General features: G+C 48.6%; 5 protein-coding genes and 5 long non-coding RNA genes across 17 annotated transcripts; 5 read left to right on the top strand and 5 right to left on the bottom strand.

Annotated features, from left to right (window-relative positions):
* Positions 1-4,174: 4,174 nt before the first annotated feature.
* On the bottom strand, positions 4,175-4,572 carry LOC120701379. Its single transcript, XR_005686071.1, has 2 exons — positions 4,428-4,572; positions 4,175-4,342 (listed from the first exon to the last, which is right to left on the bottom strand). It is a non-coding gene; the product is annotated as an uncharacterized LOC120701379 (long non-coding RNA).
* Positions 4,573-14,048: 9,476 nt separating this feature from the next.
* LOC120698824 lies at positions 14,049-14,992 on the top strand. Its single transcript, XR_005685027.1, has 2 exons — positions 14,049-14,604; positions 14,689-14,992. It is a non-coding gene; the product is annotated as an uncharacterized LOC120698824 (long non-coding RNA).
* Positions 14,993-21,084: 6,092 nt separating this feature from the next.
* LOC120698823 lies at positions 21,085-22,171 on the bottom strand. The gene is made up of 3 exons (XR_005685026.1): positions 22,075-22,171; positions 21,346-21,440; positions 21,085-21,252 (listed from the first exon to the last, which is right to left on the bottom strand). It is a non-coding gene; the product is annotated as an uncharacterized LOC120698823 (long non-coding RNA).
* A 22,683-nt stretch (positions 22,172-44,854) lies between these two features.
* On the top strand, positions 44,855-48,527 carry LOC120698822 (protein BZR1 homolog 3-like). 2 transcript variants are annotated; one of them, XM_039982569.1, is made up of 3 exons: positions 44,855-45,338; positions 47,206-48,044; positions 48,091-48,527. In XM_039982569.1, exons 1-2 carry the CDS (start codon positions 45,096-45,098, stop codon positions 48,025-48,027), a joined length of 1,065 nt encoding a protein of 354 aa, XP_039838503.1. In that variant the 5' UTR covers positions 44,855-45,095; the 3' UTR covers positions 48,028-48,044; positions 48,091-48,527. The 2 variants fall into 2 exon arrangements, with proteins under 2 accessions (XP_039838503.1, XP_039838502.1); XM_039982568.1 differs by having other exon boundaries at positions 47,206-48,527.
* Positions 48,528-50,558: 2,031 nt separating this feature from the next.
* On the bottom strand, positions 50,559-54,743 carry LOC120698821 (probable glycosyltransferase STELLO2). Its single transcript, XM_039982567.1, has 3 exons — positions 52,852-54,743; positions 51,750-51,876; positions 50,559-51,652 (listed from the first exon to the last, which is right to left on the bottom strand). Exons 1-3 carry the CDS (start codon positions 54,573-54,575, stop codon positions 51,146-51,148), a joined length of 2,358 nt encoding a protein of 785 aa, XP_039838501.1. The 5' UTR covers positions 54,576-54,743; the 3' UTR covers positions 50,559-51,145.
* A 3,410-nt stretch (positions 54,744-58,153) lies between these two features.
* On the bottom strand, positions 58,154-85,821 carry LOC120698820. 5 transcript variants are annotated; one of them, XR_005685024.1, is made up of 6 exons: positions 85,641-85,821; positions 85,504-85,552; positions 84,164-84,454; positions 82,710-83,007; positions 58,618-58,749; positions 58,154-58,435 (listed from the first exon to the last, which is right to left on the bottom strand). It is a non-coding gene; the product is annotated as an uncharacterized LOC120698820 (long non-coding RNA). The 5 variants fall into 5 exon arrangements; XR_005685022.1 differs by having other exon boundaries at positions 82,710-82,774; positions 82,865-83,007; positions 84,164-84,452; positions 85,504-85,820; XR_005685025.1 differs by lacking the exon at positions 85,504-85,552.
* A 950-nt stretch (positions 85,822-86,771) lies between these two features.
* Positions 86,772-99,583, top strand: LOC120698819 (mannosylglycoprotein endo-beta-mannosidase-like). 3 transcript variants are annotated; one of them, XM_039982563.1, is made up of 11 exons: positions 86,772-87,124; positions 87,251-87,389; positions 88,359-88,586; positions 95,278-95,336; positions 95,710-95,758; positions 95,966-96,196; positions 96,778-96,947; positions 97,035-97,239; positions 97,565-98,233; positions 98,329-98,556; positions 98,631-99,583. In XM_039982563.1, the coding sequence occupies exons 1-11, from the start codon at positions 86,964-86,966 to the stop codon at positions 99,429-99,431; spliced, it is 2,940 nt and encodes a 979-aa protein (XP_039838497.1). In that variant the 5' UTR covers positions 86,772-86,963; the 3' UTR covers positions 99,432-99,583. The 3 variants fall into 3 exon arrangements, with proteins under 3 accessions (XP_039838497.1, XP_039838498.1, XP_039838499.1); XM_039982564.1 differs by having other exon boundaries at positions 86,773-87,124; positions 88,363-88,586; positions 98,631-99,431; XM_039982565.1 differs by lacking the exons at positions 86,772-87,124; positions 87,251-87,389; positions 88,359-88,586 and adding exons at positions 89,034-89,259; positions 95,143-95,174 and having other exon boundaries at positions 98,631-99,431.
* A 157-nt stretch (positions 99,584-99,740) lies between these two features.
* Positions 99,741-103,022, top strand: LOC120700799 (proline-rich receptor-like protein kinase PERK2). Its single transcript, XM_039985022.1, has 4 exons — positions 99,741-99,752; positions 99,865-100,585; positions 101,035-102,015; positions 102,493-103,022. Exons 1-3 carry the CDS (start codon positions 99,741-99,743, stop codon positions 101,067-101,069), a joined length of 768 nt encoding a protein of 255 aa, XP_039840956.1. The 3' UTR covers positions 101,070-102,015; positions 102,493-103,022.
* Positions 103,023-104,191: 1,169 nt separating this feature from the next.
* On the bottom strand, positions 104,192-112,620 carry LOC120698818 (xylan glycosyltransferase MUCI21-like). The gene is made up of 4 exons (XM_039982562.1): positions 111,959-112,620; positions 111,697-111,822; positions 111,005-111,604; positions 104,192-105,349 (listed from the first exon to the last, which is right to left on the bottom strand). Exons 1-4 carry the CDS (start codon positions 112,188-112,190, stop codon positions 104,661-104,663), a joined length of 1,647 nt encoding a protein of 548 aa, XP_039838496.1. The 5' UTR covers positions 112,191-112,620; the 3' UTR covers positions 104,192-104,660.
* A 3,168-nt stretch (positions 112,621-115,788) lies between these two features.
* LOC120701378 lies at positions 115,789-117,305 on the top strand. The gene is made up of 3 exons (XR_005686070.1): positions 115,789-116,578; positions 116,657-116,875; positions 117,000-117,305. It is a non-coding gene; the product is annotated as an uncharacterized LOC120701378 (long non-coding RNA).
* The last annotated feature ends 24,816 nt before the right edge of the window (positions 117,306-142,121 follow it).

Below are 142,121 nucleotides of genomic sequence, written 5' to 3'. Positions count from 1 at the left end.
AACCTTCTCAAGATAACCGTGAGAACATGGTGAAGAAGCTTGAGAAGGGGTCCACCGTGACTTGCTCTAAGTGCCACAAAGAAGGCCACAAGTCCAACAAGTGTCCTCAACCAAGAAAGAAGCTTTCGGATGAGAAGAACAAAAAGAAGCTAACAATCAAGAGTTCTCTCATCTACACCAAGCCCAACCGGAGGAACAAAAGCAATAGCACCTCCTATGTGATCAAGAAGAAAACAAATGGCAAGGTGGTTGCCCACAAGGTTGGGAAGCAAGAAAGGAATTGGAACCGCCCCATTTGGGTGCCCAAGGATGTCATCATCAATATGAAGGGGCCTCAAATGGTGTGGGTTCCAAAGGAGATTTGAAGCCCATGGAATAGCTTCGGGGGATTTGGAGGCTTAGCTCACAAGTTGAAGTGAAGGTTCAAACCAAAGAAGCTAAGCTCACAACTTGGACATTTAATTGCCCAAGTCCCCCATAAGGTAATGGTAGCTAAAAGTTTCAATTCAAGCATCATGTAGCTCCATTGCTCTTGCTAGGTTGTTTGCATTGCATCACCTAGTGTTATATATGGTGGGTTGCTTGTGTCATGACTCTAACCCATGATCAACCTACATGGTTTGATAAGTGTGTAGAAAGCTACACAAGGTTACCCTTCATGGTACATGCATCTCATAAGGTATGTATTTCATATGTGTACCATGAACACAAGCTATAGGGTAAACTTCCTAATTGTGTCAAAATTAATGTGCATACATTTGCTTGGTGATTCAAACACTAAATGCACACTTTTAGGGGGAGTTCATCCTATAGGTTGTGATTTTTGAGACTAACATGTTTTCTAGCTTATCTTTTGTAGTCTCACGTGGAGTTAACACTCTAAGAGAATGTTTCTCACGATCAATGTGAATAAACAACTCTACAAGAGTGATTAGATAAATTGTGTTTCATGCATATTGAGTCATGCTCTATTGAACTTAAATGCTCATATCTAAGTTCATAGGCTATGTACTCATACATTTGCTTAACCTTGGTGTACCAAGTGCTTCTTGTTTAAAGACTTTCAATTGATTGCAAGTCACTTTCTTTTAGTACATGCAAGGTAAACAAAGGAACCCCCGGAGGTATGTAAGGTTCTAAACTAATTAAATTGGTATCTTTGTCATATCCTATTTACTTTAGAGCTACCTCCGTGCATGATATGATCTAAGCTTTCTAATTATTACTTCTAGTTGTGCACTTGATTTTCACATTATCATTTTGTGCACATACTTATGGAAAGCTTAGCTCATGTCATGCTAGTTTCGTGATTTTGTGATCCACCATAGTATAGTTTTCAATTGGTATCTTCATTGATATCATACAATTGGATCATGAATCATAAACTAACTCCCTAGGCTACTAATCTTCTCTTGAGCTATATTGCTTTGCAAGACCTTGTTTTTAGGAAAAAGACCTTTTAGGTGATTTGATTCCAAAGGGGGAGAAATGTGGATCAAAGCAAGGTATTTTTCTCAAGGAAAAGAAGTATATCACAAAGGGGGAGAAATACCTAAGTGAATCAAGTCATGAGGGAGAAGTATCAACATAAGGGGAGGTTCAAAGGGGGAATCATGGTTTTAGGGGGAGGCAAAGTCGTCATTGGATGGTGGTAAACATCCAAGCAAGCGTAAGCGGTTTTCAATTAATTTCAATTGGTATCAAGTTGTTAAATTTGTCAATTTTATGCAAATTATGCTTGCTTTGATTGTGTTGTCATCAATCACCAAAAAGGGGGAGATTGTAACGAACATGGCACCATTGATGCCATTTCGAGTGATTTTGGTGATCGAATGACAACACAACACTTGGACTAATATGATTGTTAAGATAATCATTCTCAGGCTTTTAGGTTCAAGTGATGACAAAGAGAAAGAGAAAATAGGCGTAGCAAGGCCCGAAGGGCAGCCCCTACGGGGGTTCCGCTACCCGGTTAGCGGACGGGGGTCGAGGGGGAGCCGCCCCTCGCGGGTCTCAGGGCAGCGCCCTGAAAGCTCTTCGGTCAGTAGCACCGGAAGAACCGACGCCATGGGCATCGGAGCATCCGATGGTAGTCGGAAGAACCGACACCATGGTACTTTGGTGCAGAAGCCAAGTCAGCCTATAGGCACCGGTTGAACCGACGGGTCAAAAAGGGGCATCGGTGCATTGGCCGTCCTTTGTACCAGAGACGATGTCAAGTGCCCAGAAGAAGTTTCTTCAGCACCGGTTCAACCGACGGTGCATCGGTGCATACCACCGGTGTAATGACGTCAGCGTCCAGGAGAAGATTCCTTCAGCACCGGTTGAACCGGTGAGGCATCGGTGCAAAGCATCGGTTCAACCGGTGGTCTCTGCGTCAGCCATCAGGAGTCCAACGGCTACTTCGTGTTATGAGTGACCGGATGAACCGACGCTACCCTGCCAAGAGGCATCGGTTCTTCCGGTGGTACGCAGATTTTCAGCTAACCGTTGGAGCAACGGCTACAAGACTTGGTGGCCTATATATACGCCTCACCCCGGCCATTTGAAGATTGCTGGAGTTGCTGGACATCCCACACACACCCAAGAACATCTCCAAGCCATACAAAAGCATCAAGATCATATCCTTAGCCCTTAGCACACTTTGAGAGTGTTGTGTAAAGGATTAGCTCTTAGTGAGTGAGTTTGCAAGGCTTAGAGCCTTTGTGCTGTGGTTCATTAGTGAACCAAAACAAGAGCTTGGTGCGCCGGCACCTTGGAGCATGGAGCTCGCCGGCAACGTCATCGACCCTCCGACTTGGTGTGGAGCGGCGACGACACCTTTGTGCGGGGGACGTGGAGACCCCCATCCTTTGTGGAGAAGCTCCTTAGTGGAACACGGGGCCAAGGTGACCGTGATTGTGTTCACGGAAGAGACTTGGTGGCCGAGTAGCAATACTCTTAGTGAGTGCTACAACAACGTGGATGTAGGTGTGCCTTTGTGGCTAACCGAACCACGGGATAAACACCCGCGTCAAGAGTTTGCTATCTCCTATCCCGCTCTTTAAGCTTCCGCATTTCTTTCTAGTAATTTGTATGCCTTTAATTTCATAGAATAGTTTCTTGGTAGGAAAGGCTATAGGTTGCTAAACTCTTTTGGGATAGGGGTTTTACACTAGAACAACCTAGTTGCACTTTTTGATAGCATGTTTTAGTTTAAGTTTTGTGCAAACTAGTTGGAGCCATAGGTCTGAGTTTTTATTAGTGCCTAATTCACCCCCTCCCCCTCTTAGGCTAGAGCACCCGATAACTTTCAGTCTGATTGGCTAACTCAAATTCTCAGGGCTCCTTGGAAGGTCGTAATCGAGCTCGTGGCGGTGTGCACTGCAGATTCATTAGAGGCCAATCTTATTAAAGTACTGCCAATTCCTTTTGAGGGTACCAACAAAATTGGAATCAAAGAGCAATGATTTCATTCCGCATAATGATTGGCAATTGATTCAAGCAAGGTTTAATATCTCGAGAATAATGGTGCCAGAATTTAATTCGTTCTAAGGGTTGTTGCGTGGTCGTCTTTCAATCAGAAACAGGGATGCAATGACTGGACCACTATAACGAGCGAAACCCTCGTTTTGTGTTGCTGAGACATGCGCCTAAGGAGAAATATCTCGAGAATAATGGTGCCAAAATTTAGGGCCTGGTTGTTTCCGAGATATGGAAACGTGCGGTCGCATTAAGCAGAAGCGGATCCGAGGCCACGTTGGCGATTTCCCGTCACCTAGTTCAAAGGCCCGCGATTTGCATTGGCGGCGACCTATGAACGCGCGTCCGTCGCGATGCGTTTGGCGGGTGTTTTCTGCTGAAACACGATGCCAACACGGAAACAAACAGGGCCTTAATTCGTTCTAAGGGTTGTTGTGTGGTCGTCTTTCAATCAGAAATGGGGATGCGATGGCTGGACCACTACTTCTAACTAGTAGGATGCCCGTGCTAACGCCACAAACAAATTTCAGATGACTTTCCCGTTAGATTTCAGATTGTTGTGCCAAATGGAAAAACATGCTTAGAAGCATGTCTAACATTTACTGATGCTCTTTCTTATGCTTAGAAGTATGTCTAACATCTACCGATGCTCTTATAAGAAAGTATTCATTAATTAGACAATATGTATGATAGATTTGAAGAGACTTGGAAAGGCACCATTATACTTCAGTAATTAACTTTGATGTTCTTACAGCATCATGTGATAGATATAAAAATATGAACATGGAGTGGCATATGAAAACAGCAGGTATCACAGTAGCATACACATACCTGCAACAAAACCTGAAAAGAAGAAGTTCACCCATGCAAATGTAAGTGTCTCCAGGAAAAAAATAAAGAATATTAATATAAATAAATAGCACTATTAATATGATGCATATAATTCAATTTGAAGAGCCCTGAACCTGAGGAACTGTCATGGACAGGTTCTTCTTCATCATGTCCATGGCCATGTTCGGATCTGAAAACATGGCTGCCTGAGCCTTCTGAACATCTTCTTTTGGAACATGAAGCAATCCATTTTCCTACAGTGCACCAGAGATTGTCACACAATATAAACTCAAAAGATCATGTGGCAAATGTTCAATCATAATAGTGAACCATCAGCCTCTCCGAAAAAAGTGGATCATCCCCCCCCCCACCCCCGCGTCGTCCTTGCGGCGACTCGGGCGGCGGCACCAACAATGCCGCCGGGGACTCCTTCAACTGCCACCCCCAGTCCTGCCGCCACCAGAGTTTGACGTCGGAAGTCTGGCCGGAGACGATGATGGCCGGCGGCAAGGATCACTTCGCGGCCGCCACTGGTCGGCTTTCTTACATAACTCATTCCCACCCCTTAGGGTAGTCGAGTGGCCGTGGAGAATTGGGATGCATGCATTTACTTTTGGTGGTCTCTCGTAGGGCTCGGCTGACTATACGCTAGTGGGGCAGTTCTATAGTTCGAGGTGGGGAGGGGAATGATTGGCTTGTATAGTCCGACAGGGCAAATATGTGCCGTGTTGGTTAGGTCCACCTTGCAAGGTTAAAATGGATCGATTCGCTGTTAGTCGCTCTTATGAGCACCTTGATCGCAGCACCGCATCGTGGTAATACTTTATGGAGCATGAATGATATATGGAAATGATTATCCTGATTTAATATTCAATGTTCACCATGTCTGCTTTAGTTATGCAAACCTTAGTTGATGAGTTAAGCTAAAATATTGAGAATAAGGATTCACTTTTAGTTATTTTTTAGCAAAATAAACCTACCAGCCAAATATTGTTCATGTCTAGATAAGTATACTAAGTATATATCTGATGCCACATATAGCTGCCTCGACTGAGGACACCTAGATAATCTAATGAATCAACATATGTTGCTGTAGGAACGTTGAACCATTGTTAGCGTAGGCATACATAGCGAGTGCTACAGTGGAGCAAAACTGAGCATCATTTGCTATCTTCATTCTTGCAGCAGTTCATACAGTTTCACTAATTATTGATGGATGAAGCACAATGTTTCCAGTTTTCATTTTGATTGCTAATTTTGTACGATTGAGATCAGATGTCAATGGGAGCGGGTTAACGCGCGCTGGCGCTAAAGGAGTAGCGCGCAACTCTATGCTACAACTTTTTGGTCGGTCTTGCGCCGTGAATTGCTAGTCAATTATACGCTCGCAAGTGATAACGGAGGAATCAGCGCATGCAAAATGAGATGATGTCACTTTCACAACTGACATGAGCAATAGAAAAAGATATATTTACTTAAAATGATCATTACTCTTCCATCGAGTGTCCGTTTTTAAACCCGTTTGCACCATCGTGTTTCTTAGAATAAAATCTATGAAACAAGATCCATATTTGATACCTTTTTGAAGTTGTTTTATGCGCCAGTCAAGTTATATTGATTGCAAGTAGTAACTTATGTGTCACTATGCAGCAACTTATTCATAAAACTTGTGTACAAATTAATAGACGATTTTTATTGACACAATTTAACAACATACATAGATTCAACGTTTCAAACTTATACTATATAGCAACTTATTGTAACACCCCGGTGTTAATTTTGATGCTATCTTTGTGCTTAATCGCTGATCGAGGCTAATCACCGTCATTAGCGTTAACCGAGTCCGCACGTTAAACATTGTTTAGCCGTGTTCGTCTACGTTTTTCTTCTTGATCCGAGCCTCAAATCAATTTTCGCCCAAAACGAAAGTTGTAGATCTTCTTTTTCTCTACAACTTTTATTTTGGCCAAATTTCAAGTTGCTATACGAAAATTTGAGTTTTGGGTAGTCAAACACGGGTCAAAATCAGTCAAATGAGCTCACTGTTGTCCCCTGTTCTCCACTGTGTTCGCCCATACCGCGACCGGCGACCGTCGACGCCGGTGAGCTTCTCCACGCGTCGATCATCCCGGCGATTCTCGTTTTCCGCGCGTCGCCCTTATCCTCGCACAGGCCCGGGAAGCTTCTCCTTCCTTCCAGCCTTCTCCTTCCTCGCGTTCGCGTCGCACAGAGCTCGTGCTGAACGCCGCCGCTCGTCGTGCCGGCCGTAGCTCGCCACCCTGCCTCGATCCCTCGCGCCAGAACCTCCCTAGCTTCGTCTCGGACCTCCTCCACCTCTTTCCGAGCTCGGCCGCGCCCAAACCCGGCCGGAATCGGGCCCGCACACCGCCGGCAGCCATTGCCGCTCACGTCGAGCTTCGTCCCTCCGTCGAGCTCCCTCTCCTGAACCTCCTCCGCCCAAATCGGGTGCACGGTGAGCTTCGCCGCAGCCTCCTCATCCTCTCCGCCCCTCTCCCCGCCGGAATCCACCACCACCGCCGCCGGTGCGCCGCCGCGCCGCTGCAGACGCTCTGCGCGCCGCTCGCGCACGCCGCGGGGCCGCCCTGCGCGGAGCCCCACGCCCCCGCCGCGCGCCCCGGGCCTGCCTGCACGTCCTGGCCGCGCCGCAGAGCCGCCGGCTGGCCCCCACCGGCGGCGAACGCCGCGCCGCCGCCCATGCCCGCGTGCGCCGCCGCCCTATCCCGCGCGAGCCCTTGTGCTCTGCCCCGCGCGCGCCCCCGCGACCCCGCTCCGCCCTGGCCGTGGCCCAGCGCCGCCGCGTCGCCGGCCGGCCCCCGCCGGCGAGGCACGCCGGCGCCGCGGGTTGGCCTGGCCGCGCGCCGGCCATGGCCCGAGTGGGCGAAGTAGGGGAGGGCGGAGCTGGGAGCTGGGCCGGCGCCCACTTACAAGTGGGGCCCGGCTGTCAGCCCCCTTTTTAAGTTTTTTTATTTATTTGTTATTTTCGGCTGATAATTCTTAAATACTTAATAAATCACAGAAAAATGAGAAAAATGCAAAATAAATTTTTTTAGGTTTCAAAAATCGAGATCTTCAGAAGATAAATACTTGTACATGGGAAATGTCACTTTTGCCCCTGATGAAAATTCAGTATGTGTTTAAGCTAGTTTATTTAATACCGGTTGTTCCGTTGCTCTAAAAATTATGAAATTTATTCAGTAGATTATTCTTTGTATGTGTAGTCCACTGAAAAATTTTCAGGTGCATGGTCTATGTGCATGTTTGTGGATATATTGTTGTTTGATTTTCTTTCCAAGAGTTAAAGTAAATACTTTTCTATATCAATAAATATTGGTAATTTATCTATGCACTCCTCATCAGTAGCTTTTCATGATAGAAAAGTTGTGCTACTAAATACTTGTGGCGTTTTAAATGTTGATCTTTAGTTAATTCTTAGTTTCGGTTTTTATCCCCGATTCTTGTGGTTAGTTATTTCTAAGTCCGTAGTTTTATGTTTTCCTTGTGCTCTAGATAGGCGATTAGTCGTCCCAAGTAGTTTAGTAGCTGTTGTTTTGATGGAAACACTTCAGGCTAAAATGAGTTGAACTTCGGAACCGCACCTAAGCACTCAAATCGTTAGTTGTTACTTTCTTTGTGGTGGTTACTCAGTCGATGCATGTCAGCTCTGTCGGTTCTTTCTTTTGTTTTGTATCGAAATGCGTCACATCATGAGCATCCATGCACTGCTGTGGTTCTGACTCTAGCATGGCATCCTTTCATACGTGTAGACACCACGAGCGAAGCCGTCTACGAGTTGGTCGCTGAGCCAATCTCGGAGCCGCAAGTAGGGGAACCGCAAGCCGAAGCAGCAGCCGAGCCAGAAGATGGTGTAACGGTGGACGCACCCAGAAGATGGATGGATGGACCCGATGTGCATTACCCAAAGGAAAATGTCCGCCAAGTGCAAGCATCTAGGCCCTCAAGGTATGTTTCGGTGATTAATGACAACCATTATTGTGACTAATGAGTTTGTGCAGCTTAATAGATCATTATTGCTCATTTGGTCATATGACAAAAGAGGCCCCTCAATTTCATTATCCAAAAAGGCGATCTCGGTATTCAACTTATATATATGTCAAGACTAAGGATCTTTCTAGTCCTAAGTGTGATAAGGTTGAGAAGGACACTTAGGTTAGTATAGGTTTTATAGTTTTATAGTGATCGCACTATTAAGAGGGGTTAAGGCTAAGTAACTTGAGCATGGACATGGTCATTTGAAAATGGATGCACACTATGGTCACTCAGGTTTCTAGAAAGTTCAAATAAGTGGTTCTCAACTTATATCTCAAGAATATTTGGATTTCATTCAAGACTCAAATCAGAAAAGGCAAAATCAGAAAAAGTCTTTAACACCGGTTTAACCGACGCTCTCAATTTTCTATACGTCGGTTAAACGAAGTCGGCAGAGTCTGGACAAGTCAATATACCGGTTAAACCGACGTGTTTGAATTTAACGTCGGTGCATTAGTCCAGAGTTGTTTTTTCCAGGGTATTTCAAGTTCTATACACCGGTTAAACCGACGATGTTTGAAATGGGACTTCGGTGCAATTGACCAGTGAGATGGTTTTTCCAAGGATTTCAGAAGTTGTACTCACCGGTTAAACCGACTATAGGTTTGAGTTAACGTCGGTGCAGTTGTCCAGAGACTTGGTTTTTCAGTTGATCAGTTGACAACTACACTCACCGGTTAAACCGATGATACGTCGGTTAATCTGCCCAAGTTGTAACGGCTAGTTTTCAGAAGGGGCAGTTTACATTCATTGGTTAAACCGACGATGACTATTGGAGGTACGTCGGATTAACCGGCGCTACGCAGTTTTCTGGCAGCTTTTCTCCAACGGCTCTATTCGTGTGAGCTGCTTATATATACCCCTCCAATGGGTCATTTTGCTACTCTTGACACCAGGCAACATCAAAACACTCATACTATAGTCAAGAGCCACCTTGAGCTTCATCTTTTACATACTTGTTCATTCAATCAATCAAGATGCAAGATTAAGGACTTGAGTAGAGAGAAACTTGTGTGCATCCGTTCTTGGTGATCGGTTCTTGCTCAAGTGAAGGCCTTAGCTTGTTACTCTTGGTGATTGGCATCACCTAGGCGATCTTGGTGATCGAGGTATTTCTCGCGGAGCTTGCCAAGGATTGTGGGAGCCCGGAGAAGAAGATTGTACGTGGCTTGATCTCCACCACGCCGGGATGGTGAACGGAGACTCTTAGTGAGCGCCCTCGTCTCGATGACTTGGGAGGTGACAAGACTCTTTGTGAGTGTCACAATGTGGATTAGGGGTGTGTGCCAACACATCGATACCACGGGAAAAAATACGGTCGTCTCTTGTCCACTCTCTTTATTCAAGCATTTTCTTTCATGCAATTTATTCATGTGCTTGACTTAGAGATCATAACTTAGCTCTACCTTGCTAGGCTTTACTTCTCTTTTTATCTCTCTTAGCTTGTGTAGGTAGCTTAGTTATCCGGTTGGTGAATTGGTGCCTTACTAGCATTGCATAGGTTAAGATTGCTTTACTTTGTTTTAGAAATTGAAAAAGGCTCAATTCACCCCCCCTCTTGGTCCATCGATCCTTACACCAAGCGAATATCATCTAACCAACACTAACTAATTTAGTGTTAATCCCAGGCAAGCTCCGGAGCATAACCCCTAATTTGAGTATTCAATGTTTATTTAAGTATTTGTGCATTTACGTTTTCAGGAGTTGTATGGAACTCTAGTATGCATGTTTCTCCCTAGGTACCTATGAATCTATACTAGTATTTAGGTGTCGTTAGTATTGCCTTGCTTAACTAGGATCCGATAGAAGTCGAGTGATTGTTGTCACTCGCGAGCTATAGGTTTCTGTTACTTATGGCAATGTGGCTTGAGAATGAACCAATGAGGAAAGAGAAATGGAGACCAGGCGGAGATGATTTTGGTTATGGATATGGAATGGATGGAACGTAAGCCTCCGCCTGTGTCGATTGAGGACCGTACCGTTGTTGGCAGTGTTGACCGAGTTTGAACAGTACTGACCAAATACCGGAAGTAGGAGGTAGTCGAAACCGGTAAACTGTGTACCACTTTACGACGATACTTTGAATTCCGTCCTGCTACGCTGGGCGTGGGATGATGGCGGGTGTTGGATTGGATGTCGCCTCCGGGTTCTCCGGGAGCTCACCGCGAGGGGCCCTTCACCTGGGTTTTAGCAGGCGTGGTTCAGATGTCGTGGTAATGATGGAAACAGCTGACGCGTGTGGCCCGGCGTGGTTTGCATGTGTCGTGTGAGTTAGGTCCACCTTGCAAGGTTAAATCGGATCGATTCGTCGTCTCTCTCGGTTAAGAGAACCTTAGTCACTTTGTCACATCGTAGTAAAGAAGTGAAAATGAGAAGAGAAGTATGATGAGATATGTTTGTGGTACTCTGTAAGATTTATGTGATCAACCATGCTTGCTTTAGATATCAGGCAAATCTAGGTGGTAATTGATAAACTTAAATTGAGCTAAAATATTGAAAGTAAGGATCCAGTATTAGTAGCCTTTCAGCAAAACAAACTCCAGAGCCAAAAAGCCTTGCATGTCTAGATATTGGGCTAAGTATACCCGTGTCGGGTAAGTCTTGCTGAGTATTAGTATACTCAGGGTTTGTTGTCACCATGTTTTCAGGTAACTACTGCTGGCTGGAGCTAACCAGGATTCACATCGGTGGGCTCGATGTGATGTCCTCACGTCATCGTAGTAATCGTTGTTTTCTAAACTAAACTTCTATTTAGTTTCCGCTGCATTTTGAACTCTGATATTTTACGTAAACTTTTTTGTAAAACTCCGCATTGTATATTAACCTTGAGAACTTTTGCCTGCTTGTAATCATCTGTGCTCGCCTTCGGATGAGACTTCCGGTGTTTTCGATCCTTAACCCAGCAGGCTGCCGGATTACACCGTTTTAAGTGCGCGGTGGCTTGATTAATACTTAAAATGATAGTTAGCGCACTTAGGCCGGTTTAATTTGGGCGGTTCTGTCACACTTATGTTGTATTTCTATTTTTTCTAGTGGTAAATTTAGATAAATGTATCAACTTGTAAAGATTGGATAACAAATTATGTATACACAATATCATATAGTATATTTGTTAACAACTTATATAGAGATAATATGGTAACTTATATAGATAGTTCATAGAGATAAATAACATGGATGATATCGTAATTTATCTACATTATTTATTATATGGTTCACACATAAGTTGCTACACACGTAGCAAATAAGTAGCTACTACATATTTAATATAAGTTGCCAGTTTGTAAAAAAAATATTTCAAAATATATGCATCATGAGTCTAGTTTTGTAGATCTTATCGAGAGGAATATAATTGTGCAAGTGGATTTAGAATCGGACTAACCAAAAGAAAGTTATCACATTTTTTTTGAGCTCAAACAATATAGAAATAGGTGGGCTGCGGCAGTCCAGTTTCTTCCAATTAGGCCATGCGGGTCGCGCACTCCACACATAGAATGACATGTCGTCCGATAACTTTTTCCATAGAAATAGGTGGGCTGCGGCAGCCCAGTTTCTTCCAAGCAGGCCATGCGGGTCGCGCACTCCATGCATAGAACCACATGTCGTCCGATAACTTTTTCTTTTCGTTTTTCTGGCAGGTGCCTTTGTGGGCTGCGCACTGAATGGAAGTGTGGTATCCACTCGTGACCAGGGTTTTTTTTTTACCGACCGGTGTGACAAAACCGCCGCCCTCCGATTTCGGTAAACCGGACCGGTTTGACCGGTTACCAAAAAAACCGGCCAAATTCAAATTTCAAACAAAAAACGGCAGTTCAACCGGTGGAAACCGGTTAGCCGACCGGTTAGACTGGTAAACCGGTCCGGTTTGAGTGGTAACCGGCCAAATTCAAATTTTTTTTCTTTTTTGATTTAAATTCAAATGCCCGCAAAGTATAATAAATGAATGTTTGTATAACATGTTTTAGCCTAAATGAACCCTCCAATCCTCTTTTGTACTAATTTTACATTAATACAATGTATAACATGTTTTACATTGTATTTGTATACTTTTGTATGCACGTTTTTTTATTTAAATTTAAATGCCCGCAAAGTATACTAAATGAACGAATATTTGAAAAAAATTGACACCATTAGATTCGTCGCAACTTGAAGTATTTTTAGGAATTTTTTGAATATTTTTCATTTTTTGAATTCAAATTTGAATTTTAAATTTGGGTCGATTTGAAACCGGCCGGAATCGGAACCAGTCCGGACCGGTTAGACTGGTAACCGCGGTTTCCGGACCGATTCCTGTCAGTTTTTTTAACCTGCTCGTGACTCGGTAAATGCTCGATTTTATGGCGGCCCAGTTAAGGCATCAGAGATCCTTCCTGGCTCGCGGCCCAGGCCACCTGCTGCTGCCACTCTATACAAAGCTTTATCCGTATTATACGATAAGATAAAAAAAAGAAACAGGTTGTCTTCAGTTCCTAGCTGGTGATGAAGCAAGTGCACACTTGGCCGGCCATTGTCACATCAAACAGATGTATCTGGAACCGCAAAACCACTCTGTAAATGTTGTAAATATGGCTGCATTTGGTGAGAAAAGAAAGGGAATCCATTTGTTCAGCTGGTGTGCCAAAGTGAACTCTGAATGACTGAATCCAATTGCTCAGCTGGAACCATCTTGCTTTCAGATAAGCAAGGCCTTTGAATGCATGTTTTAATTAAATTATCATTAAGTAGTAAATATCTTCCTCGAGTCCTGTTAAAGTGTCTTAGTGAGAGGAGACGGGCGGGGACCATCTGTCGCGAGAACCTGAAGCTGGCAGCAGCGTGCAAAGGCCATGGATCGTATTGCTGCCGGAGGCCCTGCTTGTGTTTTTCCAAATAATTCGTATGAACGACGGCGTTAATGTGTAGTACTACAGTTCGTGAGAGCCGATTTTATGGCAAAATTCTTATTTGACGCACGAGCGCCACATTCATATGGCGGCGAACGGACGCGTGGCACAAAGGAGGACACCTGAGCACGTGAAGGCTCGGACCCGGCCGGAACAGGGCATACACATCGCTTTCGAGCACCCTTTCTTCCGCTTCGCCCCATTCCCCTTACTGCCAGGGTTTTTTCCCGACCGGTCCGGTGAAACCGCCGGCCTCCGGTAGCGGTTTACCGCACCGGTTTGATCGGTTACCAGTGGAAACCGGTTGAATTCAAATTCAAATTCAAATAAATTCAAAAGCTCCCGTGCAACCGGTTCCGACCGGTTTACCGGCTGGTTTGACCGATTGGTTTGACCGGTTTGAATTCAAATCCAAATTCAAAAGCTCCTGTGCAACCGGTTTACCAGCCGGTTTGATCGGTTTACTACCCGGTTTTACCGGTTTACCGGCTGGTTTGACCGGTTTGACCGGTGGGCCTTAATAGGCCGGCCCATTTTTTTTCTTTTTCTTTTTTGATTTAACTTTAAATCCCCGCAAACTATACTAAATGAATGAATTTTTGAGAAAATTTGATACCATTAGATTCATCGCGCCTTGAAGTATTTTTAGAATTTTTTAGAAATTTTTCATTTTTTTGAATTTAAATTTAAATTTTGAATTTTGGCCGGTTCGGTACCGGCCAAAACCGGAACCTGCCCGGACCGGTTTGACCGGTAACCGGTCAAACCGGACCGGTTCCCACCTGTTTGGTTAACCCTGTTACTACCTCGACATGAATCTTTCTGTGCTTGTTAGCAAATCCATGGCATCTGACTCCAAGGGGAGGCGGAAGAGGATCAATCGGTCGCGGCAACCAGCGATTGACACAAGGCGCGAAGGGGATCGAGCCGCGTGTTGACTTTCTCGTCTGTTGTTTCTCCCAAATCGATGGGGGAGGCAGAACGCAGATCCGATGCTTGTTGGATCAGCCAGCGCTCCACTCATCCCCCTTCTAAATCCCGCCTCCACTCGCGAGCGCTTGCCCTCGAAGAAGGTCACTGCGGTCCACGCCATGGAGGTGGATCTATCGCGTGGGGCGCAGGGGAAGAAGGTAGCATCGTTGCAGTGCTGCAGGTGGCGGACGTGCGGCTGCTATCCGAGCTGTTCCAGAGCGTCAGTACCAAGATCCTGTAGTACAAGATGCTGCCCTCTGATAGCGTCCACTAGTTGCAAGCTACGCCTGTGTCCAGTTTGAGCCACCTCGTCGCCAATGGCACCTTTCACAGTGGCAACATGCTCGATCTTCCTCCAGTATCACTGAATCACCTTCCAGGGCCACAGGTGAAATGGATCCACAGCTCATGCTTATAATTTCGTATTTTTATTCCTGACAGTCAAACAGACTACTATTCTTTTTGTTTGCAGCAAAGATTGTGCCTACTCGTCTGCCTACCTTAGTGCTTCTGCATATATCATGTGTTAGCCCTGACCAGGATGCAGCTACAGGAATCGCCCCAAAATACCCAACTTACATGTGTTATTTGAATTCAATGTAGAAACCCAATTTACGTGTGTTACATATTTGGGGGGCCTTGCTTACCAACACTGCATTTGCAGTAGTAGAGGCAGCATCTAGGTAGAAGATAGCAGAAAAGGCTTCATGTCATTCTCAATAGAAGATTGGTTAAAGCATACTGAGGAATGTTGAGTACTCTATTCTGTTTGTGATGAGTGAATTGTCAACCGTGCGGTGTGATCGTGCGCTTGGTCTTTGGATTGCAGGTACACGGGCGTCAAGTGTCGACGGAGAGCTGCCGTGGAGGTGCTGTGGCCGATGGACCGTGCGGTGGACGGCGGTGAAGGGCAGCCGGGACCGGAGCTCATGTCGGGCGGTAGCTGTGGCGTCCACTCCTGGATCGAGGGCGCAAGCGATGACGGAAGGCGGGTTTCTTGGTTTGCGCCACAAAACCAAGCAGGCGGACGGCGGTAGAAGACGCCAAGTCGTGGAGGCACGGGCGTCAGTCTCGGGACTGACGGAGGCGATGGGCGTTGACGGCGTCTAGGGCCTCGCTGCGGGCGAGGAGGTGACGGGCGTCGGGCGGCGTCTAGGGCCGTCAGAAGGCCGAGGCGGGAACGGCGTCTAGGGCCACGGTGTGGAGGCGGGAATCTTCCCACGCGTGGAGTTTTGGCGGTTTTTTCAAAACCGGCCACCTACCCGGGTTTCGCGGACCCTCCAAAACCGCGGACCGGAGCTTCATCCACATGGCGGCATCGTGGAGAAGACTTCGACTCGAAGAAAGAACCTCGACCGTCGGATGAGTCCTTGTATCTTTTTCCGATTTTGCCCCTACGGGCTTTCTAGTGTTTAATTGAGTCTAGGGGTAGTTTAGTCTTTTGGCTTGAGAGTTGTTGGAGTTAAAACCCCCTCACCCCCTCTCCCTCTCTCTCTTCTTTTGGCCTGGACTGCACGCCACCACCCTCTCCCGGGCGTCTTCTCTCTGTTCCTCCCTCTCCTCTCTAGGTTTAGGACTTTAGGGATGGATTGTTGAGATTTTTGTACTGAGATTGATCGGGAAAGGAGGCCCAATCCTCCTTGTGCCCTCCGGGGTTTTGAATTCAATTCAATCTCGTACGATTTGTGCTTTGTTTTGGATGATTTCGATTTTCCTTCGTTGATTCTTGACCAGAGCTGGCGAGGTGTTTCTTGAAGATTGAGTGACTCTTTGAAGTGGTTCTAATCCTTCTAGCCTAGTGCCAAAATCCCCGGGATCACGAGTCTACTCGAATTGACGTTTTTGTGTTCTTGAGAAAACCCCGTTCTTGCTCGGGATTTCCTCGATTCCTCCCAAACCTTGGAGTGATTCATCGATTCCTTCCGTGGACATGGTCACAAGTCCTTTGTGATCGTGCCTGCAAATTTTGGTGAGGTTTGGACACGATTTGATCTTCCAATCATCGAGTTTTGGATCGAGCCGAGAGGAAAAACAGAGGTTCTGGGCTCGGGCAGGATTTTTCATTATCGCCGGTTGAACCGACGCTTACATTCTTTTGCGTCGGATCAACCGGTGGGTGGAGTTTTCACGTGTTAGGGTTTTTGGGGTTTTCTGTGGTTGCACAGGTGCATCAAACTCTACATGCATCGGATCAACCGGTGCTACTACTGTTTTTGTTGTTTCACTCGTTCAACTGGCGTATAGACTTTCCTAGACGTCGGTTAAACCGGTGCTTTGATTTTGCTAGCGTCGGTTTAACCGGTGCTCGCTAAGTCATTTTGCAGTCCCTCTGGACAACTGCACCGACGTTTGGATTTTGATTTTGCCGGATCATCTGGTGTATGCTAACACTGGTTGAACCGACGCCGTGTCAATCTCCATGTCGGATCAACCGGTGCTTGCTTCTCTCTGCCGCCAGATCTACTCATCGGTTGAACCGATGCTGTTCAAATCTGTGCGTCGGATCAACCGGTGAGTTATACCGTGCTGGTTCTTGTGGTGCTTTTCGGTGTTTGCTTCCACGTTGGATCTTGGTTGTTCCTAGGGCTTTCTTGTGTTGGTGTAGCTCCACCATAGCTACTCCATACTGTGCCTAGGACTCTAGGGTTGGGCGTGTTCTTTGGGACTAAGCCGTTCTTTTCGATTGCAAGAAATTTGAATCGGCTCCCATTCACCCCCTCTGGTCGCCATTTCGGTCCCTCACATACAATGATATAATCAATCTTCTTGGTATTTTCTTAATATGCTAGACCATTGTTTGTTTTCTCTTCGACACCAAACAGTAAACGAAGTTTTTAACACCAACCAGTAAAAGTATTTGAAGTCAAAGTAGAATACTAGAATGATATTCATAGGGTTGTTGAACCTTTCTATTATGTGATTTAAAAGTTCTTTCGTATTGGCAACAAATATTTTAACACATGGCTTGAAGAAAATTGAGGTAGGAAGGTTTTCAAATAGAATTACAAAAAGAAAAATTACTATATGACTTCAAAGCTAGGTATGTATAAAGTTTTCAATATATGATTTGAAAGCTATTGAATTTTTGATAAAAAAAGTTTTGATATGTAACATGAAAGCTAAGAGATGCAATAAGTTTTTCAATATGAAGTTTGGTAGTTTTCTTATTCCATGTACAAAAGATTTTAGTATGTGACTTGAAAGCTAGAAATCTGCTAAGTTTTTATTATAAGATTTGAAAGTTTATAAATATGGCAGCATGTATTATTATTTTATTGTCAAAAATTATCATTCAGCACACAAAATCAAAATCATTGTTAAACCACATAACAAGTTTTGAACCTAGTTGTACATAGTTTATAATATTATTGAACATAGCAGTACAAAGTTTGTAATATCATAGTTCAAAGTTTATAATTTTTAGTGCAAATTTTTAAACCAAGCAGTACAAAGTTTATAATATGGTAGTTCAAAGTTTGGGACCTAATAGTATAAATTTATAATATCATAGTTCAAAGGTTTGAACCTAGTTCAAAGTTTTTCAAATTTTAAGTGTAAAGTTTCCAACCTAGTAGCACGAAGTCTATAATGTGTTAGTTCAAAGTTTTGAACATAGCAGTATAAAAGTTTGTAATGTCATAGCTCAAAGTTTATTAATTAGGAGCGTAAAGTTTTTCACCTAGCCGTGCAAAGTTTATAATTTGATAGTTTCAAGTCTTTTTAATCTACCTCAAAAAAGTTTGCAATGTGATACTTTAAAAGTTTATAAATTCTTAGTGCAAAGTTTTAAACCTAGCGCAGTACAAAGTTTGTAATGTGATAGTTCAAAGTTTATCTCGAGGAATAAGATGTAATCTTTTTTCTATTTTTTCTGATAGCCTTGCATGTTTTTTGAAATTTTTTCTGATAGCCTTGCATTTTTTGAACTATTTTTATTTTTATGTATCCGTTGGATCGTTGGTCTCAAATAAATTATTATAGAATAAAAATAGCATGAATTTTGGAAAATAGTACTTTCGCATATATATATAGATGTGAAACCATCTCCCCCGCCCTTTTTATCACCCACATACCCGCTATCCTGAAAGAGAAATAAAAAGCTCGCAAAATTCAAATCGGCTCATAATCTTGACAAGAGAAATAGCCCTAAAACTAGACACGAGAAAAGAAAAATAGCATCGGCCCATGAAAAACTACGTGCTGCTTAGGTGCGGTGCAGGCGTGCACTGCTACTAGTTACGGTGCGCGTGCGTTGGTATCCATGCGAGCGCACGCGCGCACATAAAGAGTCCCCATTACTTCCGCGGTTGGTTGACAACTCCAACCACCAACTCCAGCCAGTGACTTGAATGACCGTGTTGCCAGCTTCCCTAGTAAGCAAGCACAGTACCTGTTTCCAATGACCGAAACTAGGGATGTAAATGGTATGAATATTTTCTAACCGTATTCGTATTCGATCCGGTCTGGAAGAGTTTTTATCCGTCCGTATCCGATTTTGAATATCCAATATCCGTAACCAATCCGTATCCGAATGCTCAAAAGTTACATTTTTATGATGTCGATATTCATTGCAATCTTATCCGACAGAAACTAACATTATCCGTATCCGACTCCGTATTCGAACACAAATGTGAAAACAAATACGATATCAGTGATATCTGTCCGTATCCGATCCGTTTTTATCTCTAACCGAAACACATAATACAAAAAAAAAAAGAACTGCCAGGAACCCTCCTGTCTCCTAACTTTATGAACAAATGACATCAGGGGCCTGTTTGGTTCTCCGTGCTAGTGTATGTTAGCAAACCTTGACCACTAATTACGGTGTTAAATAAAGTCAGTTTACAAAACAACTTCAGAACCCCTGTGCTAGGAACCCTGAAGAATCTAATGAGGTCTTTGACCGCGTGATTAAAGGATGGTTACTGTAGTGTCACTGTAGCCAATCATCGATTAATTACCGTCATTAGATTCGTCGCGAAAAGTTATATCCATCTCTAAAATTTTTTTTACAAATAGACTTTATTTAGCACTCCATGCATATAAGATTTTTTTCTAGGGAAATGTGCGCTAGAAACCGTAGCGTGTTCCAAACAGGGCCCAGGAAGCTGCTTGCAGGCTTCTTCAGAGGATAAGGCGGCATTCCATCCCCCGCCCTGAACAATCCAGCCGCGTACCATCACGATCTTCCGGGATTCCCCGGTGCCGGATGGTGCCCCCGCCGCGATCCGGCAGCGAAATCCCCGCGTGCAGAAACAACCAGCGCCGCCGGTGTGCCAATCGGGTATCACTGCTGCAGCAGCTGCAATATCTTCTTACTTAAAAAAACAATTTCTTCAAGCTCCATCATCGTCTCTTCGAGCAGGTCAGCTGACTCGTCCTGCCGGGGCACAATCACAAGCCCGTCAGAGGGGGTGGGGGTGGGGGTGGGGGGCGCCAAGTTCACCACGTGGCGCCGCGCACCGACGTGGATGGATCGGAGTCAAAGGGGACGACGCGGCGACCCAGCCCAGATCGATCCGGATCCAGAACACATCCAACGTGCGCTGTGCAGTGTTTGGCGTTTTCGACGGCGATCTCTCCGCCTCCCGGCCGGAGGAGATGTTGCCCCGGCATGGGACCACGGCCAGGCCACGTCGGCGAGGAGCGGCATCCTATTCCTAGGACGGGACGCGGCCACGCCGCCCGGCCAGCTCCATCATTTGACGTCAGCATCGGGCGTACTGACTTATGTATATATAGGACGTGTCCACGCCATTGTATAAATGCTAGTGCCATACTGACTTATGAGCATACTAAGGTAAAGTCATTTCATGAGCTAACTTGCTAATGCCTAAATTCCATACATCTGGAACGTAATTTTACATTTCTACTACGTGTTTTTTCTCCATATCCAAAGGTTTCTTAAGAAATTTTAGGCTAGTCTCAACAGAAATTCTATAAAGAAATTTTATTAGCATTAAATAACATACCACATCAGCAATTTTGCTAATTTGATAGCGCCATTATGAGGAGAGATGAGATTTAGTTTCAATAAAACTATGCACCGAGACTGTCATATATATTAGAATACATCCTCTAAAGCACGAAATTTCTTTTGCTAAGGCCACCCACGAAATCTACCCCCACTATGTAAGAAACGACCCGTAGTGACGCACACAAAGGTGATCTGAAGTTGTCGGTCGTCACCCCTCAATTAAGGGTGACATGCTTCATCTCCGCGCGTCACCTTGGACCAGTTTGGAGGAGGGCGGCGAGACAAAACCCTAGGCGTGTGAGATCTAGGTGGGGAAAGGAGGCTGTGTGGCTTGTGGCTCGTGGGATTGCCATTCGATGGGTGCGGCGGCGAGTTTATAGCGGGGAAGCGAGGGGAAGAGGGGGGAGGGGTTTGAGTGCTATTAGATTTAGGGTTGGGGCGATGGACCGCTGGGACCGAGAGAGAAAGGTCAGTTTCTGGATAAGCGGGGGAAGCGGTGGACGCACAGAATCGTGGCAAAGGAAAAGAGTTTGTGTTCCATTTTTGAATTTGTCCTTCAAATTTTGCATGTCCTTCCAATTACACACACGAGGACACCTCGAGTTAAAAGAGAAAAAGAAATCTACTTTACCTCTCTGAACTATTACATAAGTCTAATTTTTATCACACAACTATAAAATCAGGCCTACATCCTATCATGCTAATCCAATCAACTAATCACCATGCATTCTTATGTTACACGAAACCCTCAATTGGGGTCGACAACCACTCACTTCACCAATCATTCACAGACACTGCACCCTTGCAGCCGCCATGATGGGGGGACGATAGACCTTGTGCTGGGCACAAAGATCAGAGTTGAGTCTCTTGCCACCACCCTTGTATATCTGCTCCAAACTCTTCGGAACGGCGAAAATACTTTACAGAGCTTGTAAACTTAAGCCATACAAAAAAAAACAGCTTGCAGTGTGCCAAATGTCTTGAATCATGTGATCCTTGGACTATCAAATTGATGCGCTTGCCACTATCGATGCGGAGGCCATCATTTTTCAGGCCCAACTGGAAAGGAAGAACCGATGAATTGATTGGCAAACATTTCCGTAGTAAAACAATCAATAGATGAATTCAATTGATATGATCGTGTACCTCCACCTGATTGCTATCAACAGAAAACCATCTCAAAAGAACCCCGAGGTGGACCACCGCTGGGATAATTTTGAATAGCAGAATAGCAGAGGGGTCGTCACCTGCAGAGGTACACGAGTCAGTAACCCATTTATATGTTTAGGATGAATCAAATGACAAAAGGGCGGGCATGATGTTCTCAAGATTTTTTAGGCAATGCCAGTTAGAATGGTGCTGTTCACAAACTGTCATTTAAAATGTGAAACTATCTCAAAAGCCCCCTAATTTCTTATTAGTTTTCTTTAATGGCCTTATTAGTGTGCATTGACCCAGGTTGGCATGCTCTTGCAACCCATCCATCTGGGTTCGTACTAGTTGGGTTCTAGAAGTATGGATCCTGAAGTTAACAGAAGCACAGAACTGTACTGTCCCAATGGGCACATGTGTCCTTTCATAAAGTAAAAATGGGGAAAAGTTTGCAAAAGAATTGATGTGTGGCATATCTCAGGTAGTTTCACTGTTGTCCGTGGCATTATATGAAATCAACTCTCCAGAGTCGAATGACAAAGAAACTATTCTCTTGAATGAAATTTCCCTACAAAATGTGTTGGTCTCACTTGCGCGGACAATTTAAATGTTAATGTTTATCGAGATACAATACAACAACAACATAGCTTTTTTTTCCAAGCAAGTTGCGGTAGGCTTTATCGAGATACAATGCATGGCTTAAAAGGAATGGGGCGATAATGCAAATACCAAGCTAAGTGCTGTGGTTCCAAGAAGAAGCAGGTATAGCTTGCCCTGGAGAAAACCAATTCAGCTATCAGATGCCATCAACACCAACTAAAATTTAAGCCATGCAACTCTGATCTTACGCCGGGCGATAATGCAAATACCAAGCTAAGTGCTGTGGTTCCAACATGCGTGACGTAGAGCGGCTGCGCGACGGCAATGGCCCAGGACGTGACGTCGTACGCCGCGGCGGCCTCGCACAACCCCCAGCCGAGGACACCGACCAAGGGTGCGAGCATGGCGACATGCGCGGCACCTCGGGCGCTGCCGCCGCCAGCGCAATGAGCGGCAGCGCCCAGAGCCCCCGCGCGCTCCTCCTCCCGATGCCGGCGGTGAGAGAGAGAGGTGAAAGAGATGAGGAGGATGTAGATACAGAAAACGATAAAATTTAAGGGTTTTTTTTTGCATATATTCATGCCCCTTGAAGAGTTATGGACCTAAGTGGCACAACTTGACAAGTTCAGGGTGACAGATTTCGATTTTGCGAGTTCGTGGACCTAAGTGACACCTCAGGACAAGTTCGAGGGTCGCTGGTGTATTTAACTCTTTAATAATTGAAAAACAGTAGTGCTGCCTCATTGGGGGTGGGCAACCAAATAGGTACTAGTACCAACAGACTATACTAGGAAGCATATTAAGTAGTTAATATTGATATAATCAAAATATTTATGCGCTTTATTAGGCATGTTGAAGTTAAGCTTAGCCATCGCAAGCTAATTCATGGTACATCAGTGCTTACAAGAGTAAGTTACCCCTGGCTTTAAGTTCTCAGCACAAAACATGTAAGGCTACGAGAGAAGATAGTGATGGGAGTAGCCAGAAACTAAGAGGTTTTGCTGCACTATGAATGGATAACCATGGTGCTTGCCTATGGTAGAACACAAAAATGGAAATTTTTTATTTTTTGAATTCAAATTTGAATTTTGAATTGGGGCCGGTAGACCGGTTTGACCGATTTACCGGTCGGTATGACCGGTTTGGGAATTTTTATTTTTTTGAATTCAAATTTGAATTTTGAATTGGGGTCGGTTTGATACCGGACCAAACCGTAACCGGGCCGGACCGGTTTGACCGGTAACCAGTTTTACCGGTCAAACCGGACCGGTTCCCACCGATTTCGTTAACCCTCCTGCATGGCTGCATGCGTCTCTCTCGCTTCATGCCTCCATACATGCTGGGCCCCCCGTCGCGATGACCACTGGTAGTGGTAGGTTAATTATGATTGGGGTCTCCATCAAATCCATGGATGATATATGCCAAATGCCATATATAGATCCGTCAGCTGGCATCATGTCATGCTGCATTGGACAACACAGCTAAAGAAAGAAACCGAGCGCTAGCTAGCGAGCTGCTTCGGCTTCGAGCAATATATATAGAGGCATAGCACGCTTTTTCCAAACTGATTTGACTCCTTTTCTCTGAAGAATGATCTGTGGTGCGACTATCAGAAGCTCCGTAGGTTTGGACGAAGCTAATTCCTTGATTTTGACCGAGCAAACCAAAAACGTAACTAAAGAAAGAGTCTAAATTAGTCTCGTCGACTATAACCAAATTAGGGTTTGCTCGCAACAACCAGCAAACAAAAAATTACTATGGTGGCGGCAGCGACAGCAGCAACAGCCAGAATGAGCACAACCGAGCACCCCTAAAGCCCGGATAACCCCTAAACTATAGTTTGATTCATTTGTACCCTCCAAATTATGCCCTTCGGTTCAAATTACCTCCTAATACAATTTATTTTTTAATTTCTCCACGTTTAGGTGGATTTTAATTTGAAATTTTACTAGATGATAGTACACATCATAACACAAGTTAGAAAAAATACATCATAAGTTTTTATCAGTATTTTGACAGGTTAGGATATTTAATAATAAATTAATAATTAGAGTTCAAAATTATCTGAAAAATAACGATAAAAAGTTATAAATTTTTTAAAAATGCATTGATATCCACTACTATCTAACAAAATTGGACATTAAAATTTAACTTGTGTATGGAGAAAAAAATAAATTGTATTATGGTTAAAATGAACTAAATGATATAGTTAGGTGTAAATTGAGTCAAGTTATATTTTAAAGGGTATTCAGACTTTGGCACTTGAAGGGAGTAAATTGATTTGTTTCAAAACAAATAAAACAGAGGAAAAGGAATTAATTAAGGAAATGGTGCGCATGCATGCCCAAGTGAAGTCTGATCACAGATGCAGCGAAATTCCCTCTCCCGAGTCATCTCACGAGTGCTGCCACCGAGATACGTACGGAGATACAGATACCGCAGGCAGGCAGGCGCGCTCTACAGTCCTCTCTTCCGCCCCCCATCCGCCTCGTGATCCGTTCCTGTGACCTGCCTGCGACCTCTCGCAGCAGCTCGTCACTGCTGCCAGGCCCTGTTTGTGGTTTAGCACGAGTAGTATAAAAATTTTTACCAATAATTAGAGTTACTAAATAAAGGTAATTTATAAAACTAACTCTACAGCCTTGCGCTACTTCTCGAGACGAACCTAATGAGGTCTTTGACCGCACGATTAGAGGATGGTTACTGTAGCATCACTGTAGCCAATCATCGGTTAATTACTATCATTAGATTTGTCGGGTACCACAATTAGGGACACCCTAATTGGGGTATTAAGATCGCTTTAAAAAACACAAACACCTGTTAAAGCAACTGGGCCCACGAAGGCCCACGGCCTGCTTCCCGTCCGAAGGAAAGGAAAGGACTCAAAGAAGCCCAGCGTACGGCCCATTCACATTCCCCTCGAACCCACTGAACAATCTCCGCCTCGTTCGAGGGTTCCCCTCGAACCCACTGAACAATCTCCGCCTCGTTCGAGGGTCCCTCTCGGTTCCGCTGGGCAATCTCCGTCTCGCTCGAGGGTAGCGAAACTACCCCCGAGCAGAAAACCAATCTCCGCCTCGCTCGAGGGTAGCAGATATACCCTCGAGCGGGTAACTCATTCTCCGCCTCGCTCGAGGGTAGCGGATCTACCCTCGAGCGGTGTCTCATCTCTCGCCTCGCTCGAGGCCGTCCTTCGGCACAAAGGACAAACGGCTCCGCTGCCCAACCGCTCGCCGTACGAAGGCATTCAAAGCCAGCCACTCCACCACGGCTCAAAGGACGGGCGGCGTCAGGCCGCCACTCCCACAGTAGATATGACCGGGGTCCCATCCATTGACTCTGGTCACCACACCGCCATCCCGGACGCTGTGGCAGCGCCTTGGGACCTGTGACGCGGGACAAGACGGGCTCAGTACTGCTCCCGCCAACATCCCAGACCTTCTAGTGTGCACGCCAGCACTCCGACCAGGAAGTCCGGGGCCATCCCGCGCCATTACTACCACCGGAACACTGCAGGGCGTACGGCGCAATCCTCACAGGACGAAGGACGACATTCAGGACGACAGCGACGCACGCCGCCTTCCCACAGTGTACATCCTACAGTATCCGGCCACTATAACCCCGCGATTCAAGGGAAAACGACGACATCCATGCCCCACTCGTGTACACCACCCCTCCTTATGCCTATAAAAGGAGGAGGTGGGTTTCCTTTAGCGGGGGCGGGCTAATCTCTCTGGTCTGGACTCTAGTCTGCTTGGCCTCTCTGGTTTCTCTCCTCAAGAGGACGTGCGAGGTCTACAGAGCACTCATCTCCACCGACTCCACTCTTAGCTGAGACCTGGGAGCTTCTCTCCCTCTCTCGCCTCGCTTGTACCCCCTACTACAAGCACTCCGGGTGCAAGATAATACAGTGCCCTCGCACACCCCCTTTGCTGGACGTACGGCCCCGCGGCCGGAACCAGGGTAAACCGTGCGTTACTGTGATTGCCTCTTGCATCATCATCTGGGACGAGAAAACACGCAGCATTCACCAGTTGGGATCCGGGCCCCCGGGCCGGGACACCGACAGTTGGCGCGCCAGGTAGGGGAGCCGCGTGACATTTTTTCTCTCTTTTTTCCCATTTGATCTCCAGGGGGATGGCGAGCAGATCCAACCCATACCCCATGGGTGTCTCGGATCCGCTCCCCGCTGGGTTTGTGATCTGGTTCGGGAGTCTCGAGTTCAGAGCGACCGACAATGGTTACCTGATGCGGCTCCACTCGCCCGGACGCAACCCCATCGCTCCGACTACGCCAGCCCGGCGCGACAGGCGCTCGGGTCAGCGTTCGCGACAAGCGCGCGCGGACCGTCGTCGCGCGGCACGCCACAGCTCCCCCACGTGGGTCGAGGCTGGCATGTCGCAACTCGGCATCGAGGCGAACGGGGCTACCGTTTCGTCATCACGTGCCTCGGCATCATCTGTGCCGACACTGTCACCTGCAGCGGCGCTAATGCCTCCCAGGGGGGCCTCGACTTCGCCCTCGCCCTTCCCCTTCGGGATGCGCAACACTGCCGCCCGTACTTACGCCTCTTCAATCAGCACTAACCTCACCGAGTATGAGGATCTGCCGGGTCATCATCTTCTATCGATCCGCAACCTCATTACGTCGTCCCTCGACGAATCCTACCCTGAGACGGCGAGCTCGATCGCCGACGACGTCAACTTCTTCATGAACAACTTCGCGGCCGAGGAGGCCGAGGACTACTCCGGGGTCTACGACCACGACGCTCTTCGCTCATTCCAGCTGGCGACGGCCTACTGCCTCACCTGCTCCGAAGACTCCAGCGAGGGGGATTTCGATCCTTCCCGGGAATGCTTCATGGTGGACCTTGCGGACGAGCAAAACGACAACGCCCCAAGCAACGACGGGGACGCCGGGGCGAATGCGCGGGCAAAGCAACCGGCGAACCCGCCTGCAGCACCTTCCTCGTCAAGCTCGGCGGCGCAACAAGCCCAGATGACGCAGCTCAAAGAGCTTCAAGCCAAGCTCGATGAGCAGCGTCAACAAACCCAGGAGCTGCGCGCCGCACTCGAGCAGCGTACCGCGCGCGGTACACATGCCCAGGCGGCGGGACGTGTCGCCCGGGAGCGCATCATGGCCGACGACAACGTCGACAAATCGCCGGAACTGAAGACGGCGGGGGAGAAGCTCGTCGCTGCGGCTTACCTACTCCAAGCTATGCCCGAGCCATCGACACCCTCGGGTCGCAACCTGCGCCGCGAGGCACAGGAGCTCATCGAGCAAGCTGCCGTGCAGCAGGCCGAGAGTTCTGCGTCTCGCATGCGCTCGAAGGCCCCGGAGCAGTGTGATGGGACTGCGCACCAGGACCGTGAGGTTTCTGTGCACACACCCCCAGTGGGAAAGGGCAAGGCAGTCGTAGCGCCAGGCGTGAGGGCACCCTCGGTGCACGAGCGCATCGGAAGAGTTCCCGTAAGGGAGCGGATCCGTGATACTCGCGGGCACGCTGGCGACGGCGACGCCCGCAATGTCATCAACGGCAGGAGGTACAGCCCTCGACGGGGTGGGCGCTTCGACCCCGAGCAAGACAGGGGTGAGTCACCGGAGCCTCCGGGCACCCGGGTGTTCAGCCGGGAAATTCGAACAGCATCTTTTCCCCCGCGCTTTCGACAACCCAACACCCTCGTCAAATACTCGGGCGAGACTGACCCTGCAGTCTGGCTCAACGACTACCGCCTAGCGTGTCAACTAGGCGGCGCGACGGAGGACGCGGTCATCATCCGCAACCTTCCTCTTCATCTTGCGGACGCCACACGAACGTGGCTCGAGCACCTGCCTGCGGGCCAGATCCACGACTTGGCCGACTTGGTCCACATCTTCGTGGGCAATTTCCAGGGCACGTACGTGCGCCCTGGGAACTCCTGGGACCTCAAAGGGTGTCGTCAGAAGCCCCGCGAATCCCTGCGTGACTACGTGCGGCGCTTCTCCAAGCAGTGCACCGAGCTCCCCAGCGTCACCCACGTCGAGGTCATTAACGCTTTCCTCGAGGGTACGACGTGCAGGAATCTGGTGCATGAGCTCGCGAGAAGCCGACCCGTTAATACCAACGAGTTGTTCGACGCTGCCACCAACTTCGCCGCCGGCGAGGAGGCTGTTGGTGCCATCTTCGACGACAAATCGAGCAAGCGCAAGGACGACGCGCCCGCGGAGGGCGGCAGCATTAAGCCCAACGCCCCCGCCAAGAAATTGAAGCGGGGGAGGAAGGGAAAGAAGCCGGTCCCACCAAACCAGCGTGAGTCGGGGCGGGCGGAGGACTCCGAGGAGGCCTTCGCTGCCGCCCCAGACCGCAAAGGTCCTCGAGGCCCCCCTCGAGGTGGCGGTGGCCAGTTCGACGATTTGCTTAAGAAACCGTGCCCTTATCACAAGGGGCCGGTCAACCATACCCTCGAGCAGTGCAAAATGCTCAAGAAGTACTATAACCGCGTCGCACATCGCGACGAAGACAAGAAGAAGGATGCGGGCGATAAAGGTGGAGATGACGAGTTCCCCCCAGTGGAGAACGCCTTCTTCATCTTTGGAGGAGCAACGACGAATATGACTTCTCGGCAGCGCAAGCGCGAGCGCCGCGAGGTCTTCTCCGTCACCAAAGCCACGCCATCCTACCTCGACTGGTCGAAGGATACCATTGCCTTTGGCCGCGAGGACCACCCCGACTACGTCCCGCATCCGGGACGGCACCCGCTCGTTGTCGACCCCATCATCAGCAACACCCGCTTCTCCAAGGTGCTCATGGACGGAGGCAGCGGCCTCAACATCATGTACGCCCCAACCTTGGAGCTCATGGGGATCGGACTAGACAAGCTTCGCCCCAGCAAGTCGCCATTCCATGGCGTTGCGCCGGGGAAGCGAGTCCAACCCCTCGGCCAGATCGATCTGCCTGTGTGCTTCGGCACAGCAGCCAACTTCCGCAAGGAGGTACTCACTTTCGAGGTGGTGGGATTTCGAGGGTCCTATCATGCCATCCTTGGTTGTCCTTGCTACGCCAAGTTTATGGCCGCCCCCAACTACACCTACCTCAAACTCAAAATGCCGGGTCCAAAGGGCGTCATCACCATTGGCTCTTCGTTCGAGCACGCCTACGAGTGCGACGTTGAGTGCGTTGAGCGCGCGGAAGCTCAAGCGGAGGATGAGGCCCTCGCAGCCACCCTCGACAAAATGGCGAGCGAGGCCTTAGACTCCACGCACCGACACGCCGGGAGCTTCGAGCCCACCGAGGGTATCAAGAAAGTACCCCTCGACCCAAGCCACTCCGACGACAAGGTGTTGCAGATCAGCGCCACCCTCGATGACAAATAGGAAGTGGTGCTCGTCGATTTCCTCCGCGCCAACGCAGATATCTTTGCGTGGAGCCCCGCGGACAAGCCTGGCATACCGCGGGAGGTCGCCGAGCACTCTCTTGATGTCCGACCCAACTCCAAGCCGGTGAAGTAGCGCCTAAGACGCTTCGACGAGCTCAAGCGCCGGGCGATCGGCGAGGAGTTGCAGAAACTTCTGGCTGCCGGATTCATCAAATAGGTATTCCATCCCGAGTGGCTAGCTAACCCAGTATTAGTGAAGAAAAAGAGTGGGAGCTGGAGGATGTGTGTAGACTACACTAGTTTAAATAAGACATGTCCGAAGGTTCCCTTTCCTTTGCCACGAATCGATCAGATTGTAGACACTACTGCGGGATGTGAGCTCTTGTCCTTTCTTGATGCTTACTCCGGTTACCACCAAATCAAGATGAAAGAGTCCGACCAGCTCGCGACTTCTTTTATCACACCTTTCGGCATGTACTGCTACGTTACGATGCCCTTTGGCCTCAGAAACGCCGGAGCCACCTATCAGCGGTGTATGCTCCACGTTTTCGGAGACCATCTCGGGCGCAGCGTAGAAGCATATGTCGACGATATCGTTGTGAAATCCTGGAAGGCGGACGACCTGGTTGCTGATCTCAGGATCGCATTCGACTGCCTACGGGCCAAAGGGGTAAAACTAAATCCTGAGAAGTGCGTATTCGGGGTGCCTCGAGGCATGCTCTTGGGTGTCGTTGTCTCCCAGCGGGGCATCGAACCCAACCCTGACAAAGTCTCGGCCATCACTCGGATGGGACCGATCCGAGACTTGAAGGGGGTACAGAGGGTCATGGGATGCCTAGCGTCCCTTAGCCGTTTTATCTCGCGTCTCGGCGAGAAAGGCTTACCCCTGTACCGACTCTTGAGGAAAACCGAGCGCTACACGTGGACCCCCGAAGCTCAAGAAGCCCTCGAAAGGCTGAAGGCATCTCTCACTCGAGCTCCCATTCTCACACCGCCTACGGACGGCGAGCCCCTCTATCTGTACGTAGCCGCGACGACCCAAGTGGTCAGCGCGGTGATCGTGGTCGAAAGACGAGAGGAGGGCCATGCTCAGCCCGTCCAACGACCAGTGTATTACATCAGCGAGGTGTTGCCTGAAACTAAGACGCGCTATCCACAGATTCAAAAACTGCTCTACGCAGTGGTTTTGGCTCGGCGCAAGCTGCGCCACTACTTCGAGGCTCACCCCGTCACCGTGGTCTCATCTTTCCCCTTGGGAGAGATAGCTCGCAACCCGAGGGTAGAATTGCCAAATGGTCTGTGGAGCTGATGGGAGAAACACTCACTTACGCCCCTCGCAAGGCAATCAAGTCCCAAATCTTGGCTGACTTCGTGGCTGAGTGGACGGACACTCAGCTACCCCCATCGCAAATCCAGGGCGAATGCTGGACTATGTACTTCGACGGGTCGGTGATGAAAACCGGCGCCGGTGCCGGCCTCCTCTTCATCTCACCCCTCGGCGAACACATACGGTACGTAATCTGTTTGCATTTCCCTACTTCGAACAACATGGCGGAGTATGAGGCCCTCCTTGGTGGCCTCCGCATTGCCATCGAACTTGGCGTCAAACGCCTCGACATACGCGGGGACTCTCAACTTGTCGTCGATCAAGTCATGAAGGAGTCTAGCTGTCACGACCCGAAGATGGAGGCGTACTGCAACGCAGTACGCCGCCTTGAGGACAAGTTCGACGGCCTTGAGCTCAATCATGTCCCGCGCAAGTATAACGAGGACGCCGACGAACTGGCCAAGATAGCTTCAGGGCGGACCACCGTCCCCCCGAACGTCTTCGCTCGCGACATCTCCAAGCCCTCCGTCGAGTTCAATCAACCGACGGAGCCAAGCCCCTCGTCCGCCGGGCCCTCCGGCGGGAACCCCCCGGCGGGCGGGGTCGAGCCCATGGACTTTGACCTCGGGACCACCTCCTCGGACGAGGCCGAAGCAATGGAAGTTGACGAGGCCCCCACTTCGCAAGACTGGCGCGTCCAGTACCTTGACTGGATAGTTCGAGGGATCTTACCCTCGGACCACGCTCAGGCACGACGCCTCGCCAGGCGGGCCAAGTCCTTCGTCCTAATCGACAATGAGCTACACAAGCGTGGCCCCTCGGGTGTCCTGCAACGATGCATCCCCATCCCCGAGGGCAAGGAGCTGATCCGCGACATCCATGCTGGCGTCTGCGGTCACCACGCCGCGCCACGCACCCTCGTGGGTAACGCGTTTCGGCAAGGCTTTTACTGGCCCACCGCGGTCGCCGACGCCACTGACGTCGTACGGACTTGCGAGGGTTGCCAATTCTACGCTCGAAAAACACACCTCCCGGCTCATGCCCTGCAGACGATCCCCATCACATGGCCGTTTGCTGTGTGGGGACTGGACCTCGTCGGTCCGCTAAAAAAGGCGCCCGGGGGCTTCACCCACTTGCTGGTGGCGGTCGACAAATTCTCCAAGTGGATCGAGGCTCGACCCATCGGCAAGATCAAATCCGAGCAAGCAGTCCAATTCTTCACTGACATCGTCTTCAGGTTCGGGGTCCCGAACTCGATCATCACCGACAACGGCACCCAGTTCACTGGCAAGAAGTTCTTGGCGTTCTGCGACAGCTTCCACATACGTGTGGACTGGTCGGCTGTGGCACACCCGCAGACGAACGGGCAAGTGGAGCGTGCCAACGGCATGATCCTCCAAGGACTAAAGCCAAGAATCTTCAACAAGCTGAACAAGTTTGGCCGGAGGTGGCTCACGGAGCTACCCTCGGTCATCTGGAGCCTGAGGACAACCCCGAGCAGAGCCACGGGCTTTGCTCCGTTCTTCCTGGTCTATGGTGCCGAGGCTATCCTCCCCACTGACTTGGAGTACGGATCGCCGAGGCTCAAGGCATATCAAGAGCAACGAAACCAGCGAGCTCGCGAAGACTCGCTGGACCAAGTGGACGAGGCTCGAGACATGGCGCTCCTCCACTCTGCGCGCTACCAGCAGTCCTTGCGAAGGTATCAAGCGCAGAGGGTCCGGCGCCGAGACCTCAACGAAGGGGACTTGGTGCTAAGGCTTCGACAAGACAACAGGGGCCGCCACAAGCTCTCACCTCCATGGGAAGGACCATACATAATCGCCAAGGTGCTCAAGCCCGGCACGTACAAGCTGGCCAACGAAAAAGGCGAAGTCCTCACCAACGCTTGGAATATACAACAGCTACGTTGTTTTTATCCCTAGAAATTTCAAGTTTTTTGTGCATTTGCTCATACTTGTATCTTCAATTTCCCGAAATAATAAAGCACACTTTACTGGCTTGTTTTTGGGAACCGTCCGGGCCCTCGAAGGCTAGGATGCGCGTTAACACTGAGGTACGCCCGGCTTTACCCTGGGCAAAGCCGAGCCTCCCTCGGGGGCTATTACGGGGGGAACCCCCGAACGTCCCCAAAAAGTCGCCAATGTTTTTCGAAATATTTCCGTCTCGACCCTAAGTTTCTCGTATCCTTGGAAAAAACGGACGCGAGGCGTAAGCAACTACGGTACGGAGCCGGCCGAGTCGAGGGGCCACCTACGCCTCCGGGATACGGCACCCCCCTCACCACCCTACGCCTACGTTGCTTATGAACGTGAACTTCCTCGCAGATGTTTATCTAAGTCGCATACGAAGAACACGGAAATAAAGTAAAGAAACACAGGCTCGAACACACAAGGCCTCGACGGGCCACACATTCAAATTATGAAATCTCTTATACTCATAGGATGCGATAACAAAGTGCGACTATGACATAAACACTAATCTATTTACATGGGCTTCGAGGCCCAACTGTTCTACAGGCTACCATCCCCCCTTGCGGGTCTTCAGGGGCGTCGAATTCGGCGATGGGAGGGATGTCCGCCTCGAGCTTCTCGGCAAGGACGGTGGCGAACTCCTCCGCGGCCGCGTCGGCTTCATCCATGATGGCCGATGCGGCGTCCGCGTCAGCATCATCGGGCACGACGTACCCCGACGACACCCTCTGGAGATCCATGAGGTAATGCGTCGAGGCCACGGCGAGAGCCCGCAGGACACCAAGGCGGAAGGTACTCTTGGCGTGTTCGGCAATCCGGCCGCCTAACGCGCGCAGGCGGCTGATCACCGAACTGCCTGAGACGGCACCATCCCCCTCGAGCTCTTGACACACACTCACGGTGGTCTGCTCCAGCTCAGCAAACTCCATCTGTGCCGCCGTGAGCGCGGTGTGAACCGCTTCCTTCGCCGCGGTCTCGTCCGCCACCTTTTGCCTCAGCTCTGAGTAAAGGAAATCAACATTAGCTACGAAAAGAAACAAATCAACAGAAAATCAAAGGTACTCACCCGCCATATTCTTCTGGGCCTCCTCCCTCTGGGTACGGGCGGCCTCCTCGAGCAAGGACAAGGAGTCTTCTTTTCCCTTAAGACTAGCCCCCATGTTCTGGAGGGCCACCTCCCTCTCTTCGAGGGCCACACCCTGTTCCTGGAGGGTCCCGGCGAGCGCAACCATGGCCACCTCTTTGTGGAGGAGCTCGGCCTTCTGCTGCTCGAGAGTGGCGCTGAGGCGTTGCAGCTCGGCGCTCTGCGCCTCAGCCTCCCGAGCTCTATCCTCGAGCGCCGTCCGAAGGCGCTACAGCTCGGCGGCTTGCGCCTCGGCCTCCCGGGCCTTCTGCTCCGCTGCCGCCCCCTGGGCGTCCCACTCATCGGTGACCCGGGCCAGTTCCTCCTCCAGCGCCTGCTGACGCGCCCCCAGATCGGCCATTTTTGTGTTGGCATCGATATTTTTGAGCACCAGCTCGGCGTTGTGTTGCCCGAGCTGGCTCATCTGGGAGTACAGCCGGTTCATCTCGACGCTCTTCTCGCGCGAGATCTCCCTCAGCTGCTGCAAAGGGGGACGGCGTGGGTGAAGACACGCAAAAACTAAAACCAAATCCGATCAATTTTCGGCGGGAAATATTTACCTGGCTGACCTGGTAATCCGCGTTCTGATGAAGCTGATAAGCGCGGTCAAGGGCCTGCAAGATCTCGCGCCCAACACCCATCTGCTTGTTCCAGGCCTCCTCCTCCTCCTACTCCTTGCGAAGGAACTCTGAGGGGACACCGGACGGGACGATAACCCCGAGGTGGCTCCCCTCCGACGCCCCCGCTTCGAGCACGCCCGCGCTGGCCGACGCGAACTCGGCAATATGTGCGGCGGCGCTCGCCGCAGTAGCGGGGTCGATATCCATCGAGTCCCCGTACTCCTCGCTACTGTCTGGCAGCTCCACCACCGCCGTTGCGCCCTCCTGCACCGTGGGCACGGGCACTATCGCGACGGTACCCTCGTCCCGGGCCTCGGTGGGCTCCGAGATGGGGGCTCCTTCTATCTCTGGCGCCTCTTGCGCCATGTCCTCTGCGAAGCCCTCGCCCTCGACCCTCGGGGGCTCATGGACGAGAGTATCCTCCTCTGCGCCACCGGCAGGGCACTCCTGCTCGCCCCCGCCAGCTTCTCCTTCCGTATCCAGTCGGGCGGCGCGGGCCGCGTCGCCCTGACCGGCCTCAATATTGATGGCCGCCTGGTCGGCGCCACCGGCACCGCCCCGGCCGGTCCCCTCGGCATCGTCAGCCTGAGCAGTCGCTTCGGCGCCACTCTGGCCGGCGTCGCCTTCCTCTTGTGCCCGAGCCTGCTGCGTCGCCCGGGCCCCTCGGGCCAGGGCCTCCCGTAGCCTCGCGGCCGCCGCCTCGAGATCCACAGCAGGCTGGGGTTGCGGTGCCATGTGCGGCGTGCTGCGCGCCCTGGTCTTGAGAGCCTTGGCCGGGGCGAGGTGCACCGCATCTTTGGGAACGGCCCCGGGGCTGAAAATCAAGAGACGCGAGTTGAGCAGGATCGAGAAATCCACTAGATACGCAACAAAAACGAAATCCAAAATACTTACCCAGATCGAGCACTCATGCTCCGCTTCCTCGTGGCGCTCCTTCGAGCCCGGGGCATCGAGCCGTCCCTCGAAGACTGCCCCGAAGGCGCCCCCTCGTGTCGGCCCGGCGGCACGAGGCTGCCAGCACGGACGACTCCTCTCCCGCCGCAGCCTCGGCGCCACGGATCAGCACCTGGGGCGCGGGCGTCTCCTCGGCGGCCGATGACGGGGATGACTCCCGCACCGCAGCCTCGAGGGAGGGATTCGCCGATGGCCCCCCTGCGGCCCTCGGCTCCTCTGGTACCACGGTCGCTCCGTCTTCCTCGTCCCACAGGTAGAACGGTGGGGGGCTCGCGCCCTCTCCGTCCCTCCTCGGAACGAGGTCCTCGGGGTCCGAGGCCTCCTCCTCATCCTCCTCCGAGGACTCGGGTGTGGCGGGCCGCGCCTTCCCCTCCGAGCGAGTGAGCTTGCACGCCTCGTCGTGCTTCGCCTTCCTCTTCCTCTTCCTCTCGGCCTTTGTCTCCGCCGCGTCCTTCCGCCTCTTCATCTTCTCCGCGTGGAGGCGATTGATCAGGCGCTATTCTGGGACCGGGGGCCTCGAGGTGCCGCATCTCAAACCCTGTACAACACACCGGAGAAAGGGTCAGGAAAGGGGAATTATACGACGCACGACGAGTTCGAAGCCAAAACTCACCAGGGAAATATACCCCGGCTCGGGGCGCATCTTGATCCTCCAAAGATCCGCAGGATCTTGGGGAAACTCTGCCACCGCGTACCTCGCCCTCCGGGCGGCGTTGGTGTGGGAGAGAAGCTTGCTCGACGTCCTCGAGCCTTCGACCTTGCTCCCGGGGGTGAGCTGGTAAATCGGCAGGGCCCTCTCCACGAGAGGGATCACCCTCTGCCGGTAAAAGTTCGCGATGACGGCCGCCGCTGTCAACCCCTTCCTCGCCAAACGTGCCAGCGCATCGGTGAGGCCCTCGAGCCTGGCTTGTTGCGCCGGGGGCGACACCCCCCAGTCCCACTTCGCCGGACGCTCCCAAAGAACCTTGTTGGTAAATGCCGGGAGCGTGCCACTGAAGTTTCGAAGGTAGAACCACCCTCGGCTCCACCCGGAGTTGTTCGTCATCATCTTGCTTGTGATGTAAAGGTTCCTCCGGTTCGGGCGGACATGAAGCGTCAGGCCACCGGCGCGCGCGAACCGCCTCGGCTGGTTCCGCGCGTTTTCGACGAAGAGCTCGCCGCGGAACAGGTGGATCCAGAGATCCCAGTGGACGTCGATGCCGAGGTACCCCTCACAGACGGCGACGAAGACCGCCGCCTGCGAGATGGAGTTGGGGCTGAAGTTGTGCAGCTCCACTCCGTAGTACTCGCACAGGGCCCTCATGAACTTGCTGACGGGGACGCCGAAGCCCCGTTCGTGGAGGCGCACGAAGCTTACGACGTAGCCCTGCGGGGGCTTCGGCTCGGTCTCGTCCGGGTGCGGGGAAATCCACGCCGGAGCCCCCAAGTCCGGGTTCCGCGGCAGCAGCCGCTCGGCGACCAGCTGCTCCAGCACCGCCTCGGTGGCGGAGGACTTCCCCCATGGCAAGGGCTCCTGGATGTCCGACATCTCCGAGAGTCGAGGGGGATGCGAAAAGGAAGGCTCCGAAATGGCTAAGTCTCTCTCTCTCTCTTTCTCCTTTCTCCTTCTCGCTCTTGGCTATGGGTTCAGGAGGCGACGGAGGCGGAGAAGGCGAAACAGGAAGAAGGCAAATGGCCAGGTGAACCCAAAACGCCCACTTTCTCTTCGTATTTATTCACCTAGTCGGGCGCATCCGTAGCCACGGCCTAAATCTACCGCATTGAATGCGGTAGATTTTGCTATCGCTGACGGATAGGCCCCACGACCGCGGAGTCCCCCACGCGCGCACACCGCAATAAATGCGGCACGGTAACCGGCGGGCGCGGCGCGACTGTTGCGCTATCCCATCCGTCAGCCGCCTCCCACGCCGCTTCGTTTGCCCGAGGCTGTCGCCTGAAAAGGCGCGCCCACACCGTGCCGCACAAATCGGGCCACGTCGCCAGCTACCGGCGGAAGACCCGCGCGAGCGTGGCTCGCGGCTCTGCAACATTTTCAGACCACGACAGAATATTCCTTCATAGGGGTCTCTCTACCCTCGAAGGAATCGCATTTCGAGGCCTCACTGATCAGGGGGTCGAAGCCTGGCCCTTCAGGGGGTTCGACAGGCGCCCCAGATCACCAGAGTCAGGGACCGCGGGGATGTGCCGTACAAGCTACCCTCGAGCGCGGAGTTCGAGACATCCTACGCAGTGTTCAAGGCCAGTCGAGGGTGCCTAGAAGGGGGATCCCATCGAGGGAGAGCATCGAGCCCTCGAACCCTACCGAATGGGTTCGAGCCCCGCCTAGCGAACCCTCGCGAGCACTTTATGAGACGTGTCTATGGACCACGAGCCGACCCCTATCGAACGGGGCACGGACGTCCGCTTGAACAACCCGCTAATAGCTCACAGAAGCAGCCATAGCTCGCGGCCCGGGCATGGGTAGCATGGTGTGCTTCACCCCTCCTCCCTGCAGAAGGGCGACGAGGGTCGTAATCAAAGTCGAGGGTTCCCCTGAACGCCTTCACACGGGCCTGGGCTCGGGGGCTCCCCGCACGCCACGGTACAAACCACACCCTCGAATAAGTCGACGACCGTCCATTGTGAAGCTCCATGTGTCTGATCAAACCCTCCGCTATTAACGTACGCTCCCCTAATGGCTAAGCTGAACGCCGGGTCGTTGTACCAGCACTAAGAATGCCGAGGCCGGCTGAAAAAGTGCCAATGCCGGCTGAAAAAGACGCTGGACGGCCATCCCAGTAAAGCTACCCAGTGGGACAACGTTTGCAGCCCTTGGACGAGCACAAACGCTCCTCCAAGGCCTCGGGGGCTACACCCGCGGGTGCGCTGACGCGCCCCCGCGAAGGAGACTTCACACATATTCGAGGGTCGTAACTCTATGTACACCCCTATACCCTCGGTAATCCTCCCCGCAGAGGAGAAAGGGGACTTTATTGCTAAATGCGAATAAAGATTACAAACAGTTACCGGCGCGAAGCCATCGAAAGATACAAACACGTTGCCACCTACGTGGCAATTTTCCCTGTCTTGGGGAGGAGCGGGCGACGAAGAAAGGCACCGGGCCCCTAGCTGACGCAACAGCGAGGCTGCTAGGGATGCGAGGACCAGCCCCCAGACCACACGGGTCCAGCGGGATGCTTTCCTCACAAGCCTTCTTCTAGCGTCTCCTCCACCGAAGACCATGCGGGGGGTCGAGCTGGCGGACAGCGCCCTCCGCACCGTCTCCCCGAGAGCAACCTTGTCGCCTGGGGGGGACGATGCAAAGAACAGCCGCCCAACCTGGCACGAACGCCATGGTCAGGCGTCTCCATCCCCCTTCAGGCTAGGGGACATCGCAGAAGCAGGATCCCACGGGCCCAATGCTCTTCTGCTGATCCCACTGAACCTAAGGGATGGAGCGCACGCCCACTCCGGTCTTCCCCAACCGCTCGCAAGCATTCCTCTAGCGCCAAAAGCCTAAAAAAGCCAGGCCACCCCATCTGGGGGCTGGTCACAAAAAGACAAAGGAAACATTACAAGAGTTGGGCAACGCTGGAAGAAAGAGCTGGGAGGATGGAGAAGAAAGGGAACCCCACGACCCCTATTTATAGCTGCGCCGGGCACAAAGCTTCACGATTGGCGAAGAGCGGAGGCTTGTATCGTCCGTGACGACGCGGCACTCCACGAACAAAGGATGCCCTCGGTCATCGCGCCGAGAAGCGACCGAACGAAATAAAGCAGAGCTGAGCCCCTGGACGCCAAGCGGTGCAGCGTTGGCTCTGGCCGGCTGCCCTCGAACGGCGCGCCGCAAGGCGACCAGGAACGCTGGGGCCAAGGCCCTGCGTGCGGGGCAGCGCGACGAAAGCGCCAGCTGCCAAGCATCGGGCGCCACCGTCGCCCTGGCCCCCCTCAGCACACGGACACGTTTCGTCCTTCAAACAAACAAACAAAAGGGCACGCGCCTCGAGCACCCTGCCCGCTGGCGCACCACCCCGTCTGACGAGTTGTCACATCCGCCGGGCCGGCGCCCAGGCGCGCCTGGCGGGGGCACGGCAGTCTCCGATCACATCAAGGGAGAAATCGCCGAAATACCCTTTGGCCGAATCCCTTGACTCGACCAAAGCCTCGGGGGCTACTGTCGGGTACCACAATTAGGGACACCCTAATTGGGGTACTAAGATCGCTTTAAAAAACACAAACACCTATTAAAGCAACTGGGCCCACGAAGGCCCACGGCCTGCTTCCCGTCTGGAGGAAAGGAAAGGACTCAAAGAAGCCCAGCGTACGGCCCATTCGCATTCCCCTCGAACCCACTGAACAATCTCCGCCTCGTTCGAGGGTCCCTCTCGGTGCCGCTGGGCAATCTCCGTCTCGCTCGAGGGTAGCGAAACTACCCCCGAGCAGAAAACCAATCTCCGCCTCGCTCGAGGGTAGCGGATATACCCTCGAGCGGGTAACTCATTCTCTGCCTCGCTCGAGGGTAGCGGATCTACCCTCGAGCGGTGTCTCATCTCTCGCCTCGCTCGAGGCCGTCCTTCGGCACAAAGGACAAACGGCTCCGCCGCCCAACCGCTCGCCGTACGAAGGCATTCAAAGCCAGCCACTCCACCACGGCTCAAAGGACGGGCGGCGTCAGGCCGCCACTCCCACAGTAGACATGACCGAGGTCCCATCCATTGACTCTGGTCACCACACCGCCATCCCGGACGCTGTGGCAGCGCCTTGGGACCTGCGACGCGGGACAAGACGGGCTCGGTACTGCTCCCGCCAACATCCCAGACCTTCTAGTGTGCATGCCAGCACTCCGACCAGGAAGTCCGGGGCCATCCCGCGCCATTACTACCACCGGAACACTGCAGGGCGTACGGCGCAATCCTCACAGGACGAAGGACGACATTCAGGATGACAGCGACGCACGCCGCCTTCCCACAGTGTACATCCTACAGTATCCGACCACTGTAACCCCGCGATTCAAGGGAAAACGACAACCTCCATGCCCCCACTCGTGTACACCACCCCTCCTTATGCCTATAAAAGGAGGAGGTGGGTTTCCTTTAGCGGGGGCGGGCTAATCTATCTGGTCTGGACTCTAGTCTGCTTGGCCTCTCTGGTTTCTCTCCTCAAGAGGACGCGCGAGGTCTACAGAGCACTCATCTCCACCGACTCCACTCTTAGCTGAGACCTGGGAGCTTCTCTCCCTCTCTCGCCTCGCTTGTACCCCCTACTACAAGCACTCCGGGTGCAAGATAATACAGTGCCCTCGCACACCCCCTTTGCTGGACGTACGGCCCCGTGGCCGGAACCAGGGTAAACCGTGTGTTACTGTGATTGCCTCTTGCATCATCATCTGGGACGAGAAAACACGCAGCATTCACCAGTTGGGATCCGGGCCCCCGGGCCGGGACACCGACAAGATTCGTCGTGAAAAGTTACACCCATCCGTGAAAAAGTTTTACAAATAAAATTCGTTTAATACTCCATGTATGTAAGATTCTTTTTTCGGGAATCGTGTACGATATGTATGATAGGGAAACGAAACAGGGCCCAGATGAAGCCGACGGCAGCAGTCAGCAACAGAAAAAAAAAAGGAGCGGGAGTGGGCACGGCACGTCGCAGGTCAGCAGTGGCTGTGGGCCTTACGAGCGAGGGAGAGACGACGGCTTTGGTTGGGGACCTGGGATGATCCCAAGCAAGGGGAGGGAGAGCAGTGGACCATCGCGAGCAGGGGCCATGCATGAACCTGCTGCTCCGTTCGCCAATTCCATGGCCTGTGCTTTTCTTTTTCTTTTCTTTTTTGAAAATATGTGGCTTGGGTGATGGCGGTGATGCGCTGTTGCATGGCAAGTGGTGATGATGGTGGGGTGGATGCCGTGTCAGCTGTCAACGAAACGCGGTTCTCGATCGCAGAGAAGATACAGTACCAGCTAACAGCGGCGGAGCCACGGGGCATGCCACTTGGGCCGCGGCATACCCTGTGAGCCAGAAGATGACCTTGTTAAAAAAAGCTTCAGCATCCTATTCTGCATTTCTGGAGGGGGCGCGCGGCATGAGGCACGACCGCGTTGGGTACGCCAACCGCTTGCGGCCTGCAGCCTTCCATCCCCTGCCTGCCGCATAGCATCATCCAGTGAGCCAGTCCACCGCTCCACAGTCTCCAAGGCAAATTGCCAAATTCATGTGAACGTGTCTGAGTTTTGACTCAGCGCTCCGTGCCTAATTGCCTCTTTCTTGCATGTACCCGTTGTCTGTTCTTGCAAAGGCTTTAGGTTAAAATAAGTTAGGTGATAGTGTGGTTAGATGATTGTTTTATCATACTCGTTAAATATGACATTTTCATCAAAAGTGATAAAGGTGACATAACCGAGACTTTGTATGAAGATGAATCATCTTTGAACTATTTTATATGTGTAAGCTTCCTTTATGCACATTTTAGATCTACATATTTTATAGCTCTCAATTGTTGAATTTAACACTTCACATGTTATTTATACTAATGTATACCAAAAATTTTACTAGATTTTGATTTGTTTATAGAGTATACCGTTTCTATATGGGTTATAAAGAATTGTATATGAAAAACAATTGTTGCGGCATACTCTATTCTAAAACTCTAGATCCGCCACTGCCAGCTAAACTCCATGAGGTACAACTATTTTAAATGTGTTTTAATTATTTACTTGTGGGTCTACAAGGCTTTTTTTAGAAGAAAAAAAAGGTCCATATGGTTTTGACAAATGGACGACGTCTGATGCTTTGTGCTAGGCGCTAGGCGGCGAATAGGCAAGTAGGAGTAGCAGAGATGAGAAACCATCCGTTTGCAACAGAACAAGCTGTGGTGCGTGGAAGTGCGGTGTGGCAACGGACAGCATCTAGAGCTTCCCAAGTCCCAACGTGAATAGGAGGACGTTGGGAGTTCATCTCTCTGTCCAAGTCAGCATGGAGACACACACAATTTATAGTTGTACTTTCCCGCAATTAACACAATTTATGCCAATATATGCCAGAAAAATAGTTGAAATTCGCACTTCACCCGTCGCTGATACAGGGGGAAAAAGGAAAGGAAAGATGGTGATCGCAGAAGGATCACGGAGATAAAGGGCGAACGTCATCCACCGAGCACATGACATAACATACCCCGCTACGTACTCTCTCGCTCCATCCAAATGTCAAAGGCCATGCGCGGAGCATCCATGTGCCTGTTCGAACCGCGGGATTCTTTTTTTTTTTGAACTCACCGGCCGGATCCACGCACGAAACGCCGGCCGATGTGCTCCCTGCGAACGTGGGTGGCTCACCTGGGGATTCCCCCCATATTAGTTCTGGTATCCTCAGACGCCTGTGTAGTACAATAGGAGGCGATCCTCTCATCGCTATGCGAAGTTTTGGTCCTCGTGAATGTATTGCAGGCGTGTTGTGGTCTAAGCGTGCGCCTTACGGCGTGTATGTGATGTATGTGTGTGGGTAGGGTGTGGTGTGCATTTGGACGTGCGTTCAGTTACTACAATTTGTACTCCAAATCTGAGAAATCGAAAAAAAAAACACCTAAACTGGCCCCGCAAAGCCGGGCCAGCAGTGGACGCGGCCGACACAGACGAACCAAGCAGAGCTTAAATCGTAGAATTGACTTTGGCCGCTAATTACGGTGTCAAATAAAAGTAGTTTACAAAACCAACTTCAGAACCCTGCGCTACGAACCCTGACGAATTTAATGAGGTCTTTGATCGCGTGATCAGACGATGATTACTGTAGCATTACTATAGCTAATCATTGATTAATTACCGTCATTAGATTCGTCACGAAAAGTTACACCATCTCTAAAACGACTTCGCAAATAAATTTTATTTAGTACTTTATGTATATAAGATTTTTTTATAGAATAGAATAGAAGAGGGGAAACAAACAATGGCCAGAGCAAGCGGCGCTGCGGCGGCTGCCACCGCAAGAGAGCAGGGGCCAGGGGCAGGCAGGCGCCGCACCACGGCAGCGGCGTTGTCGTCTCGTGGCGAGCGTGCCGTGCGATGCTGTAGGGCCCTCCTCGCACCGCGGATCCCGAAGCCGTTTCCCACCCTTTTGCCCCGCCCCGGCCCCGCCGCGCCGGGCGGTCCCCACCACCGGCCCCGCGCCCGGGCAGAGCCCGCCCGGAGCCGAGGCGGAACCAGGGTTAACCGAACCGTCGGTAACCGGTCCGGTCCGGTTCCGGTTTGATCCGGTATGAAACCGGTCTAAATTCAAAATTTAAATTTGAATTCAAAAAAAATGAAAAATTTCTAAAAATACTTCAAGTTGCGACGAATCTAATGGTGTCAAATTTTCTAAAAAATTTGTTCGTTTAACCTACTTTTCGGGCATTTAAAATTAAAACAAAAAAGAAAAGGAAAAAAATGAGACGGCCCATTAAAGCCCACTTGGTAAACCGGTCAAACCGGCCGGTAAACCGGTCAAACCGGCCGGTATACCGGTTGCACATGCGATTTTAAATTTGGATTTGAATGCAAACTGGTCAAACCGGCCGGTAAACCGGTCAAACCGACCGGTAAACCGGTCTAACCGGTCGGTATACCGGTACGAACCGGTTGACCTAGGAAGTTTGAATTTAAATTTAAATTTGTCCGGTTCCGACCGGTAACCAGCCAAACCGGACCGGTATACCGGAACCGGAGGCCGGCGGTTACCGATTAGCGGTCGGATTTTAAAACCCTGGGCGGAACCGGCAGGAAACGCAGAAACGGGCGAGCCGAGTCTCCGGCCTGCCCGGGCGCGTTCACGCCTTTCCTCCTCTCCTCCGCTCCATTTCCCTCACGCGACGCGGCTCCCGCTCGGCCAGGCCCCGACCGGGAGCTCCAGGCATGATGATTGCGCTCGAACGAGACGAGACGGTGGCTGCGTGGGCCCCGCCACCCACCCCCCGTTTGACCGCGACACGGCGGGGGCTCGCGGCGCCCGCCCGGGCCCAGCGCGTCAGGGAGGGCCGCGGCGTGCTGGCACAAAGCCGGGCGGCGGGCCCCACGCCCCGTCACGTTTTTAACCGTCTCCCTCCCCCGGGCCCGGGGCAGCGCAAATCCCGTCTCTACCCCTGACCATGCGGCGCCCAACCTCGCTTTCCACCGGGCCCCGGCGCGGGGGTAAAAAGGTCAAACGCCGCTGGGTGGTAGAGACCGAGCCGGTAACTGGCATCACCAACGTTACAGGCTTTGCTTACAGTTAGGCTGTTTCCAGCAGCGCTAGCATCGCATCCCCAATGCGAAAAAGCGCACTACCAGAGTACTGTAGCACGCTCCAGCAGCCCCGAATGCGGACGTGAAAAATACGAAAAGGCCGAATGGGCACCGCATATCTATACATTCTCTCTCTTCACCGCATCAGTCGTCGTCTGTGATCTCTGTGGGCCCGCGTGCGGCGGCCTGCTTGTTGTTTGGGCGTCCGCATCCGCACCGCGGTTGGAACGGGCTTCTCCTATCACCTAGCGAGTAGTGGGCCCGATACGTTTTTCCGCATCCGCTATTTGCTGGAAATAGCCTTACAGCCCGGCCACCCTCACTCTCTCTCACTCCCTCTCCCAGCTGGGTTTACAATAGGAGGAAGGAGAGGGGCAGCAAAGCAGCAGCGGCTGCGTTCGGACTACTGCTTCCTCCTCCTCGCCTCCGGCTCTCCTGCTCCTCCACCCAATTCCTCCCCGGAAATAATAAACAAAGCGGGCGGGCGGGCGAGGCCAGCAGCGGCCGCGAGGAGCAAGCCGCTCGGGGGGCAGATCCGTGAGATCCGGCCGGCGGGCCGCCGATGACGAACGGCGCGGGGGGCGGCGGCGGGCTCGGGGGCACCCGGGTCCCGACGTGGAGGGAGCGCGAGAACAACCGCCACAGGGAGCGCCGCCGCCGCGCGATCGCCGCCAAGATCTTCGCCGGCCTCAGGGCCTATGGCAACTACAACCTCCCCAAGCACTGCGACAACAACGAGGTGCTCAAGGCGCTCTGCAACGAGGCCGGCTGGACCGTCGAGCCCGACGGCACCACCTACCGCAAGGTCACTCCCCGTCGTCCTTTTCTCCATCCCCTTGCTTGCTCCTGACTGGCCTCTCTCCATGGCTTCGTTTTGTTTCTGTTTTCGTTGCCCCGTGGAATTGCAACGTCAGCAATCATGGCTGCCGCTGCTGCGATCTGAGCAGCGCTGCACCGTGTTTGCTTGCTTGGTTGTTTCGCCGGGAGATTCTTGCTCCGTTATGTTGTTTTTTTTTCATGGAGCCTCGTGCTGCTCTGTTCCGGGTTTGGGAATGGGGAACGCAATGCAGCGACTTTCGCTGGTCCGATGGATCCATCTTTGGATGCGCCGGCTGTGGTGTGCACGTCCCTGAATTCTGTTGGAATCGGACCAGTTTTGCTAGCTTCCAGTTCCAGCTCCGTTCCTTTCTTGGGGATGCAGTGCTTTGCTTGGTGCTACTAGGCTGTACTGCTGTCGGGTCAGGGAAATGGGAGCTGGATTTGCACCCAACGGGGAATGCAATGCGGCTTGGTTAGTTCGGCGTGCTCTAAAATTAGCATTTCCAAAATTTCTTTTTATATGTCAAAGGAATACTGCTTCTATTCTGAAGCACTGAAGGCAATTTTTGGGAATGGCCTGCTTTGTTTGCCATAGCGGTTTTGTAGTTTATAGTATGGTCAAAATCTTCTAAGAGCTAAACTGAAGGGTTTTTTTTTCTTTCATTTCAATTGCAACATTTCCTTGGCCCCGGAGGAGGTGGTTCGATTCAGTTTAGGAGTCAGTTGGGTTAAAGTTAACGGTGAAGTCATAGGCTACCTAGCATGAGCATGACAGACTGCTGCATTTCACATCTGGGTTGATGCTGTAAAAGAAGGGGTTACTGGTTGGCATCAGAAAAGCACAAAGCATAGTCCAAAATGAGTCTCTTGCTAAAATCTTTTTGCCATGTGCAAATGCTGCCGTTGCTTTCAGAAACCAAAAGCAGCCATTTTTGCTTTGCTTTCGAGCGTTGTTCCAATTTTGGCAGATAACACGGATTTTGACTTAGCCAGGATAGAAACCTTGAAATTGCCCTACCGTGCGTTGGTTCGTTGTCTTTGGTTTATTCAGGCCTTGTTTAGTTCCTTCAAAATTCCAAAACTTTACAAGATTCCCCGTCACATCGAATCTTTTAACGCATGCACGAAGTATTAAATGTAGCTAAACAAAATAAATAATTACACAGTTTGTTTATAATTTACGATACGAATATTTTGAGCCTAGTTAACTCATGGCGGAATAATAATTACCAAATACAAACGAAAGTGCTACAGTGCTTCGCATCCAAAATTTTCCGCATCTAAACAAGGCCTCAGTTTGCAGCACTTGTATTTACTCATTTGTGTATGCCTTGCCCCCCCAACCCCCCCCCCCTCCCCCCAATGGCAAGTATATTACCTTCAGATGTAACCTAATTTGAAGATAGTTTTACAAGCTTTTGAATTGCTTCTATCAATTTATTGTTGATAACTAAAAAAATTGGAGGTGATTTACATATAGAAAAATAGGTAAATCTTGTTTGTAAGTTGTAGCCAAGAAACTTAAATTACAGAGTATTGCAACTACTTCATCCAAATCTTCTGTATAATTTGTTTGAACTTGCTTCTGTATACATGACCTTTACAAAAACATGGTGAATAAGCAAGTTGTTGACTTCATCGGCAATTATCATGTTATTATTGTTTAAACTTGGCATGGTTGTGTCTGATTTGTTCACTTAATTGCTGTTAGAGCCAGCTGCTTCAGGAAAATTTCTGTTCCGTACATTTTCTGCTTGGCAACAATTCTTCAGTGCACTTAAAATTTGATCTTTTATGGAACAATTCCATAGTTAATTGCTTATTGTTAAGTGACGAATTTCTCCATGTTTCAGGGATGTAAACCAACAGCAGCAGAGCGGCATGATCCGATTGGAAGGTCTGCATCACCAAGCCCCTGCTCTTCATATCAACCTAGTCCAAGGGCTTCATACAACCCGAGCCCTGCATCCTCCTCCTTTCCAAGCTCCGGATCCTCTTCTCACATCACTCTTGGTGGGAACAACTTCATTGGTGGTGTTGAAGGCAGCTCTCTTATCCCATGGCTGAAGAATCTTTCCTCGAGTTCCTCAATTGCCTCCTCCTCCAAGTTCCCACAGCTTCATCATCTCTACTTCAATGGTGGCTCCATCAGTGCACCAGTAACACCTCCGTCCAGCTCCCCAACTCGCACTCCTCGCATCAAGACTGACTGGGAGAACCCAAGTATTCAGCCACCATGGGCTGGGTCAAACTATGCGTCTCTTCCCAACTCCCAACCGCCAAGCCCTGGCCACCAGGTTGCTCCAGACCCAACATGGCTAGCAGGGTTTCAAATTTCATCTGCTGGTCCTTCATCTCCAACTTACAGCCTTGTGGCACCGAATCCTTTCGGTATTTTTAAGGAGAATATTGCCAGCACCTCAAGGATGTGCACCCCTGGAGAGAGCGGAACATGTTCTCCGGTGATGGGTGGTGTGCCAATCCATCATGATGTGACTATGGTGGATGGTGCACCGGATGACTTTGCCTTTGGGAGCAGCAGCAATGGCAACAATGAATCGCCTGGCCTGGTGAAGGCATGGGAGGGGGAACGGATACATGAGGAGTGCGCCTCAGATGAGCATGAGCTGGAGCTCACCCTTGGGAGCTCAAAGACCCGTGCCGATCCCTCCTGATCATGCTGCAGAGATGGTGCCTCTTTTTGGTCTGGGAATTAATTTTCATATTTATTTGGATTTTGGACGATGTTTGTTGTTGTTGTAGTGTTTGTAGAAAGAGAGAAGGGATTCAGAGATCGTATCGTGGTCCTCTGGAGATGATACCCATCCTCTTTCAGTGATCTGAACTTGCTCTAGCCTAAGCAAATCTTTAACTTATTTATTTCATTTTTTCTTCGTTTTTTTTTTCAATTTCTCAAAAAATGAAAAGGGAAAAAAATGCAAGGGAAACAAGTGCTTGCAGGAAACCTTAAGAAAAGTTGAAGAAATGGTGTCATCCTTCAGCAGTAGTTGAGATTCATGTGGCATTCATGTGCCCTTGTAAATTAGCTCCAGTTGTCCTTGATCTGGCTATTGTCATTGTACTTGTGTCGAAAGTGTGTACATTTTATGGATCGTTCACTGGTTCTGTCGTGCCTTTGCTGATTAATGTGTTTACAAGTTTAGTTTAGGTTCCATTTTTTCTGATATCCTCTTTCCGGATTTTCAGCATCAGGTTAACACATGTGCTGCCATATTCTATTGTTGCATTGATTTTCTTAAGGTATCCCAATTCCAGGGGAGGCAACTGTATTGGGTTGGTTTTATCCTTTTTCAGCGTCAGCCAGTGATGTCACGTTATTTTACTTGCATTTTTCTTGCAGGAGTGTTGTTATTGTTATAGCACTTGTCTCAATTTAGCTCGAGTGTAACTATAATATTTTGGACTTGATAATTTCTGGATTTTATTTATGTATTACTTATTTATTTTTCTAATACATATCTTGCCATCTCCTTTGTTGTAATATACAGGGAGATACCTTATGCTCATATAATCCCCCATTCTACTTTATGTTAGAACATGTTTCTTGTCCAAGAAAAAAGTCCATAATGTGGGGGTGTTTATGTGGTGATCAGCATACACAACCAGAATCTGAATAGCATGGCATCAATGAAGATAAAAGCAGCCGTCCTTGCAGGCTGTCCAGCACGAAAAATTCACGACTGAGGCCGTGTTTAGATGAAACATTAATTTTTTTGCGATGGAATCATGTTAATTTGAAGTACTAAATGAAGTCTATTTACAAAACTTTTTGCACAGATGGGTTATAAATCGCGAGACGAATCTAATGATGCTAATTAATCCATAATTAATCCACAATTAGCAGATGGTTACTATAGCATCACTGTTGCAAATCATGGATTAAGTAGGCTCATTAGATTCGTCTCGCGATTTACAGCCCATCCATGCAAAAAGTTTTATAAATAGACTTCATTTAATACTCCATATATGTCTCGAAATATTCGATGTGATATTTTTTTTTTGTGTTTACTGGGTTTATGGGTTGTCATCTGTTAGCTGAATCTGCCCGACACTGGACTGGTACTCATGTGCAGCGTACACAAAAAGGCTTCGCTACGGCCATAAAATCGGCTCTCACGAACTGTAGGACTACACATTGACGCCATCATTCATACGAATTATTTGGAAAAACACGAGCACGGCCTCCGGCAGCAATACGATCCATGGCCTTTGCACGCTGCTGCCAGCTTCAGGTTCTTGCGACAGATGGTCCCCGCCCTGTCTCCTCTCACTAAGGCTTCTCCAACGTTCCCTGGGAACCGCCCCCCACCCTACGTAGGGGGAGCTTTGGAGGGAAATTCTCTCCAACGGTTCCCTCCAACGAGGAGAGTTAAAACTCTCCTCATACATAGGGTGAGTTTCAACCCCCCTATATTCTAATCACACCATTTCTTCACGATATTAATCTCGTTTGAGCCCTGTAATATGATGATAATGCGTATTATGACAGTACAAATACTGTATGATTTTTTAAAATTAAAAAACGATAAATAAATAGTTAGTTAATGAGTGATAGTATATAGAGGGAATAGATATGGGGGGAATGGTTGGAGAGAAGGAGTTATAGAGGGGGAGGGAGGAATCTTTTGGAAGGAGGTAGTAAAATATAGTAAATAGTACGTTTGGGGGGAGTTGGAGAGGGGGAATGGTTGGAGATAGCCTAAGACACTTTAACAGGACTCGAGGAAGATATTTACTACTTAATGATAATTTAATTAAAACATGCATCCAAAGGCCTTGCTTATCTGAAAGCAAGATGGTTCCAGCTGAGCAATTGGATTCAGTCATTCAGAGTTCACTTCAAATGGATATTATTGATATCGTATTTGTTTTCATATTTGTGTTCGAATATGGAGTCGGATATAGATAGTGTTAATTTTTGCCGGATAAGATTGTAATGGATATCGATATCATAAAAAAAATAACTTAAGTATTCGGATACGGATCGGTTACGGATATTGGATACTCGGAATTGGATACGGACGGATAAAAACCCTTCCAGACTGGATCGAATTCGAATACGATCGAAAAATATCCGTAATATTTACATTCCTAACACAAAGCATCCTAATAAGAAACCCGTAGAGCAGAATATGTTAGCATGTACTATGAAAAATAATGCTAGCATGTCATAGGAAATGCAAAGTACACAAAAAAATATATTTATCTTTAGCCCAAAAAAATTGACCCTCGACATACACCATACAGGTACAGCACTACTGATGTAGAAGAGAAAGGGAAAAGCAGCAAATTCTCATCAACTGGCAAAAGACTTATCTTCCAACTTGCAAACAACAGCCAAGTTTCTTTATATCATGCTATCTGTAATGAAACACCAGACGCTGCACTTTAAGAGTTTGTATCAGTTTCATTGTCAAATTTGAATGGTACAACAAATTGCTCGAGTGTGGACCTTTACTATTGGCAACCCCAAAAATCTTGCAAAATAGCAGCTGGCCAGGTTGAAGCTCTTCTCCGTGAACTTGTGGCTGGTAGGCTGTCCTTTCTTTCAGCAGGACAGCTGGACCAAGCTGGTCCTCAGTAACCTTGTGTCCTTGTCACTAATGATACACCAATATACAGCAGCAGAGGAATGAACAGCTACAGAATGAACAGAATAAATGAAATTACAACAGCAATGGAGAAACCCCCAGAAAACACAAAACTATGCTTGTCTACTCTGTTCCTCGTGGCATCAAGGATAAACTTGCACTTCAACTAAAGTTTGTATCTTTATACCAACTCCATCAGAAGCGGGTCTCCTATTGACATCAGCCGAATCACCTTTATGAAATCAATCTCATTCATAACCTTCACAGGGAAAACAGCAGGTGCTTGAGCTGTATAAATAGTCTTGAACGTTGCATTAGCTGGCAATTGGGTCTTGAACGTTGCATTAGCTGGCAATTGGGTCTTGAACACTGTTCCAGACAGAGCTTCGGAGTCAAAATTTTGAGGCGAATCCATCGCCATGAAGAACATTGGCACCGCAATCTTGTGATGCAAATCCAAATCACCGACAAGACCCACAAGATCACCAAAGTCTTCAACAAACCGCCGCGGTATATAGAAGAGTTCACTGCCACAGAATGCAATCTTCTCTTCGCCCATGTTTTCCTTATAGTTTGTTTGGAAATGAACTGGGGAATTGCCAATGACTTGCTTCACCAGTGCGCCTTGCTTTACAAACCATTCCTCTTTATTGCTCTCCAATGGAACAGTAACCCATGAATGTGCAATCTGCATAATCAGAAAGTATAACATGAATCCTATAGCAACACGTGCATTAATCAATCAAAAATACATGGCGGTGATAGCAAAAATACAGTATACAGACCTTATTTGTAATCCAAAGTTTTTCCTTGTCAGCTTGCAGCAGGTTCCAGTAGTTAAGAATCATGTGGTCTTGGAGGAAGAGAAATCCATCAGCACCACTATATCTTTCAAAAACCTTGGGCAAATACCTGATGAAATGTAAAAAAAAGTTCCAGGCACGATTAGCAGATATGGCAGTATTGTACAATCCAAAAAACAGAATTCAACAAACAATTGATCCCTTATATCCCAAATCCCCTATTGTCCCACATAGGTTCAGCTCACAAGTCAATGAGACTATGAGGATGGAGTTTTGGCAAGTAATATAACTGATCGCAGTGAGTTTATCATGAAAAATATTGAAAAGAAGTGGAAGAATGTGATGACATTGTGACTCTGTTCAGTTTCATGTTTTACAGATAAATTGTTCTGTTCTCCAGCATTATCTTGATTTAGAAAAAAAAAGAGTAATTAGGAGAGGGGGGGGCTTTAAATTCATCCCAAACAAACACATAAGTCAACAATTGCCTAAAGAGCAGTAAAAAGAACTCATGGATGGCACAATTTACACAAGTCCACTTCTAAGCTACTGAACAATTAGTGCATAGATTATCTCCTACTCAATTAGCACAGGTATTTTAGTACAAGTTGTTAATAATGTGTCATTTAGAAGGAAAAAAGGTACTGATGTGCATTGAAATCCAGGTTAGTTCCTCTCAGCTAACTTCAATTTGTGCCTAAAGAAGTTTTACTGTGCTTGGATCCAATGAAATGATTGTACCATACTTCGTTGGATCCAAGCACAGTAAAACTTTTTTGGGCACAAATATGGTACATCAGAACTGTCATCGTCAACTAATTTAATATTAAGTTATTAAATATAAGGTACCACCTTCCAAATGTGGACACACATATGCTTATGAAATGTAACCATATAGGTTGGAGTCTCAGGAATTGTTTGTTAAGGTACACAAAAGGTTATGAGAATCACTAATTAGGAGCCTATTTCTCAGAACTGCTCTAGCATCTTCTATCAAAATCTATGCAGTTTAATTTTATATCAAGTGTAAGTCATGTTTGAAGAAGAGTCACAAAGAAGTAAACTGGGGGTAGTAAACACTCACTTATAAGCATGTGACAGCGCACATCGTTCAACAGCAAGTTCTTTATTGCTCTGCTCTGCAAGAATGATGACCGTCTTGAAAATCCTTCCATAAAGCAGTCTCCACTCAAGTGCCGTGCGATCCACAGGCCCACTGACATGCATGATCATCACAACGTTTCCGAAGTTCTTTCTCCACTTAATAAGATTTCCAATCTCATAGTTCACCGTGCCAATCTCATCGACCCCAAGGTGCACAGATGGCAGCTTCTTGGGCACAAACTCCTTCATGTCACCCTCTCCAATCGTTGCCCGCTGCCTGTCAATCTCCAACGACATGAGCCGAGGCTGCCGGTAGCCCACAGCAAGCAGGTCCTGAAGCCAAGCAGCTGTTAATCTAACATCCTGCTCTGTCCAGAAGCCTTCCTCAGCCATGGCATAGCTCAAATCAAGAATCTTCTCAAACAGCGTCCTCTTGTTTGACCTCCACTCGTTCAGGAACTTGATCAGCCGACCAACATTCACGTGCAGATCCTTCTCCTCTGCGAATGGGTATGCCTGAATATGATCCTTCCTGTAAATAGTTGGTGGATAGAAAGCCACATATCCACCAATCTCCCACAAGATCCGTTGCGCCCAGTACCCACGGATCACATCTGCCGCCATTGAGCTCACAGACACTGGCATCATGAGGCCCCAGAAAGCTGGTGACTGGAACAATGTATTGAACGAGTTCACTGGTGCCATCATGCCCTGTGGTAGCGCAACCTTTGGGGCCTCTGAATCGAACCTCAGATCGAATGCCGAAGTTGGTGGCTTCCGAGTGAAGTAGAACACCGCATCCACATCAGGCAGCCCATCTGACAGCCCCTGCTGAATGAACTGCCTGCCACTGAACACCTCAGTGTAGAAGACCTCATGCGCCACCTCTCCAACCTTGTCGAGTGGCAGCCCCCGCGGCCAGACCGACCGCTGGCCAAAGTGCACGTAGGGGTTCACCACGGTGCGATTGGGATCCGCGTGGCTGTACTGGAGCAGCACAGGGTGGTTGGTGACTCCAGATCCCAAATCCACATCGAAATGCTTCCCCAGATCGTTCCCGGGCACCTCGGCGCGGTCGTCGGCGTCGAAGATCACCATGGCCCCGTGCTGGATGGCAAAGAGGTAGCCCGCCGTCTTGCGGACGTGGGAGCCGTATGGCAGGAAGTCGACGGAGCGGTAGCCGAGCTGCGCCTGCAGGTCGAGGGAGAGGAAGATGGCGCCCTTGAGCTCCCACCCGGCGGGCGTGCGGGAGTCGCCGACGGCGAGGAGCTGCCAGCCCCTGACGCGCGCGAGCGCGGCCAGCGCCGCGGTGGGCGGGGTGGAGACGGCGACGACGATCCAGCGCTCGGCGCGGAACGAGGCGAAGGGCGCCCCCGCCGCGGCCGCGAGCGGGGGCACCCTGGACCAGGCGACCTCGGGGTAGGGGAGCCTGGCGGGGCCCGCGGAGGAGGAGCCGCCGGAGCGGTCGAGGCAGAGCAGCGCGGCGGCGTTGGGCGCGGCGCCGCGGAGGAGGAAGACGGCGGCGGCGGAGGCGAGCGCGAAGAGGAGCAGCAGCAGCTTGGAGGAGTGCTCGGACGCCCAGGTGGCGAAGTCAAGGTTCTTGGCGAAGGGCCGCGGGTGCCGCCGGCCCGCGCCGCGCGGGGACGTGGGCGGCTTCTGCCCCGCGGCCGCCGCGTGCGGGGACGGGCGGTCCTGCACGAGCATCTCCTCGTCCTCCTGCTCCTCGGCGCGGAGTGGAGTGGATCTGGGGAGCGCGCGCGCGGTGTGGTGCGGCGTCGTATCGGCTGTGTGGGGAGAATTCGGGGGTGGAAGGCGCGAGATTTGGGGTGGTTGGGCTGGGACTGGGTGGGTGCGGCGGGCGCCGACAGACAGCGCGGAGGGGGAGGGCGGGGGATCGGTGTCGCGGTGGGGTGGGGCGTCGCGATCGGCGCGAGGAGGGGGATCTTGAGGCGCCGGCGCGCGGGCGTGTGTCGGTCGGGGACGGGAGTGCCCGGAGTGGAGTGTGCGCTACTCCAGCGAGGGGAGGAGCGGTTGGTGGGGAGAGGAGCGGAGGAGGGGAAGTCCCACCGCCACTGCCCGCTGGCGTGGAAGGCTGGGCGAGCCGACGAGCCCTTTGGCGTGGGGCTTTCCGGTTGTTTATTCGGGAGGACGGGCTGGAGCGCCACGGATGTACATCGCGCGGCCTACAATATACTGATACATCGCCTGAAGCATGCGCGTGGGCCCAAATAAACAATTAGCCCACTAATTAATTAGCCCATTAATTAATTTAGTGCAGGCAGCTGCAGCTTTTAGTCCACGATTGGAAAATATGCGCATACAAGTTTGCCCGATGTGGTGGTGGAAACTGACAAGTCTATAGTATATTTCCACTTGTCATTTCTCTTCCCTGCTAATGCTAAGTTGAATACCAATTGTTCTCTATTTTTCTATCTTATTTCTATTTCTCTATTTTTCTTTCCTTCCAATTGTTATTTTTCTTTCTTTTTTTATTCATTGTATTTATTTTTTTATTATTCCTCTTTATTGCTTTCTATTCTTAAACCTCATATATAAAATTGTTCGACCTTGTTAACTTATTTATTTGTGATATTTATTCTTTATTATTTATCATATACAATTAGATGTTCGCGATGTTTAATATTTTGTTCGTTGTACATAATTATTTGTTTGTGCTGTTAAAATATTTGTTCCTAATAGATGAAACTAATTATTTAATATTATTAAAAAATAATTTTATAAAATAGCATATAAATATAGGCAAGTGTGGTCTTATTTTGAAGATCTTGTCATAAGAAAAATAGTGATGCAATTCAAATTTAATTTAGATGCTCAGTTTAATAGTTATAACTTTTTTAGTTTCGGATTTACATGCATGTGGATGATGTCAGCTGTCTATTCCTGCATGCATGCACAGATTCTCTCTTCTATTTAACTGGCAATATGCATGCTAACAGGCCTACTGTAGGCCCAAAATCACATCCGCACTCGTAGGAATTCAAAATAGTACCCCTTTTTTCGGGTGATGGTTGGCCAAACCATCGCCTTAAGCGATGCCTAATTGCTCCCGGGCTGGAGTCATCTGATCAATGATTATAGAATGGTTAGGTTGCCATTTGCTTTCGAGAGGTGACTGGGTATGTATTTTATCATGGAGAAGAGAAGAATTATAGTGACACAATTTCAAAACAGTCCTCGAAGTGCAGAGATACAAGAACCATCACACACGAAAGATGGCAACGATTCAAATACACAAACAGAAGAGTATGTAACAAAAAAAAAGAGAAGACCACACTGCACCAACACACCATAACGACCTAAGACGGCTAAGAACCTGAAGTGATAGAAAAAAGCACAATGGATACCCACTGACTAATGGACCAGCGAGAGGAAACATGTGGAGATCAAATAATTAAGGTGATTGTCTTCAAGAAGGAAATGATATTGAAGATGCCACCGCCCGCCCATCCCAGAGGAGCAGACCAAGTCTTCACTTGGCAAAAACAAGTGGATTTGATGGCCACAACAAAACTGTGCGTACGATCATTTTTTTGTTGGAGTGTCTGCATGCATAAAGGAGAAGAGAGAAAAGAAAAAAGGATTAATATTGTCAGCACATGCATATATGTGTGAGAAGAAGGATGAGGACAGGTATGCTTGTGATGCACACAATTTCAAATAAAAAAGATCGTAGATTCGGAATCGAGCATCCAAAATAAGATCCCACATTTTAATAAGAGGTCCAAAACAAGATCCCACACCAATTTTTTTCAAAAAATATTTTTTCATCTGAGAAATTAGTATATTCCAATCTGCTTATGAATTTTGCTAAAGTTGCTTGACTCATATGAGTTTTGTTAAGTGGGTATTGATGTTGATATTTAGAAGACAATTGGTTAGTGTGGTTAGAGGGTGATGGTAAATAATTGTGTTGGGCGGGTGGATGTTTATTGCATGATCAGTTATAAGCAACTTTATATTAAAGGGAAAGAAAAATCCGGTCGGACCTCATGTTCGTCGCGGCTGGCGCGTGGTGGCTTGTGTCCGAGGCAAATCAAAGGAATGATTCCAGAGGAACGAGCTTGCTTTCCTATCCTGCGGTTCTCAATTCCTATCCTTTTCCTGTGATCCACCCGAGAGCCAAAGAGGGCCTAAAGGGGTAGACTGGAGAGAGCCCCTGACTTTAAGAAGTCTTAAAATGTTGCCGCCCACTAGAGTCGAACTCACAATCTCACCGAGGCAGCACTCTAACCCCGCCTCCCGTGACCAGTCAGGCGGACAACCCTATATGTCATTTGATCATTTTTACTAATTTATATTGGTAATTTTTCTAATCTACATAAGTAATTTACATGTTTTTGAAAAAGATTGTTGAAACATATGCAAGTGACCTCTTGTTTTGAAGATCTTTTTTTGAAAGAAATATAGTTGTGCATTTAGAATTAGAATTTGATGGCCGGTTTAAGAATACAACTTTTTGAAGTTTTGAAATTGCTTGCATGTGCTGCCGTGGGAGATAAAAATGCCGCGTTCCTGTTGAGCAGCTATCGTATTAGAATTCAATGCGGAATGTATACTATAGGAAAATGAGAGGACTAGATTGCTCCACGTGATGTGTCTAGTCTACTTAATGTGTAAGGCAGCAGATGTAAAAGGTATGTATATACTCCCACTATTTTTATTTACATGTCATGTTAGGTTTGTTTTAAGTTAAACTTAACAAACTTTGGCCAAACTTATAGAAAAAAATAATAAAATTTATAATATCAAATTTATTTCATTGAATCCACCATTAAGTATATGTTGGATAGTATAATTGTTGCTATATTTTTCTATCAATTTGGTCAAAGTTAGTCAAGTTTAACTTAGGACAAATCTAATACGACATATAAATAAAAATAGAGGAAGTACTTACAAAATTACCTCCGGCTATGTAGAAAATTTATTACAAAAATATAATGCGCAATTCGTTTACTAATAGTAGGTGACTGTTGCAAAATAGTATGGACCTGGCTAACTTACGGCCAGCCGTAAATTAGTATGCCCTTACGGCCTCTTCATTTTTGCAAATTAGAATTGTCCGCTGCATCTTTTTGCCTTTTCTGGCAAAATCTGGCATTGGCACCTTTTTTGCTAGCACATATCGCTCCATCAGTGAACAGTGGACCCACACAAGATCCCTACTCGAGAAACAAGTCTCAAGTTGAAAAAAATGTGTAGCTTTACAACTGAGCAACAAAATTCAAATTTGATTGTACCATTACGTTGGGCTCGACAAAAACTTTAAAATAAGATCTCACTTCAATATGTTTCGCTCTCTTTACGCTGAGAAGCATTTTTGTTAAAGGTTGAAAGCATATTATAATAAGTCATAAGCAATTTACAATAAGTGTACAAGAAAATAATGAACATGATTCAAAACAACATTGTTGCTTCGTCGAAACAGGGCAAATCGAGATGAAATCCCTACAAAAAGTGGCATTTTGCTTCACAGACCACGTAAAGTGGTTATCATCTCATCATTGTTTAATTGCTCCTCTTATCCACGTTGAAGTAGCATTTTACTTCATAGATAGAAAATTCATTTTAGTGAATAAACTAATGAACTGCTCAATTGACCGGCCAAAACAACCAAGTAATGATAAAATAATGGAACTAGCAGTAGCATCAGTGCATCACTATAGCGTGAAAATAAAAATCCATAAATCTGATGTCTGAAACCTTGCTGAAGTGCTAATCTGCTTACCTACCCAAGTTGATGATGATAGCCATTGTTGTTGTTGCAGAGACAAAACAACTCCCGCGGCTGCTGCTACTCAATCAAACAAGAGGAATTGAGCTGTTGTTATTGCTGTTGCCCTAGAGCAGATAGGTGAAACTGCAGTAAATTGTAGACAATCTAATCAGGCGGTTTACTTCAAAACAACATTGTTTCTTTACCGAAATAGAGCAAAATCAAGATGAAATCCCTGCAAAACTAGCATATTACTTCATAGATGTCACATCCCGAAAAATTTACCAAATAAATCACACGCTAAATAATTTTTCAAAATTTCTTTTCATCGTTGAGCTCAAAAACCCCCCATAAACCCCGGATCCTATTTTCCGGAATCTCCCTCTGTTCTAAGTGTCCGATTTCCAACCCCCGACCGCTTCCCTGTGGCCTCGTCCGCGCGCGCACGCGACGTTGCGCGTGGCTGACCGGCGCCGCGATCGCGGCGCGAATCTCTCCATTTCTCTCTCCATTTCTTTTTTCCCTTTTTCCATTTTCTTTTCTTTTCTTTTCTCCATTTTTCTTTTTCTTTTTCCCTTCCTCCCTTGTCCTCTCTCCTTCCTCTGCTCCCGAGCGCCGCCCGACCCGGCTTCCCCCTTCTGCTCTGCTCGTTCCCACGCGCCCCCCGAACGCCCGCTCGCCCCTGACCCGCATGTAAGGATCGATGGACCAAGAGGGGGGTGAATTGGGCCTTTTTCAAATTTCTAAAACAAATTATAGCAACCTTAACCTATGCTATACTAGTAAGGCTCAATTCACCAACCGGCTAACTAAGCAAACTACACAAGCTATCAAGGATACAACAAGATATGGAACTAAGCAAGGTAGAGCTAAGTTATGATCTCTAAGGTCAAGCACATGAATAATTGCATGAAAGTAAGTGCTTGAAATGAAAGAGTGGGCAAGAGACAACCGGATTTTTTTCGTGGTGTCGATGTGTTGGCACACATCCCTAATCCACGTTGTGACACTCACTAAGAGTCTTGTCACCTCCCATGTCACCGAGACGAGGGCGCTCACTAAGAGTCTCCGTTCACCATCCCGGCGTGGTGGAGCTCAAGCCACGTACAAACTTCTTCGGGCTCCCACAATCCTTGGCAAGCTCTGGAAGAAACACTTTCAATCACCAAGATCGCCTAGGTGCTGCCAATCACCAAGAGTAACAAGCTAGGGCCTTCACTTGAGCAAGAAACGATCACCAAGAACGGATGCACACAACCTTCTCTCTACTCAAGTCCTTAGTCTTGCTTCTTCAATGATTGACTGAACAAATGTGTGGAATATGAAGCTCAAGGTGGCTCTCAACTATAGTATGAGTGTATAAATGTTGTTTGGTGTCAAGAGAGAGCAAAATGACCCATTGGAGGGGTATATATAGGCAGCTCACACGAATAGAGCCGTTGGAGAAAAGCTGCCAGAAAAGTACTCAACGCCGGTTAATCCGACGGCCCTCCAATAGTCAACGTCGGTTTAACCGATGAATGTAAACTGCCCATTTGGAAAACTAGCCGTTACAACTTGGGCAGATTAACCGACGTATCATCGGTTTAACCGGTGAGTGTAGTTGTCCACTGATCAACTGAAAAACCAACTCTCTGGACAACTGCACCGACGTTAACTCAAATCCTTCGTCGGTTTAACCGGTGAGTTTAACTTCTGAATCCCCTAAAAAAACCAACTCACTGGACAAATGCACCGACGTTAATTTCAAATATCGTCGGTTTAACCGGTGTATATAACCTTGAAACACCCTGGAAAACCAACCTTATGGACAACTGCACCGACGTTAATTTTCATATCGTCGGTTTAACCGATGTATATACTTGTCCAGACTCTGATAACTGCGTTTAACCGACGTATAGAAAAATGGAGTCGCCGGTTAAACCGGTGTATATACTTTTTCTGATTTTGCTTTTTCTGATTTGAGTCTTGAATGAAATCCAAATATTCTTGAGTTATAAGTTGAAAACCACTTATTTGAACTTCTTTAGAACCTGAGTGACCATAGTGTGCATCCATTTTTGATTGACCATGTCCATGCTCAAGTTACTTAGCCTTAACCCCTCTTAATAGTGCGACCTCTACAAAACTATAAAACCTATACTAACCTAAGTGTCCTTCTCAACCTTACGACACTTAGGACTAGAAAGATCCTTAGTCTTGATATATATTTGAGTTGAATACCGAGATCGCCTTTTTGAATAATGAAATTAAGGGGCCTCTTTAACATATGACCAAATGAGCGATAATGATTCATTAAGCTGCACAAACTCATTAGTCACAATAATGGTTGTCATTAATCACCGAAACATACCTAGAGGGCCTAGATGCTTACAATCTCCCCCTTTATGGTGATTGATGACAACACAAACATAAATAATAACGAGAGAGCGAGAAAGATAATACAGGAGAAACTCAAGCAAACTCGAAAGAGAACCAAAGAGCTCAACGGCTCAAACGAAATCCATAGATATGTCTCAAAGCACAACATACTCAAGAGCAAATATACATATCCATGAACTAACACCAAATGAGATATAAAACATCAAGTCCTGTAACTATGAGCTCTTTCTAGCTCTACCCTCCCCCTGACTCCAACTCCCCCTAACTCTCTCCCCCTTTGGCATCAAAGCACCAAAAAGGCGAGCTACGAGTCCGGCTGTCGCGGTACGGCGAGGAAGCGGTCCGGGTCGTCGTCGTCGTCGTCGGACGGAGAGTCCTCGGTGACGGACGGGAGCTGAGGGTCTAAGCTGACTGGAGGTTTAGCTGTCGTGGAGGCTCTCGTGCTAGCACTGCCTAGAAGAGGGTCCGTAGAAGTGGTAGCTGGGTCAGCAGAAGAAGTGTCAACATCTGAAGTCGTGACTGCTGAAGCTGCCGGCTGCGTCGACTGCGGAACTATAGACTCCTCTCCTCCTCCCCCTGAAGGTAGTGTCTGTGGTACGACGGGGAGAGCGACTGACTGAACTGCCGACGGTGAGTCCTGAAAGAGTGTAGTCGCTGGCAGTGGCGAGAAGAGCGGACGACCGGCAGACCCAAGGAGTGCGGACATCGAGAACGTGGTCTCCGGTGTCGCTGAAGTAGCTGGGGCTGAAGTAGGGGCTGGAGCTGGAGTGACTGCAAGCTGAGGTGCTCCAACACCCTGAAGTCCTGGCTGCTGTGGGGCGAGTCCGGTGTGAGTGTAAAGCTGTGTGATCATCCCGAACATCGCCATCATGCCCTGCTGCATCTGCTGGAACTGAGCGTCTGTCCTCTGTGAAACTCGGTCAATGAGCCCGACAAAATGCTCCTCGGCTGCAGCACGCTCTCGGGAAGCCTCCCTCTGAATGGCTGCAAGCTGAGCCTCATGGGCTCTCCTGGCCTCCTCCTGTGCTATCCGATCCTCTCTCTGCTGAGTGACAAGCTTCTGAAGGAGAGATGTGAGCTCGGATGGCTGAGTCACCTGGGACTCTGAGACAGTAGCAGCTGCTGGTGACGAGGGAGCTGGCTCTCTGGACCCTCCTGCCTCGTGGTCGTGACTGGCTGGTGCTACAGGAAAGTACTCGTCGTCCTCGGAGGAGTCTGACTCAAGCTCAGACCAGTGTATCTCATCATCTCCTCCGGGAAGTTGTGCCTCTGCTGCCAGAAGTGCCTCGTCCTCCTGTGCTACTCGGGCCTGCGCCTCAGGTGATAGCTGTGCCATAGCAGCTCTCTCGGCCTGTCTGCCCCTCCTCCGGTCCTGGGGAGCCTCATCCTGACGGTATATTGCACTGATGGGTGACTCAGCTAGCACGATCATAGAACATATCTAATTGATCCAATTAGCATAAGGAAACTGACATACAACACCCATCCCATCAGTGATCACATCCTCGATCTCAGCTAGAATAAAGTCCACTATATCAAACGACTCGTGAGTGAGGATGTGAAGTAGTAGCAGCTGCTGCAGGCCAGTGAACCCCTCTGGGTAGCCACTCCTCGGTAACAAAGTCCTCCGGAGGGCCATGTGAACTGCGTATGCCTCTGGAGTCAGCAGGCTGGGGACTCTGGCATACGAGGCAGGAAACGGCTGGCGGAAGCACTGAGAGATCGCCTCGTGAGAAGGTGCAATCCCGCCAATCATCGCTCTGCGCGGTGGATCTGCATCTCCGTATACCCTCTCGTGCAGGGAGACATCGACTAAGTCGACTCCAAGGATCCCTGCAATGGTCGCCCTCGACAGACCAAAGACCTGGCCTCCAAACACGAAGTGCACGGCTCTGCACTCGGGAGCTATCCAGGCTGTGGCATAGAACACTCTGACCCAGTCCTCGATATATCTGTTCTGCTCCATCTGAAGTAGCCTGGGCAGACCTCTGAAGTGTGCAAAGTGCTCTCTGACGTCTGCTCCCCCTGCGGCTGTCCTCAGAGAGACCCAGTCGAGCACCCTGTGTGGGAAGATCATGTGGCCCCGCCTCTGGTAGGTCTCGTAGAAACTGGCCTAAAGGAGCGTCCAGAACCTACGGTCAACCCTGCTGTCGCGTGTCACGGGGAACCAGTCCTCCTCTGCTACACTCCACCTGAGCCTCTTGACCTTCGCCGCATTGGCCTTGGTCAAGTTCTGGACCAGCACACCTGGCTCCAGACGCACAACAGTGTCCAAACGGAACACTGCTCGCTCGGCCTCTAGGGCCTCGGCTCTGCGAGCTGCTGTTGTGGACCTGAGAGGCTCCTGTGGCTGGCGATCTCCTCGCGTCCTCGGTCCAGTGCGACGCTCGGTCGCTGGCGAAGACTCTCCTGCTGGGGACGTCTGCTGAGTACGGCCAGAACGTCGTGGAGTCGGTGACCCCTGAGCACTCTCTCACTGGGACTGCTCTGACTGCGCTGCATCTGAATCTGCATCTGACTCTGAGCGATCTGACTCTGCAGCTGTCTCAGTCGTGGCCCTGGCACCTTGGACCCTGCCCATACCTCTGCCTCTGCCTCTGGCTGGCTGCTCCCTGATACTGAACGGACGAGCACAGCCTGATGCCTGCTCCTCGGCGGCCTTGGCCACCAACTCGGCCCTCTCGGCCTCTCTCTCTGCACGGGTCCGCTTGCGGACGGGCTTCTCGACCACAACCTCCTTTCCCTTCCTCTTCTCGCGACCCATCTCGATCAGACAAAAGATTGAACACCTCGCGAGCACTGAGCGAGTGATTTAATTGCGGAGCAAAGTGAACGGCGCTGCTGCGTGGGCGGCTCTGTGGCGGTCAGCGGTAGTTCTGTGCGTGGCGGTGGCGCTGAGGCGCACGGCGGCGGTGGCGCACGCGAGCGGCAGTGGCTGTGCGTGAAAGGAGCGGCGCGGAAGATGTAGGCGAGCGGCGGCGCGGAGACGGGTAATGAACGGGCGAAAAAGTGAGGGCTCTGTGCGCGAGCAAGAGACATATGACAGGTGGGCCCCGCGATTTTCCTTAACGCCGGTTAAACCGATGCTTAGGTTTAGAACGCCGGTCAATTGCATCGGTTCAGTTTACCCGAGACTCCAGTAGATATTCATCTGAACGCCGGTTGATCCGACGATATGCATTTTGAACTCGCCGGTTGAACGCTGCTATCACCGGTTGATTGTTAGGTCAGATCTGAAATATGTTCACCGGATGATCCGATGCTCTGACAAATGCATACGCTGGTTGAACGACTGGTTTTGACTGAGCTGAGACAAAACTTAGTAACGCCGGTTAAACCGATGGGGAAAGATCCATTAAGCGTCAGTTTAACCGGTGAACCCGAAAAACCTTCACTCAGCTCACTCTTCTAGGCTAAGTCCAATAAACTTATAAAATTCAACTAAACTCAAGTTAATGGACTTGCATAGGCGACTATACCCCTCAAAATAGTTAGGATAGCATAGAGCTTAGTAGTTTTTCTTTTCAAACACAAGGAAAAGCCGCAAACCGAGACAAAGCGCCAAATAAAATGTATGAGCCATGTCATAGGAATATTGAAGATAGAAAGCTTCAAACTCATCATGACATGACTCACTAGACAATAACGCACCTAACACTTTGCTCTTTTCACTTTTCATGAATTAAGATCTTGCATATGAAACAAGTCTCATTTTCATCAAGTGATCTCCTTTGTGACCCTTACGCATGCAATGATGGTGCAAGCTACAACCACATGCAAAAGAAGAGTAAATATGAAGTGCACATCTATATGACAAGGAAATGCATAACAAGAATTTAAGTTCTACTTGTCAAGTTTGAACCCACGGGAAGCTTCTTCATGATGAGCCTTTCTACAAGCCTAGAGGAAAACAAGTGGACCACCACCTCTAGCTAAACCCATGCTCATCACTATCTTACCATAGTTAGACAAGTGTCCTATATGTATGCATTTTTCTATATGACATGGCAACTTACATGACGTTTGCCGCATCTAATACATTAAGCTTATTCCTTAGCCTAACAAATGTACTCTCGTCTAATGGTTTTGTGAATATATCCGACAATTGCTCCTCGGATCTCACACCTTGAAGAGATATGTCTCCTTTAGCTTCGTGATCACGCAAGAAGTGATGGCGAATATCAATGTGCTTTGTGCGAGAGTGTTGAACCGGATTTTTGGTAATTTTTACGGCACTTTCATTGTCACAAAGGAGTGGTATCCTATCTAGTTTCACACCAAAGTCCAAAAGGGTTTGCTTCACATATAGGATTTGGGCACAACATGCACCGGCCTCTATATATTCCGCTTCCGCGGTGGACAAAGCCACGGAATTTTGCTTCTTACTCGACCAAGAAACTAGAGAACGCCCAAGCAAGTGGCAACCCCCGGAGGTACTCTTGCGATCCACACGGCTTCCGGCAAAATCCGAATCCGAGTATCCCAAGAGATCTAAGCTAGCGCCTTTGGGGTACCACAAGCCTATGCTTGGGGTGTGCTTGAGATACCGAAGGATCCTATTTACAGCCGAGAGGTGTGATTCCTTTGGGTTTGCTTGAAAGTGGGCACACAAGCACACACTAAACATTATATCGGACCTAGATGCGGTAAGGTAAAGCAAAGACCCTATCATAGAACGATAGAGGGATTGATCAACCGGTTTACCGTCCACATCCAAGTCGAGATGCCCATTGGTTGCCATGGGTGTGTTGATCGGCTTGCATTCATCCATCTTGAACTTCTTCAAGATATCTTTAGTATACTTTTCTTGATGGATGAATGTCCCTTCCTTTAATTGTTTGACTTGAAAACCAAGGAAGAAGGTCAATTCACCGATCATGGACATCTCGAATTCCCTAGACATTGTGGCAGAACCGCCCGACGTAAACCGGCTTAAGTGCGCTAACCATCATTACAAAGGTAATTAGGTTTAACTCGCACAGCAGACGGAGCACATCGGAGGTCCGTCGGGTAAATTCCCGATAAAACCACTTAAACCTGGATCGAACAAAGCAGCATAACTCACGCGAAGGTGAGTCCAGAGATTACAACACCACACAATACATTACACCACAGGGTTTAACATAATAGTAGAATTACAAACCAAGTTCCAAATTTAATAAAGTACTTTTCAAAGCCAACATATAAGAAGTTCACCAGAGTTCTTTATTTTAGCGGAAAAAAACACGAGAGCTAATGACGATATTGGTGTCACGATGAAGCCTGATTCATGACATCACTCGTTCTTGTCATCGGTGGCCGGGGACGTATTCCACTCCACGGACCAACCAGGCGGGAGAGTGCAAGGCCAGGTCAGACTGGCAAACATGTCCTCCAAAGTATCTCCTGAAATAAAATGAGCCACAAGCAAGGCTGAGTATACTAATACTCAGCAAGGCTTACCCGACTAGGATATACTTAGTCCTTTAACTAGACATGCAAGGCTTTTGGCTTGAGGGGTTTGTTTTGCCTAAAAGCAGTAAAGAGTAGATCCTTAATTGCAGGTTAAAGTTTTCAGGTTCTAGTTCAATTAACCATTCTAGGTGAGCATCTATCCAATAACATACATGGTGAAAACAATTATCTTTTATCATCCAATCAACCATATTCATCATCCTCATCTTTCACTTCTTACTCTATGTGACAGAAGGGTTAAGCAGTCTCAATAACCGGTGAGAAACGGACGATTCGAATCAAATTTGTTAACCTGGCCAGGCAGACCTAAACACACGCATGGGAACAGAGTCACCCACGCAACAGTTCCCTTCAATTCCCGCTTCACGGAACAGGCCCACCGCCCTCAAGTACAGCAGTACGACGACTCTGTACTCGCCATTAGCTTGATGTGAACGAGTTCAAGACGGTGGGGAGTATGTTCCGGCCTCGGTTCAATCCAGTACTTAAGCTTACTGATTACCATATTCTCGGCATGTGATTAGTACGTTCAAACGCTTAACCACCACTACCACACACTGCGGCCTTATCACTTTTCACTAAACAGACGGGGCATTCCGAGTATCATGACCCCGCCCGTAGACCTTATAGTTGTAGCAAGTAGTAAACAACCAACTCCTATAATTTCTCGCAAGTGACAGGAAATCACTCGACTTCTACCGAACCATTAGCATAGCTAACTAACGACCTACACATACTAGTGTTCAATCATCGGTACCTAGGATCATGCAACTAAGGTTCCAGTCAACTCCTGTAACTTAAATGCACAAGTAGATAGGAACAATAATAAGTTGCATAATTTAAAATAGAGGGACATGCTCCGGGGCTTGCCTTCCTGGGCGTAACTGGATCTGGGCTCTTCCGAAATCGGGTTCGGGTCTTTAGTAACTTCAGTACGATTCACTTGAGCTTCACGATGCTCACTCTCGGACTCGGGCACCAGCTCGTATGCTCCGTCAGCGAGAGTGGTAGTATCTATATGAGATACACATGGGTGAGTTGTTGTGATGATAACAACTTATACTTGCTTCACTATAAAGTTGTAATTCAAACAAAACCCAAAGTTAAAGAGTGAAACACTTCCATTCATATTTTACTGGGCAATCTTTTATAGAGTAGTAACTCAACATATCTAACTACACAAGACATCATGATCAACAGCACAAGAAATCTATACTAACTTCCTAAACAAGTGGGAGTATTTCCTATAACAATTAAATCATGGTTGGTTAATAAATCAACAACTCAGCACACATACAGTAGTAAATTCAACAAAAATTACATCAAACAGAAGTTAAACAGAACTAGCTATCCTGCATAATTCATCCCAAAACTTGTAGCCAATTAACCAGAACAATTCATGTAATCAGACAACTCTTAGAACAAGTTTGAATTATACAGGTTAGACCAGAGTATAAAAGAAGCTCAAACTTTAACAGTAGGTCTATAAAGGGATGAGTTAGCTACTGTGAATTGTTCATGATTTTATCTGCAAATAATTAATTATGAGGAAATAAACAAAATGGACATCATATTTATAAGATTCATTTTTAGCTCCTGTTCTAGTCAACAATTGGGACTCAAACTTCATGGACGAGTTAACCTATTCGAAAAGAATACTCATAAATATTTTCATGATTTATCATGAATAGAAACTATTTACCATAGTTAAAGTCTACTAAACAAGCATTAAATCAAATAAATAGTTAATCATGAGAACTGACCACAAAATTTTTATAGTAAGACTAGAGTCACATGAACATCTCACCATAAAAATTTCACAGCAAGACATGGCTTCAAACAATAGTGATGGAAAAGATAAAACAACTAGTCTTTATGTACCTAGTGACACAAATCAATTTGTACAGCAAACACTTTCAACAAACACCCATTATATTTTGATTCTACTGCATAGAGATTTTCATAAGTATTCCAGAACAACTGGATTTGCTATTTTACGAATTTTCTACGAATTTATATTGAATTTCAAAGTTTACAGCTGGAAATAACAAAGAGGTCCTTAAAGTACTATTCATCTGAGTCACAGTCTATTCAAACAACCCCCTGGATTTTCTTGAATTTCAACCCGAGGTCCCTGGCTGGGGTTTGGAACAGGGGAGGCGGCGGGCGGCCAGATTCCGGCGCTTGGGGTTGTCGGCGGCGAGGGCCTGGTGGGGGAAAAGCAAGAGGAGGACGAGCTCTACCTCGGAGTGGCTTTGGTTGGGGCTGGGATGGCCGGAGCGGGCGGCGCCGCGGTGAGGGGCGGCCGGCGGCGGACTGGGCCTGCGGCGGCAGCGTTCTGGCGGGCTTGGGCGTCGGCGAGCGGGTTGGGGAGCACCAGCGAAGCGTGAGGGAGCTAGCTGTGGGGTCGGCTGGGCGCGAGGAAGGCCGGAGGAGGGAGCTCCGCGGGAGCCTAGGGGCGGCGGCGCTAATGGCGGCGGCGGCTCTGGACGCCGCAGGGAGCTCGGTTCGGCGCTTGGAGCAGGGAGGGGAGTAGAGGGGGAGGTAGAGGGCTCGTTTGCGAAGCAAAAGGAAGGGAGGAGAGCACGTCAGAGGGCGCAAGCGAACGGGGAATTGGTGCACGACACGGCTCGGTGTGTTCGTCGCCGTGGCGCGTCGACGGCCGTCCTCGGCGTGTGCGCTGGGAGATGGTGCCGCGTGGAGAGGCCGAGAGGCTTCGGGAGAACCAGGGACGGGACGCGGCGAGGGCACGGCGTGTGGCCGGCGGAATTGACTCGGACGGCAACCATGGCTCGGCCAGCACTGAACAGAGGAGGGAGAGAGAGAAGAGAGAGAGAGTAGAGAGAGAGAAAAAGAGATTAACTGATTCAAATTCAAATTTTTCTCAAAAAATCCTTTTGAAACATGGAAAACTCTAAATACGAAAGTTGTAGAGAATTTAAAAACCTACAACTTTTATTTCAGGAAAAAGTTTAATCGAGCAAATGTTTAAAGTTATTTTAAATTTTCGAAAACTACAAATCAAATCACTTATCATTTCATGTAATTTTTGTCACTTTTACCCCTAAGGTTCAACTAGACATTGATTAATCTTTTCATGGTGAACATGTCTATTCATTTTCATATGCCTAATTGCATTGGTGTGAAAGTTATTTGAGGTTCCTGACCTATGCACATAAACACACATACACATACACATACACACATATATTATTTTCCAAAAAGGAATGCATAATTTGACTTTCTCTTGTGTTATTAAACATGAAATCACATTTAATATTTCTTGCCTACCATTTTAAAACTCTGAGATCTCACATACATCATGGTAGCAAACTCATGGCTTAGTAAATCATTAGTTGAGCCAAAGATAATATCGTCAACATAAATTTGACAAATGAAAAGATTCCCGTTGACGTCTTTTGTGAACAAAGTGGTGTCCACCCTCCCGATCTTGAAGCCTTGCATGATTAGGAAGTCACGAAGCCTCTCATACCAAGTCCTTGGAGTTTGTTTGAGCCCATAGAGTGCCTTGTGCAACCTATAAACATGGTTAGGATTTCTCGGATCTTCAAAACCGGGAGGTTGCTCAACATAAACAAGTTCGTTAATAACGCCATTTAAGAATGCACTTTTCACATCCATTTGATATAATTTGATATTATGATATGAAGAGTAAGCAAGAAGGATGCGGATAGCTTCAAGTCTTGCGACCGGAGCAAAAGTTTCACCAAAATCCAAACCTTCGACTTGAGAGAACCCTTTTGCCACAAGTCTTGCTTTATTGCGTATCACCACCCCATGTTCATCTTGCTTGTTTCGGAAGACCCACTTGGTGCCGATGATGTTCTTGTTTTTTGGAGAAGCTTCGAGGACCCAAACTTCATTGCGGGTGAAGTTGTTCAATTCTTCTTACATGGCCATCACCCAATCCGAGTCCTCAAGTGCTTCCTCTATGCTAGTGGGTTCAATACAAAAACAAACGAGTAATGTTCGCAAAATGAAGCATGCTTAGAGCGAGTTCTTACTCCCTTGGAAGGACTACCAATGATTTGACCAATTGTATGATCCTTGGAGATGCGGCCATGATTCACTAGCAGTTCATGCGTGGATGTTTGTTGAGGTGGATCATGGGTGACTTGTGCTTGTGGTGTAACATTTTGCTCTTCTTGTTCTTGGACTTGGGGTGTTTGCGTTGGCACATTTTCTTGAGATTGTGGATCATCTTTTTCTTGATCTTCATCCACTTGGGGTGCCATGGAGGTGCTTGGTGTAGACGAGGAAGGTCCTCCCCCTTGATCATTGCCTTCAATCCTTCATGCACCTCTTCCGGCTTGATATCCCCAATGGACATCTTCTTCAAAGCTTCATCAATCTCCTCATCACCTACATTGTCATAGCCAACAACCTCTCTTGGGAGCCATTAGATTCATCAAACTCCACATCACATGTTTCTTCAACTAACCCGGAGGTTTGATTGAATACTCTATATACTTTGGAGTTTGATGCATAACCAAGAAAGAATCCTTCATCACATCTACTCTCAAACTTACCGAGCCTTTTCTTCTTATAAATGAAGCATTTGCAACCAAAGACTCGAAAGTACGATATATTTGGTTTCTTCCCGGTGATGAGCTCATATGGCGTTTTCTTGAGGAGTCGGTGGGGATACACTCGGTTGGATGCATGGCAAGCCGTATTGATTGCTTCCGCCCAAAACTTCTCGGGCGTGCCATAATCATCCAACATTGCTCTTGCTAGAGTGATTAGTGTCTTGTTCTTTCTTTCCACCACTCTATTTTGTTGAGGTGTGTAGGTGGTGGAGAATTCATGCTTGATGCCCTCTTCATCGCACCATTCTTCAATCTTCATACTTTCCGGCTTGGCATGCTTTGCATAACTTGTTCTTGTCAAATGTGACGTACTTCAAGCCGGTGATCATCCCTCTCTTGTGGGCTTTCTTGAGGTTGCTCATGCCAATATGAGCAATTCTTCTATGCCAAAGCCACCCAAGAGACGACTTGGTGAAGAGGCATGTCACGGAGCTTGTTTGCTTTGAAGAGAAATCCACCAAGTAAATGTTGTCATGCCTAAACCCCGTGAATACCAATGACTTGTCTTCTTCAAGAGTTACTACAACACCATTCTTGTCAAAGGTACACGTTAGTCCAAGATCACATAATTGAGCAATTGAAATAAGATTAAAACTAAGTGCTTCTACAAACAAAACATTAGAAATAGATAAGTCTTTTGAAATTGCTATTCTACCCAAACCTAAAACTTTTCCCTTGAGTTATCACCATAGGTGACATGTTCATGGTCGTCGGGGTCTTCAAGAGAGGTGAACATGCTATCATTGCCGGTCATGTGTTGAGAGCAACCGCTATCAAGTACCCAATGCTTTCCGCCGGCTTTGTAGTTCACCTACACACATGAGAATTTCACTTTTGAGTTTTTGGAACCCAAACAAGCTTTGGGCCTTGCACATGTGTGACAAGAGCTTTTGGGACCCAAAGTTGCTTGGGGAGCTTCTTCTTTGACTCCTTAGTGATTTTGCCAATGAATTTGGCCTTCACCTTGCCCTTCACTTTACTCAAAAGAAAATGGTTATTTTGAAACATTGATGAGTAATTCTTTGGTAAATTGGGAAGAGGGCGTGATGGTAAGGTGCACTCCCTAGTGTGGTGTCCGGTGACTTGGCAATGTTGGCAATATGAACCAACTTCCTTGATGAAGCTAGTCTTGATCTCCGGAAAAGAATTAGTGCCTTGATTTGGCTCCGAAAATGAACCAAGACCTCTCTTGCCATAGTCACGAGCATTGTTGAAGAGAATTTCCTTGTGGATGTATCTACTCTTTAGAGCTTCTCCACACTACTCTTGAGGCTAGCCACTTGATCCATCAATTCCTTTTCCCTAGAAGGAGCAAGCTCGGGCACAACATTAGTAGCACTTGCATCAATGAGTAAGTCATCACATGAAGTAGAAGCATTGACTTTTTCAATATTTTTATTGAAAGAGTTCTCAAGACTTGGGTCAATAGCTTCATAGGCAAATTCAAGTTCTTGATATTTGTGAGCCAACTTTCTATGCTCTTGTTTAAGTTTTTTGTGGCTCTCTTCAACTTGCTTAGCAAGTACAAGTGACTCATTGTGCTTTTTGAGCAAGTCATTGTATTTTCCAAGCAAATCGGAGTGGGCAAGCTCTAACTTGGCATGAGTGCTCTCAAAAATCTTGACTTTGCCATTTTTCCTCTTGATAACGGATGTATACTCATTGATAAGGTTAGTAAACTCATAAGGGTTAAGCTCATCATCACTATCATCTTCACTCTCACATACCTTAGAGTTATCTTTGGCCATGAGGCACATGGGAGGTGGAGGTAGCGAAGGTTCTTCATTGGTGAGAGCAATGGTGACAATGTCTTCTTCATTACTTGAATCTTCACTACATGAGACATCGGTCACTCATTCTTGTTTTTCCACCAAGAAGCTTCTCTTGGTGTGGCCTTTCTTCTTTGGGAAGAGCTTGGTCTTCTTGTCATGCCTCTTCTTCTTCCCAAATTTCTTGTTCTTCTTTTCATCTTCATCATCATCGCTTGAATCATGGCGATGCTTGCTCTTGTTGTCCTTCTTTCTCTTGTCCGGCTTGGGGCAATCGGGAGAGATGTGACCTTTTTCTCCACAATTGTAGCATGTTTTGTGCTTGACATCTTCCCTTGGCCGGAACATTCTTCTTTTAGGGTCAAAGTTGTAACCCTTCTTGTTTATCTTGTCGCTCAAGCGTGTGAACTTTCTCATCATGAGAGCAAGATCTCCATCTTATTCATCATCGGATGAGCTTTCATGATGATCTTTTTTCTTCATTGCTTGAGCTTGATTCTTGCTTGATCATCTTGAGCTTGCGATGCTTGTTGGCCTGGGTTTTGAGAGCGATTGTTTTGCTTGTAGTTGGCTCTTCGGACATACCAAGGATACCCATTTCATGAGCGCGAATTTCGCCCACAAGCTCTCTCACTTCCATCGTATCAAGATTCTCCTTTTGAAGCATAGCATTGATGATGTTGTACTTGGGCTTCGGAAGGAGCATGAGAATCTTGCGGTTGATGGAGCCACTGTCAATTTTAGATACTTCAAGAGCATTAATGTCCTTGACAATGACATTCAAGCGAGAATACATATCATTGCAATTTTCATGAGCTAGCATCTTAAAGAAATCATACTTAGCTCTAAACAAGTGATATTTTTGCTCACGAACTTTTGTGGAGCCTTCATGAATTTCAATTAGCTCTTTCCAAATATCACTTGCCAAGTCCATGCCATTTACTCTAGCAAAGACTTCCTCACTAATGGCTTCGAAAATTGCATTTCTAGCCTTGGCATTCCACTTTAATTGTTCCGAGCTGGGAGTTCCGGTGAATCCGGTCTTTGTTGCTAACCACACTTCGAGGCAATCGCATCAAAGTATGCGGCCATGCGAACTTTCCAATAAGCAAAGTTCTTGCCCTCGAAGTGAGGCGGCGAACCACCCATCTTGGCCATAGCTCTAGGCGGTGAAGCCTAATGATCCAAATGAGCAACGAGGCTCTGATACCGCATGTAAGGATCGATGGATCAAAAACCCCCATAAACCCCGGATCCTATTTTCCGGAATCTCCCTCTGTTCTAAGTGTCCGATTTCCAACCCCCGACCGCTTCCCTGTGGCCTCGTCCGCGCGCGCACGCGACGTTGCGCGTGGCTGACCGGCGCCGCGATCGCGGCGCGAATCTCTCCATTTCTCTCTCCATTTCTTTTTTCCCTTTTTCCATTTTCTTTTCTTTTCTTTTCTCCATTTTTCTTTTTCTTTTTCCCTTCCTCCCTTGTCCTCTCTCCTTCCTCTGCTCCCGAGCGCCGCCCGACCCGGCTTCCCCCTTCTGCTCTGCTCGCTCCCACGCGCCCCCCGAACGCCCGCTCGCCCCTGACCCGCATGTAAGGATCGATGGACCAAGAGGGGGGTGAATTGGGCCTTTTTCAAATTTCTAAAACAAATTATAGCAACCTTAACCTATGCTATACTAGTAAGGCTCAATTCACCAACCGACTAACTAAGCAAACTACACAAGCTATGAAGGATACAACAAGATATGGAACTAAGCAAGGTAGAGCTAAGTTATGATCTCTAAGGTCAAGCACATGAATAATTGCATGAAAGTAAGTGCTTGAAATGAAAGAGTGGGCAAGAGACAACCGGATTTTTTTCGTGGTGTCGATGTGTTGGCACACATCCCTAATCCACGTTGTGACACTCACTAAGAGTCTTGTCACCTCCCATGTCACCGAGACGAGGGCGCTCACTAAGAGTCTCCGTTCACCATCCCGGCGTGGTGGAGCTCAAGCCACGTACAAACTTCTTCGGGCTCCCACAATCCTTGGCAAGCTCCAGAAGAAACACCTTCAATCACCAAGATCGCCTAGGTGCTGCCAATCACCAAGAGTAACAAGCTAGGGCCTTCACTTGAGCAAGAAACGATCACCAAGAACGGATGCACACAACCTTCTCTCTACTCAAGTCCTTAGTCTTGCTTCTTCAATGATTGACTGAACAAATGTGTGGAATATGAAGCTCAAGGTGGCTCTCAACTATAGTATGAGTGTATAAATGTTGTTTGGTGTCAAGAGAGAGCAAAATAACCCATTGGAGGGGTATATATAGGCAGCTCACACGAATATAGCCGTTGGAGAAAAGCTGCCAGAAAAGTACTCAACGCCGGTTAATCCGACGGCCCTCCAATAGTCAACGTCGGTTTAACCGATGAATGTAAACTGCCCATTTGGAAAACTAGCCGTTACAACTTGGGCAGATTAACCGACGTATCATCGGTTTAACCGGTGAGTGTAGTTGTCCACTGATCAACTGAAAAACCAACTCTCTGGACAACTGCACCGACGTTAACTCAAATCCTTCGTCGGTTTAACCGGTGAGTTTAACTTCTGAATCCCCTAAAAAAACCAACTCACTGGACAAATGCACCGACGTTAATTTCAAATATCGTCGGTTTAACTGGTGTATATAACCTTGAAACACCCTGGAAAACCAACCTTCTGGACCACTGCACCGATGTTAATTTTCATATCGTCGGTTTAACCGATGTATATACTTGTCCAGACTCTGATAACTGCGTTTAACCGACGTATAGAAAAATGGAGTCGCCGGTTAAACCGGTGTATATACTTTTTCTGATTTTGCTTTTTCTGATTTGAGTCTTGAATGAAATCCAAATATTCTTGAGTTATAAGTTGAAAACCACTTATTTGAACTTCTTTAGAACCTGAGTGACCATAGTGTGCATCCATTTTTGATTGACCATGTCCATGCTCAAGTTACTTAGCCTTAACCCCTCTTAATAGTGCGACCTCTACAAAACTATAAAACCTATACTAACCTAAGTGTCCTTCTCAATCTTACGACACTTAGGACTAGAAAGATCCTTAGTCTTGATATATATTTGAGTTGAATACCGAGATCGCCTTTTTGAATAATGAAATTAAGGGGCCTCTTTAACATATGACCAAATGAGCGATAATGATTCATTAAGCTGCACAAACTCATTAGTCACAATAATGGTTGTCATTAATCACCGAAACATACCTAGAGGGCCTAGATGCTTACAATCTCCCCCTTTTTGGTGATTGATGACAACACAAACATAAATAATAACGAGAGAGCGAGAAAGATAATACAGGAGAAACTCAAGCAAACTCGAAAGAGAACCAAAGAGCTCAACGGCTCAAACGAAATCCATAGATATGTCTCAAAGCACAGCATACTCAAGAGCAAATATACATATCCATGAACTAACACCAAATGAGATATAAAACATCAAGTCCTGTAACTACGAGCTCTTTCTAGCTCTACCCTCCCCCTGACTCCAACTCCCCCTAACTCTCTCCCCCTTTGGCATCAAAGCACCAAAAAGGCGAGCTACGAGTCCGGCTGTCGCGGTACGGCGAGGAAGCAGTCCGGGTCGTCGTCATCGTCGTCGGACGGAGAGTCCTCGGTGACGGACGGGAGCTGAGGGTCTAAGCTGACTGGAGGTGTAGTTGTCGTGGAGGCTCTCGTGCTGGCACTGCCTAGAAGAGGGTCCGTAGAAGTGGTAGCCGGGTCAGCAGAAGAAGTGTCAACATCTGAAGTCGTGACTGCTGAAGCTGCCGGCTGCATCGACTGCGGAACTATAGACTCCTCTCCTCCTCCCCCTGAAGGTAGTGTCTGTGGTACGACGGGGAGAGTGACTGACTGAACTGCCGACGGTGAGTCCTGAAAGAGTGTAGTCGCTGGCAGTGGCGAGAAGAGCGGACGACCGGCAGACCCAAGGAGTGCGGACATCGAGAACGTGGTCTCCGGTGTCGCTGAAGTAGCTGGGGCTGAAGTAGGGGCTGGAGCTGGAGTGACTGCAAGCTGAGGTGCTCCAACACCCTGAAGTCCTGGCTGCTGTGGGGCGAGTCCGGTGTGAGTGTAAAGCTGTGTGATCATCCCGAACATCGCCATCATGCCCTGCTGCATCTGCTGGAACTGAGCATCTGTCCTCTGTGAAACTCGGTCAATGAGCCCGAAAAAACGCTCCTCGGCTGCAGCACGCTCTCGGGAAGCCTCCCTCTGAATGGCTGCAAGCTGAGCCTCATGGGCTCTCCTGGCCTCCTCCTGTGCTATCCGATCCTCTCTCTGCTGAGTGACAAGCTTCTGAAGGAGAGAGGTGAGCTCGAACGGCTGAGTCACCTAGGACTCTGAGACAGTAGCAGCTGCTGGTGATGAGGGAGCTGGCTCTCTGGACCCTCCTGCCTCGTGGTCGTGACTGGCTGGTGCTGCAGGAAAGTACTCAGCGCCCGTGGAGCTCGCCGGCCGACCGCTCCACGGTCACCAGCCACCACCGCTCCACCGCCTCTCTCGGCCTATAAATAACCCCCTCGCGTCGCCCACCACCACCACAACGCCGACCACCGCCGCTAGCCACCTCCCAAGCTACGCAGCACCGCCGCTCCGAGCTCCTCCGCTCGCCGCCGCAGGCCATCGTCGCGCCGCCTCCTCGCTCCATTCCAGTCCAAGGTGAGGGGGGCAATAGAATGCCCTCGCCTCCCTCGACATTTCCCCCCTAACCCTAGCCACTGCCGGGCCTCGCAGTGCCGCCGCAGCACGCGCCGGCCGCCGCCCGCTGCCATGGTGCCGCCCCTATAGACCGCCTCTGCCCAAATCAAGAGGGGGAAACGATTCCCCGCGGACCCCTTCCCCTTTTCCCCGGCTCCCGCCCGCCGTCGTGCCCCAGGGCCGCCGGCGCCCCGATCCCCCTCCCCTATTTTGCCCCGTCGAGTGGTAGAAGAAGGAGGGGCACAATTGCCAAAAACCCCCTCCCCTTCCCTCTATTCTTTTAAGAGTCCTTCCACCTCTCTTAACCTTTTGCAAAAGAAACCCTTCCTTTTATTTTTATTCGAAACCAACCCTACCACCTTATGAGAACATTTATAAATAAGCCCCCGTCCTTTCTAGTATGCCCTAGATATTTTTGGAAATTACAATCTAGTCCTTCCCTTTCCAAAGCTAATTACAAAGAGACCCCTGAACCCCGGTTTAACCCTAAACCCCCTCTGACCTATCATTTCATGTGCCAAACAATCTCCGATCGAACCAAAACTTTACCACGCCTCTCATGACATAGTTTTGCCCATGCCACTAGGAAACCACCCTAAAATATTACTCCGAACCCCATATCCTAATTAATTCCGATTCAAGCTCAACGATAAAAACTTTGATTTCCTTTTCTTGATTGTGTGTTTGTTTGTATATGCCGTAGACCACGGTGTAGACGAAGGAGAGCCCGTCGACGAGCAGTACTGTGAGCAGGCGAACGAGGACCAGTTCTGCGACCCCGAACCTGAAGGACAGTACTTCGATCAGGACCTCCCCGAAGGCTTCGAAGACGGCAAGTTCAATCCCATCCTTTGATGCATGCTTTTGTCCTAGTTTTTATAAACACAACCTATTGGCCTGTTTTACAAAATTGCATATATTTTGCCTGCTGAAAACACGGTTGGATAGCCACCCCTTGATTTGTTATAACCATAGTCACAAAATTCCTGGGTCGACCGGGTCGAGGAACGGGGTCGAGGGTCGAGGGTCGTCATTTTATAAAATTGTGGTACGAATGGGGTATACATCTATGGAACGATAAATTATTATGTGGGACGCGACCCTGATTCATCGGGGTCGATATCTTCGGGTCGAAAAAGACAAAAACTATATATGTGCTACTAATGAAGAAACTAATCTGCACAAGCATATAAGAAACATATAAAAGAGTACATTTAGACCATGCTACACGTACTCAGCTCATTGTCTAACAAAAACCACACCAATCCACTGTCCTTAACCTCCTTATCCCAATTAAATCTGCTAGTAATGGGGCTGCGACCCCTTTCAAACCGGGACACGATCCAACCTTGAATGGGACACTGACCCTCTTCGACCCCGACCCTCGAATCGGAACGACGTTCCCGGGTCGAGGGACGAGGCATCGACCCCGAATCCTGTGACTATGGTTATAACCATTCCTTGACCACCTAGATTAATGTCTGAATGTGTTGTGTTTGGACGTTAATCGCTGCTAGAACGCTTAGGATCTCATACTCAATACAACTTGTTTTATAAAGAAAATGCATGTGTGTGGGAAGGGATAAAAGTGGAATTTTCGAAAAGATAAGTCTAGACGGGATGGATGGCATTTCTGTGTGATTTGCCGTTTGGTGTGCTTGTGCCTGTGTGGCAGAGCAAGGAAGGGAGATATCCATCTTGTCACCCCTAAGGACCGAGTTGGTGTGTCATCTCACCTAACTCCACTATCGTGCAAACCACTCGACCGTTGTATGTGCAACGGCTTAGCATAAACCCCACTAGTTAGTCTGATAGCCATCAGGAGAGCTGAGAGCAACGGGCAATCAAGGAGAAGGGATTAGCTCTGTGTGACTTATGCCCGGTTACAACCTCTGTGATAGGTCAATGACCCCTTGGTGGATCTCGTGATGGCTAGTCAGGTCTAGCTAAGGTGGGTAATGGGTTTGTTGGGATCTGCACCGACACTAAGGTGATCGAGTTGCGGTACCCTGCTTATGGGTAAAGTTGCACACCTCTGCAGAGTTAAGAATCTATTCGAATAGCCGTGCCCACGGTACTGGGCGAGTTACGGTGTGGTCACATAACTAGTGTTTATTTTGGGATGGGATGGCGTGAGTTGTTTTGGAAATGTGTCCGGCAGTTGTGCCGTGTGCTACGACGGATGAGGAGTCCGATAGCAGCTTAAAACTTGTATCCTGTGTGGATCAACCCCTCGTGTTACTCAGTACAAGAAAACAGGTTTTGGAAAATGCTTTCTTTCAAATGAACCCCTGCATAAAATATTGCTTTCCGCAAATCAAACCCTAACCTTATCCTTGATTTACCATGTGCATTATATTCTGTTTATACCCCCCTCCGTGGGTGTGGTTGGACTTGCTGAGTACGTTTGTACTCACCCCATTCTTAATTTTTACAGAGGAAGACCCAGACTTCGTTCCAGAGGACGTTGAGTAGGGTACCGTCCTGCACCCAGCCTTGCCTGTGGATTTGGGTCACCCGCAGGAGATTCCGCATGGCGCAAGACTCTGATGACCCTCTTTTTATAATTAATATCGTTGTGTGGGTGTGGGTTGTAATCCTCGCGATAGTGGCGCTTCTCTGCTCACTACCGCGTAGAGTTGTATGGTAATGAACCATCTGATGTAATAAATGTGTCATCAGCCTCCTGGACTGATGTTTGTATCACATTTAAGTCTTCTCTTATGAGGGGACGCTTCAATAGAAAACATCCAAATAAAAGTAGTCTTCTCATCTCATTATTGTTTAATTGCTCTTGATAAAAGTTAAGCTGCAATGCCTTCATCTGCGAAAGATACTAGAAAAGCTACTATGCAGGTCAAATAAGATGGACAAAAGCACATGAGCTAAAATTCATTTTAGTAAATAAATTAATGAACTACTCAATTGACCAGCCAAAGCAAGCAAGCAATAATAATTAAATAATGGAACTAGCAGTAGCATCACTATAGCGTGAAAATGAAAATCCATATACCTAACATTTGAAATCTTGCTAGAGTGCTAGTCTCCTTACCTACCCAAGCTGATGATGACTGGCATTGTTTCAGCTGTGGTGACTGTAAGGATCACCGGGGTGTCCGACCCTAGAGGGGGAGGGGGTGAATAGGGTTGCTAATTCGCTTTCTAACCTAGGGCTCAAACTATTTGCATAAGATAAACCTAACACGTCCTACACATGCTAGTTATTACCAAGATTTATCTATGCTACTCTCTACTTACCCCAAAAGACTTACAACCTATAGCCAATCATAATCAAACTAACTAGGAAAGTAAATGCACGCAAGATAGAGTAAATGCGGAAACGTAATATGGTAAGTAAAGTGGTAAGGGCAAGAGGGATGCAAACTCCCGAGTAGACACGGTCATGTAACGTGGTTCGGCTCAAACGCCTACGTCCACGGGACACCGAGACTCTTCCGATCACCGTCTTGCACTAGGCCACCAAGGCGCACCGGCAAGCAAAGGCAAGTGCCCACAAGACACCGAGTCTCGTGCACCGCCACCGTCTCTCTCGGTCACCCGGCCGAAATCCACTACGGAGCTTCTCCACCAAGGAGGGGGTCTCCTCTTCCCCCGTACAAAGTGTCGTCACCGCTCCACACCAAGTCGGAGGGTCGTCGACGGGAATGCTTTGCTTGCCTCGACAAGACTTCTCTTAAGCTAGCACTCTCAAGAACTAAGCCTATAGAAGTGCATAAAGCACTCTCTCAAAGCTTCTTACAAGCTAGATATGACACTAAGCTTTGCTAGGATGGTTGGAGATGATGATTTGCTTGGGCAACACTTCCTTCAACCTTTTTGGCGTCCAACCATATGCAGCAACCGGCCTTGGGGGTATATATAGCCCACACACCCCAAAAGAGTCGTTGGGAAAGGCTGACATAATTCCTGAACGCCGGTTGATCCGACGCTCCAGTTTTGTCATCACCGGTTCAACCGGTGAATGCTTTTTCCCGGCTACTAGCCGTTACTGCTCCAACGGCTACTTGATCAATTGTACCGACGCTCTTGAAATCATCGTCGGTTTAACTGGTGAGTGCAAGCTCAGAAACCCCCGAAAAATGGAGTCTCTGGACAACTGCACCGACGCTCAATTTGAGCATCGCCGGTCTAACCGGTGCTGAACCCTAGCCTTAGCTTCTGGATCCGTTGCACCGATGATACATCTTTTCCCATCGTCGGTTCATCCGGTGCACTCTGTTGACTTGGTCTCTACTGAGCCCATTGCACCGGTGAGTGTAATTTGCCTCACGTCGGTTTAACAGGTGAGTGCAAATTATCTCTGTCTTGGTCCTTTCGACCTGATTTCTTCGGGGTTTTGCATCTTTTCATCCCTCGGACCTATAAGCCTGATAATGATCATCTTAACACATATATTAGTCCAAGTGTTGTGTGTGTGTCATCAATCGCCAAAACATTATATTGAAATATGGCATGAGAGGCCATTTTCGCTACAGTGACAAAACAACTCTTGCCGCTGCTGCTACTCAATCAAACAAGAGGAATTTAGCTGTTGTTACATATAAGAAAAATGCTTATTGTGAACCATATTATTGCCCATCTATAATAATATTATTATCTAATTCCTACATATAGATTGCCTAAATGCTTATGTTTTTTTAAAAAAAAAAATCAAGTTCACCCAGCAGCACTGAAAAAATATCAAGTTCTTCGACTCTGAATAAAGAAATGAACAAGCTTATGGTTTTAAAAAAAATGCTTAGAGGAACTAGGGTAGCTGGACTTAATGACATTCAGTTCTAGGAGAGGGAGTCCTAACAGATACCACTAATAATATTTCATCAGGTTCACCTCCATGGCTCAATTTCAAAAATGCTAAACCATGATATATAAATTGCTTAACTGTTATTGGAGAATTGCTAAAGTCCCAAGCTATAATTGCATAACACAATTTATTAGTCTAAAACTTGCTAAAGCGCCATAAGTAAAATGCTTAGTTGTAACTAGAAATAATGCTTAACTAAAAATGAATGTTTGCTTTAGAAATTAATCAGTAGAACCAAAAAAGGAAAAATCATCGACATATCAAAGATTGCTAAAACAAGAACACAAAAATGCAACACCACAATGGACAAGTTTCTTAAAGAGCTCACAGTGTAAAGTTAAGCATCACTGGTTTTGACTGTTACACCATTGTATGAGCTCATTCATATTTTGTCTGTAGCAAAATTAGTTTTTTCAGGAGCTTGAGTATGGACAAGCAAAGAAATGTTGTTTTTTAAAAATCTAAGAGTGAATCAAGTCTTACTGCATCCTCTGGCAGAGTAATGTAAACCATGGTTCGTCCTTTAGATATTCACAAATCATTTGGGCAGCCTCCTTCCCTGTAGATGAAACAATAGAAGCACCTCTATTAGAATATTTGTGCACGTATGCACAAAATTAGAGCATCTGTAAACAATACGAGTGCTTTATTTGAGTCAAGAAATACAATGATTCAATTGAGTAGGAAATAGCTAAGTACTATGTGAATGCTTGGTCTGACTGTTTTAAAGTTGCTTACCAAATATTATTAACTTGCTAGCTCAGCACCACTTAAATACAAGTTCAATACTATAAAATTACTTTGCTACTACATAAGAATGTGACCATGACCTCTAAAATTACCCAAAAAAAAGTGTAATGCTAATACGCACTAGTTGCTGCAGTTTGACAGGGAAGTGATATGGATAAAAGAGCCGAGTAGGCTAGCTGCATAATGTGTATAGAAAAAAAAAACAAAGCTGCATAGTCTAACAACCAAATTTTAGTTTTTTTATAAAAATTAGGAAGCGCACTTGAAAAATAAAAGTATGACAGCGTGAATTAAATTTATCCGTGCTGTCATGAATGTTTGCCAAAGAGCCTGATACCCCCCCCCCCCCAAACCAATACAAAAAAGGAAGTACATGTCTAATGAAAAGAGCAACATATGGGATCTAGTAGGAATGCTCCTATTTCTTTGTGATAATAGTTCAGATCATGCTTCAAAAACTGAATAATAGTTTTTTGCTTTTAGATCTAGTGGGAATGCTGCTATTTCTATACAAAATACTGAAAATTACATGTCCAATAACATTATCGAATGAAGTAAACTATATTATTTTTTCAGTGCCATATTATCGCCTAATTAAAAACCACATAACTGCCTAAATTAGTCCATATTATAGACAAATGAATTTTGAATATGTACTCTCAAGATGACTGCACATATAGCATTAACTCCTATGTGGTCAGGCTAAGGAACTAGGTTCTGTGTTAAATACCAGTGCTAATAGTTGTATATTACCTTGCACTTTAGGCAACCAATGAAAATGAATTCTAAAATTCTAAATTAAACATTGCCCAATGAAGTAAACTATTTTGGCAGGTTAAGAACCATATTATTGCCTAAACAGAACCATACTAATGCCTAATGAAGTATATTTTTTGATAATGCAGAACCATATTTATTTCTAAAGTTCCTATTCATTTTTATTTCCTAATGAAGTAAAATGCTATATACTAAAATGTATCGTTGCCTACTGAGAAAACAAGAAGCGGAGAAAAAAAAGAGAGGTTGATATACCACATTACTCTATTTTTAGTTGATCAAAGAGCAGATTAATAATCAAGAGATGTCAGATATGTCAGTTTCTAAATCTGCAATCACTAGACAGCAGCTGATTGCACAAACTCGTGCCCTCTTTAATTTCTTCTCCAACTCAGCTCATATCTTTGTCAGAGCCAGAAGACGAGCCTGTGCTATCCGCCTTGATCAGTGAAACCCCGCGCTGCAGCCACCCGGCGAAGCTGAACCCCAGCACGGGTTCTTTCTGCACTGGCGCCGCCGTCGGGCGCACTCTGAACGCCAAGACCTCTGCAAAATCAACTGGATGTGAGCGTGAGTGTCCCACACCCAAAAGTTAGTCGACAAATCTGATGCAGAGGATTTTAGGTGCGCAGAGCATGAACCCATCGAAAAATCTATGCTTCACTTTCCTCTCCTCCACATCGAATACTTGCCCAAATCCAAATGCGGATGCTGATGACTTATGTGTTGATCATTAGTAAAAACATGGGGTGAATGAAAAAAAATAATTGAACTATGAGGGCCAGCTCCTGATCTTAAATACCTGTTCTCTGCTATATTTACAAGTCCTACTACCTGTGCTGGTCAACTAGATCAACCTATCTACCCAAAATCGCAGGACTAAACTGAACTGAAAAAATAACGGAATTACAGTAGTTTAGTAGCATGTTTGCATGTTTACATGTGAAGTGTGTTATGGAAATGAGCTGGCCCATATGTTAGAATAGGTGAATACAGTGGAGAACTATAAGGGCTAGCTCTTGACCTTAATTACCTATTCTATACTGTATTTCGCTGCTGCTTGCATTGGTTCAACTAGATGAACCTATCGACTTAAAATGCAGAACTACTTGTAACTGAAATATAGTAGTTCACTAGCTTGTTCATTAGCATGTTTAAATGTCAGAGGAAGTGCCACTGAAAATCAAGCATTGTTGGCTCATTAGCGTGGAGGCACATACTTGACCCACACATCTTAATATCTAGCAACTAGGTATACTGTTCCGTGGATTGTGGAATAAAAATGTGAATGAAATGCAAACAAAAACCGGCAAAAGTCCCTGCTAATTGATGCGAAAAAACAACAGGATGTGAGCACGGGTGTGTTCCTGACACCCCAATGAACATGTATATGCTAAAAAAATCCTTGCATCTGCACCCACCCAATGCAGAGGATTGATGTGTGCCACGATTCCCAGCAGTTAGTGCGCGAGCATGAAATCCCTATCCCTTGACCTCCCCAAAAACCAGAACAAACCACAAAAATTCCCCAGAAATCAATGTGACGAGCTCGATGCAGAGCATTTGGGGGTCGGGGAGGGGGCGTATGAACAAACCTGTCTAAATCAACCACAGCAGATGCCCTCTTCGGATCCCACATGCGAACTGATGATCTCCACCCAACACGAAAATGCAGTCAAAGTCGATGCGGAAACATGGATGTTCCAAGGTGCGAGAAGCGGGAATCTCTCACCTGGGCCTAATTTGCGCCGCCGATCCCTATACCGTCGTGGGGGGGGGGGGGCAGCATCCGGGAGTGCACGCCGCCGGCGAGGGGGATGCGAGCGTTGCAGCTGAACGCATGGGGAGAGAAAGGAGCCCTAGAGAGAGGATGAGAACGAAATGAACATGTCTGAGAACGACTCGGTGAGAACCCATGTGGGACTGTTATTCACGTGACCTGCGCACGTGTCGCTCGGGGCCGTGCGACCTGATAAAAATACGGCCGGCTGTTATGGAGTCATTACCAAATAGTATTGACCCATGAGCTACCCAGTTCCTGTGAATACTCAATACGGCAGACCTAATACAGAACAATAATTATTGTGACATACAGAAATAAAACATCTTTATCAAGTAGTGGCGCCCTCCCTCATTGCCAACGACTACTCTAATCCTGGCCGTATTAGCCGAAGGAAAGGGCATAGCTGACGATGTAAACCATGTTGTTGTACCAACAAAATAAACAAGCTTCCATCGGTTGTATCCATGGAAAAGAAAATCATCTCTCGGAGAACAATGCCAATATTGTTTAGATGATAGTTGACACTAAACTTTCTTTAGACAGCTAATAATCACCACTAATTTGAACTTACAGTACATTAAAACGGACTTTATATATATATATATATATATATATATATATATATATATATATATATATATATATATATATATATATTGCGGGTAAACGGACTTTATATATATTTCTCACGTTGGCCTTCTGTGGAGTAAGAGGGAGTATATCTAGTGGGAAACATTTTCATTTATCTCCGCTCATTATTGTATACATACAGAAGGGCAAAACAAAGCATGAAATTCCCAGATGTAACAACAAGTAGCTTGATTAAGCGCTGTTGAACACATGGCAGACATTATTTTCACATAACAAATCTGGCCGCGCTGAATCAGCCGGCTTTCGAGTCAGGGTATCTCCCAAGCACACCCTTGGTGTGACGTGGCATGCCCACGCCGTCGTCTGCTAGTGCTATCCTACCCCTTTCGATCCCGTAACGGCGTCGCCACCACCGCGGGGCCGCGCGGCCGCGCCACGCACCCTCCTCCTCCCCCGTGACGCCGAGGCCCCACCTGCTGTCCCCCGTTCCCCGCAACCTCCAAAAAGAGAAGAAGAAAAAAACACTTGCGCCGGCGAGCGGGCAGCACGCAATCGGCGCGGCGGCCCTCCTCGCTTCGGAGCTCGCTCCCTCAACTTAACCTCCTTTCATCCCCACTCCGAACCCCAAGAATCGGTTGGGGATCCTCGCACCTCGCCGTGCACGCACTTGAGCCCGCGGGGATGGCCGCGGCGGCCGTGGGGAAGAGGGTGCTCGACACGGGCTGGCTCGCCGCGCGCTCCACCGAGGTCGCGCTCACCGGCGTCCAGCTCACCACCACCCAGCCGCCGGCCGCCGACCCCGAACCCGCCGCGCCATGGATGAGCGCCGCCGTGCCGGGCACGTGCGTGATTCTCCCTCCCTCCCTCCCTCCCTCCCTCTGAAGTCTAAACTGTTGTGAATTGTTTGCGAGCTCCGCGGTCGTCACTCAACTGACATACTGTTGGGGATGCTTCGGGACGTGGTGCAGCGTGCTGGGGACGCTGCTGAAGAACAAGCTGATCCCCGACCCCTTCTACGGGCTGAACAACCAGGCCATCGTCGACATCGCCGACGCCGGGAGGGAGTACTACACCTTCTGGTTCTTCACCACGTTCCAGTGTGCCCCGGTACGCAGAGATGCACCAGTTCTCCGAACATTTGCTGATCGTGTTGTCCTATAACCACCGATGTAGCACGATCCGACTGTCTGCCCCTAGTTGTAAAAGGAAATTATTCCGCACCTTTATTGTAGGCAGTGCTTGATTCAGCACAGTTGTACTGTAATGTTGGCTGTGGCTTGGTGGCTGCTCCCTCGACGAGCAGTTTGAGCTGTCTGCTTCTGTCTCCCTCATGTTGCATTGCCTTGCAGTCCATATTCCATTTTGAAATAATAACATTCCTTAAAGTAGGGAAGACTATTGCATTATGGATTTAGGCAGAGTAGAGCACTCTAGTAACCTGGAATTACTTGATAAAATATGATATTAGCTTAGTTTAACGCAAACCAAACCCATGTAACCAGTGGCGGAACCAGGATTGAGTTGAACCCCGGGCCGAGTTTTAAATATAGTTGTGACAAAAACCAGACGTCGACAAACTCATAGTTCAAAAGATACACGAGAATATAATAGAAGTTCAAAAGATACACGAGAACATAATGGAAAGATAGAAAACATACAACAAGTGTCATCGCGAAGTAGTATATTTATTCTTCTTCAACAATTTTTTAGGCGTCTTCAGCAATTTTTTGGGCCGAACCCCGGGCCATGGCACGGGTGGCCCGGGGTGTACATCCGCTTCTGCATGTAACCTAATAGGGATGCATGTTCAATTGATAAACATTTTATTCACTCTTTGTACAGAAGTCCCTTTTGAAATTGATACCGCAGCCATGGTAGCATAGCTGTTTGTCTTTTCCCTTGTTCAAACTATCAGCTTTAATGAATAGTGAGACTGCTCTTAATTGTCGTAACACATGATTTGTTGCCTTTTATCACAGGTAATTTTGTACACTTCAGCACATGTACTTGTTATGGTGCAATCTTGGTGCTAAACCACCTGACATATCAATATCTTCTTGTTACCTTTATCTTTAGTCAGGAAATCAGCACGTGACTTTAAACTTCCATGGAATAAACTACTCAGCAGAAATGTACTTAAATGGGCTCAAGGAGGTACTTCCAAAAGGAATGTTCCGAAGGCATAACATTGATATTACTGATATTCTTCATCCTGATGGTAACAATCTGCTTGCTGTCCTTGTTCATCCTCCTGATCACCCTGGCAGAATTCCTCCTCAGGGAGGCCAGGGTGGTGACCATGAGGTTAGTCTCATGCCTTCAGGTTATAACTATGTAGCTCTATTCTCTTGCTCATGATTTGCAATATTGTCGAAAATGGAATATCTTAAATAAGATTTGCATGGTCTATTTGCCCAAGTCTTTTCCTCATGGTGCTACAGTTCAGGATCTATGTAATTATACATATAACTAATTCACCTTTCTGTTATGGTAATATTTTTATCTAAGATGCTAGCTTCATCAAATTGCTGAAAGCATAGGTGCAAGTGTGCAACACACAATAGCTTGCACATAACTAATTCACCTTGCTTGAATTGAAATATTTGTTATCTGAGATGCTAACTTCATTAGAAGTGTTGAAAGCATAGGTGCAAGATACTAGCTTTATCAGAAGTGCTGAAACTGAAAAGCATTGGTGCAACACCCAATGGCTTGCATATATCTATTTTCAGATGTCATTTTGGGTATTATGATGAGCAGTGGCACATCCACTGGGAGTTGGAACATATTTAACCGACAAAATCAGAAGTTAGCCCAATTACAAAAGGCTCAGCAACCCTCCATCTCCTCCTGCTCTGCTGATGAGTTTGGGACATGCTTTGTGGTTTGCTTTGAATATTGCATTAGCTGCTGGGAAATGGGAAGCCCTTCTCCCTTCTAAAAGTGAATTTTCATTATGATTCTCCTGCACAAGTGAATATTAATGGAGGCAATAATTATTGTATTCCTCCAACCCTAGATGGGTGGGTATATATAAAGCCTATACATTGGCCTCTAGATGGGCCTCTATACACACGGGCTCAATATACTCCAACACCCCCCCGCAGTCTGAACTACCGGCGCAGCGGTGTTTAAGACTGGACAACAAGAAAGCTAACACCCCCCCCGCGCAGTCTGAACTACCGACGCAGCGGTGTTCAAGACTGGATAAGATGAGAGTACAAAAAGAGTACAAAGGGCAAATACCCCCCACAGCCACAACTAGCCACCGGCTACGTTGAGGCTGGATCGAAACTCCGAGAAGGTCGAGGAGGGCAGCCCCTTGGTGAAGATGTCAGCAAACTGGGAGGTAGTCGGGACATGGAGGACCCGAACATCGCCGATGGCGACTCTGTCGCGCACGAAGTGTAGGTCGATCTCCACGTGCTTCGTCCGCTGATACTGGACGGGGTTGATGGAGAGATACACGGCGCTGACGTTGTTGCAGTAGACGAGCGTGCTCTTGGCGAGCGGGCTGTGGAGCTCCGCCAAGAGCTGTCGTAGCCAGGACGCCTCCGGCACGCCGTTAGCGACAGCTCGGTACTCCGCCTCGGCACTGGAGCGGGAAACAATCGGCTGCCGCTTGGACGACCGGAGACCAGGTTGCCGCCCAGGAAGACGGTGTAGCCGGAAGTGGAGCGACGAGTGTCCGGGCAGCCAGCCCAGTCAGCGTCGGTGTAGACCAATAGCTCAGCAGAGGACGAGCAGTGAAGCACCAGGCCGAGGTCCACAGTGCCACGAACGTACCGGAGGAGTCGCTTCAACGCAGCAAGGTGTGACTCCCGGGGATCATGCATATGGAGACAGACCTGCTGAACAGCGTAGGTGAGGTCCGGCCTGGTGAAGGTGAGGTACTGCAAAGCACCGGCCAGACTCCGGTAGGCAGTAGGATCAGCCACCGGATCAACCATATTAGCAGACAGCTTCACCTGAGTGTCGACAGGAGTGGAGCAGGGCTTGCAATCAGTCATCCTAGCCCGCTCCAGAATATCGAGTGCGTACTGCCGCTGGTGAAGAAGAAGACCAGACAGGCGAGGCTCAACAGTGACGCCCAAGAAGTGGTGGAGCTGACCGAGATCCTTCATAGCAAACTCCTGCTGCAGAGAGGAGATGACACTCTGAAGCAACTGCTGACTAGAAGCTGTGAGCACAATGTCATCGACGTATAGCAGCAGATATGCAATCGCATCCCCACGGTGGTAGATGAAGAGAGACGTGTCGGACTTGGCCTCGGTGAATCCCAGTGTCATCAAGAACGTGGCGAACCGAGAGTACCAAGCCCGAGAAGCCTGCTTCAGAACATAGAGAGACTTGTTGAGCCGGCAGACCATATCCGGACGACTCGAGTCCACAAATCCCGCTGGCTGAGAGCAGTAGACAGTCCCTGACAGAGTGCCGTGAAGAAACACATTCTTCACGTCCAACTGGTGCATAGGCCACGAGCGCGAGAGCGCAAGCGAGAGGACTGTGCGCACAGTAGCGGGCTTCACCACTGGGTTGAAGGTCTCATCATAGTCCACGCCAGGTCGCTGAGCGAACCCCCGGAGAACCCAGCGAGCCTTGTAGCGCTCCAGTGTGCCATCAGCCCGACGCTTATACGTCCAGATCCATTTGCCAGTCACCACATTGCCACCAGACGGATGCGGCACGAGGTCCCACGTCTGGTTGGCAAGAAGAGCCGCGTACTCCTCTTCCATCGCATGACGCCAGTGAGGATCCGCCAAGGCGTCGCGGACAGAGGAGGGTACCGGAGAGACCCGCGGCTCTCCCTCGGTGGCGGAGAGAGTCGCGGCCTGAGACGCCATTCGCCGAGTCACCATGGGATGGATATGCCGAGGATCCCGATGGACGACTGGCGGGTGGTACACCTCCGGCGCGGCTCGAGAGGGAGCCGGAGGAGGCTGCGGCGGCGGCGGCGACGGCTCCGGTGTCGCAGAAGCCTCTGGAGCAGGAGGCAGTGCCGGTGTTGTCGCCGAACGGCGCCGGTACACCTGCACCGGCTCAGCGTACCGCCGCGGCACCGGGGTCGGCGCCGAGCGACGCCGGTACACCTGCACCGGCTGAGCGTACCGCGCAGGGGCAGGCACCGGGGCCGCGCGTGGCGCAGCGGGAGACACCGGGGCCGCGCGCGGCACGACCGGAGGTCCGGGGGCCGTGCGTGGCGCCGGGGCCGCGCTCGGCGCAGCAGGGATCACCGGAAGTGGTGCCGGTGCGTCGGGAAAACCTGCAGGAAAAGGACAGACAGGTAACGGTGGCTGAACCACCGGGTCAGTCGGAAACAGAGACGCCAGCTCGGGATCAGGAGAAGGTGTGGAAGAGGTGGAGTAGGGGAAATCCGACTCGTCGAAGACAACGTGTCGGGAGATCAGAACGCGGCGAGAGGTGAGGTCAAAGCATCGATACCCCTTGTGGTCAGGGGAGTACCCGAGGAACACACAACGAGTCGAGCGGGGCGCCAGCTTGTGACAAGCGGTGGCGGACGTGTTAGGGTAACACGCACACCCGAAGACCCGAAGGTGGTCGTAGCGAGGAGGGGTACCGAAAAGAGCGTGGTGTGGAGTGGGAGCAGGAGAAGCAGTGGACGGAAGACGGTTGAGCAGGTAGGTGGCGGTGTGGAGGCTCTCAGCCCAGAAGCGCGGGGGGAGAGAAGCCTGGATCAGAAGGGTGCGCACGACGTCGTTCGTCGTGCGAATCATCCGCTCAGCCTTGCCGTTCTGAGGAGAGGTATACGGACAAGACATACGCAACTGAACACCCCGAGACAGGAAGAAAGACCGGGAGGTGGAGTTATCGAACTCCCGCCCGTTGTCACACTGGACGGCCTTGACGGTGAGGCCGAACTGAGTGGACACCCAGGCAAAGAAGTGGAGGAGGGTGGGGAATGTCTCAGACTTGGCGCGCAAAGGGAAAGTCCAAGAGTAGTGAGAAAAATCATCAACAATGACCAGATAATATCTATAGCCAGACATGCTGAGTACAGGAGATGTCCACAGGTCACAGTGAATGAGATCAAAGGCATGTGCAGCATGCGAAGAAGAAAAAGAAAACGGAAGTCTAACATGACGACCTAACTGGCACGCATGACAGAGGTGCTCAGCAGGAGCCCTAGTACATGGAACATCAGTACTACGGCGGAACTGAGCCAAAACGTCGCGGCCGGGGTGACCAAGCCGGCGGTGCCAGGTGGTGGAAGAAGGTGTCACGGCAAAAGCAGAAGACGAAGAAGCCGAAGGCGAGGCAGCGGAAGCAGGAAGCCGAAGAGTGTAAAGGGGCCCCGGGCTGTCACATCGGAGAAGCGGACGCCGGGAAGCCGAATCCTTCACAGTAAGACCAGAGGAGTCAAATTCGATAGAACAGGAGTTGTCAGCAGTAAACTGACGAATAGAAAGAAGGTTGTGAACCATTTAAGGAGCAACGAGAACATTAGGAAGACGAGGAGCAGAACCCACGGCGGTGACAGGAAGGCAAGACCCATCGCCAACCATGATCGAAGAAGGACAAGAAGGGTGTGGGGGTCGGACAGAAGAGAGGATACCAGCATCGGGAGTGGTGTGGAACGAGCCACCCGAGTCAGCGATCCACTCGGTGCTGGTCGGCGGCGTCAGTCCCATGGTGCTGAAGGACTGCGCCAGAGTGGCCTGGTCCCACCCCCAGGCCAGGTCGGCTGCTGGCTGGGCTGGGTGGGCGGGGTCCAGGACGGCGCGAAGAGTGGAGCAGCACCGGTGAACATGGCCGCCGGCTGGAGCTGAGGACGAGGCCCCCCTCCCGGACCCTGGAACGGCCACATCGAGATGCGCCTTGACCATGGGTTGCTGAAGGATGGCCAAGGCGTACCTCCAGCGGCAGGGGCAGGGGCAGGAGCGGGAGCCGGTGTCGGCGCGCCCCGACGGCCCCCACCGGTACCGGTGCTCCCAGAAGCAGAGCCACCAGTGCCACCACCACCACCCCGTCGCCGGCGGCGTCCACGGCCCCCCCTCCTCCGGTCTGCCCGGCGGGAGTAGCACCAAGGATGGCAGGAGCAGCGGAGGAGGCCGGTGGAGTAGCAACGAGTGCGGCGAGGGTGGGCGAGGACGATCCGGGCGCGAGACCCCTGGTGATCTCCTCGAGGGCGAGGTCGTCCCGGACCTGCAGGAAGGTGGGGAAGGGCCTCTGGCGGGCGATCCAGCTCTTCAGGTGGTCGTAGGTGCTGCTCAGTCCCCGTAAGACATCGAGCACCAAGACCCGATCGGACACCGGATCCCCGAGGTCGTGAAGAGCATCGGCTATGCTCTTCATCCGCCGGCAGTACTCACCGACGGAGAGGTCCCCCTGCACGAAGGTGCAGAAGGTGGCGTCGAGCTGGAGGGCGCGGTACTCGGCGTTGCCGAGGAACTGCCCCTCGAGCGCCACCCAGACCTGCTGCCGTGGACCCTGACGAGATCCTGAAGATCCAGGGAGATGATCCCGAAGATCCAGGACATGGCGACGCTGTCGAGGCGCAGCCACGCCACGTCCCGCGCCTCGATCGGCAAGTCGACGAGGACGTGGTCGTCGAGGGCGTAGCGGCGGAGGGCGAGCAGAACCTGGTCCCGCCAGCGGCCGTAGGAGGACGACGAGGGGTCGAGGAGGACGGAGACCAGAGCCCTGATGTTCTGGACTCCGGCGGCCTGGAGGTGGAGCTGGGCGACCATGGGGTCGGTCGGGTCGTACCGGGCTCCAGATCCAGCGGGCGGCGCCTGGCGTGAGGAAGAGGCGCCAGGCTTGGGGTCGATGGGCAGCTGGCCGGAGGAGGCGCGGAGGAAGCGCTCCGCCTCGGCGACCTGAAGAGCGGAGGTGTCGGCCGCGGCGCGCTCGCGCTCCCAGGCGAGGGCAGCCACGCGGACCCGCTCCTGGGCCGCCGAAGCCTCCGACTTGGCGGCGAGGAGGGCCGCGGCGAGAGCGGCGTCGGCCTGCTGCCCGCGGAGGGCGGCGGCGGAGAGCGGCGCATCCGCGGGCGACATCCCGAGGCCAGGCCACGCAGCATCAGGCGCGGCGTCGGCGGCGGGATCCTGCAGCAGCGGCAGTGCGGCCTGCAGGGCGGCCGGATCGGCGCCCGCGGCCTGCAGCAGTTGTGCCGCGGCCCGCAGGACAGCCGGATCGACGGCGGCGTGGTGGGCGGCGGCGGCCTGCGCAGCCTCGGCGCCTCCCCCAGCGGCAGCAACAGCGGCGCGCTCGGCAGCCACAGGATGGGGCGTTGGCGGCCCAGGGGGCACCGGCCCACGGGGAGGAAACCCAGGGGGCGGCCCAGTAGTGGGTGGCCCAGCAGTGGGCGGCCTAACAGGAGACGGTTCCTCACCCGCGTGAGGCAGGGGAGGCGCCAGAGCGGCGCCCGCCGTGCCCCCAGCAAGCGGATCCGCGCCGGGCAGCGCCGCCAGGGCGACGGCCGCGCGTCCAGCAGGTTCGACGGCGCCAGATCCGCCCGCCGCACCCGCGCGCGCACCAGCGGCGGCGGCGGCGGCAACAGGAGCAGGCAGGGGACTCCAGGCGTGCTAGGCGGCGGCGGACGGGGCGACGGTCCAGGCGGGGCTCGGAGCAGAGGAAGGGAGGGGTGGGAAAGAGGAGAGGGAAAGGGAGGAGGAGGCCGGCGGCCGGCCGGCCATGAGCCGGCGGCGGCGGGCAGCAGGAGTGCCGGCGGCGGCTGGTAACAGAGGAGAGAGGAGAGATGAAAACCTAAGCTAATGATACCATAATGGAGGCAATAATTATTGTATTCCTCCAACCCTAGATGGGTGGGTATATATAAAGGCTATACATGGGCCTCTAGATGGGCCTCTATACACACGGGCTCAATATACTCCAACAAATATCATGTTTTACCATTTGTGTATACTTACGGTAATAGCAAAATTTACTTTTATCACAACTACACTTTTAAAGGAGTATTGTTGGTTAAAGGACTTCTACTGCATGACTAAACATTTTAAGGTGGTTGTTTCAGATTGGGAAAGATGTCGCTACACAATATGTTGAAGGATGGGATTGGATTTGCCCAATAAGGTAGTTGTCTATTTCTGTGTGGTAATGCTATATGCATGATTAGTTGATCTGTGGTCACCTAAAATGTACCATACATGTTTTTCAAAAATTATTCCAATTGGTTTCAATGAAGATCGGAAAGCATCTACTACTAAAGACTTTTGCCAATATCTGATTTTGTTCTATGCTTTCACTTCATCTTTGCCAAATAGTTAAAAAAATTGCTGCTAGCTTTAGTTTCTCCTGCACTTATGGTAACCGGTCATAATAGTTTTTTTTTTACTGATTTTTGCAGCAGTAATATTTTTCCTTTCCTGTTTTCGATGTGGTTCTACTCTTTGCAAAATTAACAATTTCCGATATTTCTCTTTCTTTTCTTTTTTGGGAATCTTAGGGATCGAAACACGGGTATCTGGGTTGAGGTATCAATTTCCATAACTGGGGTGAGTCCATGAATCCTTGATCCCTTTTAAGTTATTATTTTATCATCGTTTTGTCATTGTGGTATCATCATGGATATACGAAGAGGATATGCAAAAGGAAGAAACAGCTCTACTTTAGTCTTTTATGTAGTCCTTTTCCTCTCTGCAAAGATCTTTTAAATTAATTATTTAATTCTAGGAATTCAATTGGTTTTGTTTTCACTGCAGCCTGTGAATATAATGGATCCCCATCTGGTTTCAACTTTTCATGATGATTTTAAGAGGTCATACCTACACTGTACACTTCAGTTAGAGAACAGAAGTTCCTGGATTGCAGATTGTACCCTGAAAATACAGGTGTCAACTGAACTTGAAGGGAACATTTGCTTGGTGGAACACCTTCAAAGTTATGCAATAACAATCCCTCCTCAGTCAGATGTAGAGTACACCATTCCTCCTGTAAGTTAGTTTTCTTATTTTTAAAGCTACTCATGTACTGAGTCACTACTTGGCTACTTTTCTTACTTTCATCATATACTCAGGCAGTTGATGTAGTTGTTTGTTCTGTGTTGCCAAAATGATTTAATTGCCCATCAGCTTGTAGCCACCGCTTGATCCACAGTAAAAACATCAGAAACTACAAATGCAGCTACATCTATGCTTGTTGCCCCTCAGCAATGCACATTTACAGCACTACGACACCAGATTTTCAAAATTGTTGTGTACTTGTATTAACTAAGAAACTCCCCTCTTCATTTTCTACATCTTAGGCTCTTAAGCCTAAAATATCCAAATTTACTTAAACCATGGTTGCAGAATTCTCATCTGTAAGAAGACAAAATAACCTAGGTGTAAGAACAATTTTGCCTTCAATTATTCTTTCAGTAATTTACTTCCTATTAGGAGGCCCTTTTAAAACTTCCTCAACACTCAAGGTGTTCACTTTACTACATAAACATTGTTATCTATTCAAACCCTTTTCGAAGGCTCAAATATTCAAGCTGCTTGACATTGTTATATATGGATGTGAACGTTTGTAGTTATTCTTTTATAAGCCAAACCTGTGGTGGCCAAATGGCATGGGAAAGCAATCCCTGTACAACGTTGAGATTAGTGTGGATGTCAAAGGATTTGGAGAGTCTGATTCCTGGAGCCATTATTTTGGATTCCGCAAGATCGAGAGTACAATTGATGATTCTACTGGTGGGAGGTAACTACTTTTTAATGGGATGCCAAGATGTTTATTAAATATTTGGCCTTTTGAAAACGTGCTGATGCAAATGTAGACCATCTCCAGGATCTTCAAGCTAAATGGTGAACCTATTTTTATCCGAGGAGGGAACTGGATATTGTCAGATGGCCTTCTTCGGTTAACAAAGAAGCGATATATGACTGACATCAAGTTCCACGCTGACATGAACTTCAATATGCTTCGCTGTTGGGGTGGCGGATTAGCAGAGAGGCCTGATTTTTATCATTTTTGCGATGTCTATGGCCTGATGGTAAGCTTGAGTTTATCAACCTTTAAATTGGTTCTCATGTTTTTCTTATCCAAATTATAAATTTTGGGTAGTGATGAAAATGCAAAAAAAAAAAAAAAACAGTGTCAAGCGAACAACCTTGGGATTCTGTAAAATATCGGTAACCAGCTGGTTCCTGGGATTTTCTTTGCCTGTCAGGGTATTAGGTAAACCTGATGAGTTTAGTCAAGGTGATGATGAGTTTAGTGCTGGGTCAACAGCTCCACATCCTGGTTGAATTCTTGATTCTCACTAGTTTTCTACCATATCAGCAAGGTTGTTTACGGGATGAATCCATTTTATACAGGTTTGGCAGGAATTTTGGATAACTGGAGATGTCGATGGCCGAGGAATTCCTGTGTCAAACCCAAATGGCCCTTTGGACCATGATCTCTTTCTTCTATGTGCTAGAGATACTGTCAAATTACTCAGGAATCATGCTAGTCTAGCTTTATGGGTTGGTGGTAATGAGCAGGTCCCACCAGTCGACATCAACAAAGCACTGAAGAGTGATTTGAAGCTACATCCTATGTTTGCAAGTAGCCAGGCATCAGACAGTCAAGAAAAACATTTATCAGAAGAAGCAACTGACCCTAGTAAATACCTTGATGGTACTCGTGTATATGTCCAAGGATCAATGTGGGATGGTTTCGCCAATGGGAAAGGCGACTTCACCGATGGTCCATATGAGATTCAGTATCCAGAGAGCTTTTTCAAGGACAGCTTCTACAAATATGGGTTCAACCCTGAAGTTGGATCTGTGGGAGTTCCAGTTGCAGAGACAATTAGGGCCACAATGCCTCCAGAAGGATGGAGTATTCCAATTTTCAGGAAAAGAATCGACGGGTACATTGAAGAAGTACCAAATCCAATATGGGACTACCACAAGTTCATTCCCTACTCAAAACCTGGGAAAGTCCATGATCAGATTGAACTTTATGGACACCCAAAAGACCTGGATGATTTCTGTGAAAAGGTAGTATAGTACCATAACCTTTCATCTTTAGGATAGTTATGGTTCAGCATCTGTAGCATTGTAGTTTTGTCTCTAATGGTGTCTTCAACTTCCAGGCACAATTGGTCAACTACGCTCAGTACAGAGCGCTTCTGGAAGGATGGACTTCCTTCATGTGGACAAAGTTTACAGGTGTTCTGATTTGGAAGACACAGAATCCATGGACTGGACTAAGAGGGCAGTTCTATGATCATCTCCACGACCAAACTGCTGGGTTTTATGGTTGCCGATGTGCTGCTGAACCTATTCATGTCCAACTGAATTTGGCCAGCTACTTTATAGAGGTATATTCTACTACTTTTAAGGTTTTCTCCAAGTTGGACTTCCTAGAAATTAATCCATGAAAGTGACTCTGTAGGTGGTAAACACTACAGCTGATGAACTCGCAGATGTGGCTGTTGAAATTTCAGTATGGGATTTGGACGGTACATCCCCCTATTATAAAGTTACCGAGAAAATTGTTATACCACCAAAGAAAGTGAAGCAGATCATGGAGATGAAATACCCGAAGATGAAGGATGCCAAGCCTGTGTATTTTCTGTTACTCAAACTTTTCAGGCTTTCAGACAATAGAATACTCTCCAGAAACTTCTACTGGTTGCATCTTCCCGGGAAAGACTACAAGTTGTTAGAGCAGTACCAGCAGAAAAAGATTCCACTAAAAATTTATTCCGAGATTTTGGTCTCAGGCACCAAGCACCAATTAAGAATGATAGTAGAGAACAAGTCGACGAAGTCAGTCGCAGAAAGCATACACCCAGCATCAGGAATTGATCTAGGTGATGTAAGTGGTTCCCACAGCACTGGCAAAGAAACTACTCATGATGGAAATGAGAGTGGAAGCCTGTGGCGGAAAATACACAGCAGCCTCGGCGTCGCAAGAACAAGTGACAACCTAAGAACACTCGAGGTGGACGGGACCGATTCGGGCATCGCATTCTTCCTCCATTTCTCGGTGCACACTTCTGGATCGTCAACAGCCGAGGAGAAGTACAATGACACAAGGATCCTCCCCGTCCACTACTCAGACAACTACTTCTCGCTGGCGCCGGGGGAGCAGACGTCCATTGACATCTCGTTCGAGGCTGCCCCGGGGTCCAGTCCCAGGGTCGTTCTCAGGGGCTGGAACCATCATCTGGACCATGCCGTGATGATCTGAGCCGGATCCCGTCTGTTGGGGGTGTGATCATGAGCAAAGGTCCGTGTAAAATAAGTGCCTGCCGAATAAAGCGCCGACACAAGATCGTGCCTGTGAACTGCTGCGGTAACAGTTGTAATTTGAGGTTCCTATGTATTTGGTGGTGCCTAACCTGTGACTGTGCATCTCAAGCATGACGAGGCCGCGAACGAGCCAGTGGCTCAGTGGTAGCGCTCGCGGCTGTGAGGCTGCCCGCCAGCGTTCGATCCCCTGCGATCGCAACGCTGGTGTCGCACGGGTACTGAGGCCTGTGTGTGGGTGTGCGTGCGTATGTGTGTGGAGGTGTGCGTGTGTTTCAGTATGGCGTGTTCCGAGACTACTCGGGCAGCCTCGTCTGTGTTAAGTCCGGTCAGCGTGGGCGTCTAACATCTCTACTCCTATAATGCAGCAGTAGTTCGTGCGTCGCCTCCTCCCTGCACCCCGCCGCGTGGGCCGAACGCAGCCCACTCCCGGCCCACACAGCCGGTCGCTCGCCTCCTCGGCTGTCGCCCCCCGCTTCTCGCTCTCCCTCGCGCCGACGCCTCGCCCGCCACGCCGCCCCTCGCCCGCCACGCCGCCCCTCGCCGTCCCTCGCTGTGCCGCGCCGCCGCCTCGCCCCTCGCCCGCCGCGCCGCCCCTCGCCGTCCTGCTCGTGCCGCCGTCCTGCTTGCGCCGACGCCGCCGCTCTCGCGCCGCCCTCAGCCCTCGCGTCCGTCTCGCCCGCCGCCGCCGCACCCTCGCTGCCCTCGCCCCGTCGCGCTGCCAGCCTCCGCCAGCTCCGCCCTCGATCCTCGCGTCTGTCTCGCCCGACGCCGCCGCCGCCACGCCCTCGCTGCCCTCGCCTCCCTATTGCAGTGCCGGCCTCCGCCAGCTCGGCGCCGCCAACTCGCGCGCCTCCTCCGTCGCGAGCTCCACGCCACCGACCCGCGGGCCTCATCCGGTAGGCCCTCCGTCGAGCCGGCGCGCCCCTACTTGGTTGTACCCCCTCCTTGGACATCTCGGGGCCGCGGAGCCGCGCGACTCCAGCGCGGCCAGCTCGACGCCACGGCTGAACGAGAACGGCGCCATCACGCCGCTCCGCTCTGGCGTCACTGCGCCAAACTGTGGCGTCCCCGACGTGCCTCCTCGCCGAGTAGGTGAGTTCCTCTTGCTGTTCGTGTTGGAGAGTTCGAACAATCGATTGACATCTCAGCGCTGATTGTATGCAAATCTTGTTAGTTTTTTTTTCATGCGGTGAAATCGAGCTCACCCCCTTTTTCAGTTTCTAATGCTGCCTGATCTAGGTCGATTCCTTCATGTCATGCTCCAGAACACATGGCATTTGCAAACCTTTGGGTGTGAGGACAAGAAGATGAACTTAAAGTCAGCGGGCAGCAGCATGTTTGGTTGTCAGGAGATGCATGATGTTTGGTTGTTAGCTCATCTATAATGATTGTTATTGACTAATTATTTCTTCTCACCATGATTTCAGAATGCTGTTGTGATCCTTATCCATTAGTTGTGATGATAATCTGCATATTTTGAATTTGTTGGATGAATCTTCAAACTACATTGCATAAATTTTAACTGAGATTTTGCAATGCAGATCTGTGGTGTCATTGCTGTGGCCAGCTTGCTTAATACAACTCTTGTGAACCTAACACTTCGTCTGAATAGTGCTTAGCATGATTCTAGGTAACTATTTGTCTGATTATCAGATTATTTGATATGATGATTTGCCCAGTATATGTGTTGCCAAAAGAAGGGATTTCTACCGTCCATTCTCTGGTATTGATCACTCTCTCACATCTTCTTTCGTTTCCACTGACCAGGCTGAGGACTTTGAGGATACGAGATTACTGACCAAGCTTATAGTTCATTGCTTGTGAGTTGTCTGCTAAAAGGTATGTGATGCCCTTTCTTCTCTGCTTCTTCCACTCCACCATTAGAAATCAATTCTCTGAAAATGTGTCTCTGTGATGTTATATTGAACTATAATGTTTGATTGGAGCTAACTTGCCTGTCGGTATCTTTGTACTATCATTGTTCGAATATGTATTTGGAAAAAGTGAACGCTAATCGAAAAGGGCGACAGTTTCAGACCCGGCAAGTTAACTAAATATGGTAATATATTGAATTAACCGCACGGGCATTCAAAAGAGCTATAAGTTCTCCTCACTTAAGTATTGAATTAACATATTCTGTTCTAAGCTAGCATGACACTTTCTATTGTATTTATAATTTTATTAGTAAGTGCAGATGTTCTGAAATAGTAACTAAATAAGTCCCCTTTCCTGTAACTTCAGGTTTGTCAAATTGGTTGAGTTATTGTTAGGATGATCTAAACTTTGTGACAGTGGGTCCATGACAAGGTAGATGAAACAATTAATACTTTCATACTGCCTCTAATAGTCTGCTAGCATGGTCTTGATATGTGTCAAGATTCTGAACTCTGAATGTTTCTGAATTTCCACTAGGTCCGCATACTGCCTCTGAAAAAAGCTGTCAAAGAGCCTAAAGTGAGTCGATGATATATACAACATTGATCATGGAAGGATTTGATTCCAACAACATTGGCTGCATCAAGGTTCATACCTTCCCCCTCAATTCTACTTCTACATCAACATGTCCCTTATAAAATCACCAGTTATGGGTACACTAACAACGTTTTGCATCAATTGGCCTAAAACAACCAATTTGCAAATTTAGAGTCAGTACTGGTGCAACAAAAAAACTGGTCATGCACAGATCCAACGTTAGTCATCGCTCCTCCCAATCGTGATGCCACGATAGTAACTACCATGTAATCAGTCCATTCCATGATATTTAGATATTCATGTCAGTGAAAAAGACTCACTTTGTTTGCCAGGTTTGGCAACGTATAGCTCCATCACGGGCGCTTTAGTTTCAAATGTGACAGCTGCAATTTACTTTTCATTGACAAACTTAATGAAAAAACTTTCTTTGTAGCATGTGCTATTGTTATATACCCATATTATACTTGCTGGTTGTGTTTACTGTTTAGACTGGAACAATGATTCTGAATTGTTCTATTTATTTTCAGATTGCATGAAGATAACATGAGAAATGGATTGATAAGAGAGCAATGCCGGTCCAGGTAGGAGAAGCAAAGTTATCTCAGAAATTCATGTGCAAGTCAATTGTTTTATTTTTACCTTTTCCAAATCATTGTAAGGCAACCTACTTTTTCAGCAGGTTTCTAGGATTGGGAAGGGAGAAGGGCATGCAAGGGGACTTTATGGATTTTAAGAGCTTAGAGAATGAAATTATGGGGATCCCTTTAGGATGATTCCCCCGTATAATTTTTTTAGCTTAGTTGTGATGCCTAAGTTACTATTGGAAATGTTCTGAGATGAAAGGATACCGGTTTATTATCATGCAGAATTGGTTGGAACTACGATGTAATACATGATAGGAAAGCTCGTACTATGTGTTACAAGGGTCTGAATATTGTTCTCTCCTCTCTTTTTTGTTGCAGTAGGCACACGGGTATAAAAAGTTTTCGTTGAAAATTGATAATCAGTGGATTAAATTGTTTGGAACAATGTTATTTATTATGCCTTTTAGTTGACATTGAATTACTCTAAATTCTTATGAATTTTTTTTGTCACCCGTAGCAACGCACGGGCATTCAACTAGTCTTACATAACTCTCTAGTGCTCTTGGGTGCTTTCAAAAAAAAAAACATGACGAGGCCATGGCGGCCTAGCCTGTGACTGTGAACGGGTTCAGCTAGTGTTGTTGGGGTCGAGCCGTAGAGGGGGACCTCAAGGACTATGTCGCTACATGATTACATCCGTGTACTTGATGTGCCCTGGGGTTAGTATCATCATAAAGACAGTATTAGTACTAGTACGTACTATGGAGCACCAGCTGGAGTAAAGTAGTCATGATCTCAATTTTTTTTTCGAGGTTTGTAGATCGACGCAAGTCAAAAGGAGGTGCTCGAGGAACGCGTTGTGGAAACGTGTGACTTGGTCGGGGGGTTTAATTGTACTAGCTTGGTGTTGCAAGTTGCAAGGAGCTTAATTTTCCATGATTAAACGGCGTGGAGGAAACTGATGGAGATGTGTAACAGTGGCGAATTCCACCCTCTGCTGAGCATCATCATCTGCTTCACGGGGTACAGGTTGACCGACATTGTTCAAGAGTTCCACCGTACCATGAAGCGCGATCTGTTGATGGCCAAAATCATTTCGTGCAGCTAGAGGGCCTAGGGAGTCCCAGCCCAAACTGCACGACACTCACCAGTCGCCACCGACAGTCCACTCCGACACCACGGAGACACGAGCATCCCAGACAGGCCCCCGGCGGCCTCCGGGTGCCAACGGTCGTATGGCTGTCAGGTCAAATCCTCCCCTCTCGGCCTCCACTCCTCGCCACCGGCACACCCTTTCTCACTTCAACCGTTGCCGTGAACACGGGGAGCACGTGGCGCCAGCGCCATGCCTTTCCCGTCGGCAGCATGGCTGCCGCGTGTGCCCTTGGAGAGACAGCTCAGAGCTCACGGCTGCGCTGTGGGAGCAGTGAGGTGGGGTGAGCTGAGAGCCTCGGTGTTCACGACGGTGAAAAGACACAAGTGGACAAATTAGAGTTGTAGCCATCATCTAGTCTGCATGTGTTCTTTTCCTTTCTCTTTTTTTGCATCAAATGGGTCCACGAGTGCTGCAATGTGTAGTTTCGTGCCGCCTTTTTCTGATTCGTGTCACCATGCTGGAAGTGAGATGGCACTCTACGCCCGGTAAAAGAAAGTCTGGATTTCTATTGCTCTTTGTTACAGAATGTAGTTCCTTGTACATCATCTGGACACCCAAAGAATGAGAAGAAAATAAAACAAAAAGGACAAAGGAAAAAAAAGGAAAGAAAAAAAAGAGAAAGAAAGTAAGAAGAGCTGAAACTCCTGACCTACTGCACTGTGAAGAAGAAGCCGTCCCCTGAGATAGAGCCCACCTCTACCATAAATTATTCCTCCTCTTATCTCTAATAACACCACGACGAACTCAACGAATGCACTGTGCACGGAGGCGATTGATCCCTACCAATCTCGCTCGACCAAGAAGAACCAACCCAATCATATTTACAGGATCTCATCTCATCTCCTCCTCGTCCCGCCTCCCCTCTCCCCCAACCAAAAAGAAAATAAAAAACACAAAGAAATTGACAAAGTGTGACTAAAGTAATTAACACCTAACCAAGCTCAGTTAGCATCTTCTACCTCAGTGCCGCGGCGGCGCCGGCGCCGGCGGCCTTGGCGCACGCCGTGGTGTTCCTGAGGTGCGTCCGCGCCGCCTTGAGCAGCTCGCCGAAGCGCTTGATGTTGACGGTGACGTTCTGGCGGTCCATGTACACCTTCTTCATCTCCCACCAGCCGCGGCTGCTGATCACGGAGGGGTCCCGCACCACGGTGCTGTTGAGCCCGTACTCGGCGGCCAGCGAGCTCTCCTCGGGCGCCACCTTGTACTCGAGGTACTCCAGCCCGAGCTGCTGCGCGGGCTTGCCGTAGAAGGCGTCGGCGGCCCAGTCGAGCCCCACGGGCACGATCTGGAGCAGCACGGACCCCGGGCGCATGAACAGGAAGTGGGTCACCGCCGCGCCGTGCACGGCCACCATGGCGTCGGCCGAGGCCAGCGCCGCGTGGATGGCGGGGAGCGGGGTCTGCCGCCGAAGGTTCATCACGTGCGGCGCGAACCCGGCGCGGCGGCAGGCCGTCACAACGTGCGGGAGGTTGAGCAGCACGCGGTTCTGCTTGCGGATGAAGATGAGCAGCTTCGGCTTGGCCGGGCGAGGGCACGGCCGGGACGGCGGCGCCAGGGGGAGCGGCACCGGCGGCGACGCCGAGGACGACGCCGCCCGGCTGTAGCCCTGGTGCAGCAGCACCTGGAAATCCTTGATGCTCTTGCCTGCGCGTACCATCAGCAGCAGCATTTCGAGTTAGCTTAACAGCAAAACTTCAGCTAGCGTTCCCGTGCGTGCAGTACGTCGAATCAATGAAGTCGAGTGTTAATTCAAAAGAAAATGCAAGTTAATTAATTCGCAATTTTATTTTTGGACGTTTGCAACTTTCAGAATGGCCGGAGTCACGACCGTTGGGGAAGCATGAAAATTGACAAGGACCCACGCAAGCGACGAATCAATCTAACACGAACCATCACCGGCGTATAGCCGTTTGCCCATTCGTACGAGCCGTGCTCGGCGACGGCATGGCACACATCCAGAAATCCTACTACCACTACTGCCGCCGACGACCGTCATGCCTAGATCATCCTACTTCGAGCCCGGGACATGAGATCTCGAAAAGGGTACGGTCATGCAGGTTCGCTTCAGCATGACGCAAAGCGACTCGCCTGGTCGCTCCCAACCACCACCAAGCCACCGAGGAGGAGCCCGTGAGCCACCAGAGCGGCAATAATTGCCACCAGACTCCCGCCGCACGAGCAGCGGCCGCGGCCGATCGGGCCGGAACCCGTCGCGTCCCCCGGCCGCGCGCGCATCATCATCATCAATCGCCTCGCCTCGCCTCGCTCACCACCGGTCCACGACACCGCCCGGCACGGGTCAGATCAGCGAGGAGCGGCAAAAACCCGCGATCCGGCAGCGCTGTGGTCCGCCCCCGCGCTGGTCCGTCCTCCCTCGGACGCGGCGGGCCCGCGCTTCTAGCCCTAACATGCGACTATATTGCCACCAACCAATGAACTAGTAGGAAGCAATGCGAGAACTAGATTTGATCCTGATTGGTGCGGTGGTTTCAGAAAAGTCCCAAACGAGGGCCCCGCCCGTCCGGACGACACGTGATGGTTTCAAGAGAGGGGCTTCCAACAGGGAGACGAGGGAGGAGGACAAGGGGGTTGTTAACACTAGCAGGAACCAAGTAACCAACCAATGAACCGAATTTTGTCGACGTACCAAACACCAAATACTACTAGAAGTACAGGGTGGGCGGGACTTTCCCCAAGCGGGGCAGTGACTCTGTCAGCGTTCAGCAACAATCGATGATTTCAAGGTTCCAGTATGAATATATGATCGCCCAAAGTCAGCGCTAGGTTTCCCCCGAGACCATGTCGGTGACCAGACTAAGTCAGCCAAATGCTATTTTTTGCCCCGCCCGTACCCATTTCTTGTTCAGCAATGCGCGCAAATATTACTCCGTATCACCCACATCTTACAGATTCGGCAGACAGAGTACGTTTACTAGAGTTTGATCATGTTATACTTTCTATGATTCCTGGGACGACATTTCTAGAGCAACAATCCCAGTAATTGTCAATGCAGGACGTGGTGAATCAGCGGTGCCATTCTTAGACATGACGGTTGATTAGCAGTACTACTAAGGCACAAGAGAGAGGATCTATGGGTAGATAAATGTAGCAAAAGCTGCCCCGTATTATTGGTTAGATCAGAGCGAGCTCACCAAATTTGCTGCCGACTCAAGCCCACCGACACACTGGCCGTAATTGAAGAAGTGTGCTTTGAGAGTGTGAGCCTGTGAGGCCATTTTATTACTCTATCAGCCGCTCGCCTCTCTCATGCCCTCTTTTACCCTTTTGGGGAGGGCACTTTTTTGCTTTGCCTAGCGTTTTTCGGTAGTTTGGTGACCTTTTTCTGTGGCAATCACAAGTTCCCAGCCTCTTTCATTGCCAAAGAGATCTAGGGTTAGGTCAATCTGGGGGCATCGGCATTTACTTTTGGGCTAACGGCTAATAAGACCGTGTCATTTTCTTCTTAACCCACGGGTCCAACTTTTGCCAATTCAACTCCATCCCTGCTAGTCGCGCAACACAAGCACGTGCTCTGTTTCTGCTACTTGTACATTTTGTTCCTTTATTAGTGGAGTCCTAGGCTAGCTATCAAAACACTTCACTTACTAAACGTGACTAATCAAGTGCATTCATTCATGACAAACACTAAGCTTTCACTCCGAGAGCAGCAAGCAGAGTAGTAGTGCTAATAATAACTAAACCCAGAAACCCAGCTGAGCACGTTACGCAGCAGCGTGTCACTCTCACCAGCTCGGTCCTCGCTGTAGTAGTACGTCGTCCAGAAACAGAACTCACGTATCGTTCTACTTCCGGACATGGTTTCTTGTAGCGCCAGTGCTAGTAAACTTTCAGGGTGTCTGGCACCCCCCACAGCTCAGTGACCGACTAAGGGCTGATCAGGCATGCACCCGTCACTCACTGCACGAAAAGCATGTTGTAGCCTCAGCCATCCCCGTGGAGAAGGTGAGGAAGGATGACGGCTCGTCGCAAAAGTCGCTGCGCGATGGTCTTGTTAAGTAGCCGTCTCTGTCCCTCTCTACATTTGTTGTTTTTTCCAGCCTGCAATCCAAGTCGCATGGTCCCAGGAAAAGTCTGGTCACCCTACCTCTCCCCTGGCCGCCCACGCCAGCACGCATCGCGCCATCGCGCAGGGGCCTGTCAAGACTAAAGATCTCTCTTCCATTCCATTCCCCCGCGCCCGCTCTCGCCTGACAGTAATGTGGCACCAGCCTGCTGCCGAGTGCAATGCTTGCTGACAATGTCCATCCAACCCCGAGCATCCATCCACGCATCAGCAGGCGGCAGCGAGTCCGCTGGCACGATTAGGACGCGAGCCTTAGCGCTTTCCTTCATCAGCGAGCGAGCGAGGGCGCACCGGAGCTGGCAGCCCCAGCTACCCGAGTCCTTACACGTCCTAGTCGAGCTCCGGGCACGTACACTATCCTCTTATCACCTCATGGAATGGAAGGCTCGTACCTAAATTCTGAGGAGGACCCAGCGTTTCGGCATACGTGTATCTCTCCTACATACAGATTCTTCCGCGGCTACGCACAGCGCCGGGAGCGGACAAAGCTTGGTGTCTCGCTACACGGTGTCCCCTCCGACGGTTTAGATGCTCGAGTCCATCGAGTCATTCAGACACAAAACCAAAGCTGATCACGACTACTTAGAGCCGCCAGGGGCCACTCATGCTCGCTAGCTATTCCGATCCGGCAAAAATGTACTAGGCAACACTAATGTTCCGACGATTCCGTGTAGGTGGCACGCACGGCGCTGTATGTAGCGCCGTGCTGTCACGGCGGGAAGTCGATCGGCATGAGGGCTTAGACAACAGTCCTGGTCACAATCAGCGAGCTACAGATGGTGATAATTAACGAAGGTAAAAAAAAAAGGACAGAGATGCCATCGCTGTACGGGGCGTCGCTCATGCTTCGTGCAGCTAGCTAGTAGCTTCTACTTCACCACAAAAAGGTACAGGCACGAACCGCTGGGGCGCTGGAACCGGACAGCTACCTAAAGAGGGCAAGGGCATGTCATCATGTGGATGTGGCCGTAAAAACTATTCTAAACAAAAAAAAAAGTCTCGCACGGATCACAAACGCCCATGTTGCTGTATTTTATGAGCAGCACCCGGTCTAATTTAGACGCGCCGGTTGTTATTTTCCGCAATGCGGAGGTACAGCTTGCCTTTGCCCCCGACATGTAGCACCCGGTGAGACGATTCTCTCGCACAGGCAAGGCCGGCAGGGCCTAAGCAAGCCGCCAAGCCCTACAGGCCCGGTCCGGTCGATTTCAAAACAATTCGAAGCACATGCCGCGGCTCGCCTCGCCCCCTGCCCAGAGCTCGCTGCCGCCAAGCCATTAGCCTATTGTTAATTGTTATATACTAGTATAATCGACCGCGCGCTGCAGCCTGCGAGGGTAACGTGCTGCAATGGCGCGCGTGCCTCGCCGTGTCGGGGCACCGGTAGTTTACTGCTCCTGGCGAAGCATCATTCTCCGAGGTCCGGCGCCGCAGCGGCGGCGTGCGTCTCGTTTATTGCTGCGACCGCCGGTACGACGGGCCATAAATGGACGCGAACGCCTTGTAAATAACTCGGGTCGGCCAGAGCAAATTGGACTGTGTCTGCAACCGGCTGGGGGGGTTGTGCGTGAGAGTTTCCTTTCAAAAAAAAAAAGATTGTGCGTGAGAGAGGCTGAGAGCCCAGGCGCGCATGGAGGCGGCGGGTACACTTTCGTGACCCCCCCCCCCCCCCCCCTAGCATAATTCCTTCCTACGAACCCCATTAACTAGTCGATGCGCAAACCTGACCTAAATAAAGTTCGTGGATCCGTTACTAAATCCCCTGCCGTTCCACCGAGTTAAGTGCGGCAGTTTCAAAAATCCAAACGCTAGTTCCGGATTACGGTTGTTATCCTCATCCTATCAAAATGCATCCATGATCCATCCCGTTAAGTTACTGGTAGAGCACTAGGGCAAGTAGAAAGTAATGCTACTGCTCTCCGAGTGGTGGCGCACGACGCGCGGCCGTTCCAGTTGTGCCCCAGTGGCCCGGTGCCGCCGAGTCCACGCACGAAAACGGCAGTAGGGGCGGGCGGTAGGAGGAGCACGCTGCCGGGAGTGGCTTGTCCGCCGGATCGATCCCCCGGCCACGACGGGGGCGTCAGCGTCGCGGGCATCCTCTCCTCTCGTCAGCGTCTGCTATGGCTTTTCGCACCAACGCTTTTGCGAAAGCCGCCCTTTCGCAATGATCCCCGCCATTATCCCGCGCTCATGATCGGCCGCCGCAAGATTCCCGCGCGACGCGACCCACCCACCCCGTCGTGCTTCGCCTCTCCTTCCGTTCTCCTTTTCCCTCACCCGACGATGCCTTTTCGCCGTGCCGCAAATGCTCCTCCTTCCCTCTCGCTCTCTGCCTCTCTCTCTCTGTTGCGGTTGGGCTGGCCCCATGCTGCCCGTTAGTTAAGAAGAGAACAGAGGGAGGGCGCCGAACTCGCGGGGCCAGAAACGTGCGCCGTGCCCGGCGCAGAGCGGCATGGGATGCGGGGCGCACGAGCGCGACGCGAGGGGGGCAGGCAGCCCGACCGGTGACGCCCGTACGCGACGCGCCCGTGCGGGCGGGGGCGTGCCGCGCTGACGGAACGCCGGCCCGGGGCTGTCGCGATCGCTTGCGAAGGATTGAAGGAACAGCGCAGGCCGCAGCAGGGCGAGAGCAGAAAGGCAAGGTGACGGATCGCGTGGAGCGGGAGAAGAGGTGGCCGCCCGGTTTGGTGCCACCATTGCATTGCAGCGGAGGAGTTTGGGCGCCGGATGCGTCAGCAGCAATCTACCGTCCCCCTCTCCTCTAACAACCCTAACGAACTGGTCGTACCGCCGCTGCAACCACTTCTCCACTGCCGAACAGGAGGGGTGGAGAGGAAGGAATGGTTAGGACATGGCGGCGCTAATTGGGGAAGGAGGGGTGGCTAAGCTCGGCGAGCCACGAGGTGTAGGGGCAAATGATTTCCTCTCCCCGACCGGCGTTATTAGCCCGGCACGGATCTCAACCGAGGCGCGCGGATTTTCACACGCCTTTTTACCACTCCCCTTCTCTTCACTGGGAAGCTAAGCAGGGAGCTGACCGGTAATTAGCCGGTGGATCCCAGAATCCTCCTAACGAGAATCAACTAACAAAAATTGACATCGCAACGCGGAGAATGAATGCGATGCGATCAGCAGCTGATGTGATGTGCAAAATGGGCGGATCGAATTGCAATTCGCAAGAGGAATTGGGGAGCAATTGGGGCGGGGGAACGTACCGTTGGGCGTGAGCTTGGGGTCGACGACGAGCTCGCCGTGGATGCGGAGCCCGACGATCATCTCGTCGAAGCAGTGGACGCGGCGGTCGTAGCGGAAGTCCACCACCTTGTAGTTGGTGAGCCGCTCCAGGACGGCGCCGTAGCGGCCCAGCCACCAGTAGTGGTACTCGAGCACCACGAACACCACCTCGCCGGCGAACCGCTGCGCCGTGATGAAGAGCGGGATCAGCCCGTCGCTGAACTCGTGGTACACGTTCCCCGTGTACCCGCCCGTCGAGAACACCACCGCCGGCACGCCGCGCGGGTGCCGCACGTCGCACCGCCGCCGCAGGGTGCCGCCGCCGCCCGCGCTGGCGCTCGCGTTGTAGGGGCCCGCCACCGGCAGGATGGTCACCTCGTCGATGGTGCTCATGATGCTGCCCTCGAACTTGCGCGTGTACGGCCGGACCTTCTCCGGGGAGCTCCCGCGGGGCGCGTTGTACAGGAGCACCGACGAGGTGGACGGGTCCGTGCGCACGTCGCCGCGGAGGTAGCACACGTCGCTCCGGTAGTGGCTCCGGTCGCAGCACAGCACGCCCTCCTCGCCATACCCGGCCTCACCTGCAATCCGATTCAATTGGATTCCATTATTCCACTGAAGCGGAAGCTGAAGCTGATGGCAAGCTGATCCCCAACCGAACTGAGCGGCTCACCGTTGATGAAGGCGGAGCAGGGGAGGGAGGCGACGGACCGCGTCTCCTCGCGGGCCTCGAGGCTGTTCTGGTTGGACGGCAGGTGGGTCTTGAGCGCCTCCAGGTCCTCCCGCCGCTCCACGCGCTCTGCAGAGGACCGGGTCGCCATTTTCAGCGCGCGCGGACAGAACAGAAGGAGGACGGGGAGAAGCGAGCGAGCAATCCAGCAACCCGCGGCGGCGAGAGCAGGGGAGGATTCGGGTCGGGAGACCCCCGGGGTTACCTGAATCGGCGGTGACGACGAGGGAGGAGCTGGGGATGCGGAGCACGGTGACGACGCTGTAGACGGTGAGCACGAGCAGGGGCACGAGGCGGCAGGCGTACCGGCTCCTCCCGCCGCTACCGGGCCTCTTGTGCGGCGGGGACAGCGGCGGGGACCTCCGGATCCACGACGAGCAGCAGGAGGGGGCGGCGGAGGGCTTGCTGGGCTTGTGCTGCTGCGGCAGCTGCATCATCCTCCGCGCTCTCGCTCTCCCGGCTCCCTCGCTCCTCCTCCCTCCCTCCCTCTCACCGCCGCATGCTACGCCGCCGTGCTCTCCTTGCTCGTTTTCCTCGCTGCCACGCCGCGGCGCGCTGAGGCTAAAACAGCTGACCTCACACCCACACACCCCCACGGGGTCGAATTGGGCGCCGGCTATATACGCCCACAGCTGGTGGGATAGAATGGCGGGGAGGTAGTGGCGAAGTGGAGGTTGGGGGGTGATGCTAGCAGCTGCTCGCGATCGTATTCATGGGGGTGGAGTTGGAGTCGGGGAGGGGAGGGGAAGAGGTGGGCGGCGGTGGAGGAAATGAAGAGGAAGAATACAGAGCACGCGGCTCACAACTCACATGGAGGACAAGGGGGAACAGGGTGTGTTTGATGACGTTGATTATATGTGCGCCCTCGGGTGCTAATTGGACTTCCCCTTCGCCTTCCTCCCCGCCGCTGTCTGCAGCTAATCCGTGCGGCTCCCAACCGGTCAAAACAGTATGGTCTTGAGAAATGGGTTGCCCGCACTCTACCATACAAATACAAGCTTCTCACACCGGCCCGGGTCGGCTTCGGGCTGGGCCTGAGAAAGTCCAACCCGCAATACCGGATTCTTTTTGTTTTCTGATCTTAATACCGGATTCTTTTTAATAAAGAAAATAACGGACTGAAGCCTGAAAAAGGAGCCCGCAAGTTAGCATTTCATTATTCAAATATTGGTAAGTTTTTATTGTTCAAGATTGTTTTCATCTTCTATTCTAAATTATGAAAAGAATATTTATACCTATTTCTCGAGTTGGACCATGAGCAAACAAAATTGACATCGATTCCATGATCATGTTTTCCTTCAGAATCTGGAAAAATCTCTATGGAATAGAGTCTAAGATGTATTTCAGTAAATATATATTTCTTTACTTTTCTTTTATATCATTTTCTCTTCACATGTTAATATATTATCATAGTGGTTTCCCTGTAAGATATTTTTTCTTTCTATAGTACGTCAGTGTAAAAGATGCAAGATAGCAACCATATAGCTACCTAAAGATACAGTGGATAGACCATTTCTCGAAAATTGTTCAAAATTTCTTCTTGGCTCATAATACTTATAAATCATTTATGTTTTAAGGGACATATGTATGAACTATGAAAACATTATTTACACACTTAAGGTCGAGCCGGAGAGATTCAACTAGTCCAAGTGAAAATTATGGGTGTCTCATTTTTTAATATGGTGATTTATCTACATTTTTTGTTAAAAATTTCTCTTGTAATATTTTTGCACACTACTTTTCTTCACATTCCTAAATCATACTGGTTGTCATGTAAGATATGTATCTCTTGTTCACTAGATTTGACCCAAGAGTGTTCACATCACAACTTTTGTTACAGCCAAAGGCTGCCCAGTGAAGATTTACTAGCGATGATCAAATTCAATTTTTTACATTGTTATATTTAGTTGCACTACTTTAGAAGGCCTAACCAAGGTACTACCAACTAATATAGTTTGTGTGTAATGTTTCCTTGGCATTTTTTCAATGTATTTATGGTATTAAAGTGAATTTTGTCCGAGGCATCTATTTTTTATTTATTGGTTATATATTTATGAGGTTGTGGCAAAGGTCTAATTAAATTAAACATCAATTGCATTGGTACTCCCATGTTTCCTCAATTCAAGTTGAGTTGAGCCACACATTGACATACAAGTTTTTATTGAGATGGGCTTCACTATGATTTAACTTCAGCATTTAGGAGCGAGTTAACTTCACCAAGGAACGATTGCGGTTTAAATAGCCATGCAAAACCTAAACATCAATAATGATATCGTTATTCACATTACAAACAAGACATAATTTGGTTCACGCCTACTTAGAATTTGCAATGATATTGTAGTTTGTAGTCATAATAACTCAATTCAAAAATGGTATCGTGATTTTCTACATGCCAAGTGTTACCATCAAGATTGGTTACATTGGACATGTTTCACTACTATCATATTACTCTCACAATATGACAAGAGTTACCAGTGGGTTTAGTATGATTGAAGATTTTGGCAATGTGAAAACTACATTACAAAATTATAAATCCACATGTGACAGAATGTGTTCATTCCATAAATATTCGAACTGTATCCAAATGACCACTTCTCTTATGGTAAATTGTACTAAAGGATGACATCAAGGATATCAACAATTTTCAATGAAGAACTAAGAAAATGCAACTAGTGCAACTATTATCATAAAAAAGTTAGTTTAAAGTGGGCTTCTCCTCCCTCTTAGGCATCAATTGTCTCTAAAATCACCCGCATTGCCACAAAAAGAACATTTGGCCAAATGTTTTCTTCGAATGGTTTCAGCTCCATAAAAAAAAATCTTCTTCGCCATTGAAACCAAAGCCAGAACCATTTAAAAGGAGACGGAGTCCTACCAAACATTGCTTCCACATTTATTCTAATCAAATTCTGTTGCGGCATGCCAGCATACATGTTGCAGCATGAGCATGTACGATTTCTCCCACAACACTATTCATCAACACGACATGCATATTCTACTATATACATGTCTCCCAATTATTGGCACTTGTTGCTTGCTAAATCAGATCCACCAGAATTGTTTGTTAGAGGCAACCTACTACGATGTTGAAAAAAAAGCTTCGCATGCATTGACACTATCTTAGAGGCAAGCTGGACTGGCGATGCTGCGATAAGCTTTGTTGATAAAATCATCATTCGGATTGACTAGTCCGTTGTTACCGGAATGAATAAAAAAGAGGAAACAACTAAACAAGCACAAACACAAACACTCACAAACAGTGAAGCGCATGTCCATGAAAAGGAAGCTTAAAAACCATGTGGCATGTGCTGTCGGGACTGACAATTTTCCTATTAGACAACCGCTTCCAATTCAGCAGGCGCAGTGATTTCACCTTGCTAGATGGCAGGGGCCAAGCTGGATAAAACTGAAGGGGAGTGCAGCTACCTTTATTGCGTTCGGTAGGCTGGAGTTGGAGTGGTATGAGAGAAAAACACTGTTACCTAGCTGGTGGCTGTAGACTAGTGCTGGAGCGATGTGAGAGAGAAATACTGTATGGCTGGAGGCTGGTGCACCAGCCGAACACGATGCTTGTAGATATATAAATTTGAGCTATTTATATGGTAAAAATTTGTTTCTAATCACTGGTTTTGAAAATTAGATGCACCCCCTAACTTGAATATAGCTTCGCCACTGCTAGATGGTAGCACGCAACTCCCACTCTTGACTCTTCATCCATTTAACTGCCCATCGAGGCAACTTACCATCAATCGCAAAACCGGGCGACAGCGACCACACGCTAGCTGCGAATATGGCAAAACCAGTATCCAAGAGGTCCCTGCCCCAGGTCATGCCATTGCACAGAAACCAACAGGAGGCGCGGACACGTCCGGTCAGCGGAAAACGGCTCGGTGCCGCCGCGGTCGCATCCACCATCCAGCCCGTGCGCGCGAGCCCGCCTCCGCCCGCGGCACGCGACGATGCCGGCGCCGTCCCGGCCTGCCCCCAGGCAAAACCTCCTCCTGGCTGGCGCCGCACAGTGCACCACCACGCGCGCGCGCGCACGCCATTCCACTACGCACGCCGGACGCCAAAGGAAGGAATGGGAATGGCATAGCGCACAAAAGCCAAAAGGTGCTTTCCACCCCTGCCGTGCGCCGCCGTGTGAGGCCGTGACGCGTGAAAAAATTCCTGGATTCCGGCGGGCGTTCTACTCCGGCCCAAGGAAGAGCGCCGATGCGCTGCCACGGGCTCTGCCGCACGGAGCGGGGATCGCCTCCCGCCGCCGCTGGCAACGCTGATTCCTCGATTTACTCTTTCCTTGTGCGCATCACCCCTTCCCTCCCGCCTCCCCATCCTAGCGGAGCCGCTCCGCCTCGCCTCCCGCCGCCTTCGTCCTCGAGGGCGGTTCCCACCGGTGGATCTGGGGGCGGCCGGCCTGGCGCCAGCGAGCCGCCACCGGACCTCGGGGCGGCTGGCCTCGGGAGCCGCCACCGAACGCTTGGTCGAGAGGGGGAGGAGGAAGAGGAGGCCGCCGGGCGCTGCACGAGCGTTCCGCGCGAGGAGCCTGTTGCCTCTGGTGTCCTCCACGTCCGCGATCTCTCCTTCCTCCGCCCCCGCAAGGGCGACGGCGAGGCGGATGGGATGACCGAGGAACAAGACGAGGAGAAGCAGTAGGAGAAGTACTTTGAGTGGCGGAGCTCCCTGGTCGAGAAGCTCGAAGGCATCGAGCTCAACCTGGAGGGAGTCAAGTTTAGGATGACAGTCGAGATCCCGCCGTCCGATGACTTCAAGGTGATGAAGAAGTCGTGGGAGGATTTCTACTCCTCCGAGCTACTCAATAGCAGTAGGAACTGGTTCCTGTATTGTATTTTCTTGGTATTCCCTGCTAGGTGGAGTTGGGATTGACATTTTCTGGTATCAGGGAACCCGGTGAGGAAGAGCGAAAAGGCCGGACACAATTGTTGTCTGTGGTGTGCAGTCCAGGTGGTTTGCGGAAACAAGAGTATCATCCAAGCCATCTACACTGGTCAAGGCGAATTGAGCAGAAGGTTGCTCCATTTTTCAGCACCTTGCATACGATTTAAGAGTGCAATATTCCATTGTGCACTTCAAGCATCAATTGTGCTACCATTGTGTACAAGTATTTACCCCTCCATATTCACTGATAAAATATCTTTTATGTCATAATAAGTATCGTGCAGCTATAAATATTTATTTATGACAATATTAATATATCTTATTTGTGAATATTGATACATGTGCAGGTGGGCTAATAATGAATAAGGTTTTGGTGTACCCAGAGGTTGAGTGAGAAATATGAATGGATCTTGCTACATTTTAGACCATATTTTAAATTCTGGTGTTGCATCAATTAAACCATATTTTAAATTCCTGTACCAAGTTCATGTGTTGGCTTTGGTATAATATTTTTCTTGAACTATTATTATTGTTAATTTTATTATGTTAATCTGTCAATTAGGTGTTGACATATATATTCTTGATCTGTCCACTTGGTGAAACTCTTATAACCATGGAGTATATTATGTACCTCCGTAGAGTTGATATAGAATTAGTTTCAAACCTGGGCACGTGCATAATCACTAGTATATATATAAACAACGCGCTCAGTGGCGAGTTAGTGACGCACCCATGCATGCTGGCCCTCTCATTGTCACGGGAGATCTTTTTTTTTGAAAAAAAATAATTCCCAGGCCGCTTTATTGTGTTCCTGAGGCGGTTTGGCTGCGTGTGTCGTGGCACTCGTGTGAGCCCGTGTTCAGTTCCGTTTGGAGAGGAGAGGCAGAGGCATGGCGTGCGCGGGCTAGTTTGTACGTTGCGGGGAAGTCGTGGGTTCTTCGGTTAGGAAAATGGAAAGATGCCCAATGATCGCTCGAGTCACCGCTCCGTGTGAAAGATGGACACTGTGTGAGAGGCGGACGAAGCTTCCATTAGCACGAAATCCCCTCCCCTGCAGGTGCTAATGAAACACTCTACCCCACGGAAAGAATCGTATTAAACTGGTGGGCATCTGACGTGCACCGGCCGGCGCCAGCGACCGCCTGACCACCCGTGGACGACCCATCTGCGCGAGCAGTGCAGCGGGTACTCGTACTCCCGCTAGGCCTCGGCGGCGCCTTGCATGCTGCCTACCACCGCCGGCACCGCACCGCTGCGTCCTGGCAGGCCAACAGTGGCGTCGGCGGCGTCACGGGCCACGGCCGCGTCGGCGGGCGAGTCCAAAAGGACGGGTGGGATTCCTCCGCGAGGCCCGGCCGGGCCGGTCCGTGCAGAGATCCGCCGCCGCGTCCGCGTGCGGTGTACGTCCACGGCGCGGCGGCGCAGGCGGTTCGGCCGGCGCCGGAATTATTGCCGGCTGCCGGTGGCCCCGGCCCGTCGTCGAGCGACGAGCGATCCGGCCGAGCAGTTAACCGACACCGGCGGGGCGACCGCCGTACGCGGCAGAGGGGGGCGAGCGGTTGGTGGCTGCCGCCTGCGCTGCGCGCCTGCGCCCCCAATTCATCTCACCGCGGCGGAGTGAGTGAAAGCGAGCCGAGGCGCTACCGGCCGGGGGCTCTTCAGCTGCTCCAGCTTCACTGCCGCTGCATGCAGCGGCCTTGGGCCCACGCATCATCTGCAATAAAAGACTCGGCTAGCTGGCTCCTGTGGTACGAGTGCTAGCTGCTGCTGGCCAGCCATGGCGTACGGGTACGGCGCGCCGCCCGGCGGCCTGGCGCACTGGCCGCGAGCTGGAGCGGAAGCGTGCATGGCCATGTTGGGTCCGGTGGTTGTGTGCGCGGTGCGGACCGGTAGCTAGGGCGGCGCATGATTTTAGCTTCGAGTGCACACCATCTCTCGGCAGCCCCGTTCCAGGCGGGCTCGATCAGCTCGTGGGCGCCACGCGTGCGCCTGGTCGGTTTGGCGCTTTGCTTTGTTGGCGCGGGCCGGTGAGCCAGCCAGGCGGCCGGTCGGCTGGCGGCACACACACACAATCAGTCGGAGTCGGGTTGAGATCGCGCCATCGCGGGATAGTCCAGTGCTCGCTCAGGGTCACAGGCCGCGTCTCTCTGTATCTTTTATGAACCCGAATCTTACTGCTACCATTTCGATCAATTCCCCATATCATCTGCATGCACTGACGCCTGTACTAGGCCTGGCATAATAAACGGCCATCTTGTCTTGGAGTGCCCCATGCATCTCTATCTCTCTCTAGAAAAAAAATCAAACCGTTCTTGTTCAGAATCGGTCTGACGACACTGGTGATGGTCAGCACGTCGGCATTGCCCGCTGTCTCCACCCCTCCTCTACTACTGTATACTAGTGTTGTTTGGTTTCAAGAACTAAACTTTAGACCATATAGAATTTTAGTATTTAGAAGTATTAAATAAAAATTAATTATAAAACTAACTGCAGAATCCTAGGGCTAAACTGCGAGACGAATCTAATGAGATATATTAATTCATGATTAGCGGATGGTTACTGTAGCATCAATGTAGCAAATTATGAATTAATTAGGCTCATTAGATTCGTCTCGCGAATTAGCACTTAACTGTCAAAAAATATTTATAAACAGATTTTATTTGATACTATAAAATGATAAGATTTTTTTAATGTGACAGGGACTAAAAAAATCCTTGTAAACTGTCGTCGGATTTATTTTCTCCAGCCTAGAGAGAGGGAGAGAGAGGGATCCATGGACCCAAGGGGACCAAGTGACCAACCAAGCATTTGAAGCCCTGCTGCTGGATCCACCACGACACCCCCTTCTGATTTCTGAATTCTGACCCTCCGGGGAATGGGCTCAACTGAACACATGCGCTCATACGCCCTCGTGTCAGCAGCCTGCAGGCAGCGGCTGCGCCCGCCCTAACGGTAAAATATTTTTCTCTTCTCGTCGTCGTTCCCGGCCGGCCTTGTCCGATCCAGCGGCACCCACCTACCCACCACGCCAACCCCGGCCGCCGTCGCCGGCGCAGCGCAGGGCAGGGCACAGATCAGAGGAGGACGTACACGACAAGGCAGGGGCGCCGGCACGAGGCCGAGCAGTGCGGCTACGTCGCTAATAGCTAGGCCGTCGTTGGAGTTGGCGAGCTCTGGGGTATGCTGGCGCTGGCGCTGGCATGGCAGGCAGGCGTGGGGATCCGCAAGCAGCCGCCGCCATGCGCGGTGAAGTGCGAGCCACTCCAGGCAATGGCAAGCCGACAGGGCCGGCCTTGGACACGGCGTACAGGTCGACCCTTGTGCCCGTATCCCTGTTTGTAATGGCTGTACTCCCTGCTTGATTGTTCTCACATGATCATCCAGTTCGTTGCTGATGATGATTGAGACGATTTGGTTAGTCACCCAATGCAACGTCCTGTGGTTGCGTTTTGGGTTAGTCTAGACTACTAGTATATGTATATTAGTTGTCAGCTTGTGTTTAGCAACTGAGAATTCAGTAATCTTTTTTTTTTCAGAACCAGAGAACTGAGTGACTGACCGACAGGGAATCACAGCTCACGCCACGAGCCGGTGTTAGCGGGATTGGGGACCTTTTTTTTTTTTTGATCAAGATTGGGGACCTTTTGGTCAAGCGTGGCGAGCCAATTTTTTTTAAGACAGCAAGATACCAATTAGAGGGGTTAGTCAAACGTAGGACTTGCAGGGATGGAGAGCTGGAAACACACTTGGTATTCCGGTGGGGATTAAAAGAAAATGAGGTACCATGTGCTCTGTGCTACAACACTGGTCGCATTGGTTGGATGGCCGGTCCTTGGCCACCGGCCACGTATTGTACACCACCACATGTATAGCGAAGACCATTGACATGTGAGAGTATATATAGGCAATCTTTCTTTCTTTTCTTTAGACTTTTTTTTTTCAAAAAAAAGGAGAGTAATGCCATCCAGAAGAGCATTGTTGAGAGTAGCTATAAATGCTTTTATAAATGAGATGGAGATTGTGGGCTCCAAAACAATTATCCAGCTATGACACCACAAATGCACTGCAACACGACCCGTGATCACCGGCCAGCTCACATACTCTGCAGACTCGAGTTACTGTGCGTGTGCTGCATTTAGGCCGTGTTTAGATCTTCAGGGGTAAAAATTTTGAAACAAAATCTTGTTATTTCGGAGTACTAAATAAAATCTATTTGCAAAATTTTTTGCACGGATGGATTGTAAATCGCGAGATGAATCTAATGAGCCTAATTAATCATGAATTAAGTAGGCTCATTTGATGTGATGTTTTTAGGTGTTTTATGAATCTAAACAGGGCCTTAAAAATATGACAACCGATTTAGCATCAGCTACGATGATAGGCTACTTGAACCTCTTTCACGCTCAAGTCACGTCGAGGTACTGCAGAAAAAAGACCGCGAAAGCCGATCCAATTTTTCATAATCCCTATATTCTCTCCCAACCAAATCTTTTTTTGGTTTGGTGGCAAGCGTCTGCACCTCGTTGCATTCAGGTAGTGTAGGTGCGAAGCACTGCAGCAGCATGCGTATAGATGCAGGTGCATGCACACCTACTCCACTGAAACGATAAGAACTGAATTAAACAATGATAAAAGGCTGGACAGAAACGGCGGACACAATCTGCAAAGAAAATGAGAACAATCAAAAGATTCTAAGAACTTGTCTCAAGGAACGAAGTAGAGTACATCATTGATCAGAAGCACCTACCATGAGTGCCGTGGTCTTCCGTTTCCTTTGTCATGTTCTTCTGCTATATGCGTATAACTAACTGCACATAGCTTAGGCTTAGCTACAGCAACATAACGAGCAGCTTCAATCAGAAAAGTTTGGTAAGCTAACTCAAGTCAAGCCGGGACAAGCTTCTATGCCTACCAACTACAGAGATTCGGAACTGTTTGTGCAGTTGGTGGAGTAGTGTAGGAGTAGTTGGTATCTGAACCATTTTGAGGCAACAAACTGTGATCTCCCTTGCTAGGAAATGAGTTGAACAATGGGAATCTTTACACATGTAAGGGATCACAAAATGGGTGGACAGAAGTATGAATATCCGGCCGGGGACATGTTTCAATCAGAAACCAAACACTGTCTCTGGTTATTTAACATTTTATACCTCGCTACCTGTTTGATGAACTAGTTTCAGCTTAGGTTTTGGGCGCTGTGGAGAGTCCAAATCCTTGAGAAACTAATACCAAAAGGTTAGGGTGTGCTACATTCGGCTTAGTTGCAGCTTCCGCTGTCTGATCACAAGGCACAGGAGCCACAAAACCTCAAATGGTTTGATTTCCCCTTTTATTTTATTTTGGGCTTCTTCAGTTTGGAGCCATGGCGCGAAACTTTACATATCTGACTAAGAAGCTCAGCTTTACAGCTTCTCACCAAGTTCTTTTACTGTGTGCCTGCTCTTCAATTCTGCCTAACCGAGTTCTTTGACGTGTTGCCTGCTCTCAAATTTTGCTTCTTTGCCATGAAAAGGGATGATTTTCCCTTGACATTAATTGTAAAGGTTCATTATTAGCTGCTTACACTCTCAGAAAGTGATGAACAAAAATAAGATTTGTAGGGACAGGAAATTGTAAATAACAATGATAGCGTAGCCCCTCACAAAGTCAAACACTCGACCGGTGGGAGTATGACGGCTCCTGCCGTATTTTATTAAGAGAAAGCGACTTCGGCTTCCCGGCCAAGAATACCCTTTGAACCCTGGCTTCTCTGGGTAGTAAGGGAGATTTTTTTTAACCTCAACCTGAGAATCGCTTCCATCGGAAGTCGAACACAGGACAAGTGCTACCGGAGCCACCTAACAAGTAAGCTAGAGGCCCTTCCGCAGCCCCTCACAAAGTCAAGGGTAGACAGAAGAAACATGGAAAGTTCTGCACATAACAGTCTGTTCCAATTCCAGGCGTCAAACCTGAGAATCATAGTCGCTAGATGCTCCAGTCCAGAGCATTTGATTGATGTACAAGGCACTCTATCATTCACTTGCGCAGGCATGTGCCCCTTGACCATCTTTGGAGGAACACAGAAAGGGTAAATAATACCGAAAAGGATAAAGGAAAGGACAAAGTATAAAGGAATGGCCGGCCCAGGTTGTTAGGAATGGCTAATCAGGTAATCATAATCATTCCTGGGGTTGTATCAACACGCCACACGGCCTGTGTTTATCCATCTGCCACCATGTTACATTCTGCTTGCCCATTTGCAGGCAACAGCGCCATAAACTACAGAGTGCCACAGCCAGCTGATTAATGCTAAGCATTTTGTAGGCAAGGAACTGGAAAGGACAGTGCAACACCAAAGTCTCACGTGTTTACATTTTTTTTCTGGCACCCTTGCTAGCAAAGGGGCCTCAAATTGTTTACGTCTTCATGCTGTTCTGTTGCCCCAAATTAAAATTAACAGCCACCATGCATGCCAGCAGCATCCTGCAAGTTGGAAGCAGTTAACAGAACATGCACATATACGAGCCATCGCATGCAGCCAAGCGGTGAGCAAGACCAATAAAATGGTGGGGAAATTGGAATAATCTTGGATGCACAACATGAAGCGTGCACGTTTGGAGGATGCCATTGGGTGTCTCCCTGCAGACAAGTGGAGGTTAAATTTTCAGACTTGAAATACCCAACTCCCCAACGATACTTGTTCATATTATAAAGCTTATTATTATTCTGATGCTATGCATACATGCAAACACGTAGAGCCTACAAACAAATATAGCAACACCAAAGATTAGGTACAGTAGCTTGGTGTAGTTGTAGGTAGTGCCCTAGATTGTAGGTAGTGGTTATATGCTTTTTGGCCTTGTTTCACTCGTAAATCTGGCCAACTCTTTTCTTATTATTATTAATACATGCCAAACATTATTTTCGGATCTTTCAAAAAAGAGAGAGAGATGCTTGATACATTGCAGGTGATTCTTCCTAGCTCTTGTAGCCTCCCGTGTGCATGCATGGCCTCTGCTTTTGCTGTTTTGCAAAGGAAAATGCAACGGGCCGGGCAGCCTGTAATCGTTTGTATCTCCTCAGGGCAGAGACACCAACCTTCTAATTAAGTAGTAACAACTACTAAAAAAAATTGTATAGCCTTATCTTAACCACTGGCACAGGTACTACCCAAAACCAAGGCCACAATTCATTGTCTAGAATAATTAGTGGTGCTTGGGTGCAAACTTTTTCCTGCACAAAATGCATTGTTTAACGTGACAGCTGGGTTGAGTGGGAAACAGCACAAATAGTGCAAACTTTCCTGTACCATTTGTCTGCATTTGAGTTCAAATTCTAAAGCATCTATGTGAGCTATAATAAGATATTGGCAACGAGAGCAGCCTACAATCAAACACCGGTGACAAAACATAGCAACACTATAGCCGTTATCACCTGGGTCCCAAGCTCCAACCCAATCAAATCCTTTGATCTTATCCTCATCTCTTTTCAAGATAACTTAGGTGATCACCGTCAGGGTTTTGTTAGACTGGTGGTTGTATGGATTGAAGCTAGCTGCCTTCATTAGATTTATTTATGTGTGTATATATATGATGCTTTTGTTCCTCTTTGTGATAAATAAAGAAGAAATTGCGATAAGATCGTAAGACTAGATACGTGGAACTAAGGGTCCATCGGTGTATAACCACTAGGCTATACATGCCCTTTCGCAGCCACTGATATGATTGGTATGATGTATAACCACTAGGCTATACATGCCCTTTCGCAGCCACTGATATGATTGGTATGACGTGCACACATATACATAGCATCGACGTCCGGACCCTGTTATTAGTTGATTGGAGAAGCTGCCGTGTACGAATCATTCTGGCGTCAACTTGAAACAATAGCGATTAGCGACCCTGATGTGGTCTGTTAGTTGATTATTATAGTATGTACTCCCTCCGTTCACTTTTGATAGCTATATTTCATCTTGACACAATGACCAAGAAAAACAACTTTACTTATCATATAATAAATACAACACGGACTTTTTTGTTGGTCCTCCAATGCTTTAACTGGAAACTCCTCGTTACCAGTGCTATTTATTGCCACAGCCCATGCCATTAGCAAATATAGCTATCATTTGTGAATATTTAAGTTTTTAAAATATATCTATCAAAAGTGAATGGAGGGAGTATAAAATTGTCACTTCAATTTCAAGACGTATCATTATCCCCCCTTTGCTGATGGTAAGGGCTTATGAGAGCATCTGTTTATTTGGTCATAAAGGAATTAATAAAAGCAAAAATACTATTTCTTTTTGTCGTACTTGTGTGGCCTCCAAAGCCACACATTGACAGTTCGTTCATATCTCATATATTATTTAGTTATATAAGAAGTTTGAAGTTGGTCGCACGTCAAAGTATTTCCAATGATACTGAATCTGCATGGTATATAAATGTATACATTTTTAGATTAAGTGTTCGTCAAAGTAGTTAACAAAAATAGGGTTATTTCTGATGAGTCATGGCAACTGGCTGTAGCTTGTTTTTTTTTAACAAAAAATATGGTTCCACCATTTCGTGTATACAGATATCATACCAAATGGATAGGGGTTATATGCAATTAAACAACGTACCTTACTATAGAGGAAACCTGCTGCATGCATAGGGACTGAAACAACCAGCGGATATGACGGAGCGGGCGATTTGGCAATTCTGGGGTGCCGCCGCCGCCGCAATCTGATCCCTGGTCGACGCTGCAAGCCCTAAACCCTAAACGTCCTCGTCGGGCAGATCGCCAGGGTGTCCCCTGGATCATTACTGCTGCACAATCTCCACCGGGGATTGTGGGAGCAAACCTTTTCTCGGTCTCGCCGAGGGTCTCCACTGGACCGGAGTCGCCTTCAACTTTTGGTGTCGACTCGGAGAGTTGGACTGCTGTCCAGGTCAGGGTTCACAATATCGCTCGAAATTTCGCGGTATACCCGATATTTCGGTTTTATCGGCGGGGTCTGATATTTTTTTACCGGCCGAAATTGATTTTTTGAATATTTGTTTCACTAAAAAATAAATTTAAAAAGTAAACATAAAAAATAAAAAAATAAAATAAAAATAAAAAATCCCGATATTCCCGATATTTCGACTTTATCGGTGATGGACGATTTTTTTTCATATCGGAATTAAAAACCTTGGTCCAGGTTTGGTTCTTGCTTTTCCGTGTTCTCGTCGCTCCTGTTTCTGCCGGTCTGAGGTGGGGGGCGACAAGGGATTTCCGGTGAGGAAATTGCCCGCCTAAAGCCGACGTCGTTCGAGTTCGATCTAGGGTTCGGCTGTAGCAGTGACGAGAGCATGGAGTTTAGAGGGAAGTTCGGAGGGGATGGCGTGGGAGGTAGCAGATCGCCTGCTACTCCTCTGGGCGTGATGGGAGCGGAGGATATTATTGCAGGATCAGATGCCAATCGCGATAAAGGGAAGAACATCCCGTTGGAACAGCCTGCTGATGATCGGGAGCAACAGATCGTTCCAGTTGCCAATCTAGCGGCGCAGGATCAGACGGGAGATGAAGATGAGTATGTTTTCGAAGAGGATGAAGAGGCTGTCAAGATGCAACCCCGATGGATGGCAGTTGCCAGGTACTATTCTGGTAAACCCTATTTGACTTGGGGTATGTTTAGTGAACTGAGTTCAATCTGGGGTAAGAAGGAATCAATCCCGGTGAGGGAGCTTGGTAACAATAGGTTCCTTGTTGAGTTCGACTCGGAACACCTCTGGAAGCGTGTGGTTGGAGGAGGACCATGGAGGCATAAAGGAGATGGTGTGATTTTTGTTCCCTATGATGGCATACGCCGGCTATCTGAAGTGGCCATAAATTCCATTGCTTTGTGGGTTAGGATTTATGACATTCCTATCAACATGATGACTGAAGGTTTTACTCGGACTTTGGGATCCAAGATAGGCAAAGTTCTGGAGGTTGGACAAGCTGTAAACAATTACAAAAGGGTGCGGATGGATTTTCCACTAGAGAGGATGATCATGTGTAGCTGTCACAGAACAGTCCAAATAATACCAATCAAGTGCAGCAATCAACACTTAAACTTAATCTAGAATTACTGCACTCAACCAGTACACTCAGACTGCCTATTGTAACCAGGATCGATTACACTAGAACTCTCGCCAAAAGACGAGCACAGAGGATTACAAGCAACAAAAGCGTTCAAATTCATTTACAACCAGAGTTTAAATAAGAAGTACCAACTTAATTTACAATAAGTGTTTACAAACCAGTTTTACGATTCAAACCTCAGAGTTCAAACGCAGCGGAAAGTAATTTAGAGTTTAACACAAGCTTCAAAATACAAAACGATAGATAACGTCGACGACAGAAGACGAGCTTCACATCTTGCCCACTGATGTGAGGCTCACCTGCCCGAACTTCACGGAGAAGACTGGACCCACTCAATCGACCAACCCGGAGGAAGTGGTTGACCGATCCACGAGGCGCAGATCTCCTCGAAGTCCTCCGGAACGCATCCTGCTAAAATATATTACAACAACAAGCCTGAGTATTCTAATACTCAGCAAGACTTACCCGACTATTGGTATATACTTAGCCGACTCCTAAACATGTAAGACTTTTTGGCTCTGTAGTTCTTTTGCTGAAAAGCCACTAGTACTGGATCCTTACTTTCAATATTTTAGCTCCAATTGAGTTGACAGCTATAAACTAGGTTTGCCTAGTTCTCTAGAGCATACATGGTTGATCATATTAATCTTTAGTAACATACAACTCAACCTTTCCATTCCAGTCTCATTCCACTTCTTTACTACGATGCGACGAAGTGACCAAGGTTCTCATAACCGCGAGTCACGGCGAATCGATTCGATTTAACCTTGCAAGGTGGACCTAACTCACACGCCAAGTGCGATCCCGTCAAATCACACCGAGCAACTGTTCCCATGATTACCCCGAAGCCTGAGTCAAGCCTGCAAACACCCGGATCATGATCCCCGCACGTGCGAACACTCGGTGAACCCGTGGACGACTACACCATCCGTCAACCCTTGCCCAGCACCACGGGTCGAGAATCAGATTCCGACGCAATTTAGGTAATTAGCTTACCGGTTTCGACAACCTCCTACTTCCGGCATGTGGTTAGTACTGTTCAATCTTGGTCAGCATGGTCAGCAATGGTACAGTCCTCAATCGACACAGGCGGAGACTCAACTTTCCTTATTCTATGGTTATGCCAAACTTTCCCTCCGCCCGGTCTCCATTTCCATTCTCATAGCATTATTTCTTACTTTCTTACTGAAGTACCAAACCTATGTCTCACGGGTGACGTAACACCCCTGTGTTAATCAAGGTGCTAAGCATGTGTTTAATCGCTAATCATGGCTTAAGCATGTCATTAGCGCTAATCGAGTTCGCATAGTAAACTTCGAATTAGCCGTGTTCGACCGCGTTTTTCTCCCTAATCCGAGCTTCAAATCAACTTTTGCCCAAAACAAAAGTTGTAGATCTTCTCTTCCTCTACAACTTTTATTTTGGCCAAATTTCAAGTTTCTATATCAAAGTTTGAGTTTCGGATGGTCAAACACGAGCAAAAATCAGTCAAAATTCATTGAATTCACTGTGTTTCTACTGTACTCGCCACTGTGCTCGCCGACGCCCATACCGGCGAATGTCGACGCCGGCGAGCTCCTCCACGCGTCGATCATCTCGGCGATCCTTGTTCTCCGCGCGCCGCCCTTATCCTCTCGTGTGCACCGGAAGCTTCTCCTCCCTTCATCCCCTTCCTTTCATCCCCTTCCTCGAGATCGCGCGAGCAGAGCACAAGCGGAGCGGACGCCGCTCGTTGCGCCGGCCATCCCCATCGCCCCCGCTCTGATTTTCTCACTCCCCCAGCCGCGCAGCCTCGCCCCGCAACTCCTCCACCCATCCCCGAGCCTGATGGAGCCTTTTCCCGGCCAAATCGGCCTTGTGCGCCACGGCCACCATTAGAGCTTCGCACCGAAGCTTCGCCCTCACCGTCAAACTCCCTTCTCCGGCCGTTCTCCGCCCGATTCGAGCCATGGTGAGATTCCCCGCCATCTCCTCTACCTCCCCCACCCCTTTTCCCCTTGGTTCCGGTGCCGCCGCCGCCGGAGCATCGCCGCGCCGTCGTGGCTGCTTGGCACCGCCGCGAGCGCACGCCGCGGGCTGCCCCTATGCGGGGCCGTGCGCCATCGCCGCATGCCCCGGGGCTGCCTGGGGGCCCTGGTCGTGGGCCCAACCCACCACGTCGTTGCCCTGTGCCGCGCTGGCATGAACGCGGTGCACCGCCGCGCGCCCCTGCCTTGCGCGCCGTCGCCGCCCCTGCGCGGGCCCCCGCCCGTGCCGCCGTGCGCCCCGGCCCCGCCGGGCTGTGCTGGCCGCAGGCCGGCCATGCTATGCCGCCAGCGGGCTGCGGCCTGCGAGGAACGCCGCCGCCGCTGCCTTGCCTGGCCGCGCGCCGGCCATGGCCACAGTGGGGCAGAGCAGGGCGTAAAACAGAGGAGGGGCTGGGCCGGCTCCCATTGACATGTGGGGCCCGGCTGTCAGCCCCTGGTTTAGGGTTTTATTTATTTGTTTTGGCTGAAAAATTTGAAAATTCATAGATAATTCTAGAAAAATCCTAAAAAGGAAAAACCAGTTGCATTAGCTTCATAATTTCATGCTCTATCTAATAGAAACATGAAATGGTTAGTTTTGTCACTGTTGCGGGCTAGATGGTTTTGCTTGCACTTGTTTACTAGTAGATAAACCCTAGGACACATCCTTTTTGGCCCTAGAGCTAAGCCTGTTTTGATCGAGTGTACTCTCCAGTCTTCTTTGATGGAGACGCTTCAGGCTAAAAGAAATTAAGGACTAAAATCCCATCTCGGCACCACAGCATTTTATTGAACCATAGCTAAGAAGGTTGTTTCCAGTTTTGGCCGCGCATTCTTTTGGAAGCATCGCTTTGCATTGCATTGCCTTTCTTTTTATGCATCTCATGCATGGCATATTTTCCTCGTGTAGCCGCTGACACCGAAGTCGCCTACGAGCTAGTTGCCGAGCCGATCCAGGAGCCTCCAGCAGGAGAGCAGCAGATCGAGGAAGCCATTGAGCAAGCTCCGGAAGATGTTGTTAACCCCGCTGAATTGCAAGGCAAGCCCCGGAGCATAACCCTTACTTTAAATTTACAAAGTGTTATTAAATTATGTACTTGTGCATTAAGTTTCTAGGTGTTGTATGGAACCCTAGATGCATAATCCCTAGATTACTCCAGTGTCTCTACTAGTATGTGCAGGACGATAGCACTGCTACGCGTAAATAAGATTCGGTAGAAGACGGGTGATTTCTTGTCACCCGCGAGATATAGGGTTGTTATTTCAGAAGGTTATGGGAAAAGAGTACTGTATGATTGAAAGTGGAGACCGGGTGGAGGAAATTTGGACATGATTATGGAATAAATGAAAAACCGAGACTCCACCTGTGTCGATTGAGGACCGTACCGTTGTTGGCACTATTGATCGAGGATTGAACAGTACTAACCATATGCCGGGAGAAGGAGGTAGTCGAAACCGGTAAGCTAATTACCTAAATTGTGTCGAACTCTGATTCTCGACCTGCAGTGCTGGGTAGGGATGACAGATGGTGAAGCCGTCCATGGGTTCACCGGGTGTTCGCACTGCGGGGCTCATCATCCGGGTGTTTGCGGGCTTGATTCAGACTTCGGGGTAATCATGGGAATGGTTGCTCGGTGTGACTCGACGGGGTTGCACTTGGCGTGTGAGTTAGGTCCACCTTGCAATGTTAAATCGGATCGATTCGCCGTGACTCGCGGATATGAAAACCTTGATCTCTCTGTCACATCATAGTAAAGAAGTGGAATGAGACTGGAATGGAAATGTTGAGTTGTATGTTACTAAAAGATAATATGATCAACCATGTATGCTCTAGAGAAATAGGCGAACCTAGTTTGTAGCTGTCAAATCAGTTGGAGCTAAAATATTGAAAGTAAGGATTCAGTATTATTAGCTTTTCCGCAAAACAACTCCAGAGCCAAAGAGCTTTGCATGTCTAGGTAATGGGCTAAGTATACCCATAGACGGGTAAGTCTTGCTGAGTATTAGAATACTCAGGGTTTTGGTTGTACCCCTTCTGAGCAGGCTGTGTTCCGAAAGAATTCGAGGAGATCTGCGCGTCTTGGATTGGTCAGCCTCTTCCTTCGGGTTGGACTGTCGAGTGGGTCCCGTCTTCTCCGTGAAGTACGGGCAGATTGGCCTCACATCAGTGGGCAAGATATGAAGCTTGTCTTTTGTCGTCGATGACAGTTATCGTATTGTATTTTGGGTCTCTGTTTTAAACTCCATTTTATTTCCGCTGTGTTTGAACTCTGATGTTTGAAATGTAACACTGGATTGTAAAACTTTGTTGTAAATTATTTCTGAAGCTTGTGTTAAACTCTGTTGTGAATTAAATTGAACTCTGCTTTTGCTTTTAATCACCTGTGCTCGTCTTTTGTCGAGAGTTCCCGTGTAATCAATCCTGGTTAGAGCAGGCAGTCTGGGTGTACTGGTTGAGTGCAGAAGCTGTGGTTTAAGCTTAAGTTGTTAATTATTGCACTTGATTAGTATTATTTGGACTGTTCTGTGATAGCTGGCATCAGAGATAATTGCACTGGGGGGGTGATTACTTGAGTGCTTAACTGCAAAACTTTTGGGTTTTTTTCGAAAAGTTGACGCTAGATGCACTGAGGAATAGGATATATAGTTCGTATGCCCTAATTATGAGTTATAAGTTAGGAGGCATCTAAGTATCTATTTCATTCCAGCACTTCCAGCATTTACTTCTTGTTAAACCTTACTTTTGTGCACAACTCTTATTCTGTAACGACGCACTGTTGGCGCTCCTTAAGTACCCATTTTAATTATTATTATATGATTAGGAGTGGTTTTGGTAATTTCTTCGGGATGATTCATGTACTAACCCACCACTTGGCACCCGAACTTGACCGTTTTCGATTTTGTCCTGGATTTTGGAGCATGTTGTATTTTGGCAGGAAATTGGATATTTTCGGAGATGTTTTGACGCATGGTCACAACTGGGCTAAGATGAGGAATAAGGAGAAGAGGCCGCACGCGAAAGATGGAGCCGAAAGGGGCCAGAAAGGGCCCAGGCCGGCCGGCCTGGGGCCCTCTGAGCCGGCCGGCCTAGCCCATTTCCAGGCCCAATCAGCCTCAGTTTTCTTCAGCGCGAAGTATTCGTCAACCCTAGCCTGTGTTTTACCAAAACCACTGACCAGAACCACCTATATATACCCCGAAGCCGCCGTCAAAGAGGCGGGATCACAGAGAGATTTGGAAGAGAGCATCCAGAGACGAGTTTCAGAGATCCATTCGAGTTAGACACAAGAGAAAGGTGACACCGGAGGCCTCATCGTCCCTCGGCGCCGCTGCAAGTTGGAGGACAGCAAGGGATCCATCTCTTGCTGGAGATTTCGTCACCATGATCGACTACGCTTCGCCTAGCTTCATGGGGTAAAGTCCTCGTTTGTTCATGGGGTTGTAAGGAGATCTTGAGTTGTAATTGCCGAATCCTTTATGAGATTGATCTATCACGATTCTTGTTGATGATGCTTTGATGCCTAATAGTTCGCGACTTGGCTTTGGGTTTGCTTTGCTCTTGCATGGTTTACTTAGATTACATCAACTATCGTGTTCTTGTTGTTTCGTTACCGATTATCATCGTATAGTGACAGTATGCGGGAGGGAAAAGTTTTGATCTTGGAACATACCTTTGGTAGATTAGATCCATTCTTCGTTGCTTGGCGATTACATCTCTAGTGATCCTAGACCCTATGGACAAATGCTCTTCATATCTTGTGCACACACCTATCATTGCTCACTAGTCTAGATTAGATTAGATTGGTTAGATTAGATCTATTTCACACTCAAACACTCAATATAGATCTTTTACCAACATCATTAGTGCTTAATTAAGCATAGTAATACACTTGTTCCGTGGATTGATAAACCTTGGGGGAATACTCTAAGGGAAAAGCTACACGATCCGTGCGCTTGCGGTACGTAAATTGGCGCTCTAGGGAGCGTCAACAAGCTTTTCTGGTGCCGTTGCCGGGGAACAAGCGATTTTGCTATGTTTAACTTTGTATTAATTTTGTTGGTTACTAACACCTAACCTTTTCCCTAGAAAATTTTTGTTTCCTTGTTTTTGTTTTGATTGTCTAGATGGACCATCTCATTCAATACGTGGAGGAAGGAGAAAAATCACTAAGGGATTATGCAAGCCCGTGATCGGAGGACTTCGACATGCAAAAATCAGATTCGGTGTTGCGAGCCACCGAGTACGAGATCAAGCCTCAAATCATCAAGATGGCGGCGGCAAACCCCTTTAGAGGAGATGAGACGGACAACCCATATAGACATTTCAAGTGGTTCACAATGCTATGCAACACGGTACAACAAGTCGGAGTTCCGCTAGCTTGGTTTAGATGGAATCTTTTCCCATACTCACTTGCGGAAGAAGCGAGAAGATGGTTTGCACTTGCATCCTTCGAGGTAAAAGGAAATTGGGATGACTTGATGAGGAGATTTTGCGAGTAGTTCTTTCCATTAAGCAAGGTTCAACATATTCGGAAGCAAGTGATCAACTTTGCGCACGGAGAAGAAGAAGGGATAGATCAAGCATGGGATAGATTCATTGGATTGATTGAATAAGGACCGAAGCTCGGATTTTCCGGTGAAGTACTCTTGCATACCTTTTACTTTTCCCTAACCCCCGAGTGCATGCAGTTTGTTCAAATGTGTGCAGGAGGAGATCTCATGGAGAAAACACTCACGGAAGCCGCCCAACTCCTACAAAAAATCAGCAAGGGTGCGGCCATGCGAAGAGATTGGGAAAAACGATGTTCGGCAAGCTACGAGGAAGAATCTCAAGTGCGGGTGCTTGCTGGAATTTTCAGAAAAGAGACATCAGAAGTGAGGGAAGAACAACCGAAGCATGGGAAAGTCATAGAGACAAACCACGATGAAGAAGCATCGATCCGGAGTGCAACGAAAGACGACCCGGAAAAGAAAGGAAGAACCTTGGGCACCGCCAAATTGCTAAGGGAATTCGAGCAAATGGATTGGATACCAATTGACTTCGTAAGATTGTTCGACAAAGCAAGACCACGTCCAAATCAGCGAGGAATGGCGAAGGTGATAGCGGAAGACTTCCCGTCGGATAATCACACGGGATATACATTTGGCAAGGAATCGGCCGGTGATATTATTCGGAAACTTTTTGAAGAAAAAGAGGAAGATATTGACTTGGACGAAGTGCTGGAGGTCAAAAGGATCATGGGAGTAAAATCGGAATCATCACCCTACGCGCACATAGCCCAAGTATATGCGATTGGAAGCGATCAAGACGAAGGTAATCCATCACCCACACCTCGTGTTGATTGCAAGATAGACGGAATAAAATGTTGCAATGTTTTATGTGACGTTGGCGCCCATGTTAGTGTGATGAGTTCCAAGGTTTATGTTGAGCTTTTTAACAAAACACCGAACCTAAATGGTACAATCATTAAATTGATCAAGGGAGATGGTAGATTAATCAAACCGCTAGGAGTGCTTAGAAATCTAAATGTTGCCATAGCGGGTAAAGAAATTCCTACCGACTTTTTTGTGATTAATGCTAGTGATGATGAACATGAAAGTATAATTCTTGGAAAACCCTTTCTCAAGTTAGTGATTGCTATTCTAGATGTTGGAAAAAGGGATTGTCACTTTTGATCTAAAAGGAGAGAAGCACACTTTCAAATTTCATTCAAAACCGTCTCGTGCTTTACCTCTACCTCTTGATAACGAAGGGGTAGAGAGCATTCGTTTCATTGATTCTTTCGGGATCCTCTCCAATGCGATTTGGAGAATGGGGACGCTCAAGATGGAGAACTAGTGGAAACAATGGAAGAGTTGAAGCCGCAACACGGGAATTTGGAGGAAGAAAAATTTGAAGACATGGGAGAATTAGATCAAGAAGAGGATGGTGCGCCCGATATTGAGATGAAGCCGCTCCCCAAGGGATTGAAATATGAATTTTTGGGAGATGGCAAGACCTTTCCGGTGATTGTTAGCGACGAATTGAGCCCGGAAGAGACGGAGAAGTTGCTGAATTTATTAAAGAAGCACAAAAAGGTGATTGGCTACTCGATTAATGACTTGAAAGATATTAGCCCTGCTTTTTGCACACATTGTATACAACTCGAGGAGCAATACAAGCCGGTTGTAGAACGTCAAAGAAGGTTGAGCCAAGCTATGCGTGATGTGGTGAAGAAGGAGGTTATCAAATTGTTGAATGCCGGAATAATATACCCCGTGCCACATAGTGAATGGGTAAGCCCCGTGCATTGCGTTCTAAAGAAAGGAGGACTCACGGTTGTGAAAAATGAGAAGGAGCAATTGATACCGCAAAGAACCATCACGGGATGGAGGGTGTGCATCGATTATAGAAAATTGAATAAGGCAACGAGGAAGGATCATTTTCCACTACCATTCATTGACGAGATGCTAGAAAGGTTGGCAAAGCATTCACACTTTTGTTACCTTGATGGATACTCGGGATTCTTCCAAATACCTATTCATCCGGATGATCAACATAAGACCACATTTACTTGCCCGTATGGAACTTTTGCATATCGGAGGATGCCTTTTGGATTGTGCAATGCGCCCGCTTCTTTTCAAAGGTGCATGATGGCTACATTTTCAGATTTCATAGAAGAGATTATGGAGGTATTCATGGATGATTTCTTGGTGCATGGTACTAGCTTTGATAATTGCTTGGCAAATTTGGAGAAAGTTCTTAAAAGTTGTGGAGAGGTTGATCTTGTGCTCAATTGGGAGAAGTGTCATTTCATGGTGAAAGAAGGAATTGTTCTCGGTCATGTTATCTCCGAGAGAGGGATAGAGGTGGACAAAGCAAAGATAGAAACCGTGGAGAAATTGCCACCACCTACGGACATCAAATCTTTGAGGAGCTTCCTCGGTCATGCCGGATTCTATAGGAGGTTCATAAAGGATTTTTCAAAAATCACCAAGCCATTTACACAACTTCTCCAAAAAGATGTGGAATACACCTTCGATAGTGATTGTCTTCACGCCTTTCGAACACTCAAGCAATCTCTCATAAGTGCTCCTATCATGCAACCTCCGGATTGGAATCTACCTTTTGAAATCATGTGTGATGCAAGAGACTACGCCGTAGGAGCCGTTCTTGGACAAAGGAAAAGAGGGGAAGGTAAATACTATCTACTACGCAAGCAAGACTCTCAATGAAGCCCAAGTTAATTATGCAACAACGGAGAAAGAATTGCTTGCCGTGGTATTCACCTTCGAAAAATTCAGATCATACATAGTAAATTCAAAGGTGATAGTTTATACCGACCATGCGGCAATCAAGTATCTCTTGTCCAAGAAAGATGCTAAGCCACGCTTGATTCGATGGATCCTATTGCTACAAGAATTCGATGTGGAGATAAGGGACAAGAAAGGGGCAGAAAATGTTGTGGCCGACCACCTATCAAGGATGAACCATGGAGATGATGGAAAAGAACCTATCGAGGACCAAATGAGAGATGATCACCTATATAGAATTCTCGACCAAGATAGTTGGATGAATGATATAATAAGGGCAATAAAAGGGATGCCCTTGGATCACTTGGACAAGAATGCAAGGAAAAGAGTGATCGCGGAAAGAAGAAAATACTATTGGGATCCAACATACTTATATAGATATGGAGAAGATGGAGTCCTAAGAAGATGCATACCGAGAGTGGAACGTGAAGAAGTTCTAAGAAAGTGTCACTCGTCGGGATATGGAGGACATTATGGGCACTTTAGAACTCAAGCTAAGGTATGGGCTAATAGATTCTATTGGCCCGAGATGCATGAAGACGCGAAAAGATTTGTTTCGACTTGTCCGGAATGCCAAAGGACGGAGAATATCTCGCAAAGGAATGCCATGCTGTTGAACTACAACTTGCAAATAGATCTATTTGATGTCTGGGGAATCAATTTCATGGGACCATTCGTGAACTCACTGGGTTTGAGCATATATTGGTGATGGTGGACTATGTTTCTAAGTGGGTTGAAGCTATGCCATGTCGGAAGGCATCAACGGAGGAGTCCATACACATGATTAAATCGGTTATCTTCCCTCGATATGTCGTCCCGAGAATCTTGATAAGCGACAAAGGAACACACTTCACGGGCAAAGACTTTAGTAAATGCTTGAAGAAATTGGGAATTAAACATAGAGTGTCCACGGCTTATCACCCCCAAACAAACGGACAAGCGGAAACTTCGAACAAGCAATTGAAGGACATTTTAAAGAAGACCGTGATAAAAGGAGGAAAAGATTGGTCGAAGATACTAGATGATGCACTATGGACATATCGTACGGCACACAAAACCCCGATTGGTATGACTCCTTATCAATTTGTTTATGGAAAAACATGCCACTTGCCGGTTGAGCTAGAACATAAGGCGTATTGGGCGATGAAAGAAATGAACTTTGATGCGGAAGCCGCTGGAATTAAAAGGAGAATCCAAATAAGCGAATTGGAGGAGTTAAGATTGAAAGCGTACAATAGTGCAGCAATTTACAAAGAAAGGATGAAGAGATGGTACGACAAGTGATTACAATACAAGGAATTCAAAGAAGGAGACAAGATCCTACTCTACAATTCAAGATTCAAACTCTTTGGCAAAAGAAAATTGCAAAGCAAATGGGATGGACCATACGTCGTACACTCGGTTTCACCCACGGGAGCGGTGACAATCATGGATGTGAAAGGTGACCAATATGTGGTGAATGGATATCGACTAAAGGTATTCTTGGAGCCCGATGTCGTGCCCCTTCATTACATCGACATATATACCATGGATGAGGAACCGGAACGTCAAGCCTAACGATGTTAAGCAAGGTAAGTTTGTAAATATTCTCTTTTAGATTTTATTTTCATAGTTTTATTTTTATTCTGGATGAACTTTGAGTAAAACATAGGCTCATAATTTGTTGGTGGGCACCTCGGAAAAAGTTGGAGTCCAGGGGGGCCGAAAAACCCCCTGGGCCGGCGGGCCCAACACCCCTAGGCCGGCCGGCCTGAGCCTCCTCGTACGCGTTTCGGTCTCGATTTTTGGTAGGTACGAGATAAGAAAATTTTGAACCTGTGTCTTATAGATTTTGCATGCCAAATACGCAGAGATATTGGACTTCTCGTCCAAGTCTTTTCAGGACTTAAATAGAGGCGCGGTTTAGTTCTATTCTCTCATACTTTTCAATCTACACCACCACCTCGTGAGAGACATCATTAATGGCCGTTCCAGCGAGCGCAAGACCCATGATTGCAGCAATGGAGATCAAGGAGAAGGGCATGGCACCCGACACCCCCATGCCAAACCAGCAGATGCCTAGCCCCATCTCGACGACCGGTGCGCCGCCCCTCCTTGTCGAAGCAAAGCAATGTGAAGCGAAGGCCCCTCCGAAGAAATTTAACACCCAAGCACGGATGAGCGTATGAGGGAAGGGCCTTCTGTGGTGCAAGAAGAAGCTAGCTCAAGCCCAAAGGGAGGTCGTCGTCATCAGTGACGAAGACGAAGGTGAGAAGCGACAAGACAAAGAGCCACCCGCACCTAGGCGTTCCTTGCGCCTTCTCAGAGTTAAAAGGAAAAACTACATCGAGCACACCCCGGAGCCAAAGGACTATGCGGGGGACAGCGATTGGGAGAGCTACATGAGCCCCGGTTCATGGGGCGCCACCAGTCGTGACTACGATGATGATTGGCCGGGGTGGGCCGAAGAGGAGAGAAGGGAGGAAGACGACCCCTCCGGAGGTGATAGTGGCAAAGAGAAGAAGGACGACGACGAGCCCGAGGATGACAGCCCCAACCGCGGCGTGCATCACTCCGGGTGCTGTTTCAAGTGCCGCAATGAAATCGCGGATCTCCGCGCCACCATCGATAGGTGTCACGATCGAATCGTGGCAATGGATCGAAGGATGGACGACATTGAGAGCTTGGTTGAGAGAGACTACAACTTCCTTGTCCGCAACATAAGGAAGTTATTCGGGATGGTCGGAGATCTACAAAAGCAAGGAGGAGGGCGCCCTAGATGCAATTGACCTAGGTGCCGTTGAGAATGCCGACGAGCGTCACACCCGTCTTTTATATCATTGCGACGAGGACGCTGCATAATCTAAGCATGGGGGGAAAGGTGTGAGGACTCGTAGATTGAATTTTGTTAGTCTTTGTTTAGTCAAAAGTTCGTCGTGTGCATGTCTTTAATTCCGCATGTGTGAGAGTCATAGTCTAGTGTTGAGTGCTTTATTTTTCGCATGTGTGAGAGTGAGTCTTTAATTAGTGTTGAGTCATGAAAACAAAATAAAAAGAGTCTTTGTTTTTTGTTGGATCGTGCAATTTTATTTATGCATTTAGTTTTACTTTATTTTCTTTAAAGCAATTGTTCACGAGCGTTGTCATGAAAATTAATTCGTATTTGTGGAGCTTAGTAAATTATTCGTCCATGTTAATACCCACAGTTGAGCTTTGATCTAGCGCTTGGTTTTGATTACACTTGCGAGTAAGACATGATTTGTAGGACTTTAATTTCATAAAAATAATAAAACCCCTACAAACATAAGGTTGATCAAGTTCTTGGCAAGTTGAGAGTAAAAATCCTATCATCCACAAGCTATATTCGTTCCATCATAAGTATTGGATGTACATTGAGTTGAGTTAGGATTTCTTTCTCTTGGGAGTTTTAATTTCGAGTAATGATCATGTCCATATTTTTCATCTCTGAATTGCTAGCCACGTCAATATTCGGTAATGAGAATTCCTCATTGGAACAACTCATGAAATCTACCGGATTCCAAAACCCGAACCTGAGATTATCTTGTTTATTATCCTCTTCCTTGACCACAACCCAATTATGAGGATAATTCTGTTCCTGCGCATGAGTTGTATAAAACATAATTTTGGGATGAAAAAAGGAAGGAGTACTGGAAAGACGGACCGAATCCGACCTGGGAAAGCCCCAGGCCAGCCGGCCTACACCCCTTGGGCCGGCCGGCCTGGGCCCCTCTGGCCTCGGCTCGGGCTCCAAAAATTCAGGGAGCCACTTTGGAGATTTGCGTATCTATGTTTTATAGAAAGTGTCCTATGAAAAAGGTTCGGAAAAAAGAAGGAAAATTCGGGAGAAAGAAGTAAAAGAAAAAACTAATAATAAGAGGAGAAGAAAAAATGAAGGGATTCTATGGTTAGAGAAGTGCAAAGAGATATCACCTCGTTGTTTGAACAATATCCTCAATTCCAACCATGTGCAATCCGACAACGAGGACGACGCTTGTGCCTTGAAGTCAATCTTTTGTATGCCTTTGCACATGTCCACCATTCTAAATCTTCTTACCCTTGAACCCCTTACATTATGGAGAAACTCTCATGATCATTGGCTCGGAAGGTAAGCAATCATTAGAAGGTCTTCTTAACTTGACAATATATGTATATACTTTGCTAGCCTCACCTATAGCCCCACTTTATACTTGAGAGACTTTTGGGAGATGAGAGTTTGCAAATAATAATAGGATAGCCACTTATATCGAGAGACATGAAAGGACTTGTGCAAGAATTTTTGGTCTAACCTTTGTTGCAGGGTATTTTGCTTCTAAAAACTAAAAAAAAAGAAAAACCTCCAAGGATGGCAAGGAAAGCAAGTGTTGTCGATATTCGAGTTGCCGGTTAAAGGTAAGAGTCGTGGAGTAATATTGGATGAGTTTTTAAACACCCATGATATGATTATCCTCGCTGCTCCTCTGACCTTTGTTTGAAGAAATATTGTTAGACTTGTTTGCATAAGTAAATTTTGCAGTTTGAGAACTCTCGAGCAACCCATGGAAGGACTTGATGATTTGATTTGCTCGAGGACGAGCAAAATCTAAGCATGGGGGGAATGTTGGCCCTCCTTAAGTACCCATTTTATTATATGATTAGGAGTGGTTTTGGTAATTTCTTCGGGATGATTCCTGGATTTTGGAGCATGTTGTATTTTGGCAGGAAATTGGACATTTTCGGAGATGTTTTGACGCATGGTCACAACTGGGCTAAGATGAGGAATAAGGAGAAGTGGCCGCACGCGAAAGATGGAACCGAAAGGGGCCAGAAAGGGCCCAGGCCGGCCGGCCTGGGGCCCTCTGAGCCGGCCGGCCTAGCCCATTTCCAGGCCCAATCGGTCTCAGTTTTCTTCAGCGCGAAGTATTCGTCAACCCTAGCCTGTGTTTTACCAAAACCACTGACCAGAACTGCCTATATATACCCCGAAGCCGCCGTCAAAGAGGGGGGATCGCAGAGAGATTCGGAAGAGAGCATCCAGAGACGAGTTTCAGAGATCCATTCGAGTTAGACACAAGAGAAAGGCGACACCAGAGGCCTCATCGTCCCTCGGCGCCACTGCAAGTTGGAGGACAGCAAGGGATTCATCCCTTGCCGGAGATTTCGTCACCATGATCGACTACGCTTCGCCTAGCTTCATGGGGTAAAGTCCTCGTTTGTTCATGGGGTTGTAAGGAGATCTTGAGTTGTAATTGCCGAATCCTTTATGAGATTGATCTATCACGATTCTTGTTGATGATGCTTTGATGCCTAATAGTTCGCGACTTGGCTTTGGGTTTGCTTTGCTCTTGCATGGTTTACTTAGATTACATCAACTATCGTGTTCTTGTTGATTCATTACCGATTATCCTCGTGTAGTGACAGTATGCGGGAGGGAAATGTTTTGATCTTGGAACATACCTTTGGTAGATTAGATCCGTTTTTCGTTGCTTGGTGATTACATCTCTAGTGATCCTAGACCCTATGGACAAATGCTCTTCATATCTTGTGCACACACCTATCATTGCTCACTAGTCTAGATTAGATTAGATTGGTTAGATTAGATCTATTTCACACTCAAACACACAATATAGATCTTTTACCAACATCATTAGTGCTTAGTTAAGCATAGTAATACACTTGTTCCGTGGATTGATAAACCTTGGGGGAATACTCTAAGAGAAAAGCTACACGATCCATGCGCTTGCGGTACTTAAATTGGCGCTCTAGGGAGCGTCAACAAGCTTTTTTGGCGCCGTTGCCGGGGAACAAGCGATTTTGCTACGTTTAACTTTGTATTAATTTTGTTGGTTACTAACACCTAACCAGCAGATGATCCCCTTGAGGCAGATGCTTGGATTCGCACCATCGAGGACAAGTTCAGCATCCTCAATTACACAGAAGTGAACAAGGCTGCCTTTGCATCGCAGCAACTGAGAGGCCCAACAAAGATATGGTGGGTTAATCATAAAGCATTGCTCCCTCCCAATACACAACTCACTTGGAATGAGTTTGTGGCAGCATTCAAGGCCCATCATATTCCTACTAGTCTGATGAGAAGGAAGATGACAG

This window comes from Panicum virgatum, chromosome 3K (genome assembly GCF_016808335.1).
Source record: "Panicum virgatum strain AP13 chromosome 3K, P.virgatum_v5, whole genome shotgun sequence".
Taxonomy (NCBI): domain Eukaryota; kingdom Viridiplantae; phylum Streptophyta; class Magnoliopsida; order Poales; family Poaceae; genus Panicum; species Panicum virgatum.
This window is presented reverse-complemented; position numbering and strand designations above follow the sequence as displayed.

Bases quoted from the DNA above. Each gene is read 5' to 3' on its own strand.
- LOC120698822 (XM_039982569.1), top strand. From the start codon at position 45,096: ATGACGAACGGCGCGGGGGGCGGCGGCGGGCTCGGGGGCACCCGGGTC. The intron at 45,339-47,205 runs GTCACTCCCCGT...TCCATGTTTCAG, and splicing joins ACGGCACCACCTACCGCAAG to GGATGTAAACCAACAGCAGC.
- LOC120698821 (XM_039982567.1), bottom strand. From the start codon at position 54,575: ATGCTCGTGCAGGACCGCCCGTCCCCGCACGCGGCGGCCGCGGGGCAG. The intron at 51,877-52,851 runs GTGAGTGTTTAC...ACATTTCATCAG, and splicing joins GCGCTGTCACATGCTTATAA to GTATTTGCCCAAGGTTTTTG. The intron at 51,653-51,749 runs GTCTGTATACTG...CTGATTATGCAG, and splicing joins AACTTTGGATTACAAATAAG to ATTGCACATTCATGGGTTAC.
- LOC120698819 (XM_039982563.1), top strand. From the start codon at position 86,964: ATGGCCGCGGCGGCCGTGGGGAAGAGGGTGCTCGACACGGGCTGGCTC. The intron at 88,587-95,277 runs GTTAGTCTCATG...TGGTTGTTTCAG, and splicing joins GCCAGGGTGGTGACCATGAG to ATTGGGAAAGATGTCGCTAC. The intron at 97,240-97,564 runs GTAAGCTTGAGT...CATTTTATACAG, and splicing joins GCGATGTCTATGGCCTGATG to GTTTGGCAGGAATTTTGGAT.
- LOC120700799 (XM_039985022.1), top strand. The intron at 100,586-101,034 runs GTGAGTTCCTCT...TTTGCAATGCAG, and splicing joins CGTGCCTCCTCGCCGAGTAG to ATCTGTGGTGTCATTGCTGT.
- LOC120698818 (XM_039982562.1), bottom strand. From the start codon at position 112,190: ATGATGCAGCTGCCGCAGCAGCACAAGCCCAGCAAGCCCTCCGCCGCC. The intron at 111,823-111,958 runs GTAACCCCGGGG...GGTCCTCTGCAG, and splicing joins CGTCGTCACCGCCGATTCAG to AGCGCGTGGAGCGGCGGGAG. The intron at 111,605-111,696 runs GTGAGCCGCTCA...ATCGGATTGCAG, and splicing joins CTGCTCCGCCTTCATCAACG to GTGAGGCCGGGTATGGCGAG.